The sequence below is a fragment of the Colias croceus genome, chromosome 16, assembly GCF_905220415.1.
Source record: "Colias croceus chromosome 16, ilColCroc2.1".
Taxonomy (NCBI): domain Eukaryota; kingdom Metazoa; phylum Arthropoda; class Insecta; order Lepidoptera; family Pieridae; genus Colias; species Colias croceus.
Window position 1 is genome coordinate 9,018,197 of NC_059552.1, and position 141,107 is coordinate 9,159,303.

The following is a 141,107-nucleotide window of genomic DNA, read 5'->3' on the forward strand; positions in this document are numbered from 1 at the left end:
GAGATCGATAACCAATAAAATTATATTGCATTACATGAATACAAACTTCGTTCTTATTATAACAGTTTTGTTACTTAAATAATAGCTCTGTGCTCAGAATGGTAGATCTGTCACCAAATAAATCGATTATCGATCCCTGACTGCGACTCCTTTTTATTTGATATTTTGTCACCAAGACAGTAGTAACATTTTATTTCGTTCAGATATTAAATTAATAGTATTCGTTATCAATTTAATACATCAATTTATAATTTTAAAGAAAAAATGATCAAAGGGGCGGAGACAAATTGGCGCGCTTTAAAAATTGACATGTGCAAACATATTATCGGATTAGCCATACGCTTAAAGCAGGCCAACCCCCCACTAGAAGCAAAAAATGTGCTTATCGGCCAGAAAAGAAAAAGGGGCGCCTTTCGAAATCCAAACTAGCGCTGATTATTCAGTGATTATTGTTTTTTAACAATAAATATTGATTATTTTAAACTTAATTAAGTGTTTTATCTACAATTATGCTAACCATTAGCCAGCTATTAAACCAGAGCTGACTATTCAGTGGTTATTATTTTTAAGAATAAATATTGATTATTTTAACTTTTAGTAGGTAACATTATATGATTTATTGGTGATCTCTTTAAATTAGTTTGCTTAAATACTTATTAGGACACACCTATTATAATACATACAAAAACATTTATTTGGTACTAGACCTTATATCTCAGGATTTTAGGTGATTTATTGTGGAACTGATTTTGCATTGTTTGGTGACTACATTTTGGTGACAGATCTACTATTTTGAGGACAAACCCTATTATTTAAGAAACACAAAACTAATTAAATTGGTGATAGTTTAAATGATACCCGTATTTTACTGCCCTTTAATTCCACATCGTAATTATTATAGAGAGAGCTCCGAACGCTCAAGCGGCCGGCGAGCACAGATTAAGTATTAGTTACTACGTAACCGGCGAGTGAATGTGTCATGTGTCAATGTGTGTTTCCTTGGTGTTTCCGTATGTATTACTCTACTCTTTGGAATGTGTTCTGTGCCGCCGGGCGCTCGTATTTAAAAGCAAACCATGACTCACAAAGTCACAAGAATTAGTTTGAGTGTTGCCACTCTAATTTTTGCAATGAATTTTTATCATTTTTAACAAACATTAATTATTATCATTTTTAAAAACATTAATTATCTTGATGAGTATGACACCAAGTTTGAATGTCAAGAAAAACGAATTCTTACGTTAGAATGTGCAATCACTGAACTCAAAGATCGCTTGAACACAAACGCACAAGCTCTCCTCCGTAATGAAATAGAAATTGCAGGCGTTCCAGAAACTCCAAATGAAAACCCCGCACATACATTCCGCGTTATCTCTCAAAAATTAGGTATTCCTATAGAAGAATCTGACTTAGATTTCATCACCCGCGCGGGCCCCCCGCGGAAGTCCTCTCAAAATATTGGCTACTCCGAAGACAACTCACAACAGCCATCTCGACCTCTAATAGCCCGATTTTTAAGTCGTAATAAACGTGATGAATTTTTAAAAGTTGGTAAAATGAAGCAGCGCTCCATTAACGCTCTAGACATGGGACTTGGTTCAACAGCATCCAAAAATACGGATATCTATTTCAATGAACGGCTTACTCAGGATAACAGACATTTATTTCGTGCCGCTCGGCAACATACAAAGGCATCTGGTTACAAGTACTGCTGGATTAAAAACGGAGTGGTTTACATACGTAAACAAGAAGGGAACCCAGCAATCGCCATCAAGAAACCAGAAGATCTTCACCAGCTGCATAACTCTCAGACTAACCCGTAAGCTTGCTCGCATATCATATTATTTCTTTCTTTGGTGCAAAAATTGTAAATATTATATTATTTGTCTAGAAACTACCACAACATTTGAAATAATACACTCCCTCCTTTCAAGTATTATATTCCACCATAAACATATTTCTTACGTAAATTATTGTAAATTCATTAATTGTATTAACATACCTAGTTAAGTTAAATAATTATAAGGTAAATAAGTTGCTCAACGCAAAAATGAGTTTGTATACAATAAATATAAAACTAACGATAATAATTGTTACAACCTTAGATTACAAAATAAAAGACAGATGGAGCGTTGCCGAACTAAACCGAATAATTTATCGTCATTTTCAATAAAGCTATGTGTGCTGTCATTTCACCGCTGCACTGTACGTACACGGTGCTTCTGTGTGCGTGTAATGTTGCCAGATATTGAAAAATTTCCCAATTTTTTCCCCGACTACGGAAAAAAGAGGGTTATGTTTTTCGAGTTTATGTATGTATGTATAATATTTCTTTGACACGCCCTGCAGTATAAACCGTTGGACCGATTTTGAGTGGTGAGGTTTCATTGCAATGATCTGAATTATTATGTTAGTGGCGGTAGTGACGTAGGCTATATACATAAATGAGAAGTCAAGTTTTAATTTTTATTTAAATTCTTTTATTACATAAAGTACCTGCCTACTCAAGTTATATATGGACAAAATAATTGTATTCAATTTTTTATTAAATAAATTACATAAAAAAAGTTTCAATATTAACTATAATAATTATATTATTTTTTATTTTTCATAATATATGAATACGAAATACGAATAGCGGTAGTTTTTAGTCGAGAATACCGGACATTTTATTTTCATCATATCCATCATGGAGTTCACATAAATTAAATCGCTAGCGAAAACGACTATGACGTTTTTAAGCTTTATAAAAGTAACAAAATAATGTATTATGCTTATTAAAATAATCTAATAATGATCATGAACCTTTAGTGCACTATACAAATAATCACATTCACGATCGAAAAATCCAACAGCATTACCATGAAGATCTTTTAACCATTTTACCGTTTTACCAATAAAAATGGCAAATTCATTTTCAAAATACTGGCAACATACGTTGAAGTTTTGTATTCCTTCATATCTGTAAAATTATTATTCGTATTAAAGAAATAAATCAGCCAAATAATCTACAGAAAACCTGTGAAACGATGTTTTATCTTTTTTTTTGTTTTCGGGAACAAATTTTACAGCGTTTTATTATCACAAGACGGCATTTTTTTACTAAAATTGCAAACCCTTTTTGACGTATTGCATGACATTATATGCGCTATAGCAATGGTGCAGCGACGTATTTGTTTTTGATTTCGTATTTTCTTTGACAAGGGCGACGGGCGGTTGTCATGCTCCATCTGTACTTTATTTTGTAATCTAAGGTTACAACTTCACTTTCTTTAAAAACTTCACATAGCTATGCGAACCAAAAGCATAAACCAAGAAGCTTATATCTTATACACTGGAGATTTCGGTATGAACATTTGACGTGTAACAAGAAAATTGTTGTGTTTTATCACTTTCACACCTAACTTGGTATTGCCACTGTTAATACGAAGTTTTCCCAAGGCTACTATGTATGCCGTAATATTCTGTGCAAAAGGTTAGTTTTTGTACATGAGTTTGTTGATAAATTGCCAACAACGTCATTCAGAAGCATTGTTGGATGAGACAATTATTATTTATGCTAAATAAAATAAGTATCTGGACCAATTATTAAAAAGCGATACTCCCTGATTATGGGTAGTTACCATAATAAAATTGTAGCAACTCTCACTTTGACAATATGGCATAAGTGTCAAAAAAATTGCGTCGCTTCGAATATTTAAGTTAATATTGTTGCGTATTTAATAAATATTTTCCGAATATAAATAATGTATTGCATTGTGAAAAATTGCAGAAGTGTTTGGACACCAAATTCTGGCATAGAATTTCACAGGCAAGTGTATATTTACGTTATTTACAATATTCCTCAATACTCCTGCATTTACCTGTTTAGAATCATTTCAATGGCAAAAATTGTAAAATTTTGCATCATTTTAGAAAGCAGTCATGTTAAATTTGTTATTTTCCTAATACTTTATCATTTTTCAACAAGTTTTCAATAAACAAAATTAACAAGTAAGGTAACCATGATGACGAGTTTTTATGGATAGTGAAGAGAATATATTGTAATAACAATATTATGATGAAATTTAGATCACCATTTTCAAGATTTTTACTAGTAATGAAACAACACTCGACATCGGTATTGCACTCACATGTAGTTATAAGATTGTTCGTTTTTACATTGAAATTTATACTTTTTTAACTTACCTCATATTTTTTGTTTTAGGTAGGTATTTCAGCTTTCCAAAAAGTAAAATAAAAAGAAATATATGTGCCCATCAAGGGTAAAATTACTGAGGATTACGACCCAGAAAAAAATACCTTTTGAAAAATAAACTTTGTAAAGTTAGCTGAAATTTGTGTAAGGCGTTTATTATAAACAGTTTTTCTTTGATGATTTTGGCTTGAAATTGACCCGTCGAAGCAACGCGTTTAAAAAGAAGATCTGAGTAGCTTACAATTTGGTAAACAGCATCTGATGCAAAACACAACTTTCCTCTATTTACAAAGGATGTTAATGCTATATATCGGTTCATATCCAGGCTTTGTAGCCAAGAGTTATTTAAAATTATCATTCTATACCAATTAAAATTGTACGTACCTATAAAGTATGGCCAGTAATATTATAATATAAATAATACTGTTAAAAATATATGTCGTTATTATTTATAGACCATGATTTTTAGTTTTTTCTATTTCGAAAAATCCTGAATATACAAACCAGTGTGGTCACCCACAGAAAGAGACAAAAAACAACACTGACGTCATTCAAGGTTATATTTTCTTGTGACAAGTCAATGGTCATAGTGCAATCTCCAGTGTATTAGATATAAGCTTCTTGGTGTTTCCGTATGTATTACTCTACTCTTTGGAATGTGTTCTGTGCCGCCGGGCGCTCGTATTTAAAAGCAAACCATGACTCACAAAGTCACAAGAATTAGTTTGAGTGTTGCCACTCTAATTTTTGCAATGAATTTTTATCATTTTTAACAAACATTAATTATTATCATTTTTAAAAACATTAATTATCTTGATGAGTATGACACCAAGTTTGAATGTCAAGAAAAACGAATTCTTACGTTAGAATGTGCAATCACTGAACTCAAAGATCGCTTGAACACAAACGCACAAGCTCTCCTCCGTAATGAAATAGAAATTGCAGGCGTTCCAGAAACTCCAAATGAAAACCCCGCACATACATTCCGCGTTATCTCTCAAAAATGAGGTATTCCTATAGAAGAATCTGACTTAGATTTCATCACCCGCGCGGGCCCCCCGCGGAAGTCCTCTCAAAATATTGGCTACTCCGAAGACAACTCACAACAGCCATCTCGACCTCTAATAGCCCGATTTTTAAGTCGTAATAAACGTGATGAATTTTTAAAAGTTGGTAAAATGAAGCAGCGCTCCATTAACGCTCTAGACATGGGACTTGGTTCAACAGCATCCAAAAATACGGATATCTATTTCAATGAACGGCTTACTCAGGATAACAGACATTTATTTCGTGCCGCTCGGCAACATACAAAGGCATCTGGTTACAAGTACTGCTGGATTAAAAACGGAGTGGTTTACATACGTAAACAAGAAGGGAACCCAGCAATCGCCATCAAGAAACCAGAAGATCTTCACCAGCTGCATAACTCTCAGACTAACCCGTAAGCTTGCTCGCATATCATATTATTTCTTTCTTTGGTGCAAAAATTGTAAATATTATATTATTTGTCTAGAAACTACCACAACATTTGAAATAATACACTCCCTCCTTTCAAGTATTATATTCCACCATAAACATATTTCTTACGTAAATTATTGTAAATTCATTAATTGTATTAACATACCTAGTTAAGTTAAATAATTATAAGGTAAATAAGTTGCTCAACGCAAAAATGAGTTTGTATACAATAAATATAAAACTAACGATAATAATTGTTACAACTTCACTTTCTTTAAAAACTTCACATAGCTATGCGAACCAAAAGCATAAACCAAGAAGCTTATATCTTATACACTGGAGATTTCGGTATGAACATTTGACGTGTAACAAGAAAATTGTTGTGTTTTATCACTTTCACACCTAACTTGGTATTGCCACTGTTAATACGAAGTTTTCCCAAGGCTACTATGTATGCCGTAATATTCTGTGCAAAAGGTTAGTTTTTGTACATGAGTTTGTTGATAAATTGCCAACAACGTCATTCAGAAGCATTGTTGGATGAGACAATTATTATTTATGCTAAATAAAATAAGTATCTGGACCAATTATTAAAAAGCGATACTCCCTGATTATGGGTAGTTACCATAATAAAATTGTAGCAACTCTCACTTTGACAATATGGCATAAGTGTCAAAAAAATTGCGTCGCTTCGAATATTTAAGTTAATATTGTTGCGTATTTAATAAATATTTTCCGAATATAAATAATGTATTGCATTGTGAAAAATTGCAGAAGTGTTTGGACACCAAATTCTGGCATAGAATTTCACAGGCAAGTGTATATTTACGTTATTTACAATATTCCTCAATACTCCTGCATTTACCTGTTTAGAATCATTTCAATGGCAAAAATTGTAAAATTTTGCATCATTTTAGAAAGCAGTCATGTTAAATTTGTTATTTTCCTAATACTTTATCATTTTTCAACAAGTTTTCAATAAACAAAATTAACAAGTAAGGTAACCATGATGACGAGTTTTTATGGATAGTGAAGAGAATATATTGTAATAACAATATTATGATGAAATTTAGATCACCATTTTCAAGATTTTTACTAGTAATGAAACAACACTCGACATCGGTATTGCACTCACATGTAGTTATAAGATTGTTCGTTTTTACATTGAAATTTATACTTTTTTAACTTACCTCATATTTTTTGTTTTAGGTAGGTATTTCAGCTTTCCAAAAAGTAAAATAAAAAGAAATATATGTGCCCATCAAGGGTAAAATTACTGAGGATTACGACCCAGAAAAAAATACCTTTTGAAAAATAAACTTTGTAAAGTTAGCTGAAATTTGTGTAAGGCGTTTATTATAAACAGTTTTTCTTTGATGATTTTGGCTTGAAATTGACCCGTCGAAGCAACGCGTTTAAAAAGAAGATCTGAGTAGCTTACAATTTGGTAAACAGCATCTGATGCAAAACACAACTTTCCTCTATTTACAAAGGATGTTAATGCTATATATCGGTTCATATCCAGGCTTTGTAGCCAAGAGTTATTTAAAATTATCATTCTATACCAATTAAAATTGTACGTACCTATAAAGTATGGCCAGTAATATTATAATATAAATAATACTGTTAAAAATATATGTCGTTATTATTTATAGACCATGATTTTTAGTTTTTTCTATTTCGAAAAATCCTGAATATACAAACCAGTGTGGTCACCCACAGAAAGAGACAAAAAACAACACTGACGTCATTCAAGGTTATATTTTCTTGTGACAAGTCAATGGTCATAGTGCAATCTCCAGTGTATTAGATATAAGCTTCTTGGCATAAACACTCGATATATAAAATATTGATTTTGTTTTTACCTGCGATAAATGAGAATGTAATTGTTTTTATTTATAATTTTAATTGTTTAAAGATCTCTCATACCAGTGTGCACCGAAAGACAAAACGCACGATAGGTATATAAAATATTGATTTTGTTTTCACTGTCGCTATACGATAATGTAATTGATTTTATTTCTAATTTTAATTACTTAAAAATCTCACATGTCTGTGCGTACCTAAAGTCAAAACCACAGATCACAGAAACTAAAGGGAGATATGGTTAGGGGGCGGGGCCGGTGTCGCAGCAATATGCCCAAAAAAAGAACACATGCTGTTTGTTGCATTCAGTTGACGTTCGACCGTCGGCCGGGTATTATTTGAAAATGCCGCGTTGTTCCGTTAAAGTTTGTAAAAACCGAAGTGAAACCAGCAACTTTAAGTCAAATGGAATCACATACCATCGGTAAGTACTGAAAATTATACGATTTTCTTACTATAATTTCAAAAACAATATTACGTAGAGTGATTTCTTGGTTTCATTATGTGACAGAACGACAGTCACATTAATTTATGTAAATAGTTTATAATGCTTCTTCTGTACGTGACTCTATTCAAACGCGGAGTTCGAATACCGCAATGTATAATGAAGATACTAAAGCTAACAAAAACGTTCGATCGTGTAGTACGGCCGCTGCTCGCGGTCGTTACGAGGATGCGCGTCGAGTGTGTCCATGTCGATAAGATTCGGATTTTTTATCGTATTATGTATTATTTTACTACCTTATTTTTATATCATAATGTATTACTATTAGCTTAATATCTGATTGTATTATTATTATTTGATAGGTACTCGAGCAATAATTTTATAGTGATTATTATACATGGATTAAAAAAAATTCACTTATTTCATACTTATTTTACTTAACAATAAGTCAATAGGCAATGCTTTATGTACTTCATCACCATGAATGCTACCATCAAGATGTCCATTTCTATTTTCTACCTAGTTACTGTATTGCCTATAAATTGTTTTTAAAATTTTAACGTTTCTCATTTTATCGACAAGCAATCCCTATCGTAAACGCATATCTTGCGGCTGTGTGGTGCTGTATACGTACGTTACTTACAATCTAGTGTGCGAACGAATAGTCGCTCTCAAATTTTTGTGTGATGACACGCACATAACGCGAAGTATTGTTTTTATTTTGTTTACTGTTGTGTGCGTAAATTTGTTATGAGACACTGGTTTCGTACTCAGCGCAAGGTCAAAACGCACGATATTATATAAAACATTGATTTTGTTTTCATTCTCGTTATATGATAATGTAATTGATTTTATTTCTAATTATTCTAATTTTAATTACTTAAAGATCTCACATATCTGTGCGTACCTAAAGTCAAAACGCACGATATATAAAATATTGATTTTGTTCTCATTCTCGTCATATTACGATAATGTAATTGATTTTATTTCTAATTATTCTAATTTTAATTACTTAAAGATCTCACATAATATATGTGTGTACCTAAAGTCAAAACGCACGATATATAAAATATGGATTTTGTTTTCATTCTCGTTATATGATAATGTAATTGATTTGATTTCTAATTATTCTAATTTTAATTATTTAAAGATATCACATATCTATGCGTACCTAAAGCCAAAACGCACGATATTGTACAAAATACTTATTTTGTTTTACACTTCGTTCTCTGAGATTGTATTTGATTTTATTTCTAATTTTAATACAACTACTCTTTGTTTAAAGACTTCACATACCTGTGCGAACCTAAAGCCAGAGCGCATGACATATAAAATATTTATTTTGTTTCCATCTTCTTTATATTATGAGAATGTAATTATTTTTACTTCTAATTGTATTCTTTCTTCCACTTTCATTTTTACAGTAACTTACCAATCAACAAAAATATGTAAACACACTAATTACAACACACACATCACACAGTACACAACTCACACACACACTCACTTTCTATCACTAACATTAAATTCTATCATAAACATTCATAATCACACACGTTGCACTCGTAATAAAACACACAATATTAATTACCATAAGTATACTCAAGCACAATATAGGGATGACAAAATATTCTACAAGAAAAAACCTTGCCGTTATAAATTCACCTCTTCAACATGTCACTAATTAATGTAACTAATGAATTAGATGTAACCATTTCAATTGACTGTCATCCCTACCAGTCTATAGAAGAATTCAACAACTCTAACTTGAAACCTAACGCCAACAGATTTTCGGTATTATCATTAAATATTAGGAGTATACAAAGAAATTTTGATGACTTTGTTTTAAACTTGAGTAGGTTCCATGATAAATTTGATGCTATAATTCTAACTGAATGCTGGTTAAGTGAAAATACTATAATTGACAACCTCCCTGGATACAACTCATTTCGTACTTCCAACCAGATAAATAAATCGGGTGGTGTAGTTATATTCATTAAAGATTGCCACAATTCAGCTATAGAACATTCCTCGCTCACAAACGCAGATAGCCTAAAACTTAACATCAATCATAACATCTCTCTTCTAGGAATCTACCGGACCCCATCCATTCCGGTTAACACCTCATTTCTTTCTTCCTTAGATACTCTACTTCACACATTAAGCAAGAAACCTATTGCGATAGTGGCTGGCGATTTTAATATTGATATCTGTAACTCGGAATCTCAAGAATCTATAGATTATCGTATTATGTCATCACATTCTTTACTCCCCACTATCACAAAACCCACTAGAGATAAAACTTGCCTCGATCACATTTTCATCAAAGCAACCGATAGACTCTACGGTGCAGTATGTAAATCAACCGTTACCGATCATGACATTGTTATAGGTCAAGTAGTAAATACAAGGCAACCACAAAAACTACCTCGATGGCGTACGAAAACCGACACAGACGCTCTCATCACATCACTAAAAATACCGATTGGAAGGAAACTCTCTCCTCTACACAAGTTAATAATGCATCTTCCTCATTTTACAAAATATTAACGAACACCATAGAAAAACACTCGGTTAAAATTAAAGTTAGTCGCAGACGCACAAATTTAAAGCCGTGGATCACCCCGGGATTAATTCGATGTATAACATAACCCATCGTGACAAACTACATAAAGACACAAAACTACACCCTAATGACCTTACACGCCAACTTATATACAAGAGATATAGAAACTTCTGCAATAAAATACTTCGAAATGTCAAAATACAATACAATAGCACACTAATAGAACAACACAAATCTAACCCTAAATTATTATGGAAAACCATTAAAAATATAAGTCAAACCAGTACTCACTCCAACCCTCCGGTGGAATTACTTCAAATTAATAATGATATAAATAGATCTCTCTACAACTGTAATAAATATTTTACTTCGGTTGGAAAAACTTTATCTGATCAGATCCTAAATAAACTTAATACATCTCATGAAGATTTAATAAATTCCTACAAATCAGATAACTCAGCACCGCAATCCTTTTTTCTCTCCCCCACCGATGAATCAGAGGTACACAAAGTAATAATGAGCTTGAATAACGATAGCTCCCCCGGATTAGATAATCTCACAGTCCGAACGATAAAAGCCATTCTTCCTGAAATTATAAAACCTCTCACACACATAATCAATCTCAGTATAGAATCCGGTGAGTTTCCTGACTGCTGGAAAATAGCAGTTGTAATACCGATATACAAAAATGGAACAAAAAGCCTCCCAGAAAACTACAGACCCATAGCTCTTTTAAACATTCTTGGAAAAGTCCTCGAAAAAATTGTGAACTACAGACTGACATCTTACTTAGAGAAATATCAACTCATTTCAGACAAACAATTCGGTTTCAGAAGTAACAAATCTACTGAGCATGCAATTACACTACTTACCAATCTCATATCTTCACATTTAGAAAACGGACACTGTTGTCTAAGCGTCTTTTTAGATCTGTCAAAAGCCTTCGACACTATATCTCTTGGCCTACTCGTAAAGAAATTGGAGGCAATTGGAGTCAGAGGCACTTCACTAAATTGGTTTAGGAGCTATCTTACAGACCGCAGGCAATGCACAAAAATCGACAACAAACTTAGCTCCGAACTAAAAATTGAATTTGGCGTACCACAGGGAAGTGTTCTCGGTCCAACTCTTTTCATCATTTACATTAATGACATACTTAAAATGAGTTTGAAAAACTCCCACATAATTGCATACGCCGACGACACTGCTCTGGTATTTCATGGCGCAGATTGGGACCAAACACACAGACTTGCAGAATCAGGTCTATTAAAAATAACAGAAGCACTTAACCATAACCTATTAACTTTAAATCTCAACAAAACCAAGTACTTAACATTTTCAAAATCTGCAAACCCCAAACTTTACCCCAAGCAGTCTCTCCAACTTCACTCCTGTACCAACCCCGGCAACACTCAATCGTCATGTGATCGTCATCGTCGTCATTGACGACGCGGTTGGCGCAGTGGTAAAGTAACTGCCTACTGAGCCGACGGTCCCGGGTTCGATCCCCGGTCAGGGCAAATATTTGTGTGATGAACTCAATTATTTGTTCTTGGGTCTGGGTGTTATTATCTATATATGTATTTATTAAATATTATATTTATCGTCGCCTAGTACCCACAACACAAGCCTTAATTGAGCTTACTGTGGGACTAGGTCGATTTGTGTAATAATGTCCTATAATATTTATATATTATATATATTATATATGTAACTGCCATCACATTGAATCCACTCCCTCACTAAAATACTTAGGTGTTACCCTAGACAACAACCTAAACTTTCATCAACACATTAGTGAAGTTTCATCAAAAGTAAGGAAACTCATCTTCATAATGAAGAAACTGCGCAATTGCACCCCACTAAAAATTCTCAGACAAGTATACACGTCCTTATGCCAATCTATTATAAATTATAGCATCTCTGTCTGGGGCTGCGCTGCCAAAACTCACCTCCTGCAACTGGAGAGAGCTCAACGTGCACTGATTAAAGTGACACTTAAAAAGCCTTTCCGATTTCCTACGAATGAACTTTATCGTGAGTTTAACGTACTTCGCGTTCGTCAATTATACATACTTTCAGCAGTAAACCTAACCCATAAATCAATCGTTTCGCGGCCCGATTACAAAGATCTCCTAAAGAAAAGAACATTCCGTATCCCACTTCCTGATTTCAACTCAAAAATAGCTAGACGTAGCCCAGCTTACTCACTCATTCATACGTACAATAATGTTTGTAAATCAAAACATCTGAAAAACTGCAATATGTATAAATGCAATAAAATAATGAAATCTTGGCTGCATGAACTTTCATACAGCGATACCGAAGATCTGGTCTAAATATAAGAATAAACTTTAACTTTAATAGAAATCTGTTGGTGAGAAATAAAACTTGAACACTTTACTTATGCTAAAATGCTACTTTAATTAATATTATTGGATCCCTGAACGCATTCACACATGAACACAAACACACACATATTTACACTATCACCTTCATCCACACTCACCTTCCCACAACACACACTTACACAGACACACACACACACACACACAATCACACACCCTATGTTAAATGGACAATGTTGTAAGTTCTTGTATTAAGTACACTCATTATTATTAATTATAAATTATTTAAACATAATTATTGATGTACTGTATAATTCGTCTTCATAAAGTAACCTGTACTCCGTTTCTGATATCCAAGATACAGGCAATAGCCTAGTTTGGATATCACTGTACTAGCAACCTTGTAAAATAATCCTACTGTTATCACACTTAACAATGTAATGATTGAATATTTTGGTTAATAAAGATTTTTTTTTTTTTTATAATTATTTATTTCGTTAATTTAATTATTTCATTACATTTATCAACCACTTATTTAAAAAGATTTAAGTAAACTTTAGCTAGTTATAATTATTTAGTAGTTTGACGGTAGTCGTGTATCGTCGTTGCGCCGACATACAATAGAAATTAACATTCGCGCAATTGAACCGCTGCAACTTGCAAGCTGCACTCTTAGACCTGCACTTATGAAATAAATGTTTTTCAGTGTTTTTGCGTTATAACCATAACTCCTCTTCAAAGTTCCTCTCCCATGTGATAGGCTAGCTTATAGTTTTTTTTTAAATGAAGGTAGTTTTGTGACATTACTATTATTTTTTGTCTCGATTTTACAAAAAAATATATATTTTTTTATCATATGTAGGTAAATTGAAATAAAATATCTTAGCATTAACTACATTTTAATAGCTTTGATTTGTGATTCCCAAGAACATTCCAATGAAAAAATCGCTTTTAGGTGCTTCCCCGTAATGTAACAATTAGTATATATTGTGATCACAGAAATGGCCACAGTATCAGTCAGTCACGTCGCGACGACTAATCTTAACGTGCGTAGAACACTAATGAAAATAATTTATTACAAATTGAAGCAAAGTTTATCTTGACAGAAATCTACACGAAAATGTTGCACAGCAAAGCGAACAAGAGGCAATTATTAGGTAAGTTTTTGTTAAGTTGAAACTGACATGTTTGTGGGCTAACGGCATACAATTTCATTAGAAGTAATTTATGAACTAACCTAACGGCTAACCAATGCAAATTTAGCACCCCATCAATGGAATTTTGGGTCGAAAATGACCTTAATCGATAGGTCTCCGTTAGGTCCTTAAAGGTCTCACAATTTTTTTGTTAGGTCCCCTTTAGTTTTTTTATAAATAATTTTTTAAATTTTGGGTATAAAAAAAGTACACTTTAGCATCTCATCCATAGCAAAATTGGCGAAATTTATCAAAATCGTATTCTTTATCGTTAGGTCCGTATAGGTCCATCATTGAAATTGTTAAATTATTTATTTTATTATTAATTAAATAATAAATAAAACCTGTGCATGCGCACATCATACAAAAACAGCGCGAAATTTAAATTGGTATCGTTTCATTTATTGAATCAATAAATCAATTGTTCTAAGAGTGCTTATTTATTAAAAACCTACTTTTCAATCCAGAATTGTTTCAATATATCTTGTCAATATATTATCTAGATGCTTTCTAGATGCATTATACCTGTGCATATGTATATAGGGTGTCACCTGATATTGATGTAGATGGCGCTAGTAGTTTGTATATTATTGTGATATTATAAATTTGCAGATAAATCAATATGAAAATAGCCATCAATAAAATTTAACTATAGGTACATTTTTTTAGTGATTTATAGTGTTAGGCCGCGTTTCCACCTGCAATTGTAGACTTGCAAGTTGCTGTCAGACAGACTGTCGGACATTTCTCGCGGAAGTTTTCTTGCAGACGGACAGGCGCATTGTATTGAATCATGAATTGTATAATATTGAAAGTGAATACAGCGCCATCTATTAGAAGGAGGCTGTAGTCATTATAAATTTCGATTCTTCTAGTGTTCACTAGATGTCGCTGATATAAAATAAATGATACAGGATATTAATGTAGATAGCGCCACTAGTTTTAATTATTTAAATAAAGTCTAAAGCTTTTTCGCTGAAGCAACATTCTAATTAACATAAAAAATGAAAAGTACATTTTTTATTTAATATTTCACTGATTTTTGCCATCCATATTGTAATGTTTAAACATTTTATTCCGTAAATTATTCAGTAAATTTTATGAAATAAAAAACAACGCCATCTATTAGAATCTGGCAGTAATTCTTCTGCAATTAGTTACTACTAGTTATCGCTAGATGTCACAGTAATAAAATATAATTAATCTGATATTGATGTAGATGGCGGTAGTAGTTTGTATATTATTGTGCAATATTAAATTATATAAGTTTGCAGTTATATTAATATTGAAATAATCAACAAAAAATTTTACTATATATACATATTTATCTCAGTACTTTAAAGTGTTATAATAAGCATTATATTTCATGAACCGTATAATATCGAAATTAAATACAGCGCCATCTATTAGAGAAAAAACGTAGTCATTATTAATTTCGATTCTTCTATTCACCACTAGATGTCTCTGATACATAGTATATTTAATATAATATATTAATTTTTTTAGATGAAGCTCACCAAACCTGTAATAATAATTAATTTATGGGCATTTTCACAAAAATGTATACCCCCCTGATTTTCAACTGTCCCTCGAATTCATTAAATTCTATATAATGAAGTAGTTGCCAGAATTATTTATATATGTTATCAAAGTGATTATACGTATGACAATATTTTGTTTTTTTAACAAAAACTATGACAAAATCTAAAATAAAGTTAAGTTAATCATAAATAACAATTGAAAAATGGGTAATTTTACGCTGTCCCCTGCTTACTCTTACGCGTTTATTAAATTATTTCTTAACTTTTTTGTAAGAAAGGTACCATCTTTTAAGGTTTTATTTGGTCCAGGATAATCAGTTACTGTGATAATAGTTAAAATATAATAATCTTATATAGCAAAATAAAAGATAAAAAAAATAAAATCAAAAAAATTGTCCTTCCCGGAACATTCAGTTGTGTCACCGATTTTCTAAAAAGAAAATTACTGTGGTTCAAATATTTTTGCATTACTGTCAACACCATAGCTACTGCTATGCAACTTATCAGGTTAGAAGCCCTCAGGGTCAAAAAACTGCTTAGAAGGAGTGCACGCGTGTTTGCAAGCCGCAGGGACCAAATTCTTCATTCAGGTATGTGACCATATTTTGGCTTATTTCTATCTATTTATCTTGTAGTATTTAGTTAATTTTGTTTTAAATGTTTTTATATGTAAGTTGATCAAAAGTTTTGATGAATATAAGTGTTGTGGTTATATTTTAAACCGTTTTTATTACTAGAGGATTATCAAATGTGACTTCCGCTGTGTGACTATTTGAGCGGTCACATATACGCTGAACGAAAAGTCACAACATGCCTGAACACATAAAGCAATGTTTACATGGCGATTTTCTTGAGCTATAAAAATATTTTTCCAAGACATTTTTGACTGAGTAGGAAACTACGGCAAAAAGTAGATTTCAAAAATAAAAATTATTTCCCCATACAAATCGCAACAGCTGATTGATCATTTTGCATGAGTAAGTAAAATTTTTTTTTGAAGAAAAAAAAGAAGCATTATGCAGAAAAAGAAACAAAATAAGCCAGCAGAACTAAGAATCTAGACAATGTGCCTTGTATAAGTAAGTACTAAAGATAATAATGGAACAAAAATTAATTTTTTTCACGATATTTTTCATTGGTTTTTTTTTTTTATTTACAGATTAACCTTCGTGTTTGCAGCGTCCACTGAAACAAGATTTTTTTATCCAATATGGTGATTATTTAAGGTTAATGTTATAAACGAATCACGAAGACTGATTATCGACTGATTAATTTGATTAGTGCCAATATAAAACATAAAAGAGACTTCTTATTCTTGAATCTTGATAGTAATTTACCCTTTAGATAAATAATAATAATGTGATGGCTTAAGCCCGAACTGATTGTGATAATTTAGTTTGAAGTTAAGTTAAGTTTATAATTATATTTATTATGTGTGCCTGCGTACTTTTTTTTCGCCATGTAAACGCACCCTTTCCCTTTTTGGGTATTCGGTTGTGTGACTGTCCCTCTATTACGGAGCTGAATTTTTTAAATATTTCAGTAGATTTTACATTTAATGCCCTTCAAATCAGTCTCTTTAATGGAGAATAATACATAAGTGTAATATTTGTGGCCTTTTCTCTAAAAAAGTATCTAACATTTTAAATGTAAAGATAATAATGACAGTTAAAGTACCAGAGTCACAATACTGAATATACTATTGTTTTTTTTAATTAGCTTAGATCCAAAAGTTGGGAATAGTGAGTGTTTAAAATATACAAAATAACGATTTTAAGTAAATAAATAAACAATATCTAAAAATTCTTATATTTTGCACTGTTTTTCCAGCTACTGAATATAGTCACACAACTGATATAAAATTGCGAGACTTTCCATTGTGTCCTATTATTTTTACAGTTTTCTCATTTTAAACCCATCATATTATATGTTTTCTTGAAGTATATTGAATTTCCGTTTTAAAGAGACCAAAAAAAGTTTAAAATATAATACTATCAAAAAAAAATATATTTTTCAAGGAGGGGGTACATTTTTGTGAAAATGCCCTTATATCAATGCCTTATGTATTCAGCGCAAGTTCAGCGTAATTATTCACACATTAAAATTCTCCTTTAAAGGCCCTACTCACGGTTCAACACAACCAACAATCTGCTGAAACAATTTGTTGCAGTCGCGATTGAGCGTTCTCTACTCACGATTCATCCAACCCTCAATCTGATGACCAGTGTTGCCAACTCAGTGGAATTTCCACTAGATCTGGGTGGTTTAGCTCCCCCATTTAGCGGACAAATATTGGTTTTAGTGGCTGGTGGATTTTCCTAGTGGTTTAGATGAGTTAAATTAGTGGTAAGGTACGACATTCAACCACTAGGAAGATTTATTTTGTGTCATGTTGTTTCAACGAACATTCGGGAATTCTCCGTTGTTTGTCTATTTCTTGAATATTTTTGATTATAAACTTTATTACTATTGATATAAAGTATGATTTGATGATTCAAAAGGTTATATGTTTATTCTGTATTTGTGTACAAAAACAATAATTGTCAGTACCTACGTATTGGCAACGCTTTACGCTGCGGCCGCGGCGGGTAGCTTCTAGCTTGACGTATTTTAATTAATTTTGTGAAGTAATATGGTTTTACATTAAATATGCCCAAACCACAATACACACCAAAATTTCTATCACAGAAATTTATTCTTCACATAGGTACTGAAACTCTAGAAGAAGCAGATTTTTCTAGATGATCTTTAAATGTAACAAAAATAAAAATAATTGGTTGCCTGTAAAGTCGGTATACGGGCGAAAGTTTTATGTGACAACGACTTTTTATGTCTGTCTCTCTCGCTCTTAGGCGGGCTAACCATGCCCGCGTGCCTCTTTCGGTGACTCATCGTAACGTTACCGAGCGTTACACTTTTTCATAAGTGACTCCCAGCCGCAACGCGGCTGCGCGATTGAGCCGAGATTGCACGGTTCCCAACTTAGGGGTTTTCCCCCCAGATTTAGGGGGTAAATAAGTGAGATAGGAATTTTTTAGGGGTCTGAAATTTTTAGGGGTATTTTTAGGGATTTTTTTTTGACTGTTTAATATTTTTAAATTGATAATTACATAACTAGTTTTAATATTTATTTCTTGACCTAGCGACTCATAGCGACATCCAGTACGTAATTAAATAAAATTTTGCAAAGCATCATGATGGTCCGATTTACATTAAATCGAAATGGTGGATCTTGTACAACGTATTTTAATCCATCCAATAAAATGTTAAATTTATTCAACATGTATGATTTCAAAAACGCTGAATCTTCAGATGAAGACGAAATATTTTATGTATTAAATAACTTGTAATAAAAAGACTTTTGAAACATATTACAGCATATTATTTCTAAATCATCATGAATTTATATTTGTATGTTTTTTTAGGGGGACAACTGAATAATTTAGGCGTTTTTAGGAGTTTTTGACACAAACTTTAGGGATAAATATTTTTGAGAGTTGGTAACACTGCGAGATTGGAGCAATCACAATACTCACGTTCCAACACGCACACAATCTGCTGAGACAATTTGTCGGGTTGCTTCCGCGCCGATCCAATACACAACATGTTGGGTTACGCCCCCAACGTGCCCTCAACTATACTATTCACGACACAATCTGTCAGCTCACTGCAGATTGTGTCAGCAGATTGTTACTGAAATTGAATCGTGAGTAGGCTACTTTATAATCTTTGTCTACGGCTCAGTCTACGGTCGCTTTGTAATCTGTATAAATAACATACTTAATCTGTGTGTACCGTAGACTGAGAAACTAATAGACAAAGGTACTCTGTAACCGCGACTGAGACAAAGATAGTTTGTCAATGTCACAGACATCCAAAATGTTTATATATCTGTGGTCAATGTATAAGTTGAATGTTGCCACAGTATCCGAGCTCCCGGATGTTTTGGAAAGGGTAAATATTTTTAGGAGCAATTAAATAAAACCAGTTATGAGATTTTTCTTTTGTCTTTATAATCAATTTAGTAGATACAAAAAATATAAGCAGATTGATTATTGATGACGAAACACATTTCTTACTTTTTCATTGGCTTGTTTATATTTTACAATATTTTGTGAGAATCCAATCTTTTCTACCACTTCGATCCATTAATTACGTAGGTCTGGATCATCTGGAAACAAATCGATAAACATAGTTTAATAATAATTAATGCTCGCAGGTAGTTCAGGTTCTCTAAAATTATAAGTGTAATTTTATGTCATTCACAATTATTACTATGAGAAATAATAAATTAAAATATGTTTTCGATGCCGAAGTCTTCCCGAAACACTGGGTTATTATGGGATTTCATATTCATTTACTTTCGAGTTTCGCCATATTGTCAAATCATTTTTTTATTGATGATCGGGGTATTATTTTTCCCGACACTGGCAACACTTACTTGTTGATGTTTATAGGTTATTGAATGTAAAAATCGATATTACGCTAATATTTTCCTTGTTTTAACGCGACTTGTTGTTACTTTAGGCTAAAGTATAAATAATCATCACTGAGAAACTATAAATAAGGACAATAAAGTCGTACTTACGCGTGAAAAGACACAACGGCAATTTTCTTCTCACTATCGCTTATACATGCAATAACACGACAACGCACCATTCTATTTACTTCGATGTCTATATTAAGATAATTTCACCGTCTTTTCAATGTACTCGTATCGATTTTTTACTAAATAATATCCAAAATTCGAACACCAAGCACGATGAAGGCACGAACTGTCAAAGTTTGTTTCGCAACTCAAGTTGCGGATCTTGAAAAACAGGTTACACACTAAGGGACAAAAAATTGGGTATTTGTGTCTTTGTCTTATGCATTTGTTATGGTATTTTCGCTCTCTTTCTTGTGTAAGTGAGAAAGGTATCGTCATTGGGGCTATTAGTTACTCTGTCTACGGTGTGTACCTATAAAATTCTGTGACAACGTAGACAGAGAAACTAAGGGCGTATTCAGAAAGAAAGCTTGAAACTTATAAGCGCTTATAAGCGCTTATAAGTTTCAAGCTTTCTTACTGAATACGCCCTAAGTTATAGTGCCACAAACTTATCTGACCCGGTGACAGTGTCACTGATGTCGCTTTCTTTTTATGTAAACAAAATATTCCGTATGAAAAGTCTGTGAAAATGTGACATTTCAAAATGGCGGCACGCAGTTTTTGTCACCGGGTCAGATAAGTTTGTGGCTGTGGCACTAGGTTTGTGGCACTATAGTTACTCTGTCTACGTGACAATGACAGAGGACAATGACTAAGGAATTCATGTGATAACAAATGTCATTATTATCAACCTCTGAATAACGAATTTATCAACATGTCAATAATTCCGATTTCAACTTAATTCACAGCTTAAATTTGTTAATTTTGTATTTAAATTAGATAGTGAATCTCAGACATACTTATCAATTAATAATTGGTCGCAAGTTAATACTTAAAATTTGTTATTTGCTGCTTCGCGATATGTTGAAAAGAGGTAATCATAATAAAACCGAAATAAATTAGTAATTGTGATAATTTGAGTAAAAAATGTGTGAAACTGCTACTGATGCGGTTCACCCGCGTTTCGTAAAGAAACCTATGTTTTACAGTAAGGGTAGGGTATATTGTTTACTTTATTAAATACTACTAATAAACTAAAAATAACGAATACATTATGTAAAACATTATCATTCATAATATAGCTTATACTAATTTGTTATTATTTCGACTATCAAGGTCTCTATTTCCGCTAGTTAGCAAGGGCTTCATAAGTATCTATAATTTTTCTTCTACAAAAATATATCTTTATTTATAAATTTTTAAATCTCTAAATGGTTTTGATTTTTAATTTAAAACTTTACATTAACACAAAACAAAGTAAAAATTATAGCTAATTAAAGACAAGGGTTCTTCAAATTAGTTGAACATGTATTTAAGATTTTTATTTACCTAATAATTGTAAGGTTACCAACTATTTGAAAATTGGAAATTACCTTCAAAACTGTTTGACCATTGTGCGGTATACTATGGTTAGTACAAAAGCTCCTACAAAATATTGTTTTCTTCATGAATGGTTGAAACATTTGAAAATCTACTCTATAAAAACTTTGTTGAAAAAGAAGTCCCATATCCAATATCCAGAAAGTTGGTTGCCTTCATTGATTGCAGCTATTGAAACAGAAAATTATAGTAACTATTTAATATTTTCATATGAGTAGTATTTAAAATATTATTAATAACAATTTTTTGGACATTTCACATTATTGCATAATCTTATACATATATAAAAATGAATCGCAAAATGTATTGGTAAGCGCATAACTCGAGAACGGCTGAACCGATTTCGATAATTCTTTTTTTATTATATTCCTTGAAGTACGAGGATGGTTCTTATGTAGAGAAAACGTAAACATGAACCACGGGCGAAGCCGGGGCGGACCGCTAGTGTTAAATATATTTTAAGAGTAAACTGCAAATTCACCATTAATATGGTGCTATGTCATGTTGAAAAATTATATAAGTAAATCATATTTTTCAATAGTACTTTGAAATGAGAATTCATAACTAAGAAAGTAAACATTTTAAATTCAAACAAGATAGGTACTCATTTCCTTATCTGAATAAGTGTTTTAATTTTCTTATCATTGAACATAATAGTTACTGATGTCAAGTTATATTATTATGAGATTGTATTTTACTATTATTGAAGTATGTATGCAATAAACTATCTAATATATAAAATTCCCGTGTCACAATGTTAGTTACCGTACTCCTCCAAAACAGTTGGAACGATTCTCATGAAATTTTCTGTGCATATTGGGTAGCTCTGAGAAAAGGCCAACATCTTTTCATACCCCTAAGTGATAAGAGTAAGGCAGAACAACTTTTGCCGGGACAGCTAGTGATTTTATAGAGTAATAATTAAATTTTTTTGTTATCATTCAACTGGCTTAAAAAATTTATTCTTCTTCCAGAATTGAAAGCAACATCTTAGTGAAGAAACAGAAGATAACTAAAAAAAATCACAGAAGTGGGAAATATGCTCAAATTTGCTTAAATTTATTTTTATGTATCATTGTTTCAGGTTTTAAGATCGCTCTGATACAGATGTCAGTTGTTGGTGACAAAACAAAAAATATAGCTAAAGCAGTAACTGAGATACATAAGGCGAAAGAGTGTGGCGCACACATAGTTGCTTTACCAGAATGTTTCAATTCACCATATGGAACCAGTATGTGATTTTATTCATTTTATTCTATGATATATAAAAGAGCTAGATACGTTACCCGCTCTCTATTTTGGCAAGAAAAAACTCAGGTAAGTGCCCGAGTTTCACTTAGTCACGCACCATTCAGCGTCGTGGCTGGACGTTCTTTTTGTATTTTAATCGGCAGTTGTTATTACGAAGTACATGAGTGAGACATGTATTATGTCTTGTGCGTGATAGTGAAAGAGAGAACAACTGTATTGGTGATAATGCGTTAGTAAGTAGGTATGTATTAATTACGCTGTTTTTTAGTGCAATGATGTTGGCGTATGCCGCGTCTACTAGTATAATAGGTCATTGATTTTATTATTATATTGTACCACACCCCGGACACTCCATACAAAATTATAGTTTTGACAGTCACACTGTAGAGACTGCAAATGTGTGTGTAAACTCTTTATGGTTGGCACATTTGTGACTAGCGTAAAAAAAAATTCGCGTTTTTCTGATGAAATACATCCGTAAACAGCACAATATCTAACCATTTTCTACGAAAAACGATAATCACAAATCCAAAATAATAAAATTGCTTTAAGTCAATTTGATTAATGTTGTCAATCTTCGTTGCGTTTCGTCTAAAGACGTCGTTGGTATCGTCCTTGCGGGGAAATGGGTACCATAACATGTCTGATCGTGCGGGGTGAGGTAAGTGTTTAATTTTGGCGGGAGGCGGAGAGTGTCCGTTCTGTAGCGTTTAGCTACTATTATGGGTACCATTCACAGGCGCACCCATCCGCTGGATTTGTAGCTGGCTACAAGTCCGCGGACCAATCTGCGTGTGTATGTGTAGTTGTGCGCGGCTCGCGGCTCGGCGCGGCGCTAGCCGTCTGGAGACGCGAGCGCCGCGCCGCACCCGAGCCGCGCCGGACAAATCCGTACGTGTGTGTGCACGCGCGGATTTGTCGGTGAACTTGCCAGTCATTCGCCATATACATACATAATTAATTTTATAAATAATTAGCTTTCCACCCGCAGCATCGCCCGCGCAGTCAAAGAAAAACCCGCATAGTTCCCGTTCCCGTGGGATTGCCGGGATAAAACCTATCCTATTTCCCGGGATAAAAAGTAGCTTATTTCCTTTCTCGGGTATCAAAATATCTCTATACCAAATTTCATGCAAATTGCTTCAGTAGTTAAGGCGTGATTGAGTAACAGACAGACAGACAGAGTTACTTTCGCATTTATAATTATTATAAGTATGGATTCAAAGAAATAAATGCGTTGTGATTTATGAAAAATCACAACGCATTTATTTATTTATGATATTGATTTCTAGATAACAGATTTCGATTTTTAGAGTAACGTCTCTAGTAAGTATTTAAAAAGAAAAAAGGTTCAGTTCTTTAAATCAGAAAATGTTTATTATGTTAAGAATGGTTTATTAGTAAAATCAAATATAAAAATTACTCGTATCGGTCATTATTATTATAAATATATTATTTTAATTGAAAAAAGTTAAACAAATGTGCAGTTCTAGTTCGTTCGTTATTTCTTTCTTCGTTGTTTCAGCTATTCCTTTGCCCACACGCGCTTTTTTTTCTGTGTTAAAAGCATTTCACTGACTACTAGAGCCAGAGAGCTTTTTTTCGTGGTAGGATAGATACGTGCAAGGCTCACCAAAGTTCACAGTCGACTGGACTGCAACTCGGCGCTCGTGTAGTGTGTGGGCGATGACGGATTTGTCCACGGATTGGTACGGCTCGGGGCTCGGCTCGCGGTGCGTGTAGTGAATGCCGGGCTTTATGTATTCTGTGATTGTACTACAAATTCATTTTTTACCATTTTCGAATTGAACCTTTCTTGAGATTATAAAAGTCACTTTATCTTTTAATAATTTTTTGTCAATTTTTAAATAAATTTTTTGACAAATTTTATTTTATTAGCTTCACCTGTATATTTGGGTCGATCAACTTTTATTGGTCCGACGTGTACGGATCATGTCCCTGAAGGATAATTAATAAACATGAAATCATAAAGAGTTAAATTCGTTTTAATTATATTCCTTTTAATATTTTCTAGCATTATTGCGAACAATATTTTACTTGTTTTATTAATTTGTGCGTTGTTTCATGGTTGTCGAGGGACTAAATGCAATTTTCCAGTACTATCACATTTGTCCCCATGCCACAATGCATTAACAAACTTCGCATCACGAACACATACTATCACGACCATAAATACCAAATACACTCCTTGTTTCAGTACATAATTATTGACATCCAAACATACAAACCATTTTTTTTTATTGGATATAATACGATTTTCAGGCATTTTACTTTTGTCCCCATAAATCACCTACATGACACAGGTCTCACAGACAACCGTAATTTAGTTATGAAACCAAAACACATATGGCGCGGTAGATTCCTAAACAACAAGCTAAACACAATAATTAACTGTCGGGCTCAAACGCCACTTTGATTTGTATAAAATCACGGCAACAGTCGTCCGAGCGTTGTTGGTGAGTGTGGGGTGGCTTTTTTGTCAGTCCGTCAGACAACTGTGATTAAAACGTAAGTACTTGATGCATTGTTATCAATTATACTACACGAGATGCGCTTTCGTCTATATTTTAGTGTGAGCTGAGATTAATATATAAAATAACAATAGTATTTGCTTGGCGGCTCAAAATTTAAAAAATGTCCCGCGGACAACCAGTCACTTGGTCAACCAAAGTGGTTGTACCATGGACAATTTGGTTGTCCCTAGGACAATAATTATATAAAACTTATACTTTAACAGTTAAATAGTTCATGTTTTGTTTATTACTCGGCTGTTTCGGGAACACATTTTTATTACGCGATTTTATGTCTAGTTTAATTGTAATTTTAACATTTCAAAAATCAAGACGCTACTACTACAACTAAGATGTCCCCATATGAAAATCACATTATACTTCATTCATTCAGTTTTATCGAGAATCAGTTCATTTTAATTAAGTAAAATCAATAATACGATACGTAACAACCTCGCCTTAATAGTTTTTTTGTAAAAAATATCACTATTTCCGCTTTACTGAAACTTTTTTATCTATGAAACATTATTTGGTTGTTCAAAAGACATCATTCGTTTCAATTTTAATAAAAATATTTCGTATTTTGGGTGTAAATAGAACAAATATCAAAATATTATTTATTATTTAATATTAGAAGAATTTGTTTTAATTCTTAAGGGAATTTAACATTAAAAAAAGTACTATTGTGTAAGTTGTCCAAAGGACATTATTTCCCGTGAATAGATCTGTTCGTGAAGTTAAATCCACAAATGTATTTAATCAACATCACTGCTGCTTATATAATCTTAATCTACGAAGAATTATCTTCTAAATGAAATAGTAAAATGCTGAAAATTAAGTAAAAAAAAAATACGAGAAAATTATGATCGGGACCTTTAAAAATTGATTGACCCATTTGCATAAAAGATTGCAGAATTTGAAAAAACATCTTTAAACGGACGGTTTTAAAAACTTTGTACATTTAACAAGCATCGGTGACAACTTTTTTTTTAAAACTATGTATATCAATCCATGAAAATCAGCCTTTTTTCATTTAATTTTTTCAATTACTTCCTAGAATACTTCGATGAGTACGCCGAAGAAGTGCCATCTGGTGAGACGTGCCGCGCGTTATCTCGCGCCGCGGCGGAGGCCGGCGTGTGCGTGGTCGGGGGGACGGTCCCCGAGCGGTGTGGGGACAAACTGTACAACACTTGCACTGTGTGGGATGGATCTGGGAAACTGCTGGCCCAGCATAGGAAGGTGAGAGATGGCTAATACAACGTGTCGTTACTTCAATATAATAAATACTTAAATCATAAACTTTGACTTGCCATTACTTCAACATAATATGTATACTATATTATAATTGTTGTGTCATACATTTTAATCAAACTTGCCATTCGCCCGCGGTATCGCTCGCTTGATCTAAAACTTGACAAATTATATACCTACTAAAACTTTCCTCCTTCGAGAATGAATTTATCTATTTAAAAAATGATCAAAAATCAAAATCTGTAATGTGATCGTAAAGATCTAAGCATACATAGACACAGACAGCGGATGGATAGCAACTTTGTTTTATACTATGTAGTACGTAATTCAATTTGTTGACAGATCAAATTCAAAAACTATCTTGTTGCCCAAGAAAGCTATTACTTAATCCTAATAAATTGTGACTTTTATCAATTGTCCACAGTTGCATTTATTCGACATAGATATACCGAACAAGATAACATTTAAAGAATCGGATGTCCTCAGCCCCGGGAGTCAGTTGACGACCTTCGAGTATAACGGAGTGAAGATAGGGATCGGTATCTGCTATGATCTCAGGTTCCCAGAGATGGCTCATCTTATGGCTAAACAGGGTAAGTTTATATGAAAAGCATTATATTGTTTGTTACAAAAGATCTATGAAATAGTTGTGATATTAAAGTTTGAACTGACTATGTTTTCTGAGTGCTGCTACTTGCTAGTTTCATTATTTTTAATTTTAATTGAGATATTATTTTTTATTTTTGTATAATATGCCCGTTCACTGTACTACTGCAGTATTTTAATATTTTTCAAATATTTTTTTTTATCTGATTGATATTATTAAGTATACAGGGTGTAATCGTTAAGTGTGCACAGGCGATTATTCCGTAACTATTACAGATATCAAAAAACTTTAAACTGATATCGAAAGTATTTAACCTAATGAGTAAAATGGCCATAATAAATTTTTAAAAATAAAACGAGAAATATCTACAAAATTAACTTGAAACCCTCCCATACATTTAGTATGAGATACGAATATCCCATGTTCATGGGTTGATCTAAAAGTAATGATAATCAATATTAAACAAGGTCATTACAGTTATAATAATTATGTAGTTCTCTAGGTAGTCTTCTAACTAGAAAATATACTTCAATATTTTTTTTCCTAAACTTAAAAAAAAAAAACTTTGACTTCATCCACAAAAACCCCTCCACGCGGCCATCACTTCGCTGTCGTCTTAAAATAATTTATTGCTAAGAAAGTGTTTCTTGTGCCGAGGAAAGAGATAAAAGTAAATAGGAGCTAGATCTAAAAAACAGGGTAGGTGTTCAAACATTTGGAATGCCGATTTTTGAATAGCAGCCATCGCAACTGACGCTTTGTGATCTGGTGCGTTGTCTTGGTGAAACAGCGTTCAGGTCCGCAGTTTGCCATGTCTCTTTTCCTTACTAACCTACCGCAATCTTTTAATTTGGTCTTTTTAGTAAGAGCCCAATAAAGTGGCTACCTTTTTAAAATATTCCACCATAATTATTCCTTCAGCGTCCCAAAAAACTACCGCTTTAATCTAACCTACTGATTTTCACTTTGAATTTCTTCATCGTCACTTTGGAAGCTCGCATCCAGGACATTGATTGTTTTTTTGGTTTCAGCATAAACATGGTGAACTCGGGTAACGTCCATGATCACAAAGCGTGACAAAAAATTATCCTGATATCATTAAAAATTTAGAAATTTACCCTCTACATGTCGAATCGTTGTTTCTTCTTTTCGTCGGGAAACATTCTGGCACGCACGGTTCACATTCAAATTAATGTAAATAATTGGAAACGTGGCCTGTTGATATGATTTTTTTGTGATTACTTAGTGAATACATGAGCAAGCAAAAAACATTTGTTTTATATTTTTATGTGCACAGGAAATACCCAATTATCATTACTTTTGGATCAACCTAGTACATTTAATATGAAAGATTTTAGCTTTTTCTTTCTTTTTTTGGTTTTCTGCTTTAATTACTTCGCAAATTTGAAGGGAAGTTCATTTAGAAATTGTAAATAGAGCTCCTCATTGTATTTCACAATGAGGACATCACTTCGAAAATCTGCTATGAATACAAAATGTATGGGAAATAAAATGTATGGGAGCGTTTAATGTAACATTTTTGGATATTTCTCGTTTTATTTTTAAAAATTTATTATGGCCATTTTACTCATTAGGTTAAGTACTTTCGATATCAGTTTAAAGTTTTTTGGTATCTGCAATAGTTACGGAATAATCGCTTGTGCACACTTAACGATTACACCCTGTATATTAGTAAAATTACACCACCTATCTAATTTTAATTTGTATGACAAATCCTATCCAAAGGTTGTCTGGCAGAGATCGCTTATAGCGATAAGGCCGCCTATTTAACATAATGATATGATTTTCCTGTTTTTCTTTGTGTTTATTCTTTTTTGTGTGTGTTAAATAAAGAATTTAAATAAATAAATAAAATTATCCTTAATACTCGACAGGCTGTTCGTTGTTAATATACCCGGGCGCGTTCAACATGACAACGGGCCCGAAGCACTGGGAGCTGCTGGGGCGGGCTCGGGCCACGGACCAGCAGCTGTGGGTCGCGCTCGTGAGCCCCGCGCGGGACACGGGCGCGGGGTACGTGGCGTGGGGGCACTCGCTGCTCGTGGACCCGTGGGGCACGGTGCGTGGGGCACTAGACGAGGCAGAGGGCACTCTGATGCGCGACATCGGTTAGTAAACTGAATAGTGGCTTGATCGGGGCAGGGGGGCAGTGGGGCACGTGGCCTGGGGGCACTCGCTGCTCGTGGAACCGTGGGGCACGGTGCGTGGGGCACTCGACGAGGCAGAGGGCACTCTGATGCGCGACATCGGTTAGTAAACTGAATAGTGGCTTGATCGGGGCAGGGGGGCAGTGGGGCACGTGGCCTGGGGGCACTCGCTGCTCGTGGAACCGTGGGGCACGGTGCGTGGGGCACTCGACGAGGCAGAGGGCACTCTGATGCGCGACATCGGTTAGTAAACTGAATAGTGGCTTGATCGGGGCAGTGGGGCACGTGGCGTGGCATGCATGAGGCAGTACGCGTATTGTAGAATATAAATTACTTATTGATGCGTGTGTTGCGATGTTGGTAAGTGGATTTAGATCCGGCTCGAAGGACCTTTTGTACGCGCTACATAATTTGTCAGTTTTGTTTGTTTTTTTCAATATGGTTAAGTGGACCAGACCTTTTTCCTTATAGTTCATTTAATCAGGTACAAAACTAGAGAAAAATACGGTTCATTTTTTTATTTTACACATTAAATGTCTTATATAATATTTAAACATAAAAACTTTTACCTTTGTAATAATAATTATAGTAGGAAATGATCTGTTTGTGTATGTTCATCAATTTATTTATATGTTCTTTACATTATTTTACAGATTTGGCTGTAGTAGAAGAGGTCAGGAGCCAAATCCCGATCAGAGTGCAACGTAGAACAGATCTCTATGACACTATACAAAAGTGCTAGAACCAAAGCCTTTAAACTTTAAAAGTATAGAATCAAGTTGCGAGCGAGAGAGCAAGTCTTTAATAAGCAATGTGAGAAAGAGATGACTGCACTTATTAATTACTTTTTTAGTGGCATAGATTATACCAGAGTTATATTTTGTTATTCTTTACTCATATTTTTAGGGCACGGGATACTTATATATAAGGAGCCCATTATGAATATACAATAAAGCAATAATTATTAATGTTTTTTGTAAAATGTTTTTATAAATAAAAAAATCATGTTTTTTTTTGTATTTTTTTTATTCATCTCCATACTTTAGTCTTTTTCAAAGTACTGAATGGAATGAAATATTTTGTAAATTCTTAGAAAAAATTCACAAACTAAAAGTTAACAGTTTCCATTGGTAAGTAATTTATTGGATTATTAGTGAATTTTAATTAACTCAAGAATAAACAATTAATATAATATGCGATCCGTAAAAAATTTAAATATACACATGGTTATACAATACAAACAATATCAACTTTTACTATTTATTACATTATTTTATTATAAAAAATTAATTAAATATAAAATTCAGTCTCATGTTATTTAAAGTTTGCTTTTATTCATCATAACTTTTGAATGGGTCTCGAATAATTGTAAAACATCATTACCACAACCCCAGAACAGAGTAAATCCGCTGCCACCTGTAAAAAAATGTCGATTGGTTGGTTGGTCTGTGGCAGGACTTTTATGGAGCTTGCCAGATAATACCAAAGATAGCTTATGTCGTACTAGCTTACCGACCGCGGCTACGCCCGCTTTGTCTAAAACCTAATAAATTATATACTAAAACCTTCCTCTTGCATCACTCTATCTATTAAAAAAACCGCGTCAAAATCCGTTTCGTAGTTTTAAAGATTTAAGCATACAACGGGACATAGGGACAGAGAAAGCGACTTTGTTTTATACTGTGTAGTGATATCTTTATCCCTTCCTTCCTCCCTAATTTTAAAGCTTTTCTTTTCATCTTACCATGACCATAATTATGAATGTACAGCTTTCCGTTAATTTCTTCAGCCTCTAATCGAATTTCGTCTCTGCCCGGTCGCAAGCCCACAAAGTATTTTAATATATTCGCATTCTGTAAAAAAAAATAGTTTACTTGTTCAAAAGAAAACAATAATTATCGAACGGATTCTAAATATTATGTGAAAATCTAATGGGCATAGGTGAGTTTTTAATTTAAATAATAAAATGTGATAGAAAGAAAGAAAGAAAACGATTATTTAATAGCAACTGCTTCTGTAAAAATTATGTATTGAAAATTTCATTATGGTTTAAATTTTACAATCCAATTAGTCGTCGTTCGTTTGTAGATAACCCAAAAAAAAACAGATTTACCTGTAGACATGGCAACACAGTTTGGCAACCTCCTAAAATGAAATCTGTGTCGTCTTGATTAACATTTGTATTAAAATTACCCTTTTGTCCGGTTCCGCCCAACACGCAAAATGAATCACTTAAAGAATATTAAAAAAAAAAATATTATTTTTACTATGAAAATCATTTTTTTTTTAATTAAATTAGCTTATGGCACAGATATAACATATGAATGATAATATTGGAATAACAGAATTTATTGATTCAATTAAATGTACATACTTCGGTATGATGTAATGTCCCGAATCTTTGTCCATTATCGTTTGAAAGTTCCATGGTGCTTCAACCTGTATTTTAAGTAAATCAATATTAAAAACGAGGTCTTTTGTTTGTCATTTAAATTGAAACAAATGACGCTATAGATTGGATCAATGGATTAATCAAGGATTAATCACACAGTTTTAATCATCTATGATTTTTGAAGTAAAATTTCAAGGTCGCGTCATGGCAATACCGTTACGTCATGGAGTAAGGGGACGATTTTGGTATCTTTGAATCTTGCTGTTCTTTTCTTTGAATCTTGCTGCTCTTTTTTAAATATAACGTACGCATACGTCAAAACTTACCTTAACAATTTGACCTCTTACGGGGATAACCCTATCATCGGGGACTATTTCCCTCGCCCCTAAACCAGTACAATTTATCATAACATCGTATTTATCTAATCTTGGGTCCTTTAATGAATTCACGCTTCCTTGAATCATCGTAACATTTAAATCTCTCAAGCGTTGCTCTAGTCGAAATAAAAACGTTGAAGGATTGACAACAAAGGTTGTGAATGTGTTGCCAGATCTAAAAACGAGAATTGTTTTAAATTTGAAAACACAAACATGTTACTTGTTTGTTAAAAGTGGTTTAAAATTCGAAAAATTTATTTTTATTTGTGAAATAATTAAGAATTTTCGTACAGGATTTTATTAACACGTTCTTATTTATGGACTTACACGAATTTAGAAGAATACAATTGGTTATAATAGTCTATTTGTTGTTTATTAAGTTTCCTGTATCCATATACTTTTTTCGTCCATTCCGGTTCATCAGTCGGTGTGCTTCTATAAAATATGAAGACGGGTTGCAACGTGATACCGTAGCCACCTTCTGACCACAATTTTTGGAATAACTCATATGTTTCCATACCCCATTTGCTGTAAATTCAAATACAGTAAATGATAAAAATGTATTTGCTCAGTGTCGGTATAAACAAGGAGGATACACATTATTATGTATGTGATAGATAAGAGTATTGGTTTAAACACTTTGTTTATATTCAAAGTACGGTGTATTTAATTAAGAGCATTAATGAAATGGAACTTTGTTAACCCTGTCCTAGTTAGAGGCAGTGGCAAATCTCTACGAAAAATACATAACTACTAATATTATAAATGCGAAAGTAACTCTGTTTGTTACTCAATCTAACTACTGAACCAAATTGCATGAAATTTGGTATAGAGATATTTTGATACCTGAGAAAGGACATAGGATAGGTTTTTCTTTGACTGCGCGAACGATGCCGCGGGTGGAAAGCTAGTAATATTATAATAACTAACTCGACATTATTATTATTAAGCTACCTGCTACAGTTGAACAAAAGTACAAAGTCTAGATTAAGTGAGACATTTAAATTTGCATTAAACGTATAAATTTGTATTTGTAATCTCTAATAATTATATCTAACTAGGTTTCCGCCCGCGGCTTCGCCCGCGCAGTCAAAGAAAAACCCGCATAGTTCCCGTTCCCGTGGGATTTCCGGGATTGCGTTATTTTCCCGGGATAAAAAGTAGCCTATGTCCTTTCTTGGGTATCAAAATATATCCATACCAAATTTCATGAAAATTGGTTCAGTAGTTTAGGCGTGATTGAGTAACAGACAGACAGACAGACAGAGTTACTTTCGCATTTATAATATTAAGTATGGATTTTAATATAGGTACCGGGCGGAATAATATAACCTTTATCAATACATCCTAATATCACAAGCGCGGAACTTTGTACTTAAGTATAATTATGTGGTTTGTAACTATTCATCCGAAAATTGCTGAACAGATTCTGATGATATCACATGATATGATACAATACAGTATAGTTTTCAGATATATTTTGGTGAAAGGGATGGGTCCGTTTTTGTTGATGAAGTTAAGAAGAATACGAAAATTTCTGAAATTATCACCTTATTAAATGTGTCGGAGTGTTTCCACAGAGGTAGGGGTACCACAGACCGCCGGATCCATCGCCCGTTGTATTTGGCGAGAATTGTGCTCCTAATATCGTTACCTGAAATTCATAATCAATCCATACTAATATTATAAATTCGAAAGTAACTCTGTCTGTCTATTACTCAATCACGCCTGAACTACTGAACCAATTTGCATGAAATTTGGTATGGAGATATTTTGATACCCGAGAAAGGATATAGGCTACCTTTTATTGCGAAATATGTATCACGGGCGAAGCCGGGGCGGACAACTAGTAAAAAATAATTTCATAAAATATGGGGATGCAATCACATTTGTTTTTAACAATAATAATTATAGTATGCGATACTGTGAACATTTTAATCTATACTAATATTATAAAGCTGAAGAGTTTGTTTGTTTGAACGCGCTAATCTCGGGAACTACTGGTCCGATTTGGAAAATTTTTTCGGTGTTAGATAGCTCATTTATCAAGGAAGGCCTATATTACTTGATCTGTGCTATAGCACAGAGCAAGTAATATATAGGCTATAGGGTATATATCATCACGCAGCACGCTACGACCAACAGGAAGGAGCCACGGGGTTGAAAGCGCGCGGAGCAGATAGTTCCTAATAATACCTATAATAATTTAAATTCGGGTCCATTTCAATCAACTAAATAGAAATCATAGAGTAAAGTAATATGAAAAAAAAAAGAAAAAAAAATGTGATCCTGTAAAGCCAATAACCGAAAATTGTACCTATAAATCTAATTGATGTAATTTTTTGGAAATATAATTATCCTTGCTAATACTATAATAGCGAAATTAACTCTGTCTGTCTGTCTCTTCTTAACGCTTCAACTATACAACCGATTTGGATGAAATTTGGTAGGTACAAAGGTAGCTTGAGATTAAAAGGACATAGCCTAGGTTTAATCGCGTAAATCCCGCGGGAACGGGAACTACGCGCGTGAAAGCATGGGCAGTAAGCTATTACTTTAATAATATCAAAAAACAAAAACAATATTTACATTATCAATTGAATTTTTCTTAGAGTAACTAACTATATATATATTTTATATTTTCTTTATTTTTAAGAATGTCAGAAAAACTTACATCTAAATCTGGATACCTCTCTTTAATTTTTAACGCGCAAGTATTCCCATTAATGCCAGCCCCTAACACTATTACTTTCATTTTAGTACACGTCCAATGCAACTTGCAACTTGCAACTGATAACTATAATAAGTGGAGAGGTCAATATAACTTATTTATTGTAAACAATATTATATCTTAAGTCTTAATTACTATTTGTGTCCATTACTTGTGCATGTTGACTAGCAACAGTTGCATGAATTTCATATCTTTAAATATTATACTTATTTCTCTCCCTTTTATAAGCTTCGTACTTTTTATCTTTCGTTAATAAACCTGTTAATATAATACTTAGGTACTTATTATAAAAAAAATCATAACGATAGGTTTTTTATTTATTTAAGGTCATCTAACACCTTCGATAAATGATTAAATTACTTTTTCACGCAATAAATTAAAAATAGACAGGGAATATTTATGAATTTTCAAAGAACTGAACCACGCACCCTCGAAAGTAAACAGCTTTCATGAGTAGAAAATATTTAACTGAGAAATTTATGAGCATTTCAAACTGGCTGTTAGCAGATCATAGCAAATTGTAGATAGGGAACACTAAAGCATTTTCAAATGACTGACCCATTGTTTCAAGCAAGGGGCACGCGGGCTGCTTGTAAGTTGCAACCCACACATATACGCAATTTTAAATAATACCACAGAATAATAACTAGTAGCTAGATAATAATACTAGAACCTAGCCCCTAGGGGCCCTATGTAACTCCTATACAGTATTTTAAGGTCTTCAAACGCCACTTTCGGTAGTTTCATCCTAATTTTAATAACAACGAACGAATTGGGGTAATATTACCGAATCATAAAACGGTTCTTTATTTTAATTATAATTCATCTAAGTGAATGCAAAACACGCGGGCCGTAGCAACAACGTTTCAACAGGTACGACAACAATATATTATAGTTATCATTGAGGTACAACTTAGAGCCAGCGCGCACGAGCAACTTTATCTCCGCAACTATTTTGTCTATGGGCTAGTATGAAAGTGCGCGCACGTAGCGACGCAACTCCCCATACAAATTGATGGGAGAGACAAAATAGTTGCGGAGACAAAGTTGCTCGTGCGCGCTGGCTCTTGCTTAATGATCTATGGTACAACGGATTGTTACAGGTAATAACACATTCGCGAACGGAGCCTCGAGTATCCGCAAAAACTAATTTTATTAATTGGGCACCTACATTATAATGGAAATGCTTTTGGAAATGTAGCTTTTACCTGTGTTGTATCATTTGTTGAATCCCTAAATTTGGCACTAGTCCTTAGAGATATCTATCTAATTAAAACGCATTTCATTATAGAAACAAATCTTAAATGCTTATCATTCTCTCTCGCTTACACACGGCCCTACGGTATGTAAAAAAATAAGATAAAGCAAAATCACTAAAATGTATTTGATTTTCCCTATATTTATGTAATAGTTTTCATCCTAAATTTACAATGCAAATTATGTATTTGCGATAGTAAATAATATTTTATTGGAATTTGACATAATAATATGTTATATGCAATGATATTATAATATAAAGAAACGGTTATATATGGGAAAAGTTGTTCAGTGTTTTATGGGCTCATTACGAGTAGTAAGAGGATTTTGTTGCGTTCTGTGTATAGGTACGTAAATATGATTTTTCATATAAATACACAAATACCATAACAAAACAGTTTCTCAACAAACAAATTAAAATTAAAATAATTAATAAAATAACCATCCATTTATACGTTCATTGCTATTATTACTAAGTATAGAGAAGACACCACGAATCAAAACTAGTGAGTCATAGATTAAGCGATGTCATCGACTCTCCGCTATATAAAGGCGACACTTTTTTTAATATTCTGCCTATTACTTATCAATTATAAACAATCAATGTACCTATGGGAGACATGCATAGAGTTTATAATTATATATCATATTGTGTACAGGCCGGCGCATTCTTTTTCATAATCAGAGCGCATTCTAAATTTCAATTTCAACATTAGAATTCTGATTGGTTTTGTTTTTGGTCGATTTTTGTATAAATACGGATATTGTGTGTAAAATAAAATCATTACGATCAGTATCGTCTTTGAGTTCACAACCCCTCTACATACCAAAAAAAATATATTATGTAGGTAATTGATTTTCATCTTTTATGATTTAAGTAACCTTTTTTTTAAATAATATCCGCAGTACATTCTTTTCTAAATGTGTAAAATAATTATTTTTACTAGCTGTGCCGCACGGTCTCACCCGCATTGCTCCGCTCCTGTTGGTCTTAACGTGAAGATAATATATCACCTGTAAGCCTTCCTCGATAAATTTTTATATCTAACACCGAAATAATTTTTCAAATCGGACCAGTAGTTCCTGCGATTAGCTCGTTCGAACAAACAAACAAACAAACTCCTCAGCTTTATAATATTAGTATAAATTAGGTCAAGAATAAGTATACTTCCTGAACTCCGGAATTTTAATTAAATTAAAACTAGCAACATTATATTTTTAGGACCTGACAGCTCATACCCAGTGCCTCGTCTCTAAACTCTGTGGTCTCATTGTCATTGCAGAACTCTATACTCTATAAACTATTAACTATTGTCAATTGTCATTGCTTTTGCTTTGATGATAAATGTTATTGTTCTGTGATTGCTCCACGTTTGCTCATTGTATTGTGTAGGTATAGGTATTTGGTGGTCTTTTGAGTTTTGAGTTTTGACTCTGACGTTATTTTGTGAAGCAATGCTAGGATTTGAATGAAAAAGAATTGCTTAGAAACATTTGCTAAGTGCCATCAAGTATGTATTTTTGTTATAGTTCAGGATCCATCGCCCATTTTTGCACTTGATTACTATCAAGCTAATTTTCCGTGAGTAGCTTTATTTTGATGAGACGCCTCCTGTACGAAACTCCCCAACTCTCTCTGTACGAGAACCATCAAATCAAAATTTTTTTTATCCTTGTTACCTTTGTTAGCTACCACAATCGAGATTTTCGTACAGGAAATTATTGGGCGTCTCATCAAAATAAAGCTACTCACGGAAAATTAGCTTGATAGTAATCAAGTTTAAAAATGGGCGATGGATCCTGAACTTAATTTTCGAATTTATTGCAGCATTGTATTTTTCATGTTTATGTTTGAGAATGTTTCTGTAAACAGATGTTCTTTTCATTCGTTCTATTTGCCGTGTAGTTTAATAAACAACCATTTTTAGTACAGCTGCATAAAAATGTGAACTGTTACTAGTCTATTAAACATTATACTTCAAACAACTCCATCAAATGTATATTATAAATTATAATTTAAGTAATATAAAATAGTAAGTTATTGTATTAACTAAATAATTTATATATCCAACTTATTTTTTTTTTATTGGTAATAGGGAAGCGCTTGACCACAATCTCGCCTGATGTTAAGCTGAGATGTGGTCTAAGATGGAACGCGCTTCCCTAGAAGGTACCTGTTCTGGGCACTGATTTCTTCATGAAATCTTTTTTATCTGGTAATTTATTATTTGTTGCACAGACCCCACAGTATGTATTCCTTCTTTAGCTAGAAAATATACCAATGGCAAAGATGTATATAAATTATCAAAGTATATTATGTGGTTTAGCCTTCTTGGCACTCCCCGAAGCAAACGCACTACAACATTTTCTGTTGCACCAAGATCTGGTTCATCGGAGAGTTTTTTTGAATACTCTTGTCCAGAATATACCTCAAACTTATGAGCATATCCCATCAAATCACAAAGAACATATAATTTGAAGACCCATTAGTGGGGCTTATTGGGCAGATATTGTTTTAAGAAATGCCCTATTTTTGTTGAACACATCTGTTCATCCACAGAGAGTCTTTGGTCCATTGGCACCGTAGCAAACCTCTCATTGGGGTGCTTGATTACAGGGCGGATTTTAAAAAGCCTGTCATGTTCTGGATGGGCTATAGGTTTATGTAGTTGATTGTTGTTGAAATGCAATGATAATTTTATTTTTTCAAATTTGTTTAGTGGCATTGTTGAAGAAATGGGGTCATAACCAAACTTTGGTGACCAGTAAGATCTTGTGCTAGGAAATTTTTGTACTGACATGTATAGCAGGATACCAAAGAACTTGTATAAATCATATTCTGTAAACGTTATAGATAAATTGGGATTACTTTGTATTATATATAAATTTGTTTGCTCCACTAATATATATTCATAAAATCTTTCGTTATGAAATGGTTTATTTATTTATTTATTTATTTATGGTTGAAACATTGATATGGGGTTTCCAGATGTGATATTTCATCTGGAGCAGCAGAACTCCCCAAGAAAGTAATCTTATCTGCTTCATACACAAGATTCCTTTTTTTCCATATCAAGTTTCTTTTGTCAAATAAAAAACTGGATGAAGACTGCAAATTGGATGAAGATGATGAGTGTGAGGGTTCTTGGTCTTCTGTGGTGACCTCTTCTACAAGAGACCACCATCATGCAAAGAAGGGTTAAGACGGGAAAAAGATGAGCCCATATGGCACATGGTTCGTGGCAATTATCATCACTTACTAGTAAATGATTGACACTTGTTTTTTTTCCGAAAATCATCATAGTATGCAAGGTAATTGAATTTTTAGACCCACCAAAATGCATGGACTGAATTTCTTGAGCCAATTTACAATCATAATTTTCGGAAAAGTCGCATAATATTGCAATCTCACCATCTACTAAATTATTAATACAATTTCGGTATTGTTTCTGTTGCTCTTTCATATTATATTAATGTATTTTGAATGCTTGGAACTGAGACTCAAATAGATTTTTTAATTCTACTGTCGTACCAATTTTTAGTTGCTTTTTAGTGATTTTTGCTATTTGATCAACCCCTGATTTTGTGTATACTTTGTTTACTCTTTCCCATTGCCACCAAGACACCTCGTTATCAAATTCATTATCTAGATATTCAATTTTTAAATGTTTACACTTATTACAAATGCTATAAATAAAAAATAAAAATAAAAAAGCCTGTTTATTTCCTGCAGATATGTTGACATTTTTACAAAGTAACGCTTACGCGGTAAGAAAAATAAGTGTATACAAAACTTGATTGTTATTAGTGTTAGTAATTGTAATTTTGTTGTATTCCAATGCTAATATTAATTATTTAGTTATTGTAAATAAATAAAAGAAATTAATTTAACGTTATGAACTAAAGTAATCAATCTGCATGAACCCCTGTCTGGGTAAAGGCCTCCTCCAAAGCTGACCACCCGTCTCTATCTTGCGCTATTTGGTACCACAGAGGGCCGGCTGTTTTCTTGATGTCGTCGTCCCAGCGTGTTAACGGTCCCCCTCTGTACCTTTTGCCTAGTGGGCCATTCCACGTTGTCGTTCTCGCTGTCCATCTTTGATCAGTAAGTCTGGCGACGTGTCCTGCCCACCTCCACTTCAGTTTTTGTGCGTGACTCAAAGCATTAGTTGCTTTGGTAATCGACCTTATTTTAGTGAGCCTAATTTTGTCTAATCTCTTTATCTTCAACATACTACGTTCTATCCCTCTTTGGCAGCTATTTATTTTAGCTACAACAAATGCTATACATACACAATAAAGAGTTTTCATCACATGTAAGCTTCCCTATCATATCTTTTATGTTTTTAAATGTTATGATTGACCTTTTCTTTAAAGTTACAATGCTTGATGCATAAACAAGTTTCACGAGTTTTGGCTGTAGGTGTTAAAATATAATAAGGTTTATACAAAACGTTTTTGAATGAGTGAATGAAGCCATATTTACCACCCTCTGCTTTGTAAATATTGAATAAATTAACTAGCGTGTCTGTTAAATACCTTATTTGGTTTTTGTTCCCTTTTCTAGACTTGCAGTCTTTTTTACCAGCCATGCACCGACTTATATCATCGCGTTCATAAAATAACTTCATAACTTCTTTAATCTTCTTACTTAGATATTTTTTATTATTACTAAATCTAATCCCACTTTTAAGACCCAAATATTTTGCATTTATTTGAGACCCTTTCCTTTCTTTAGCTGCTTCAGTGATTCCAATAGAACGCAATAATCTCTTCTCTTGTAATGTTTGACTGCTGCTTGTATCTATCTTTCAAAGAAAACGTGATTCATCTTTTTTATACCAGCCATGTACAAAATACCAATATATCCATCTCTTTGCAATCTCTCTCCCTTGAGAATTGGTCCTTGATTTTACTGATGTGGATATTTGTAAAGCGAACTATATCAGTCAGCATTTCTTCACTCACAAAGAGGACAAAACAATCCATTATAGTGTTAGCATTTTTAGCCACTAGCTTTACCCCTGGTTGTTTTTCGACAATGTTGTGAGCTTGTTCTCACATTGGAACGAAGTGGATTATAGTTCCATTTTGTACACCCATCTTTACCTACGCAACACAGCTGATTGCCCGGTGAAATTGAAGAAACCTCACCTTCTACTTCCGATGACGATTGTTCAGTGTAAGTGGAATGATGACTGTGTTCACTGCCTTGATCGCTTTCAATATCATCAGCTCTAAAAGACGGGTCCTCAATGTCTTCCAAATCTTCCTCCACCAACCATGCCAAAACTTGTTCATCCCTTCCATCACGATCCATCTATAATAGAAATACTACTCTGTCAAGAAAGTACCGGGAAAATATCAATAATTCACAAAATCTTGTTATTCATCCAAATTTATTTAATCGCCTTCAAAGTATGCTCCTTCAGAAACTATACACATACGCCTAATCCAATCATCAAAACATTTTTTAAACGCTGTTACCGAAATGGAGTTCTGTTCTCGCCGCGAATTCTCCTTTATGTCTTCTACCGATTGAAAACGGGTGCCACGAAGTGGTAATTTGAGTTTAGGAAAAAGAAAATAGTCGGCTGGAGCCATATCTGGTGAATACGGTGGGTTGCTCGATGGTATTTGTTGAGTGTTTGGACAAAAATTCGTTCACAATGATGGCCTTGTGTCATGCGTATTGCGTATGTGATTTTGTAGGGTCATTTGAACACGATGCTAAAGGACTTAAAAAAGCCTCAAAATCCGCATAACTATATAACAAAAGGTAACTTTACGTTGGAATTTATCAAAACTTATTTTACTTTCAGATACAATATCACCCCACCAATTTCTTTTATTTTTATCAACGCTTGGTATTTGTGCATTTATGTACATATATGTCTGCAATCATTTTTTTGATGGTTATTCAAACGTTCATATGTTGAAAAATATTGTAAACAAAAGTCACATAGCTACAGTCATATAGCTTCCTTCGATTTTGAAATTTGATTACTTATTAATCTTGACATAATTTTTATGTAACAATAATGACCGATTTTACCCTGTGTCAAATATAATAAATTTATATGAGTCTTCATTTTGTTCTTTGTAAAATACAAGTGTCCGACAATAATATTTTTTTTCTTTGTTCATTAAATTCTAGAAAAAAAACATTAATACTAATATTGTTAAGACTTTCAATTTTGTGAATATCGTTTAATTTAACTGGAAATGTAATATTACCGAACTTCAATTTATGACTGTGTTTGGTGTATGATGATACTCTATCCGAATTGTATTGGAAACAAAGCGGATAACAGTGCCCACTTAAAACAGGCGTTATCTGTGTTTTTAGCATTTATAACAGCTTTTTTTATTTTTATGTCATGTGGTAACTCAATATAAAATTTTCCTCTTATAGGGTTAAATTGATTTATATTCATATCCAAACGTAGGTAAAATTTTTTTCAAACTCCACCCACTATCCTTTTTCTCGAATGAATTTATATAATTAATAAGAGAATTCGTTACAGTAGTATAAAATATATATAAATCATCGCCGGTGCAATCAATAAAATTCATTGATTGAAAATCAAAAGTGTTATTAATATTTTTTGTCTCCTGCACAAAGTCACCATATAAAATAAAATTGATTTTTAAAATTGTATGCTCCTCTATGGAATTATTTATTAACGTAAATATTATATCTTTGATTGAAGCAAGAAATAAATCTGGTGTCAAACTGTAAAAAATTTTGATTTTCAGGAGTTACTCTACAATTTATTATTCTATTACCGAACGCAGTCTCAATTATCTTAACATTAGGTTTTATTGAATGTTGTATTTTATCTACGTTATTTTTGTGTACGTTGCTTCTCAGATGATTAGCAAAATATTTTTTGGAAACACATAACTATTACAAATACTACAACATTTCGTCTTGGAATTAATACCTTCATTCGATGTTGATGGTTGTTGTGAAGTCCGTGAAAAATCAATTTTAGTTGCAGATTTTATCCTTTTGATGTCATCAGAATTAACATCAACTTCTGCTTTCCTTTTGGTTCCTCGTCCCGTTTGTTCCACCCTAAATAAAAAAATGTTATTTACTTCGACTGCTTAAAATACAAATAAGAAAGAAAAAAGATGATTATAAAAAATATATACTCACAATTTTCCATCGAATTCATCACATAGCTCCATCATACATTGATCATGAAATGAGTGATTTAATCCATTTCTTTCTATTTCATCACAAACGTTTAAAAGTTCATTTGTATCAATGGATAGGCTTGTCAATTCAAGATCCATTTCATTGAAAAAAAACATTAACACATTCTAAACACTATATTTGTTTCACAACTGCTTTCTTGTAACACATTTTTTGCCTTTGCTCAATGGTCTTCAACATAATCAATGACTTTATACATTGTAACTTACTATTTATACTGGTGGATAAACTAATTACTAAACTACCACATGAAGAAACCTAATTTTTAAAGCTGTGTATGCAATATCTTTTATTCGAAGATCTATGTTAGAATCGGTTTTTGTATAATATTTAATGCGAATATCAGCATTTTTCCAATGTTGCGCCACCGGGATTTCTTTCAACTTTTTAAAAAAATCAATTTTCACTAGTATCTACTAGTACAGCATCCATTCCGTCATCTTTGTCTGTTGAAATATATGAAATGCATCCCTCCTTCACTGAACGTCCAACAATTGAAGATAGTTTCGCCTTTTTCTTTTTCCGCTCAGGCTCTTGAAGAAAAAAGTCATCTAAACGACTGGTCCTCTTATTTTTATTTATTGTTAAGTTAAAAACCTCATCTTCATCCGATAAATTATAATAATTATAGGGCTTGAAACATTTTTCCACATCTTTGAGGTTGTAAGAAGCCTGAAACATAACATATATAATCAAAAATATGTTTAATAAGATAAAAATAAATAAAGATTTAACTGAAGTAATAATCTAATCTAATAAGAGCAAGAGATCGAGTGAACCTATAAAAGAACAAAAATATTTCAGACTTATACAGACAAATAGTGTTTTCCCGCGACTTCGTCCGCATTAGATAGTTTTTTTGGATAGTAGTATGAAAAACCTGAGCTGTACTTTTTTGTACGTATGTTTGATTTGTGCCGAGATCCGGCTTGATGTCATTGTGAATAATACTTGGACTTAGATTGTGCAAGTACGCAATAGCTTTGCAAATTTGCAACGAAATTAAATAGTTCTCATTTATCGTACTACCATAATCTATTGTTGTACGGAGTTTTGGTTGTAACTTCTCAAAGTAGTACTTTTAAAATATTCCATAACGATATAGACATCTCTGTCAGTGAAACTCACGCTCATAATGGAAATAATGTTTGGATGACAGATTGAATTCATTAGGTACTTTTATTTCTCGCATTAAGGTCTTGATATTATGACTTGCATCCAAGCATTTTACAGCTACTTCAGTGCCATTCCAATTGGCCAATTTCGCGCATCCAAATGCACCCTGTCCTGGATTTTTATTTACAAATTTTATATCACTTTTTTTAATTATTGATACATTCAAAGTTGTTTCACCTTCACATGCAGATGTTGATAGCTGTCCGCACTTTCTGTCATCACTGTCCAATGGTAGAATTTTTTCCTTATTTATTGGGTACTGAACATTCGATTCAGAACCAGAAGACGAAGAAAAAATGCTTGACATTTGTTGGTTTTCTGAAGGAACTTCAGGAGGATGTATTTTGTTGCCTTCATTCGTATTAGTTCGGGCTGTACTAAGTAAAAATGGCTGCAGCTGAGAGTTTATTAATTTGAGATTTTGTCCAGCAACGTCAAAAAACTCACAATACTGAATATTCAAATTTGTGAGACTCTCGAGAATTACTTCATTAATGTTGACTAATTTTATTAATGAATTTTTCAAAATATTTTTATTAAATTCATTCTGCATCGCTTCAACAGATAATTTCTTTCTCTATTTCCTCGTTGCCTGATTTATTCCACTAGTCGACTGATAGTCACTATTTTCATGGTCGTGACATGTTTCAGTACAAAATAATAATATATCATCACACGATGCGTCAAATAAAAGATAAATCGCAGCAGAACACTGAATTTCAGCCCGAAGCTTCACTTTGTTACAACGATAATAACGTTTTACTCCTTCTTCAGTCATATGAATTTTATGTATTGACCAGGTCTTCTCATTTTTGATAAATTCCTCTGCGCTCGGCACAGTTATAAATTTTCTTTCAAAAACCCAAACTTTATTTTGCCTTCGACGTTTTTTCGTATGCTCTGTGATTTTATCTTCGTCTTTATCTAATTCCGATGACGAACTCAACAGCGGAGCACAAGAACTCGGTCCCGCTAAGTTTTCATTAGCCATTGCAAAGATACCAACCGATTGGGTCGGTTGCGCAACAGACAGAAAACAAAACACACCCAATGAACGCAAGTGGTTGCACGTGACTAAATTGGAGATCGTGTCCGAGCGAGCGCGGCGCTTGCGATGCGGTGGGAGGGGGGATTGCAAGCCGGAGACATAACTTAATATGGCATCATAATACTTTATTTGGTAATAAGCCTACATTTTATGGCAACCATAGTGGTTTATTTAGACAGAAATATCGCATTAATTTGCTCGCTAGCATTTGGTGGTCATTTACTATATTTGGTGTTCGAATACAATTTGAAGAGCAGTCGTGACTAAAATAGGTAGTACTATTGTAATTTTAGACTTCATTTTTCTGGTGTTCAGTATATATTTTTGGTAAAAGAACTAAGGGTATCAAAGCATTTTGTGGTGGTCATTATATTTAACCCCTTTAAATAATCGCCGGTGCAAACAATAAAATTCATTGATTGAAAATCAAAAGTGTTATTTATATTTTTTGTCTCCTGCACAAAGTCACCATATAAAATAAAATTGATTTTTAAAATTGTATGCTCTTCTATGGACTTATTTATTAACGTAAATATTATATCTTTGATTGAAGCAAGAAATAAATCTGGTGTCTCAAACTGTAAAAAATAAAAATGTTATTTACTTCGACTGCTTAAAATACAAATAAGAAAGAAAAAAGATGATTATAAAAAATATATACTCACAATTTTCCATCGAATTCATCACATGGCTCCATCATACATTCATCATGAAATGAGTGATTTAATTAATCCATTTCTTTCTATTTCATCACAAACGTTTAAAAGTTCATTTGTATCAATGGATAGGCTTGTCAATTCAAGATCCATTTCATTGAAAAAAAACATTAACACATTCTTCAGACATTTTAAACACTATATTTGTTTCACAACTGCTTTCTTGTAACACATTTTTTGCCTTTGCTCAATGGTCTTCAACATAATCAATGACTTTATACATTGCATTTATACTAGTGGATAAACTAATTACTAAACTACCACATGAAGAAACCTAATTTTTAAAACTGTGTGTTTTGCACTATCTTCCTCCGATATCTCCTTTGTTATGTTGTATACAATATCTTTTATTTGAAGATCTATGTTAGAATCGTTTTTTGTATAATATTTAATGCGAATATCAGCATTTTTCCAATGTTGCGACACCGGGATTTCTTTCAACTATTTTAAACTATATAAATAAATTTTCACTAGTAGATCCATTCCGTCATCTTTGTCTGTTGAAATATATGAAATGCATCCTTCCTTCACTGAACGTCCAACAATTGAAGATAGTTTCGCCTTTTTCTTTTTCCGCTCAGGCTCTTGAAGAAAAAAGTCATCTAAACGACTGGTCCTCTTATTTTTATTTATTGTTAAGTTAAAAACCTCATCTTCATCCGATAAATTATAATAATTATAGGGCTTGAAACATTTTTCCACATCTTTGAGGTTGTAAGAAGCCTGAAACATAACATATATAATCAAAAATATGTTTAATAAGATAAAAATAAATAAAGATTTAACTGAAGTAATAATCTAATCTAATAAGAGCAAGAGATCGAGTGAACCTATAAAAGAACAAAAATATTTCAGACTTATACAGACAAATAGTGTTTTCCCGCGACTTCGTCCGCATTAGATAGTTTTTTTGGATAGTAGTATGAAAAACCTGAGCTGTACTTTTTTGTACGTATGTTTGATTTGTGCCGAGATCCGGCTTGATGTCATTGTGAATAATACTTGGACTTAGATTGTGCAAGTACGCAATAGCTTTGCAAATTTGCAACGAAATTAAATAGTTCTCATTTATCGTACTACCATAATCTATTGTTGTACGGAGTTTTGAGATGTAACTTCTCAAAGTAGTACTTTTAAAATATTCCATAACGATATAGACATCTCTGTCAGTGAAACTCACGCTCATAATGGAAATAATGTTTGGATGACAGATTGAATTCATTAGGTACTTTTATTTCTCGCATTAAGGTCTTGATATTATGACTTGCATCCAAGCATTTTACAGCTACTTCAGTGCCATTCCAATTGGCCAATTTCGCGCATCCAAATGCATCCAAATGTCCTGGATTTTTATTTACAAATTTTATATCACTTTTTTTAATTATTGATACATTGAAAGTTGTTTCACCTTCACATGCAGATGTTGATAGCTGTCCGCACTTTCTGCCATCACTGTCCAATGGTAGAATTTTTTCCTTATTTATTGGGTACTGAACATTCGATTCAGAACCAGAAGACGAAGAAAAAATGCTTGACATTTGTTGGTTTTCTGAAGGAACTTCAGGAGGATGTATTTTGTTGCCTTCATTCGTATTAGTTCGGGCTGTACTAAGTAAAAATGGCTGCAGCTGAGAGTTTATTAATTTGAGATTTTGTCCAGCAAGTTCGAAAAACTCACAATACTGAATATTCAAATTTGTGAGACTCTCGAGAATTACTTCATTAATGTTGACTAAAAAAAGCAGTGGTGGCTCAGTGGTGAGACCTCGGACTTCGAATCGATAAGTCCGTGGTTCGAGACCAGGCGAGCGCGCAGGAAATAAATTGATTTTTTTCAATTTATCTGCGCATGTTGTAACATCACCACTGCTCGAACGGTGAAGGAAAACATCGTGAGGAAACCGACATGTCGAAGAATTAAAAAAAGTTCGACGACATGTGTCATCCGCCAACCCGCACTTGGCCAGCGTGGTGGATTATGGCCTGTACCCTCATAGGAGGCCCATGTCCCAGCAGTGGGAACGTATATGGGCTGATGATGATGATGATGATGAATTTTATTAATGAATTTTTCAAAATATTTTTATTAAATTCATTCTGCATCGCTTCAACAGATAATTTCTTTGTGTCGTCAATACTGTGCTGAACACTGCAGTCAATTTCAATCTTTTTGATTTCCCTTACATGTTCTCTCAGTTGCTCGAGTTAGTTGGCGAGCCTTTACCAAATCAACTGCAAGATGCTTCAAAAACTCCCTTCTTGATATTCCGTGGTCAATTTCACGCATCCAAATGCACACTGCCCTAGTTTTTTATTTACAAATTTTATATCACTTTTTTAATTATTGGTACATTCAAAGTTGTTTCACCTTCACATGCAGATGTTGATAGTGCCATTCCAATTGGCCAATTTCACGCATCCAAATGCACCCTGCCCTAGTTTTTTATTTACAAATTTTATATCACTTTTTTAATTATTGGTACATTCAAAGTTGTTTCACCTTCACATGCAGATGTTGATAGCTGTCCGCACTTTCTGCCATCACTGTCCAATGGTAGAATTTTTTCCTTATTTATTGGGTACTGAACATTCGATTCAGAACCAGAAGACGAAGAAAAAATGCTTGACATTTTTTGGTTTTCTGAAAGAACTTCAGGAGGATGTATTTTGTTGCCTTCATTCGTATTAGTTCGGGCTGTACTAAGTAAAAATGGCTGCAGCTGAGAGTTTATTAATTTGAGATTTTGTCCAGCAAGTTCGAAAAACTCACAATACTGAATATTCAAATTTGTGAGACTCTCGAGAATTACTTCATTAATGTTGACTAATTTTATTAATGAATTTTTCAAAATATTTTTATTAAATTCATTCTGCATCGCTTCAACAGATAATTTCTTTGTGTCGTCAATACTGTGCTGAACACTGCAGTCAATTTCAATCTTTTTGATTTCCCTTACATGTTCTCTCAGTTGCTCGAGTTAGTTGGCGAGCCTTTACCAAATCAACTGCAAGATGCTTCAAAAACTCCCTTCTTGATATTCCGTGGTCAATTTTATTTTTATAAATGACATATCAGGGGTATGAAAACAAAGTTGGTTACGTCCATGATAAATTTGAGAAAGGGATAAAAACGATTATTTTTGACTCTGAATAATGGTTTTTTCTACAAATGATTTTTTAACTTCCTTTAAGGATTCTCTATCCTATTTCAACTTTTTTGTCTATGCTATACAAAATATTGATTTAATGATGGACATTACCACTTTTGTTTCTAACTGGTGGACATAATATATTGTTTTGTTACCAAACACGGAGGACTTTACCATTTTTGTTACCAACTCATAAAACAGGGACCAATACAATAAAATAAGGATTTTAAAAATAGTTTTATTTATTAAGTTAATATAACTGAAAACTAAGGTCTAAAAATCAACTTATAATATTTATTATTATGACAAAATTTAAAACTTAAACGACTAAAAGTGGTGATTCTTCTTGCGGTTCACAAATTTCCGTATTTTCTTCTGAATCCTGAATTTCCTGAATATTCTGATGCCTATCCAAAACTTTAGAATAAAAGTTAAGTCTACTCCGTCCTGGCTTTTCCAGTTTTGACCGTAATGCTTTTCCAAGAGGGAATTGACGTCCCGTAACTTCAAATGTTTTACCTCAACACCTTTGTTCACAATATGATTTTCCATTTACAACATTCTTATGGTTTTATCTTTTTTGCAGATATTTTCGTATTGGTCCGTTTTTGTTTTATAAAAAAGTTCACGATTTACTAAAACATTATCATCACAACGACTTTCCAAAGGAACGTCTTAAGAAAAATCGCTTGCACTGCGAAAAGTTTATCTTCCATTGCCCAGGCGCCTATACAATACTTTCTGATGCTCCTTTGAAATCGTACACTAGAAAATCATCTCCAACTTTGACAAGGGTGGCTTGTTCTGTGATTATATCTATGTACTGCTTTGGTGAGGTGACTGTTTCCAATTTGCGAAATCTTTTTTCAGTATTCCAAAATACCCGATCTGCTGGTAAATATGAGTGACCAGTTACTGGGAATACTAATTCAACGGTTTTTATTGTTTTTGGATGTTCCAATAGCCACTTACAACACATAACTAACATAGTTTTATTTTTATTTTGTCCACCGCACCCGTTGGCGATTAGTCTGCATGTATGAATGCCGTTTAGGTCAGTTTTATTGAGGTGATGATACATAGCAGAACTAATTGTGTTAGAGTCTTTTTTAAAAGTGTTTCTGTCTATAAATTAGCAAACACATTGTTCTTCGTCAAAGTGCATTTTGAACTTTCTTCTACGATAGTAAAGTTAAACAAATATAGCTGTCTACTGTAATAACATGACTGATCAGGCAATTTAGGTTAGGTAGGAGCCAAATTTTTTTTGCAGTCATAACTTAAGATTTTTACACCAGGTTCGTCTGTTTTCAATAGAGAAATAAACGCCTTGTCCCGTATATGTATGTACCTACTCTTTTCATTTTTTTTTTCATTCTATGTTCACATGCAGTGCCGGATTTATGTTTTTTATGAGTGTAGGCTACTTTATTTCCGCCGCCCCATGTATTTATTTACATACCTTTCTAAAATAATAATTTTCCATTTTTAGTAAAGAAGGCCTTATAGTTAAATAAAATTAGAATTAGTCATTAAGAAGGAGCAAAATGAAATAAAAATCAAGATATACATTTTTTACGGGCCTTTTTAATAGCAAAAGCATTAATAATATCATCATAGTTTATGGTGTTCATTATCTCGGCTTCTATGTAAAGAAGAGCTAGAGAATTCATTTTTTCTTGAGATTGTCTCAGAAGACCTTTGATAATTCTTTACGCGTTTTAAATAGGAAAAACTCCTTTCCCCAGAACAATGGGAAAAGGAATAAATAATAATAATATATTTTTTTTGTCATTCACAATTTGACGGAATATAGTGAATACATCCGTGTTCATATCAAAGTGAATAAACTGTCGAGAGAGATTATCCCAACCTGTAAAATTTTCTGGGGGTAGGTCATCTACTTGAAACAATCATTGCTTTTCTACTCGAGGATCTTGTAGGGATATATTTGTTTGAATGGGCATATTAGACTGCTGTTCTTCTTGGCGTAGCTCCTCCTCGATAAAGTCTCTAATAACGTCTACAGTTTCATAATTAATAGTTGGTGCAGACTCACGTTCAAAAACCAGCGCATCTTCGTCCTGGGAACTCGATTGGTCACTGTTTTCAAGTAGACGGATTATGTCAGCATCACGAATGTTCTTAGCAGCCATTATGAAAACAAAGATCCTCCTTTATTTGAACTTTTTGTTCAAACTTTGTTACGGGTACAAGCGTAGCAGTAATTGTATTTTGTGGGCACTAGATTTTATTTTACATTCATACAATGATGACATTTCACCGCTGATATTGACATTTCATACCACAGAATATATAAAAAAAATATATGATTGACTACTTATGCAAAACTGTCTCCCATTGCAGCCAAGTGACCATTTTATTTAATTGCTCACTTGTGGTGGCATGTGAAATATTAACGTCCTTGCATCTTGTATTTACCATGCATGCACTCGAAGGATCTCATGTCACATGTATGCGATGCAATTGCATATTTTTTAAGTATTTTCACAGGCATCGTTTCTGCAATTTCATCTACGCGGAAACCAGGATCAGATGACCAATAAAGGTCAATGGAAGGAAGTTAATTATATCCCATGATTATAATAATACCTATAAAGGCTTTTAGTTCTTTTTTATTTAAGTCCAACCATCCTTCAGATTTGTTCTGCTCGGCGAATAAATTCGATTGATACACTATGGAGGTAGAAAAAAAACCGAACGAAATTATTGAGCATTTACCATTTACGACACGAGTAAAACTAATTTAAAATAATATAATTGTTGTATTAAAATGTATTATGAGTTTATTACACTTGAAAACTACAACGAAATTACAATAATTCAAACGTTTGCAGTAAGTAATAAATAGCGAAATTGCTGAGAAATTGTTAAATAAAGATCACATTTCGAAAAGGGGACAGTACTGCAATCCGTAAGATGTCAGTTTTCAGGATTAAATTTTGGAACTTTGGTTTAATTTTCTCTTAAGTAAAATTAAAACAAGAAATTTTAAGTCATCCTAAACTATTTAAAATTAATTCAACACTTCTAAATCATAAAATCCTGAGTTTTTTGAAATTTTTATCTGTGGATCCCGTGAATTGGATTGTAGACATTTTTGGCGAAAATGCCCTACAGGACTCGAAAAAAAATTTTGATCATTTTTGCTATACATATAAGTCCTTTGCATACAAAATCAGTAAAAAAATTGCGTCCTCTAAAATTATATCTTGGTGCTACTTCTTACATCAACCTACGAAAATCAGCCCTTCAATAAAATTAAATGGTAAATTTTGAAGTTCAATCATTTCTCCAATGAGTTTATCAATTTTTTTAGAACTTGAATTATTATTCCTGTCCCACTTCTTTTTTTTTAGAATAACTTCTTCTAAAGAAAGTTTTTTTGTTTGCTTCATGAAGAAAATTAATGTTATACACATAAAATTAATTTTCTTCACAAGAGACACTTCTAAAAATGGTGTGTTGGGGTCATAGTTGGTTTTATATAAATATCTACCACAATGTTCAATGCCTATCCATTTAACATGAACTTTAAAGTTAATTTTTTGTCTCAATGAGTTTAAGTTTGGTATTAGTTACTATAATTCCTAAATCATCTTTTAATTTGTTGAAATCATAAAAATGATGGTTCATATCTTCTATTATTGAGTTATTTTTAGATGCCTTTTTAATTTTATTTCTGTACTGATTATGAGTACCTAAATATTTTCTCATGCTTTCTTAAATGCCAAAGTCTGTCACAATCGAGAAAAGTCACCTACGTCTGGAAATTTGTATTCAATGGATGTAAACAATTTACGTGTAATCATGTATTGATACAAAACTATTAATAATAGATTTTTATTTTGGCCATTACAAGAACCCACCAAGAATCTGAGACCACATTAAGTTCGTCTTTGGTAGAAAAATGCAACATTTGTAGCAGCAGCTCAAAACGATTGCGTGACATAATCGTTCGAGGATATGATTGTCATATTATTGGGTCTTTAGACCAATAGTCCGCTATTCTGGGAAGTTTTACAATACCCATGAACAATAGTAACCCAAAAAACTTAATTTCAGTGGAGTGTTTAGGAATCCACTTACGAAGCCGTGCTAACTTAGAACTTTCATTGCTATGTGCAATTTTTTTCTAGAGCAAATTTGTTAGTACAGTCAGCTATGAGTACAAAAATTTCATCCGACACCATTAGTTTATAAAAAGCTGCAGGAGATTCGTAACACACGCTAAAGCGAAGATGAGGTGTAAGGCCAGGATTTTCAGTAAAAGGTATGATACTTCTTTGATTACCTTTGGGGCTGTCCATACTCCTGAAGATCGGGTATTACCTGCATAATTATACAGTACTTGCACTACTAGTAATTGCACAATGATTCTTCAATGTTTTCAGCCATTTCATCAATTCGTCTTTGCACAGAATTATTACTCAAAGAAATTTTTCGGATAATATCTGCGGCCGATTTATGAAGCACAGTAGTTATTACTTCATTTATTGCTGGCAAAATTAACTCTTCTCCGATGTTGTGTGGTTTGCCTTTTTGAGCAATTAACAAAGAGATATTGTACGAAGCTCGAAGTCCGTCGTCATCTTGCTTAGCAGCCGCCGAAAATAGTTTTGATACACTTGGCTGAGTATTATGCTTCTTCTCTAGGTCTTGAAAATATGCTACATTCTTGTCTTTCTTAACTGGATGCATTTTATTCAAATGATCTTGCAGTCTTGAAGGCTTCATTGCTTCGTTCGAAAATGTTTTTAGACATAGAAGACACAAAGGCGACGACGGGTTTGTGGGATTTCCAATAAATCCGAATTTAATATATTCCGCAGAGTATTGCCGTCTCTTCTTTTTAACTTCCGACATTGTTTTGTTTTGAGAAATACGTAAGTGTTGAAATCAAGTACTGCTTATCTATGATGCGCGAAACGGCAAATGAAAATAAAATAAATTTACGTCGTTTATAATTATAGGATTGCATAAGCAGCACGCACCAACAGGAATAAGACATCAAACGTGCATAAACTCGTTTATCTCATTCGACGCCCAATCGTACTCGACAAGCAAGAACAAGTATTATAGAACCAGCCGATTGATACAGGAATGTACAAATCGGATTATTTAACAAAAACTTGTTAAAACATGATTGCCCGCGTTCTATTATATCGAACCGAGTTTGGGCTATATCTTAATTAATATTAGTTGATGTTCACAAGATGTCGACTCTCGAAGTCGAGAGCTCAGTCGGTTTCTAAGAGTTTTCCTAGCTAGGTAGATGAAATTATAAATCGACCCCAAAGCCCTACACAACGCCCCCTTTTTTTCTGGGTCTCTTACCGCCCCCCTTTAGGCCTGCAGCGCCCACAAGGGGGCGTTATCGCCCACGTTGGGAAAGACTGCACTAACTGATGGATCTCTAGCCACTTCCTCGAGCACTGATTCGACGGTATCAGGGTCGTGCATTTCACGTGGACGCCCGGATCTTGTGCCTGGTAGATGTCCCTCCATGTAAGAGTTATGATCTCTTAAAATCATGCGATGATCAGGCCAAGTTTCAGGCTGAGGTCCACCTCCATTTTGTACTTGCTCCCTGTACAACCTGGCTGCTTCAGAAGCGTTTCCTCTTGCATAGCCATAATAGTAATGCATAAGAGCATAATCCCTTGATGAAAAAGACATAATATCACCAAATTAATGAGTTCGAAAAGTCCGTTGAGAAAGCCAAAGTTGTCGAATTCCGTATCACAAAACCAAATAGTAATCGCACTCAAAGTCCGTTGTGAAAGCCAAAGTATTCAAAGTACGTGTCAGAAAACCAAATCGTAATTGCACTCGAAAGTCCGTAAAGAATGCAAAGATCGTCGAAGATATCACAAATGAGGATCGTATCGTACACAGCGTATCGTCAGGCGCAAAGGCAGGCAAACGACTGAACGGCGCCGGCGGACGGACGCAGGGAGGCACAATAAAAAGGGGTGAGGCGGGGGTGCGGCGCGAGCGCACCCCCGCCTCGCTAGATGTCGGTGCCTAGTTTAACTTGACTGTGTGATAAGGGGCATTGTACATAACTATTAGACTGTTTGGCGGCAAATTAGGAATCAGTTTTTCCTGCACCCACTTCATGAAATTCGTCTTATTCATATCATTATGGTAATCCTTATGTCGACTGGGATTTAAATATTAATAAAGCATTTGGTATAACCTTTCTGTCTTTTGTGTTTCCGCAGCTTGAGCTGCAATATTTCGATATTTCATAATTGACCCTATTAAAAAAAATATAAACAAATCTTACCTGTGTTCATTTTGGTAATTGGCTTTTTGGTATATGCAGCAATTATTGCTTCGACGAAATCCTTTTTTGGTACTGGATTTGGCTGGTTGATGTTGTACAGCACCCAGCTATTGACCAAAGATGTCCCAAATAGCAATTCAAGCATAACTTTACGATACCACTTGATTCCTCTCTTCAGGGTTGTGTAATAAGATGACATCTGATCACTGATGTCGATAACCTTTTTTTATTGTTATTGTAGCTCAAAATACACTGAGGTTTTTTAATTGCTTCTCCGCTAGCACGTCTTGTTTTGCCGGTATTTTTTATGGTCAAATCATGATTTCGGCATGTAGAAATCATATTAACTGGCCTCTTGTCTACCCATTTTATGATTCGAACCCCATTCTTATTCATTGTACCGATTATTTGGCCTTTTTTTAGTTTCGAAGCTACTATACGTTTTTCTCTTTACCGTCTCTTTACCGTGATTTAATTATTATCTCCCATTATCACCCTTGCCAGTATATATATTTACATTGAAAGTATACCCATCTGGCGTACATAATTTATACAGCTTAACTCCGTTTTTATGGGGCTTGCCTTTTAAATACTGGCGAAATTTCAACCGTCCCCGCCATGGGATCATGCTCTCGTCGATAATCAAAAACTTTCCGGGTACTAACAAAGTTCGAAACCTCTCCAGCAGCATTGAATACACATCTTTAATTTTAGCCAGTTTATTTGTACCGTCGGGATCCTCTTGACTAAAGTGCCAAAATTTCAATAGTAGCAGAAATCGGTCCCTCGTCATGGTTGAAGCCACATACTGATTTTGATAAATACTACTATATAAATAATACATTTATATGTGGCAGTTTTACCAAACCCATAACCATAATTACGCCTAAAAATTGCCTCATTTCCTCTGGATTGGTAGGAACCCAAGCCCGACCTCATGATTTGAGCTTAAGCTGGTTGTGTGTTAAAAACTTTTGGGCATAATTATTTGTGTTAATTGAGACGTCTCCGGCGTAGAAGAATTGGTTCATGACATGGTTCACAAATTCTGTGTTTTGGCGCATTGTAATGATTTCGAATCATGACCACGTACTCTCTCTGGTAAGGATTTTGGAGAGTACCTTTATTTTTTATTAGTCCTAATACTAATAAAATAGGATATAATAGGATATCATGTTCTCTGAGAAGTAGTTAGCACAAGCCGATAATAAATCCTTAAATTTAGCCTTTTTTGCAACAGACATTGCGTATTTAGGCAGCAAACTTGATTAATTACCTCTTTGGTGCCTTTTTCTTTAATTATTCTTCTTTTGTTCAGCGCTTCAATCAAATTACTTACGTTTGTATGAATTTTACATTAGCAAGTTTCTCTTTCGTCAACATTTGGGATAAGTACCCAGAATGGCCGCTGTTTACAAAAAAAAAAAAAGAATAGCTAACAGTTTCGTATTCTTCTTCAAATATTTTGTGCAAGTTTCTCATAGTATCTAATAAATAACGTCTTTGAATTTATATTTTTGGTTTTATGGCATTCATTTTATAAATTTATATTTATAATAACGTCTTTGTTTTTTTATTTTATTTTGTGTAACAGTTTCCTTTTCTCCTGCAGTCATTCTTGATACATCATCTTTCTAAAAAAAACTAATAATTTTTCTCTGATCTGATGATAACAGCAAGAGGTTAAAAATGTCTGCGTTAGATTTTTCGCGACTGCACTGTTGAGAATGGTGCTCTCTGAATTTTTTAAAATCCTTATTACGGGCTTCTTGGGAGAAGCCCGTAATAAGGATAAGCCTAGCCTTTCTCTAAACTGGGTCTGAATGTTTTTCTTAGTTTCTTCAACCTCTTCTTTACCTGAAACTCCTGCGGCATCTTTCTTGTTTTTCCGTGCCTGTTTTTTTTGGATGGGAAGTCTGTATGCCAGATGCAAGAGACATTCAAAAAAACGTATCCATCCGTGTAAGAACGAAATGCCTAATTCCAAATTTTCGGTTTTGATTGGTATAGAAAGTACTTTAGCTATATATACGTACGTATATGTACGTTTCTTGCAAAATGAGCTGGTGCTCCATCCAGCAGAAGCCACATGTGGCGGCGATACCGTAACGGCAATTCTTCTAAGGCAGAAGTAAATTCATTTTGCAAAAATTGCAGAAATCTTTCACCATTTGAGGTAATCGTCTATCATACCTGCCCAGACATTCACCGCAAACTCGTGTTGAAAAGTTGATGGCCGAACAACATGCGGATTTTCTTCAGCCCATACGTGGAGATTACGGTAATTTGTTATCCCCGTGCGTGTAAATTTGGCTTCATCAGTCCATTGTATTCTTTGATAAAACTGCGGATTTTGCCTTGTTTTTCTCAAAAACCATGCACAAAATACAGATCGTGTACGATTGTCAACTTCTAGTAAGTCTTGTACCCTCCTGAAATGGTATGGATGTAATCCGTTTAATTTTAATGTTAGCCACACGGTGCTTTTAGGTATTTGTAGCCGTACGCTGGTTCTCCGTACGCTTAAGCGTGGGTCTCTCTCTATTGCATTCATGACTGCCTCATGTTTGTCGAGTCTGTCGTCTTGCAAACGTGCAGGGACTTCCACTGGTGGTTGGCGGATACCTAGTTCAGCTAATCTAAAATAATTAATAAATGTACGTCTGTGAGGCGTGCGTTTTCCTGGAAATCGTCTTGCATACTCTTGCACAGCAGCATGTGCGCTGCCGTTACAAAAACCGTAAATAAAGTGAATATCCGCAATTTCTGAACTAGAATATTCGAAGCCTCCTCGCGGCATTACGAGTAACAAATAACAGTCCAACAAACAATTAACAATCGGGTAATAACAAAAACAGTCAACAATAACGTTTAACAAGAAAGGGTAACGGCGCGCGTTCACGAAATACACAGTAGTTTCAGTAGACTGACAAACACAGACTAAACGCACTCCTCGTCCCAAGTCCCCGCTGAGCACGATGTACCTACTCACACAATAAACTTTTTTTCTACGAATAAGGGCCTTTAGACAAACGTACGTAACGCCATGGAATAGAAACTGCTAACGCTAATTATTGACATAAGCTCATGACATTTTGGTAATGGTTCGGTCACACTACCAACGACGAAGACGACCACGACCAAAATTTCAATCTTGCCGAAATTTGTTCAAAATCAATATTTAAATCTCTCGTCATTCTAGTACTCGGAAATAAAAAATTTCGAGGTCAATTAATAAAAAAATAGGGTTTTTTTGCGATTTTCGCTGAGACGATAAGTTTATCATACAATCACCTGAACCAAAATTGTAGATCATCTAATTATCTATAAAAAATCTTAAATACATGTTTTTCTAGGAGCCTCCGTTTCTATGAAAAACCTGTTTGTTTATTCATTGATCTCAAAAAAAATGTTTCCAAACACCAATACGACAGGAAATTCTTAAATGTCATTTTAATTATGTTTTGCACAATTTTATTTAATTGCGACTGGTTGAAAATTTTGTTCGTGGTCGTCATTGTCGTTGGTAGGGTGACCGAATCCTTAGGCAAAACATCGTACGCTTATGTCAATTTCTATCGATAGCGTATTCTATTCCTTGGCGTTTTGACATTTGTCTCGGCGCTAAGGTCAGCTACCTGCTCTGAGCGCTTGCGAAAGGGTCTAATGCGAGTTGTAATAACTTAAAATACTTGACGGTTGTCTGTGAGACCTGTGGCATGTAGATGATTTATGGGGACAAAAGTAAAATGCCTGAAAATCGTATTATATCCAATAAAAAAAAATTATTTGTATGTTTTTATGTCAATAATTATGTACTGAAACAATATAAAACAATACACTCTGGTATATATGGTCGTGATAGTATGTGTTTGTGATGCGAAGTTTGTTAATGCATAGTGGCTTGGGGACAAATGTGATAGTACTGGAAAATTGCATTCAGTCTGTTGGACAACCACGAAACTACGTACAAATTAATAAAACAAGTAAAATATTGTTCACAATAATGTTAGAAAATATTAAAAGGAATATAATTAAAACCAATTTAACTCTTTATGATTTCATGTTTATTAATTATCGTTCAGGGACATGATGCGTGTACCGTCGGACCAATAAAAGTTGATCGACCCTTTTACATTAAAGGTACATGTAGATTGAACATTCAGTAAGAATGGAAAAATCAAGAATCCTTGTGTCTGTTCATAAATCTTGGTTTAGAGTAAAAATCAAACCCACAATCTATTTGGTTCAGCAGGCAGGGATTAAATACACATTGTTTAATAATAAGTGGACATAAAATAAATATAATTAATATTGAATGATATACTTCACCTAAAATACAAGGATTATAGTCATCACATGGTACTACTACTATGTTATTTTCTAAAGTTTGCAACGACAATGCTTCCGGGATAACTTTAACAGTCTCTTTCAGTTTTGTTTCTGAAAAATAAAACAACAAAATATAAAGAAACTTATGAAAAGATGTTGAAGAAATATGTAGCGCATTATTACTTTTTGTTTTATCGACACAACATCACTGCCCAATAGTATCATGAATTATTGTTATTTTTTAAAATAACTGAAAACTTTGGACTTCATACCTGGAATTTTGTCACTGTCATTGCGAGCATCTAGCCCAGTGATATTGGAACATATCGCCATAACCTTCTCCTCAATATCCGTAAAATCTGGGGCTGAAGACGGCCCACCACTAGTTTTATAGAGCTCTTGTCGATGTTTTGCCATCGTTTTCTTCGTTTCTTTTTTAACGCTCTCATATTTTAGCTTTAAGCTCTTAGTACTTCTCGCTGTAAAGCCTGTAGCGGCATTAAATAACAAACTAATTTTATTCCACGCTGCTTCCTTCTCTTTATTAGTTACCGCGTCGGTCTGCTTGTTTTCGATTATTGAGCGATGTTTTGCCACCAATTCGGTTAACAATCTCACTTCGCTTTTGTTGAAATTCGTGGAACGTTCACGTTTTGCGATATTTTCCATAATTAGAACACAGAAGACACATACACATAACACAGAATAGAAGATACTTTAACGAAAAGAAAATAAAAACACGGAGACAAGCCGACAAGGTTTAAAGTTATGATTTCCGTGTTATTGTGACAACCGTTGTCATTACGTTGAAAGTTGTGTGTCTCTTTCTAAAATCTGTAAACGCACATAAGCGCGTCTCGTTCTCGCAGTTGTAATGTGAAGCTAGTCACAAAAATCGGTCAGGTAACTAACTGGACTATAACTGAGCTTTGAAAAATTGAAACTCTTTAATCGTTCCTTAAAATCTCAGATAAAGTTATTGAACTGTTATCTGACGTTTTATCTGGCTCTTGAAAAATCGGCCCTAAGTAGAAATTAAAACACTAATTTGTAGATAAACTCAAAACCTATCAAGAAAATAAAAAAAAATGATATCTCAAGCAGCTAGTTTTTGTAATAATTTAAGAAAACCAAAAATTGTATTAAAATTAATGTATTTTTTTGTCATTTAATTACTGATTCGAAACAATTCAATATCAATTATTTTAGTATTAATTTTAGTAGAATATCTAATTACCTATTGAAAAGTAAAAAAATCAGGTCTGTAGGATGTCTAGAACTCGTAATTTGGGTACTTTAATAGAAAAAGGCAAAAAACTCTACTAAAATTTTTTAAACAGCTCTGTCTTGGAGGGGGTGAGGTTAGCACCCCCAATATGGGGTGTTTTTATCGATAAAATTGTTAATAGAATCCGACCTTAAAATATAGTCACTACTCTTTTGGACACACTGTATATCTTTCATGGCAAAAATCAAGCTATGTTTAACTTTTATGTTATGTACATCAAGTTATACGATACTGGGTATAAAAAAAGTTGTCCGGCATTGCGCAGTAACGTTCGGCATTGACAGTTTCACCTCTACCGAAAAAATAAGGTCCAATTATGCCATTACCAGATATGGCGCACCAAACTTTGGTCTTTAGACTGTGAAGGGGCTTTTCGTGAACTTTTTTCGGATTGCTTGCACTCCAATATCGCATATTTTGTTTATTGATATGTGAAAATGCGCCACATCGTTCGTTCGTTCCAAATTTATAATTATAAAAAAAATTCGTTCCAAAGACCTTAGCATAATTCTGCCTTTTTACGTAGTCATCTTCTTTCAGCTGCTGCGTGATTTGAAGCTTGTATGGTTGGAACTTTAATTTTTTTCGGATAATTTTATGTACTGACGTCTTTTTCAAGCCCGTTGATACCGCAATCTTCCGAATAGACTTACGCGGATTATGCAAAATTTCCCTTCTCACAACTCACAAGTTCCACGTTTTCAGGCGTAGTAACAGACGTTGAAGGTCTAGGCCGAGCCTCTTTTTTAAGTGAGCCAGAACTACTAAACTTCTGTACCACCACCGACCGACCGACCATATTAATTGTTTTGATGGTCCATCGTTAATTCGTCGGATTTCATAGCGTGAACAAAAACGACGCGAAATACGCCTTAACCGCAAAAGCGCGGTGTGCTCCTGTCCTAGTACTCATGGCTACTAAATAATCCGCAACGCTGGCGCGTCGAATGATACCGCTCTCCCCTTCCTTCCGTATTATTAGTCGCCGTAAACGCAATTCAAAGTGTAAAATCTGCCGACGGACACCCTGTATTTGGATAAATCTCCCGTGTATTTATTTGATGATGACTAATGCGCCGTGACTATTGATGAATGTTGTGATTGTTGAGAAAGCGGTCTGTTCAACGGCGAATCACCACTTACATTCATTTGTGTTTGACGTGACGTAATAGTATGTGGTGCGTCTACTGATGAATGTTGTGATTGTTGAGAAAGCGGTCTGTTCAACGGCGAATCACCACTTTCATTCATTTGTGTTTGACGTGACGTAATAGTATGTGGTGCGTCTATTGATGAATGTTGTTCTTGTTGAGAAAGCGGTCTGTTCAACGGCGAATCACCACTTACATTCATTTGTGTTTGACGTGACGTAATAGTATGTGGTGCGTCTATTGATGAATGTTGTGATTGAAAGCGGTCTGTTGAATGGAGAATCACTTTTATCTCACGTCCTGTAAAATTAAGAAGCACGAGTATTTTCACATTCATTTTCTTCCAAAAAATTTCCGGCCAAACTAAGTACATCTATTTTAAATTTACGCTTTGGAGTTGTAGTCATAGCTTTCATGTCCGGCAGTAAACGGTGTTGTGTGTTTGTTTTTGTGGTTGTTTTTTTTTTGGCAATCAAATGTTGTTTTGATGCTTTCATCATCCTCTTTTAGAATATTATAAAATGCTTTGTACTAAAAAGCCGGTAGATCCTCTTCTCTACTATCAACTCATTTTTCTTTATCGGGTCCTTTTCAATTTTTAGGCATTCTTGTAACGAAATGCACGTTGAACATACATCTGTTCTGGGAGAACCAAAACCAAAGTTGTAGGAAGTATTTACAATTTTTCGAAAATAACTAATTTAATTTTTTTATTTTATTTTTTATTCACGCATATTAGGATCTTCTTCATGATAATCCCACCAAGGCAGCCAACTTAAGCTGAGAAGCTCAGCCTGCATTAACGTTGACATACTCCGAAAGGATAATGGCGTCTGTATTACAATTACGTCCAATGTGAGTCCAACGCCATTCATTTCACTGGGGAGTAAGAATGACTTTAAATTCCTAACGATAATCACACCACCCTTTCCCCTAATGTCCGATTTTTTCTTGAACACAACTCTTCCGTCACGTATGTCATAACCATCATGATATGTACATCACCATCATAATGACTTCCAAAAAAGAATAATTTTCGCCAATTCCAGTGAATACCCCCGTGCGACTTTAGAACACATAACCGAACGCATAGACATAATGTATTCGCGAACGTCTTCAACCTTTCTCGGTTTCTCGGAACTATACACCATCACTTGGTCTTTACGTATGTATCGCCCATATATCGCATGAGTTTGACGAAACTCCGCACGACCATACGCCAGCGATGTTTTTATTGTGGACATTTCATGACCGCACTGCTCAATAGCATCTTTATACTGTGACATAAACACGTCATACTCCTTCCCATCGTTAATATTAATTGGAGGAACTCTTAAAAACATCATCTCCAATAAAGCGATTATACTGCGAATTTGCAAGCTTCAGCTTATCCACATGCCTATCACAGTAGCGATTCATAGCAACATTCTCGATTGAATTAAAAGTAAGAGTAGTTAGCTCACCTGATAAATGCGAACTGCGAAGACATAGTTACGAGATCACTTTGATCACACACAGAACATAATATATCGCCAGCAACGTTATCGATCAGCTTCTCAGAAAAACGTCTAATGGGGATAGTACCAACGACACACACACGCGCAGCTTTTGTAAATCGCATACCAACATGATGAAATATTTTAATGACTTTTAAATACCCATCTCTCTTTTGGTTGTACATTCGCCACATCTTTCGGATATTTAATCCTGACGGCAGACATATTCTGCTTGTTTGCGATCTACAATAGTGACTTTCAATAGGTACCTTTAAACTTTTCAAAAAAACTTTTCGCTTCAAATTTTGCACTTTTTCGGTCTCCTCCTCTATTTTCTTTTAATGACGAACTTTTAGAATAAAAAAGGTTCATCACCCCCTGAACACGATCTTTTTTATCTGTAAGACGTCCAAAAATGTTTTTTGACACACAGGTTTTTGACCACCGCCGTTGATAGGGATATTGTATTTAATGGTCAACTTTCTCTTATTAGGTATTTGGAATTTTTTAGGTTCATTAACACGACAATATCTTAACAAAAAATTGTCTTGATATAGTTTTGTTTTACATTTATAAAAACGTGTACGTGCTTATAAAGCAAATAAACAAATCTATCTAACCACTGAGACTGAGTAACTATTCAATGTTCAGTGGTTCAGTGTTGTCTCTAGTCCGATAGTAGTCAAGCCAGGCTTGAGCGACGTCTACTAGTCTATTATAAACTTGGTTGCGTTCATGCTCAACCTCCAACGCTAGCAATTCACGCTCGTGCTGCTGTCTAAACCTGGTTTCCTCCAGCTCCAGGCGTCGTAATTCCACCTGATCGAGAATTTTCAATAATTTTATGAGCCATATCCTTACCCATATTCGCAAAGTAATTATTGACTGAATTGATGGATAGACTGGGATAACTATAGGAATCACTTGCATTAGAATCCTTTCTTTTTAGTCCGGATATTTCCTTTATGACATTCCACGCAGCCCTGGGGTTCTTTCTGATTTTCTGGAACCTACTTTGTTCGAATTCTCGTTTAATTTTCTTTAAAATATTATTACAGAAAGTACGGTAACGGATGAATATCAATTTGTTGAGAATATTTTCTGGGTGTTTCTTAAATTTGCGATAAAGTTTATCTCTGTCGCGAATACATTTTAGAAGACCGGGTGTAATCCCGGGTTTTATTATGCGTTTTTTACAAGGGATAGTGCGGCTATGAGAAGTAATTATAGAGGATAAGGTGTTAACTAGGTTGGTTGCTGACTCATCTGGATCAGTAGAATCTAAGACAGAGGAAAAAAATAAATAAATCGATGAACAGTAGCATTAGATGCCATAATTTCAATGTAAGCCTCAGGATTAGTTGGCGTTTCTACACGTTTTATTTTCCTCTCAGTGAGAGCGAACACACTATCTGGTGGTAAAACTGTGCCCGGTTACAGGAAATACAAGTTCCAGTTCGGTTTTGTTATTTGGTGGAGCTATTTAGCTACCATACCAAGAACAATCGAATTTTTATTTTTACCTCCGCAACCGCCAGCCACGAGGCGCACGCGTTTGAACCCGGTGAGATTTGCATGATTTAAATAATAATAAATACAGGAAGATATTTCGTTTGCTCCTTTCCCAGCAAGGTCTTCCGTCCAAATAAAGGAATGAACATTTCCAGCATCAAGTTTAGCATGTGAATTTCCTTCCACAATTAAGTAAAGTTGTACTGTGGGTAGCGGGGAAAAGGTACACAGACGCGCGAAGGGCAAAGATGCCTACGTGCAAAATTATAAACAAAAATAGCCTTGATGGAGTCTGGGAGCCTCCAGATAGGTAGTTAAGGGTTAATAAACCAATAACTTTAAAATTTCGGAAGTCGGTGGCAAGGCACTATAAAATATCAACACAACTAAAGCACGAAATTCCGAAACATGATAGTTTTTGAAGTGGGTTCTCTTTATGTAAAAAAGTTAATTATTAACTTTAGATTCTCTAGTGAGTACTACACAATAGTAACACATGTTATCAATCGTGAATCAATATATGGTTGGACATAACCTAAAAAGCCTCTATTCGTCAAAGTTTTGTAATGTCAAGTGTGTGGTGGCAACATTTTACCTTGATAAATACGCTCGTACAATAACTTAAAATTATTATTAAAATTCTATCAGTATTAAGTTTATAGTGTGTGATTTGTGAAATATATCTCACAAGGAAGCTGTGGTATTGTTATCTCAACTTTACTTTCATTTTATCAACTAGAAATAGCAAAATACAATACCGAATTTTATACCCTCAAACAACGCACAGCGCTAAATACCCGCAATCAACCAAGATTTTATATGTCAAAATCAATTGACAACGTCAAACTTCATTTTTGATAAGACGTAGAGTTGCCAGCTTCAGAAAATTTACCAAGATTACGGGAAATTAAAAACAATGAATATATGTAGTAAGTGTAACAAGCAAGTTAAGATAAACGATCTTAAAATTTGTTCCAAGTGCAATTCCACGTACCATTTCCAGTGCCTGGGCATTCCTGCAGATAACTTTTCTAAAGAATCGAAATCCTACAAGGCCAATTGGAAGTGCTCAGAGTGTAAATCTACAGACAAACGGGGTGGTAACTCCAATTCTCCTCACCATCCAGTAGGACCGATCTCACCCGCTGCTGATTGCGAAGACCTCAAACAGTACATCGACAAAAAACTCGATGAATCTTTATCGCGTCTTCTCAGAGATATAAGGCGAGATTTTGCTGAGGAAAACTCTGGCACACGCAGTATAATACAGGAGCTGGCAGATAGTGTAAATTTCATGTCATCGAAGTGCGACGAGCTCAAAGCTGACCTGGACGTAAAGACCAAGAAGATAGGAATTTTGGAATTGGAGAACTCTTCATTACGATCACAAGTAACTGATTTGAGCGCTAAGCTGAATCAACTTGAACAACAATCGAGAGATTGTAATCTAGAAATTCAGAACGTTCCAGAATTTAAAGCAGAAAACCTTAAAACAACTATCCAGCAGCTTGTTGCTACAGTGGGCTGCGTGCTACCGGAAAACGAGTTAATAAACTATCATCGTGTTGCAAAAATCAACCAAACATCAAACCGACCTAGATCGATTATAGTCAAACTCCCCAGTCCTCTGGTTCGGGATAAAATACTTGCAGCCGTTAAGACGTTCAACAGGACTCATCAGGACAATAAACTTAACTCATCTCATTTGGGCCTCGCCGGGGAACAGAAACCTGTGTACGTTTGTGAACATCTATCACCTACAAACAAACAATTACACGCAGCGGCTCGTAAAGTGTCCAAGGACAAAAACGTTCAATTTGTGTGGGTTAGAAACGGCCGTATTCATATGAGGAAGGACATAACGTCAAAAAGCTTTGTGGTTAAGGATTTAGACTTTCTGAATTCCCTTAAATTCGATTAGTTTTTTGCTGAATGGTTATAAACGATTGTACTAAAATTAAAATTACATACCAAAATGTAAGAGGTCTTCGGACTAAAACAGAAGAACTTTTTACAAATGTTTTAAAACAAAATGCTGACATTGTTATTTTCACGGAGACTTGGCTGAATGACTCGGTTTTCGATCGCGAACTTTTTGACAATAGATACACGGTATTCAGAAGGGACCGAAGCTCCTCTGATTCTAAGAAAATCTCTGGAGGTGGTGTACTTGTAGCTGTCCTAAATAAGTTCCAGCCAATTCGTAAGCTGCAATGGGAATCCTCAACCGAAGACCTATGGCTAGCTGTTAAGCTGAAACAAGGCAATTCCATCGTCCCCCTATTTATTTGCGCTGTATACCTCCCTCCTCCTATCTCTTTCACTAATTTAAAAAACTTCACCTCAAACTTAAACAATATTGTTCAGCATAAACTACCGAAGAAATCGGTGATCTTGTTGGCGGGTGATTTTAATCTGCCTCACATCCAATGGAAATTAGATACAAACAAAGATCTAGTCCCTATCTGCTCGTCAAATCCAATCGACAATCTGCTAATTGACACCCTTTCATTCAATAGTCTCCACCAAATAAATCCTGTCACAAACATTAATGACCGCACGCTTGATCTGATTGTCACTAACGCAGAAGACTCATCTCAAGTTATGATCAATCCATTCCCCCTTGTAAAAATTGATAATCATCACCCTCCTTTAGACATACATATCAAACTTAAAAATTACAAACCACCCAAAATTAATAAGTTTCCTAGCCTCAATTTTTCTAAGGCAGACTACAACAAAATCAAAGAGGAATTAGATAAAATATGTTGGGATAGCTATTTTGAATCTAAACAAACAGTAGACGAAACAGTTGATACATTCTATAGTATTATAACTCCCATAATAACACAATACACGCCCTTACGACCAAAAAATAACAAGAACTATCCCTTTTGGTTCAGTCGGTCATTAATTAAATGCCTAAACGAAAAGTCAAAGTATCACAACAGGTACAAAAAATACTCTAATCCAATGGACCTGGTTACTTTTCAAATGTTACGTGGCCGTTGCCAAAAAATGCTACTGACATGTATCAATAGACTTAAATCTGAGGCTAAGGCTCAAATAAAAAAAGACCCAAAATACTTCTGGTCCTTTATAAAATCCTTAAGATCAAATAGTAGGGACATTCCTGATGAAATGTATCTTCATGACCGAAACGTTCAAGGCGGGGACAATATCTGTAATCTCTTTTCCGAATACTTCCACTCCATATACAATAGTAAACTTGCACCCCACTCAGTAGATTTCGCTATGACACCTTTCACTAACAATGGATCTCTCAGCTCTTGCAACATCTCTGAAACTGAAATCTACAAATCACTTCAACGAATAGACATTAACAAGGGACCAGGCCCAGACGGAATCGCTCCCCTGTTCTTAAAAACTTGTTCTGCGCAACTCACAAAGCCTCTGTACCACATCTACAATAAATCTATCTCCCTCGGCCATTTTCCGACTAAATGGAAAATTGCCCACATCACTCCAATACACAAAAAAGGTGATCAGAGTGATGTTAAGAATTATAGGCCGATATCAATACTGTCAGCCATGGGTAAACTGTTCGAATCCATAATTTACAACAGATTTTATTTTCATCTCAAACCTTTGTTTGACCCCTGTCAACACGGTTTTCTTCCAGGGCGTTCAACCATGTCTAACCTTTTGGAATACGTCAGCGACATCAATGAAGAGCTCGAAAAACAAAATGAAATTCATGCTATCTATACAGATTTCTCCAAGGCATTTGACATGGTTGATCATAGCCTTCTTGTCCAAAAGTTGTACCACGCAGGTATTTGCGGCTCTCTGCTCAGATGGTGCGAATCATATCTTCGTAATAGGTCCCAATTAGTTATACTCAGAGGTTACAAGTCAGTCGCTCGACCAGTACCCTCAGGTGTACCTCAAGGCTCTCACCTCGGTCCTCTCTTTTTTCTACTATACGTTAACGACCTAGGTGCCAACATTACGTCTAAGTACCAAATGTTCGCCGACGATCTCAAATTGTATAGGATAATAAAAAACCATGAAGATACTTTAGCATTACAAAACGATATCAACAGCATTACATTATGGTGCGCAAAAAATAACATGTTCCTTAACGTATCTAAGTGTTATCATATGAAATTCACAAGAAAACGAAATCCACTTCATGTAACTTACTCTATCGATAACATTCCAATCGGTGAAGTCACGAACATCCGCGATCTCGGTGTTGTGGTGGACAGAAAAGTCGACTTTCGCGAGCACATAGACTCGGTAGCAACAAGGGCCGCACGCCTTTCGGGATTCATCATTAGACAGACCAAATTCTTTAATGACTCTGAAGTACCAGTATTGCTTTTTAATTGCTACGTACGATCTCTCCTCGAATACTGTAGCCCGGTGTGGAATCCTACTTATGCCGTACACATACAGCGGTTGGAACGGATACAGAAACAATTCCTGTACCACCTAACTTTCGCTCACAACCTTTGCCGTAACCTAACGTCCTATTCCTCTAGACTTATGCATTTTAAAATGAAGTCGCTTGAAAGCAGACGGACCCTTTCTGATATCGTGCTTCTATACAAAATTATAAATGGTAAAATAGATAATTCTCAATTATTGGGAAAAATTAGCATACATGTACCAAGGCCATTCAGCCGTCCCACTAACATGAAAACGTTTAGTCTTCCCTTTTGTCGTACTAACTACGCTCAACACTCGTCATTGCACCGCATGTGTTCAGCTTACAACGAAATAGTATGTAATAACGTCGATATATTTAGCGCATCCCTAAATTCATTTAAAAAATTAGTTTCCAAAATTACATAAATATTGTATTTAAATTGTTCCATAATGTTATTTTTTTAAATTATGTTAATATTGTAACAATGTAATTATATGTATTCGCGTACATTATTGCAGGCTGTGTTCACCTCTAGAAGGTCTAGCACCTATTACTTGTGATGTATCATAGAATAACCATATCTATTTTTGTAGTGCTATGTCCAGTTTGGTGAACCTAATTTAAAAAAAAAAAAAAAATAAGACGCCGCATAGTTTGATTTGTTACCAGAAAACTAAAGCTACACACATAATTTTAATAATATAGTAAATTTGTATTCTTACCTTGAATAATTCTCACTCAAAATTATATTTAAACCAGCGGTCGGCAACCTTTTGGCAGGCAAAGGCCACAAGTAGACAAAATAAAAAGGCGGGCTGCACTTGTGATATTAACCCCAGGAACCCGTACTACCTATGTAAGATAAGTAACATCCCACAGAAAAAATAAAAATCCTATTGAAAATTTTCAAAACAAGTTTAGTTTGATTCGTACACTTAAAAGTATCTTGAAAAATAACTACAAAGTATATACTAAATTTGTAGGCAAATAAATTTATACAAAGTACAGTGTGATGCCTGAGGTTGTATTTGGGAGGCTATTTCTTGTATGTTAGCAGTCATATTTGTAGTTGCAATTCGTAGAATAACTCTCAAATGTTCATCTGTGAGACGAGAAGTATATTTATTTTTTCTATAATTGACAATTGAAAAAGTTTGTTGGCATGTATAAGCGCTACAAAAAATTGTAATGAACTGCTGAGCAAACCTTTTCAATTCGTCAAAATCTGATGGCAAGCTGCCATAAAATTTTACTAGATCATTGATGCCATAAAAAAGCTTTTGAGGCATTATTTGACTGGAGATCAAACACGTTTGTAAATGATTCGGTACATTCTCAATATCACATGAAAAAAGGTTTGCAAAAATCTTTAGTTTGCTCGAAACTATCTCAAAATCATCAAATCTATCACTGAATTGGGTTTGCAGTTGTATCAAAATATCTCTTATTTTATCATTTTCGTACATGTTCTGGGTAATTTTGTTATTATCTGGTAACCCTAACGCACACCGAGATAACGTGTTTTTATAGAGCTGTGATGCACACATATCTACCTAGCCGGCTTCTCACTATTGTTCCGTGCGGTCAATCTGCCTATTGTTTTATAAACATCGTAAACTTAGTTGAGTGCGCAATAAATAGGAATCTCATACTTACCGAAATTAAAACAAAAAATAGTGTTTTTGCGACACAAATGAAGTATTTTGTTTCACTCATCGATCATGCAGCGAACCAAAATTGATGGCTCGCGGGAACTTACGGGATTAAACACAAAATAAGAGTACACACATTTATAATATTCATTTATTATATTACATACATACCATTGACAACATAAGCATTAGGAAAGTGCAAGAGTACGCGAAACACACCCTTACGTACGTGTCGATATTTCATATTACTTTATGCCAGGGGTGGCCAAACTTTTGACCGGTCTACTTTTGCGCGAAAATACTTCCTGCGGTCGACTTTTTTACTTTTTTATTGAATATTACATACCTAATTAATTCGAATTTTTCATTGCGTTTTACGTTTTTGAGTGGATGTTTGACACTGCATATTCTCCACTTATACTTGGAGGAGTTATTCTACGAGGATCTCTTCGTCGCTGTCTGAATCTGAGACTTGTTGATGAGATTTTGACGTGGACGGTGCATTGGATAGGTGAGGCTGAGATGTCGTTATTGGTGCGGGCGCTGCGACTTCTCTCCCAGTGACTTTCGTCGTATGAGAGGTGAGAACTCGAATCGCCTCTTCCATTCTGTGGATCCCCTTCTCGAGTCTTGCCACTGATTCGGAGCCTAGGTTTAGAGGAGGACCGGTTGAAGAGGCTGGTGTTGACTGATTGCTTGTCGTGGTTTGGATTTCGGTTATCGTTTTTATGATTGAGGATTTTAAATCATGGTAACTCATGGCATCAACGGGAGTTTCTTCTGTACCGATTTTGAGTCCTTGCTTTTCCCATCTTGAATTAAGAAAGAGTATCATCGTCTGATTGAGGGAGTGCCATGCTTGTTCGGGGTCCGTATTCTTTAGATGATTCCATTTTCGTGGATAAGAGGTTCTGTCAGTTGTATAGAGACTATTTAAGTAGGAGTATTGGAGGTTCCCAATAAACAATGTTTTTGGGCAGTGTGTCCTAGGAAGAGCAGGAAATTTTTTTAGATAGTTCGGTTTGTTGAGGATCCTCCTCTAGTTCGTCTTCAAAGGTTTCATCACTTCTGGGTGTGCCTGGACTCAACCTTTGGATGGGGTGAGGCAGGATGGTCCCTCTCTGAGACGGTCCGGCGGATTCCTTGGGAAGGCTCGTTTGGCTCTCCTCTTCTAAGGGCTTTGAAGCGATTCCTGCGTCCTTCCGTAGGGTATCTGTGAATGTAATACTAGGATTAGCTCTTGTTTTTCTTTTAATTTGTACGTAGTTGTTGATGTATTCACCTATTAAAGTTCACTAGTTTATCTTTTTTTTTAAATCATTTATTTCAAGGCTTTTGAACGAATGTTCATGGCAGCCCCATTGTAACAATCAACTTACAAACTAAACACAAATTTATTAACATAATATTATAGCGTGTTGCCGCGTATTAAAGAAAATAAATAAAACTAAAAATTCACTTTAATAATCGACTTTAATTTTAAAAAACACACAAAATTATATTTACACAAATATTTACAACTTACAGTCAGAATACAATATTAAACTAATAAAATAGAAACAAAGCAAACACACACAAAAGGAAAGAAAACATAAGGGAACACTAAAATATTATTATAATTAAAACATAATAATATTGATAAGCAAACAACTTATAAACCGTGCTCCCTATTCCCTGTTTGCTGACTGACTGGCCCTGATCAATTTTTTTTTTTTTTTTTTTTGTATGGTGTTTCTCAATGTTAGCCAGAAGGGCTTCTACATTTTAACGCGGACGCGGGGGTGAACTGAAGGTTCACCCTGGTAGCGACATGCACAAGGGCGTCCCCCCTTGACGGGGACCACGAACCTCAACTTGAGCTGTCGCTTGAGTGGAGGAGGCCAGAAGGGCCCTAATCGGACGGGCGCTCACCCGGGTGGGCGCGGGAACGCGGAACAAGGGACCTCGTCTTCGCCGGTGAAGACGGTGTACGCTTTCTGCTGTGGTGTGTGCGGTGTCGCGGTTTGTTCGACGTTGGGCTTCAATCGCCGAGTCTAGCCGTGCGTTAGCTTTGGTAATATCATCGTCGGAGTCGTCCAAGACATGTCTCGGCCGCCTACGACGATGAGTGGGATCTGGTTTCGCGACGTATGCGATGGCCTTTGTTACCAATGGGTTAGGGTGGTTTTTAGCCTTGTCGAAGTAGCGCTTAGACGCTTGCTTCATCCATTGGGCTATGGTGGGGAGTTCTAAGTCCCTATGTAGGTCCACGTTACGCACGAACCAGGGCGCTCCAGTCGCTGTTCTCATGAACCGCGACTGAATCGTCTGGAGCTTGTGGATGGAGCTGGGAGCGCAATGCGCGAAAACTACACTACTATACGTGAGGATTGGACGGACCACCGTTTTGTAAAGTGTCACCTTATTTCTAAGGGACATTTTACTGCGTCTGTTAATAAGGTAATAGAGCCGGCTCAGAACAAAGCTGGCTTTCTTACGGACTGCCTTAATGTGGGTGCTAAATGTCATGTTTGCGTCTAGAGTGACGCCTAAGAATTTGGTGTGCTTTTGCCACGGGATGACTTGGCCATAGAGTTTGACACTATCTATGGCCTCGGGGCCGCCGCGCCTGAAGAGCACGGCGGCGCTCTTGTCGGGGTTCACAGTGATACCCCATTTGCGGAACCATCTGCCTAATGCATCGGTCGCGGATTGTAGGAGTGGAGCTATTCTTTTGCGGTTTGGACACGACACGTAGAGTGCCGTGTCGTCCGCGAAGAGGGATAATTGCACTTTGTCGTGCTTTGGGATGTCGCTAGTGTATAGCGCGAATAGAAGGGGCGACAAGACGGAGCCCTGAGGGACTCCGGCCTGGATGGGACGTGAAGACGAGAGCGTGCCGTCTAATCTGTAGCGGAAGGACCGGTTAGACAAGAAGTCTCGTATGATGAACACGAGACTGTCTGGCACGCCGAGAGTGTACAGTTTGTAAATCAAACCGTTGTGCCAGACCTTGTCGAACGCCTTCGCTACGTCAAAGAAGACCGCTCCCGTTCTGTGGGGTTTGAGGCGGGTGAGGCCCGCGAGAATGTACTCCGTGATGCGGTGTACTTGGTGAGGACATGAGTGAGCTCGTCTAAAGCCGAACTGTTCGTCTGGGAGCAGTTTTTTGGCAATGACTGCGTCCCAGAGGCGTTTGGAGATGATTCTCTCATAGATTTTCCCCAGAGAGCTGAGGAGACTAATGGGACGGTAGCTAGATGCCACGTTCCGGGGTTTGCCCGGTTTGTGGATCCCGATCACAATTGCTTCCTTCCACTTAGCGGGGAAGGTACAATTGGCCAGGAGACAATTAAAAGTAGCTACTAGGAGAGCGATAAGGGCGGGCGGCAGGCTTTTCAGAGCTCTATTGGGAATAGAGTCTCCGCCTGGGGACTTTCTACTAGCGAGTGATTTGATTAACGATTTTACTTCGGTGGCCGTCGTTGGTGACAAAGGCTCGGCATCGGTACGAGGGCTTGCGGTAAAGCGTGCGATCTCTTGATTAACTACGTTAATGTGAGTCGAGTCGGTCAAGTCGAGACTGGGGGAACATTGTTCCTCTAAACTGTCAGCTAAGCATTCGGCCTTCTCAAAGTCGTCAAAAGCGGGAGGTTGGTTAGGGCGAATGAGCGGTGGAGTGGCGGCAATGCCATCAGATTTGAGAGACCTCGCAAGCCGCCAGTAGGCAGTGTGCGAGGGAGAGAGTTCGCTGAGTAAAGAGTCCCACCGCTCTCTTACCTCTCTCTGTAAGGAACGAAGAATTCTACGGTTTTCGTCTGTCGGTGCTCGGTCGTAGGCGCGCGTCGCCGCGTTCTTATCGCCCACCAGCCTACGCACGTCCGGAGGCAGATCCAGCCGGTGGCCGAGGCCAACGGGGACCCGCCGGGACGCGTATTCAATCTTGGATTGAATGTGGCTGGTGACCGAGGAGACCGCGTCGAGCGCCTCTACGACCGTGTCGATTTTGTCCGGTACAGACTCCAGCTCTGGCGAGTCGACGGGCTGTAAGGCCTCGTGCAACTTTCGCCAGTCTACCTTCGTCATGTACTCTACTGTGGTGCTATCGGGAGGGCCGAGTTCGAACAGCACGGGCCTGTGATCAGAGTCGAGCTCGTGCAACGTTTCAACGGAGCGCAACTGTAACGTCACGTTCCGCATCACCGCCACATCGAGCACGTCCTGTCTGTGTCCCGTGATCTTCGGAAAGTGGGTCGGTTCTAAGGGGCCTACAACCGTGACGTTAAGAAGGTCGGTCAGTCGGTCTAGTCGTTTGCCATTGGCGTTCTCGTAAGAGCTATTCCAGTTCCAGTGCTTGCAATTGAGGTCGCCGGCCAGAATGACCGAGTCGCCCAGTGCAAGCAAGGCTCTGAGATCGCTCTCCAAGATTGTCTTTGACGGGGAGAGATAGACCGAGGCGATTATGACGGGTTGATGACCGGTCATAGACACCTTGATCACTGTGGCATCTAAGTTTACTAGAGGCGGCGTGTCGATGGGCGTGCAGTGCAAGGCCCTTCTGTAGTAAATGAGAGTGCCGCCTAAGGGGCTGTTTACGCGGTCGTTACGCACCAACATGTAGTTGGCGAGTCGCGGATTACGGTTAAAAGGCTTAAGAAATGTCTCTTGCATTACTAGCACATCGACCCGCCGTCTGGTGACAAAGTCCCTAACTAAGTTAGTCTGTTTGAGAAGGCCGTCCGCGTTAAAAGTAACTACGGAGATCGCTCTGGGTTTAATTCTAGCTGTGGTAGCCATTAGGGAGTGTTTTGGAGTTTTGTTACCAGCTCCCAATGAGCTGCTAAAATTTTAAGGGATTCGATGTTGCTCTTGGACTGTTTAAGTTTCCTAACAACTAGGTTTACCTCATCAAGGTTGAGGTCTTTAATATAATTCATTAAATAAATGAGGTTTGCAAAGGACTCGTCAGGCGAGTCTAATTCGGGTGTGTGCACTTTAGCTGAGGGCTTCGGTGCTGTGTGTATGGCGGGAGCCGCTGGAGGCGGCACCGCCACGCTCGACTGGGCCTGCGTCACTAGTGACGGAGGTTTCGTCCAAGCGTTTGTTTTGGGTGGTGGAGCCGGTATAAAGACCGGCTTTGGCTGTGGGGGTTGAGCCCCGGCGCGGGCGATTCCGCGAGGTTTGTTCGCCTTCTGGCGACCCCCCGCCCTGTGTTTGGGAGCCTTCGGGCAACCCCGGTAGTTCGCGGGGTGACCCGAAGTCTCACATAGTACGCAGGACGGTGGATCCTCATTAGGCAAATCCTTGGACCTCGTGCAATCCTCCGTGCCGTGGTCGCCTAAACATTTGACGCAGCGAGGCCGCGAAAAGCAGTTACGAGCAGAGTGCCCGTAAAGCTGGCAGCGATGGCACTGCCTTATATAACTGTGGGAGTCGGGTGTTTCCACCTTGAGCCCTGAAAGCTTGCAGCAATGCCGCATTTTAAAAATATCTTTCCCCTTCGGGGTACGATCAAGGACCGCGAGGACCATGTCGTATGCTATCTTGGTGATACGGTTGTGCATTCTAAAGCACTCTTGGACGGGGAAGCCTTGGCCTTTCAAGTCATCGAAGACTTGGTCGGCAGAGATCTCTTTAGGGATCCCTTTAATGACTGCTCTTAAGGAGCGTTCCTCCGGAAGGGGGAACGAGTGTCCGCCTATGTTTTCGGCTCTTAAATAGGCCGTGAAAACCCTGTGATGGGTTGAAGTTAATAATTGGACACGAATATTGTCCTTAGTTGGGCGAGCTTTGAAGGGGATACCTTCTTTTTCTAAATAGGCTGAGATTTTCAGCCAGGCTGATTTATCCCTCACGTAAACGGGTGGGGGAGAAGGCGGTTTGCGGGTCGCGGTCGCGGTGTTGCCCGCGGTCGGGTCTACAGGTGCCTGAGGGGCGGATGCCTGAGGGGCGGGGGGCGCACGGCTAAGCTCGGCGCGCGAGGAATCGCGAACGGTCGCGTTCCTTTTAGCGGGCGGCGCAGAGTCTTTTAATTTGCGCTTCTTTTTATACTTGACGGTTTCGAAACCGTCCGATGTGTCTGAGGACTCCGCCTCCGAAGCTGCTGGCGAATGAGGAGCGCTTTCGCACTCCATACCGGTCGGGGCTTCGAACCCCGCTTCGACTGCCACTGGGGACAGCGGTGGGGACTCAGGAGAGTCCCTCTGCGGTTGCGCAACGGGCGCGGCACGTTTTTGAGCCCCGGCGGTACTGCGTGCTTTATAGTCGCGCAGTATCTCCGGGTTCTCCCTAACTAGGAAAGCCATAAAGGCTTTCACGTCTAAGTCCTCAAACGTATCGGACATCCTAATGCTTTAATCGTCGTCCTAGCGTCCCTCCCCGCTTCCGGGCGGGGGGGGGGGGGTTGTGTGCCTACACGTATGTATGTGAATGTGGGTGTGTTGATGCGTCCCGCTGGTGATAGCGGGGTGAGGTTGTCACTACCTAACGGTCCGCAGGGGTCTTGGAGTGACCCCCTGCGAAAGCGTGACGTGGACCCGTCGAGAGTAGTTTTCGGCCGAGTCCGGGCGCTAGCGAGCAGTTGGAGTACCTGCCCGCCGTGGCAGTGCCTACTAAGAGGACCCCGGACTCACAGTCACCGAAAAGCTCCCGAAGCGGTGAGGCTGTACGCCGTTTATACAAACGTGCGGTATCTGCGCCCCACAGATACTCCCACCGAATGGTGTTAATTTCTCCGAAGCCCGTTTGACACCGTTAGTTGGGCAACGGAGAAACCGCGACTGGCGCGTCGAGAAACAGGAATAGTTGTACGCTGCGAATGCAGCTGTGGTTGCACCGCGACTGACCAGGTAGTAAACTACCTGAGCAGGCGGGGTGGGACCGGTCGCTTATCGATCGCTATTGTTCCCAACAAAGGCGCGGGTCACTTCCCGGAATTTGCCTTTCGGCGAATTTCAGGTAGCGGTCCCCCGTCTCTACGGAGAACAATAGACGGCAGGTAGAGCGCTCTCGCTAAGCACAAGTGCTCGGCTCGAGTGCCAAACCCGGAAAATGGCCCTGATCAACGGCGGTGGCGGAGTTTTATACGAGCAGACCGCCGCAGCCGTTGAACCGGCGCCGGCGCACCTAATGACTGTCTGGTGTGAGACGCAATAAAAACACGGCTTTCTTTGTTAGAATCCTTAATTGGATGCGTACCAGGCGCCAGGATGGTACGGCGACGCAATAACGGCTCGTCTGGCCCTTTGTTTGCATAAGGCGCCAGAGAGTTGCGACAACCTAATGAGATGTAATTAAAGTTAGACTGCGCAGTTAAATTATTGCGTGCTATAATATATAAATAAAACAATGAGAACGCCTAGGAGCTAGCGCCATACGTTGAAAGAAGATCTCCCACCATGCTATACACCAACCCTGCCTCCTCCGAGCAAGGGTTGATAACGAGCTACAAAAAATTCCCATATTGGCCCGCGAAGCATCTAACTTTTGCAAGGATTCTACACGTTTTGTCTCATTCCGGACACACTCCACAAGCACATGATGCACGTCCTCGGTCTTTCCGCAAATTATACACAAAGGAGACTCTATTTTACCCATCATATGTGCAAAAGCTCCTAATGGCATGTGCCCGGAACGCAATCTATGTGCCAAGTTGGCACATAGATTAATATTGTATATGCGCGGTATATTTCCGACAAACCAAGGAGAACGATGAGGCTGACTTTGCATAATTTTGTACCAAATACCCTTTGTTTTTGAACGGACATCAAAATACTCGCGCCACTGCTCCAAACATAAAAATTTAAATTTAGGTTAAAGTTCATAGTGATTCGGAAGAATATAAATATCCGAACCGTCACTGCCTTTTTTTTTGCTTTGCCAAACGATCAGCCTCCTCATTCCCTGCTAAGCCAATATGGGAAGGTATCCACTGCAGTTTTACATATATATTATTTTCAATTACCTTATTAAACTTACTTATAATATCGTATGCAATAGGATAGCCTCCCATTTAAACAATGCAATAAATGTTGTATAGCGCTTTTGCTATCACTAAGTATAACTACACTGTCCTGTGCCTTATAATTATACTAGCGGTCCGCCCCGGCTTTGCCCGTGGTACATATTTCGCAATAAAAAAATAGCCTATGTCCTTTCTCGGGTATCAAAATATCTCCATACCAAATTTCATGCAAATTGGTTCAGTAGTTTAGGCGTGATTGAATAACAGACAGACAGACAGAGTTACTTTCGCATTTATAATATTAGTATGGATGGAAAATGGGATAAAGCTGCTGATATAGCAAACAGCTCCAGCCTACCCTTTAATGCTGATGTTGTTGTAATGGCGTGCGTATACCTTCATAATTTTTTAAGGCGAAATAGTCAATCGAGATCACTGTACAACCCACATGGAACTTTTGATTCTGAAAATGTGGATCACGATATTTTAGAAGAATCTTGGCGCAGAGAAACTGGCTCTGTTAATATGTCAAATTTAAATGCTATAGGAAGACGTTAGTTACCCTGAATCTGCTATGGAAATAAGAAACAAATTTGCTGAATGTTTCATGAGTGAAGAAGGACGTGTTCCCTGGCAGAATAATTTTTAAATGAATAAACTGTATTTTTTTTATTGTACTATATTTTTTCTTTTAAGTTTACTCAACAACGTCAATCCTTTTAGAAGTGAAGTTTTGTGGGTGAGGTGTGTACAAATCTTAGTTTATGTAAATAATATGGTCAAAGAATGCGATTCTGATAGTTCGCAATAGAATCGAAGATGTAACTTTGTAACTTGAAGTCTGATACTGATAGGGAGACGTCAGTTGATGACGATGAAATAGATGGCAACGTTGGTGTTGGAGTTCTTGATGGCGGCTGATGAACGGGAAAAGGCGATGTCGGTGTTGTTGAACCTGAACGAGTTGGAGATTGACTCTTGCAAATATATAATTAGAAGTCGGTGTAATAAATTTATAATTTTCATATTTGCTTATGTCTGCGTCAAAAAGAATATTACTAATTAAATGTCCGACGACACACTTTGTACGCGAACTGTATGATCAATGTTTGTTAGCAACATGCTCTCCAAATGTAGTAGTTTGGTCCCTCTCACGTCGTCTTTTAAGAGACTCCTGCAGTAGTAAAAATTGTGCTGTTATTGTCTGATTTGTAGATTTGATGAATATTAGGCATTTATTAGATTCAGTTTCTAATGTCATAATAAATGGCTCTGGACTGCAACTAAGGAACTGTTTTGTCCAAGAACAGTTGGTTTCAAATATAATTAATCTCTAATAGCCTGTGGTTTGTCATCACAACTTGTGTACCATTCTCCATTTCTTAACGCCTGATTGATCTATTTTCCAAGACACTATATGCACTGGGGACGACCATGGCGACTCGGAAGGCTGAATTATTTTTTCATTTAATAATTTAATAATTTGTTTGTCAACTTCTTCTTGTTGAATTTTTGGCAAACGAAAAGGACGTTGTTGATAAATCGGTTCATCAGTAATTAAATTAATTTTATGCTTAATTGATGTAGTTGCGTTATTCGTTACATCATCAGTAAATAAATCCTTATAAGTTTCGCATAAATTATTTATATCTGAATAATTTTCATTAGTCATATGATGAATTAAAATTTCACTACTTGACAAATTAATTTACGTTCCTTTAAATCTATTTTAGCATTAACTTGCTCGATCATATCTGTACCCATTAAAATATCATACTGATCACTAAAATTCAACACATAGAACTTCATTGTTCCTTCACCCGTATCAAAGTACTTATACCAGAACGGAGTTTCGATTAAACCTACATGAGTTGACGCACCGTGAGATGTACGAACTGAAAATTTATCTGGCTTATAATAACTACTAAAATATTTCGAAGCTTTTTCCGTCATAAACGATCTCTGACTACCTGTATCTATTAACACTTAATTTCGGATCATCCGTTTCAATATACGGTAAATAAGATTTAACAAAATTAAATTCTATGGTCCTTTCTTTTGAGAGGCCTTTTTGTAAAAATTTGCTTCATCTATATTATTAGTATGGAAAACTTCCTCTGCCACTAACCCTTTACCTAAATTCGTTTGATCTGGGCGTAATTGAGGCGCTGTCCGCATGGACACGTCATACGTTTCGTTTATATTCCTATTAATCGGACGATATTGTTTACGCTTAAAATAACTATTCTGTGGCTTATTAAACACAGTATTGGCTTCCATGGGTATGTTTGGTAGAAATTATTATTACTTTGGTTATGATTATGATTATAATTGTTATTATTATAATTATTTATCCTTGGATTTTGTGGATAATTAGGATAACTATGCTATTGATTTATAAAATTGGGTTTCTGTTGCGAATAACCCTGCTGAACAATTCGCGGCGACGGTAAAATACTCGAAAATTTTTGCTTAATATTGTCGAACCTACCCTCAGCTTCTAATTGTAATATTCGGGCGGCCGTTTCCTCAAAACCACAGTTTGACACGTAAATTTGGTCATTATACGGTAAACTATTTCTTAAGGCCGGGTCCACATTTGTAGCATTTCGGTGTATCGTATCTCCGTTGCGTGGCCTCGGCGCGTATCATGATCGCTAGTTTGGACGCAAGATGATACCCGTTGATGATACACGCCGTATCTGATACGGCCCGATCCGCACTAACCGTGTATCATGATACACCTCGTATCTGATACGCGTATCACGATCGGTGGTATGGACGTATTTTGATACTGTATTACGATACGACATACGTGATACACCGCGAACCATCGTGTGTCGGTTTTTCCGCTATCATCAAAGAGGATACACATCGTATCGCTCAAGTTTGGACGTGCAATTGATACGCGATCATTGCCTGTGTTCCCGCCATTTCGTGGTTTGTGGTAAACATTAAAGATGAGCTGGGATAACGAAAGTGTTATAAAACTAATCGACGCCTATAAAAGAAAAGAAGTGTGCGTCCATTGTCGCCGATACACTGAGATGATACAGCATTTGATAAGTATGGACGCGTTTTTTTTCAAGATACGCCTTTATAATACGACATGGACAAATGAGCGTCCATATTTATGATACAAATACTCGATACGATACGACTGATCGTGATACGTCAAGATGCTACAAATGTGGACCCGGCCTAATGCATTTTGCGCGGTATTAATATATGGTTCCATAACTTCATCAACTAATGTTTTCTCACTATATTTATCTAACAACTTACTTCTAATAAAAAATAATTTCTGTTTTAACTCAAAAATTAAATCCTTCTCTTAACATTCGATAATTCAATTAATAATGTATTAAATTCCCCATTATCTCCACATTCTTTCTTTAAGGTTAATTCTATATTTTTCCATTAAAAATCATGATCTACCATTGAGATAGTCATAGCAGCTTTAGATCCTAATTTACTCAATAATAGCATTACATTTGGTGGTGTGTCCCCACTAGGGTTGCCACCTTTTTTTTTGCAATTAAAGTACATTGGTTATTAAAGGTATGAAAAAAAAGTACATAGATTCAAAATAAAGTACAATTTATTTTTCTTTATTATTATATTTAAAAACATATTTTTTATTGCTTTTTGCAGTTTGTATCAAATTACTATCTTCACTAAAAAATTGCACAGCATTTTTACAATCTAAATTTAAATTAAAGTAAATAAGTAATTCATTTTTTATCAAATTTAGAGACGCTTTGTTTCTTTCGTCTCGCCATTTGCTGTTCATCACAGAAAAAACTCTTTCTGTGAATGCTGTCGTGGCGGGAATAAACAATAAAAATGAAATTACTTTATATAAGTTTCAAAAATTATCATCACTCTTAAATACTTGCTGCCATTTTTGTGCAGTAGATAGTTCTGCAAAACTCTTAGAAGTACTTATCTGATTATAAACTTGGTTTAGTAAAGCAATTTCTCCATATACATAGATCTCCATATACATAGATCTCCATATACATAGATCTCCATATACATAGATCATCTACATTAAGTTTTTGAGGATTTAAATTTTCAATTATGTTAACAATATTATTAAATTCAATTTTGCTCTTTAAATTTATATATCCAAGTGTAAATAACCAGTTTGTGTTATTGAAATCAAACCATTTATTCAGATACTCTAAGCCCTAAGGCTTTGTCAACAAATAATAAAAAATTCGTGTGAATTTTTCTAGTCAGTTCCGGTGAAGTCAGTTTAATTTTTCTGCCTGTTTCATAGCCAAAGAAAAGATCTTGTTTTCTTTGTGTTAATCCGTTTCTAAGATTATACATAATCCCATAAATGTTTGATTTCGTGAAAGTCTCCATCTACTGATGCTACAAATTTTTTTAGCTCCTCTCTTCTTACAGCAGAATGTGAAAAATGAGCATAAATTTTTAAAATAACATTTTCTATGTCATGTGATGCTCATGGCATGTCTGACGCAGTTATGCACTATATGTGCGTGACAATTTTTTTTAAACAAACCTGGTACCAAATTATTCATATTGGTGAATAAAGAATGATTAACACCAAAATTTACATTTATATTATCTGCACTTAACCCAGATACATTATGAAAAGATAATTTGTATTGCTCTAATGACTTTTGAATTGCTTCAAAAATACCATCAGCAGATTCATTACTATTTTCATAAAAATCTATAAATTTGTTTTCAATGCCATTTTTGGCTGTAAAATATTGTATCACTAATGGAAAGAGTTTTATATTTTTCTTGTTAGAAGCATCTGTTTGTAAACAGTAAATCAAATAATCTGTATTAACAGCATCTATTACATTTTGTAAAGAATATGGGCCCAACAAACATAACAAACATTGGTTACAAATCGCATATGGCACAGTTTATAAAATTGTAAAGATTAAATGCGTCACCATCATATGTCGGAACGAACGATAACAAGGTTTTTGGATCCATATTGTCTACGACAGTTGGATTATTACAGTAATTTGAATTTGTGTTATTCACTAAGACTGCTCAAACTTTCAGAAGGAGAGAGATTCTCTCCAGTATCCCTATACCTATATACAAAAGTCGGGGGTTTCAAGTGGAAAGGAATGGTGAAAGGATTATGCTATGGTACTTACAGAACAAATCCGATGATGACCTCCTTTTTCATATATTCCCTCGAACTTGGTATTTTCACTAATTTATTTGTGGGTTGCCTAACTTTCAACCTTGAAAGATTTCGTGAAGTTTTCGTAATTACGATGTATTTACTTTTATTGACTTGTTAGGCCCCTAAGTAAAAATAACTGGGTCGAGATTACTTTAAAAAAAAAATTATTTAAACAAATTACAATTTTTACTTAATCTACGACCTTAACTATAGAGAGCTGGTGCGAGAATGACGAGTCTTCTTGTGAATGGCTTATATATTTGAGATATCCTCCTGTCTGGTGGTCCGGTGGTGGTCCGATACCGTATAACCATTAAATTAATATTCCTTTGTTATTGTCCATTAAATGGGCGTATTGTTCATGTTAATGCGTTCCTTCTTGGATGTCCACGGTGTTATCATAATGAGTTCACTGGAATTCGCATAATGATCCTGTATTTTAGGTATTTGCCTTGTCTTGTTATTTATTTTAAAATTAAGTGTGTCCTTTTGCTTTGCTTTACTCGTGTTTGAAGTTCAGAAATATATTCCTTGCTCCATCGTGCCCAAAAATGTTGACTGAGTTGCTCAATTCGTTGGTATCTCGTAAGATGAGTCTCCGGTTTCAGTCCTAGATAGTCCTCAGTAGGAATGGTTGTCATCGGACGTCCAACCAAAAAAATGGCCGGGGGTCAGTGGGGTCAAATCTACTGGATGTGACGATAATGGAGTGAGTGGTCGAGAGTTTAAAATCGCCTCTATTTGCGTTAAAGTTGTATACAATTCTTCATAAGTTAAATGACAGTTGCCTAGCACTCTTAACATTTGAAATTTGGTAGATTTAACACCCGCCTCCCATAGTCCACCAAAATTTGGTGAATATGCGGGAATAAAATGGAAATGTACACCTTCATTTATGAGTTCACTGGATCGTGAGTCAGAATTTTGTTGAAGGAATTTGGCTAGATCATTGTACGCTCCAACAAACGATTTTCCACTATCGGAGTAAATATGGAGAGGTTTTCCGCGGCGCGCTATCAATTTTCGTAAAGCTAAAATGAAACAATTACTAGATGTTCTTGCTAAATTACGGCCACCGATTGGCCAGTAAACCTCTCTTATTGATGCTAACAATAATTGTGACCAAGCATGACAGAGTTTCGTATGTTCGTATTTAAATAAAAATTGTGTAAAACGATGAGTGGACTGCAATAATAAACGTTGTTTTTTGTCATACGAAAACTCTGAATTTCTAAATAATCTAATACGACCGCCGACACGCATTAAATTATTCTCGTCCAGAAACACGATAAATTTTAACAAGGAACTCTTCGCAGGTAAGGGTTTCTTTTGAAGCAACGTATCATATTCAGGAAATGATTCCTATTGAGAAGTTTGAATTATGATGTTCAATCAATTATTTAATTAAGTTTCGTAAATATCATTCTGTTCATTGGACATTTTGAACTAATCTACACATGTCGTGTCATACCGCTTGGTGTCTCATGTTAGGTTCTCGCTGAAATAGACTTTGTTCAAAGGCCCGGAAGAAATAAAACGCAAGAATGCTACACAATAGTTTTATTCGTGTCTAATTAAAACACATGATTAAAAATTAACATTATATGTATATCATCAACAATAATATTGTCTAGATTCGCAGCTGGAAGCCTAATTGTGGGTTGGTGTCTTGCCCATCCAAAGTACCACATAATTACCATCACATGGGCACAGCAACCCACAGTTCGCATGCCAGATAAACATGAACAGTAATAGTTAGAAATTGTTTCTCGACCTGCGAAACTTCGGCAGTTTTCACTGCGAATCCCGCGACGACATACTCCCGGATACACCCGGTGAATGTCCCGCAACAGTCTGCGAAAGCCAGCGGCGTCACTTGGCAGGCTTTTTAATATATTTTGCCGGTACATATATTCGCCCATATACCATTTTAAGCGCTGTACGCTGCGGCATGTACGGCAATGACGTTTTATTTCAAGCCACTGGCGCTCTATTGTATTTGTATGCACCTTTACCCGCACCATGGTCGGGTCGTCAAGAATTTCAGGTACTTGCTGACAAAGCGCTGGATTTACTGGTATATCCACAGTGCCGTTGACAAATTCGACACTGTGGTTTACTCTGTACTTCAGAAGTGGCCAGTGGCCACCCATGCCCAACCTTCACTCCACAACCAAATAACTCCGGTGATAATCGGACATTATGTGTGTTCCAGGGTGCATATTTGCCCCTATTATTATTGGCTGCAGAGTCTCCATGGTCTTGTCCGGTACCAACTCGACGTGGACTTTCCGAGTCAGACGACTAACGCAACCGAAAGTCCATACTTGATGCTGCAGAAGCCGACCACGGTGGTACTTCCTCGTGTAGAGGTGGGATTCATCTACCTCTACAACATCTTCAGGACCACCGATCAGATCTCGGTCATGGGCTTCTGCAGAATCGCAGACCTCCCTCAAAAAGTGATACATCTGGATCGCCGATTTTTTAGACACCCCTACGTCTTTTGCCGCCTGCGTCACTTTGTCTCGACGCAGGAAGTGGAGATTCAGTCCAATTATTGGTAAAAAGCGTATATTTACTCTTTCAAAGAAGGTATTTTTCAGAGGACTTAGAATTTGATTACATCCCTGACGCCTGCATCGCCAACGAAAATTCATTCGCCTGTTTCCTTCGCCTCCCTATTCATGGGTCTGCTACAAATTGGACAGCGAGGAACGCGCTGTGGTGATAGTAACGCTTTGGCAGCTTCAACAGCGCGTTCCTCGCTGTTTATTTTGCCGGCGACATTCCATAATGAGAAATTCTTGATTAAAAGTAGGGACCTATACTGGTTGTCCATACTTTGAAATCAACAATTATAACAATAACCAACAACAAACAATAACAAACCAATTGTAACAAATATTTTCAAATCAAGAATAACAACCAACAAGAACAATGACAAACCAACAGAAACAATAACGACAACAGAGACTAATTATTTTTCAAAGAAATTAGCAAAATTTCCGAAAAAAAGTTTTTTTGAATCTTTTTACATACTTTGTTATATCGAAATTGGGCGTTACCGTAAGGAGAGCTGCGTCCATACAAACAGCTAACACTTAGAAGAAATTCGCATTTTTAAACACTTTTTACTCTTTGCATTTTTTCTCTACGTAGTATAGTTTCTGTTTCTGAAAAAAAAATGTTCTACAGTAAGTTTCTCGAAAACTATCAACCTTAGAGAAAAAATACAAAGAATAAAAAGGGTTTATTTTAGGCTATTCTTGCCAATAAAAACATAAAAAATAGGTATTATATAGACTAAAAAACCTCAACCTTAGAGATAAAATACACAGATAAAAAGTGTTTATTTTAGGCTATTCTTTCCAATAAAAACCATAAAAACATTGATTTATTAAAAATAAAAATTGAAAATTCGGCTGCCTTTTTTCCATAGCGCCCCCAAGGCTACACTCCAACCCCTGTTTTTCTTGCACTTCATGGAATGTAAATGGGGCCAGCTTTTTCATTCTTTTTAATTTCTTTTTCAATTAAACTGTGGACATGGTCTACGTCGTTTTGTGTATGTCCTTTTATTAAAAATTTGTGTGTTATGCTCTCAATATTATATAAATTATTGACTGCATACGACTAAGGAGACGCTTCTTATTTTTATTCTGGCCGGTGCAGTTGTCTGTGTAAAAAGTAATATGAATTTTTATACTTTAACATTACTAGCCAGCGAAAACAACAGAAAAAAATGCGCTCAATGTTTTAAAAGATCACATTATTGCAAAGCATATGGACTATAGCATTAAAGGAGTAGATTCACACAAATATGTAAATACATTACTAGAGCAATCACATATGTACAGCCCATTTTACAAGTATTTTTTTAAATTACTTTCCTTCACAAGCAGAAACGTACAGAATATTATACAAATAATTTTAGATAAATTTTACTAAGGAAGCCGATATGTATAGCCGATTATACAAATAATTTTAGGACAATTTCACCAAGCAATCAGAAATGTATAGCGGATTATACATCATTTTTACAGGATTATACGTCCTGGCGACGCAATACACTTAACAGACTCTTAGTTGTGTTGCAAGATGGCAATGCAAAGGCTTCCTTAGATGTTATGTTTTCTTTTCAACATACGCTAAATCAGCTCCGGGATAAATTTCTTTAAATTTTTCAATCAAATGTTGATAGGCGGTATTACGCATTTCACTATTCATAAATTCCTTGCTTTTTACCTTCCATAAATATGGATAAGTTTTCAGCTATATAAATTCTTCCCAGAATATTTTATTGTCATTAAAACTCATTTTAAATTAAAAATACTCCACAACTCGTCTAATGATAATAAGCGGACGTCTGTTTGGGTTGCTGTCGCTGCCAGGTCTGTCCACAGGCCGCCTGGACTGCATACACGCTCGGACCTGTCGGTGCCTTTGCAGACAAAATGAGATCGCGCAGCCACGGGCAGTCTGACAGACCGCCTGCGGCAGTACTACACTGACTGATAAAGCACAGCCATGATAGTTGCGAAGCCCGTCGGACTTGCCAACAGGCTTGCCCGCGGACATACCCGTCTAGTGAATTCCCCGCTGAGGTATTGCACGAAACCGGGGTGGCCTCCACTTGCGATTGCAGCGGTGTCGTCTCTTTCTCGCGTACTTGCATGTTGGACGCAACGCTTCCCTCTCTGTCTTGCAATGTAGAAACCGCGGTATGGGACTCAGCGGCTGCCGTTGACTCGTACTTAAGCTATGTTATTCGTTGCTGTTTCTAGGGGTGATAAAGTCTGGCAGCAGGTGTATTCTTCTAAATTAATTGATGAGTTTAATGACTTGTCATTATCAAAATACAGCCCCATAGGTCCGCTATCACAATTTAGGCTATTTTTAGCAAACGCTCCCCGTTTTCTATTTATATAATAGAAAACTAGTTGACCCGGTGAACTTTGTTCCGCCTTAATGTCTATAAATAAGCAGTTTTTTTAATTGGAAAAATTAAAAAAAATATACCTACATTAATCATTCATAATTATTTCTGTATTTTAGTACATACTCAACATAGGTTGCTTTTCATTTAAGTACCTTGTGATACACGACATTTTTTGTTTTATTATCAGGCGCAAAAACAAACAACGCAGATGGTCTTCCGACCCGTGAACATGCCACGTATAAATGACCATGGGAAAAACATGAATGTTATAGATTTAAACCACAAACTTTTAAGGATTGGCCTTGTGATTTGTTGATGGTCATGGCAAATGTAAGACGTATCGGAAATTGAAATCTTTTAAATTCAAACGGCATATCGGTTGGGATCATCGGTATCCACGGAATGAGAACTTCCTCACCTTTGAATTTTCCTATCATTACCGTAGCGTGAATAATGTGCTCATCAATTTTCTAACCACCAAACGTTTTTCCGATAGTACCCTCTTGTATGGCATACTTATTTTCTGTCATGTAGTTCACTTGCCATCTTAATGTGTTTTGTAACTACATAATTTAATTATAAAAGAAATGAAACAGTGTTTATACATATTATATAATTGACGTTTGAATGAATATGCATCACGATCAAATCGTACTGATTTATGTGATGCTTTACTGTATATTTTCATGTTTTGTTTTTCTGTTCAATAAATGGTTAAAAAAAAAGTTTTGGTTGGTTTATGTTTCGAAGCATGATTACTACGGAGACAACCTTTAGACGTAAATTGTGCGGTGGTAAGCCAGGCACGTCCAAAGAGTTTAAAAAATTAAATTGGATAGTCATTACATATGTATATGTCATTAAACGTCAATTACATAGCTGTCATTATACATACATAAATTACATAGCTGTCATTTGCGTTTTGTTATTCCAAGTCTGATTCTTTTTTGTTATCCCTATACTTGGCGGAGAATTTTACCATTAATAAATTAAATTAAACTTTTACTACTTCCCTATGTTAATTGTATTATAAGGAAAAATAAAATAAAAAATCTTTGAATTTCACTTTTCATTTTATTTCAGTGCACACTGCCAAGCTCACAAGAAATTAATGACAAAGAAAAATGTGTCTTTACATGCACACTGCCATGTAGTCACTAAACTAAAAAAATAATCAATAAAATAAAAATAACAATAATCTTTAAAAATATCAACAAGTTTTGAGATCTATTCGTAACTAGATTCGATACGGTTACGTTATACGACATAGTTAAACTTTTTTTTTTAATAAAGTTAAACTTTCTATTACTATTTATAACAATATTATTATTACTTTAGATATATGTCTATCTACTATGTAGTAATACGAAAAACTTAAATACTACTTAATATTCTACAAAGCAATTTCGCCCTTCAATTAGTCGTGCGTTACACTTTGAACAAAAAAATTTGGTTTGATGTTTGGTAGGGTCATTGAGCCGGTTGGCGGCCTTTTAGTTGCCTTGTCAACTTTGCTCCTTGAAATTGATATGATACATCCATAATTCATGTTTAAATTATTTGTGTAGGCGAAGCAGATATAATCAACTTATTTTTCAAAATAAGTATTAAATGAATATTGCAACAGTTTTTTTTTAAATAAATAATCACATGAATCTTGGTGAAAATGCCAGTTGGCGGCCACTTTTTTCGGTTCGCGGTCGCTCTATCGTCAGTTCGCGGCCATCACCTACAATCGCTTTAAAAAATGAAATGAAATAAAAGTATACAATATTCGGTAATCAAATTATATTTCAAGAAAGTAACTTTAGTAAGCCTTATAATTTTTCTTATTATAACTTTAGTAATACTTCTTTTGAGCATATGAGACTAGTGTTTTAAAAAGTCTACATTTTCTTTACATAACTATACATAATATTAGCTTATTAACAGTGACTATTAGAAATCAGTCTTATACAATTTCCGTAACGAATAATAAGTATGTTTCTTACTATCTTAGTAATATAATATGTCTAACTACAAAAATGAATAATGGACTTATCGCAAATATATAAGTCTTTTTATGTTAGTACCTAATTGGTACTAGATCAAAATAATCAACTTAAACAATGATTATGGTTAAAATCTATACATTATCAATAATGCACGTGTTACATTTGAATGGCTTATTTTTAACATCTTCGTAAGTCAGTCCAATAAAATCCGTGCACTTCAAATGAAACCATTTCGTGCAAAAATCACAGCCCACATTTTTATCTTCGTCGTCTTCAGTGTCACTATTTAAGATATTGGCGCATTGGCCACAATGTTGTTTAACATTCTGATTTGACGCTAAATTTTTAGTCTTCAAAGGGGTTTCCTTTTTATTTATCTTGGCTTTTTTTGTTTCCTTTCTTCTTTTTGCTTCCTCTTGTTTGCGCTTTCTAGCTACTTTAGCTTTTTCTTTCGCCTCAATCTTCTCTTGTTTTATCTTTTCCTTTAAAAGATGGTACTCTCGCCATTTCTTCCCAGATATTGCCGAGGGAATACGATCTTTGGATATGTTTTTTTTCGACTTTTCTAGAGGTTGCGGTATAAAAAGATGTTGCTCAAATACTTTGTTTACAGAGTTTGTAATGGTAGATAATGGGAAGTTATCTTTTGGGGTTGGCGTTGGCGCTTGAGATAAGGTTAGTAATTTGGTGTTATGATCGTCTGTTCTCGGTTGCTCTTCCAGGATGCTATGTGTAACTTGTTCGCGGCCTGTTTCTAAACTTATAGGTCCATCTGTGACCTGGATTTGGCGAAGCTGTTTTGTGCATGGAGGGTCATTATTTGGAACCGATTTTGAAGATGAATGGATTTCTTCAGGAATCAGAGATTTCGGGCTTTGGACTCGGTTCTTGGGGGTACTAGTTTGAAACGGTATGATCGTAATATCGTCCAGTGAAACCACTGTTCCCAGCTCTAGACCACTAAAATTAGATGAAACTAAATTTGACAAGCCATGATCCGGAACACTGTCAAAAGTGCGATCCGGAACTTCAGCAGGAGTTACAAGAGATAGTTGGACAGGATCGTGAATATGCGATGAAGCAAGACCAGTAACATTTCCTGAGATAACTTGGGAAACCTGCGGCGTAACCGAATTCAACAAGCCATGGTCCAAAACACTATCAGAAGTACGATCGGGATCTTCTGCAGGAATTAAAAGAGTCAACAAGGCAGGATCATGAGTATGGAATGAAGCGTGGCCGGCAAAATTTGCTGAGGTAACATCGGAAACATGCGGAGAGTTAGAATTCAAAAAATGCGGCGGGGGAACATTGGAAGCATTCGCAGTTGCAGATGTATGAGCCGAATCATTTGATAAAAGGCCGGGAACGCTCGAAGCGTCGAGTGTCGAGTTTGTGTTGTCTTCAGATCCGGTAATATATTGAGGTTCTCTGGGTTCTCTGCTTCTTAACTTTTTGATTGCTGTTAGGATAAATTTTGTGTCAATCTTTTTTTGTTTTAGGACCGGTCTCAAATGTCGAATCACTTTGCGGGTAGCGATGAGGTCTTCATTGGTTATTCCCGAGTTCTCACGCAAATCAGCCGGTCTACTAAATTGTTCCAATGTGTTCTGGACACATTTTGTATAGTCGACCGCGTTCGGATCGTATGGGTGAAGACCACATCGTCGAAATCCATTGATGATATTGGTTTTCATTTGCGGATTTTCGATTATGTCTTTAAAAAGCAGACAGAAATTTGTTTTTGTAACAGCGTTGTTTAAATTTTCAGGCTTAGCAAGAAATTTTCTGACGTGGCTTTTCCACTGAGCTTTTAATGGAGCAAACACGCTGACATCGGCGGGTTGCAGCATGTGCGTGGTGTTCGGGGGAAGTGCATATAAAATAATTCCAAGTTCTTCACAGACAGAGCTTAACGCTAACGACATATGCGACTTATGTCCATCGACTAGCAGTAAAACTGGTTTCTTAATGTTCTTTTCGGTGATCCATTTGTTAAAATCATTAACTATATATTCGAAGAATACATCTCCATTCATCCAACCAGATTCACTTCTGCCGAGGGTCCAGTCTTTTGGCATGCTGTCTGTTACACTTTTTGGTGGTCTAATGTATGGAAAAACTATCAACGGAGGGCATATCTCACCACTAGCGTTAAATGTCACTAGCACTGTCAGATTATCTTTTTCGTTTCCTGCTTTAATTTGGTACAGATTCCGATAACCTTTCGGCCCAAGAACTTTCCCTGATTTTGGACAAAGTGAAAATCCACTTTCGTCTCCATTAAACATTCTGTTGGGATCTTCAAGTATGTCCGAGTGTCCCTCCTGCTGAAGAAATATCTCAAGTTCGCGGAACCACAGTCGTATTGATTCTTCGGTTACCCTTGCCCGAGCTTTGTTGATGCCTTCTGCTGATCGAACAGAAATTTCTGGGTGTCGTTTTAGAAAGTTCAAATACCATGTCTGACCAGGACGATCATCTTTAAAAGGGTTCGGCATTTTCAAATCTTTTAATATTTTTTGCACAGTATCCAGTAGTTCCTGCTTTTTGACTGGGAACCCACACTTCGCTATATTTATTAGCCACTTTACGACTTTTTCTTCCCCTTGTTTCCCCAGCACTGGCTCAGGGCCCTGTTTTTTTATTTCGTCTGTCCTCCTACCACTTAATCTGTCTTGGATCGTACATCTCGGAATAGTGTATTTCCGAGCTGCTTCCCGGATTGAAATTTGCCCATCTCTTATTTCTTTTAAGGCCTGCTGAAGGGATTCTCGAGCATACTTCACAGTTTTTTTGGCGGGTTTATTGGAAGACATCTGTAAATAACAGAAATATCTTGACACTAACGAAATAGATAGTCTCGTGTCAAAAAAGTGGCTGTAAACTAAAACCTCTTGTGTCAAAAATCAGAGTGCGGCCGTCTTATTTTCCATATAATTTAGAGACGGCCGCAAACCAGAATGTCTTTGTTAGCATGCATTAGTTTGCGGCCATGTTATAGATATAAAACGTCAAATATTTATATTTTGGCGACCGCAAACTAACCATAGCATTAAAACCAACACCAATAATAAAAAAATGTAGCACAATATGAAACTTAATATATATTTATATTAAGAAAGACAGCAAAATTATTTCATATAATGAGTTAGTGCCGCGGCCACCTGGCCGAATACCAGCTCAACTAAAAAATAAATGTGTTAGTTCGCGGCCGCCAAATAAAATTGGTATTTATGTTATTAACTCTTCAAATAAATGCAAAATAAAGTAAATTGAACAATCTAGCCACTTTCTAAACAATCTCAATATTAAAATGTTAACCCAAACTTGAAATACTTACTTTTGAAGCCGGACATATGCGCTATTTATTGCACAGTTTTGCGTACGTGTTTGCGCTGACAGCGCGGGCGGCAAAATGGACGAATTATTTCTAGCACGTGGATAAAGATAACCGACCAATTTTAATAGTCATAACGCTTTGCAACTATCCTACTTTCTAAAGAGCTCAAACACGTTATGAAGAGAGAGACAGAATTATTATTTTTTCAATATTAATGTGGTTGGTCCTCTAAAAGGCCGCAGATGTCCAAAATCTGCGAAAACAATACTAAATACCAACGATGGCCTTTCAAATCAGTACGGTATAAAGCAACTATCATATCGGCTAGATCAACCCCACCCATATAACTGTTATAGTGCTTTATTAAATTTCGGCATGTGACTAGACCTTTATTTTTTTCTTCTTTCTTATACCGCATTATATTCTGTACAGGGTGAGCGTCCACATAAGTACTTGCAGCCACAACAAACTTGTTGTCAGACCACTTTACAACAGCGATGTTGTGCTCGTTAGACACGACCTGTGCAAAAGCTCCCCTGCCTTTTTTTTCTCTGCCCCACGAAGTCGGTTGGTCCTGACTGTATCTAAGGAGAATATACCATATTCATTCCTTAGGTGATGCATCAATTCAATTGACGTAAAAAAGTTGTCAAAGTATAGTACAGAGCATAGTTTTTGCTTGATTGACTTGGCTAAAACTATTACAACCTTGGCCCCCGGACCCATACATTTTTCTTTTCTGAAAATGTATGAAGTATGAAGGTATCTTCTCCTTCATAAATAATAAAATCATGGACGAGGCCAGATGGTGAAGCACGAACAAAAAACTTGAATCAACATTTTTTTTTAGTTTATTCCTTACATATTGCTTTCGGCTTCAGGCTCTAGTACCTTTATAAGGCACCATCATCTCATCGATGCTGAAACGTTTACCTTCAGATATATTGGATGCACAGTTACGACGAACTTTTTCTACTACGTGGCCTTATTTTATAATATCTGTCGCCGTCATCTTTAAAGTTTTTTAACGTCATTACGTCATCAATTTTAGTGTATTTAAATTCATTGGACCATTTTTTTCCAAATTACACATTTGAAAAACAAATGTCCTGTCCTAGGACCTAGAGCAAATTTTTATCCTTTTTAGAGGTATTGAATTTTCATTAATTTGGTAGTTTTAATTGCCTGCTTCTGTGTGTAATTTTCACGTCAAACAATTTCGAAATCAGTTATTAAATAAACATCTTCCATTGAAACCAACGTTTTATTGGTTTGGAGTGATTCGGGTAAAGTCACTTCTGGTAATTCTACTGTAGGTTTTTGAGGGCCGAGAGATGTTTCTGAAACTACATTATTTTTAGGTTCTTGTTGTAAATTATGTGATGTAAATGTTTTATGGTTGATAGCACACGCAAATACCCCGTTCACAAAATCAACTAAGCGGTCGATAGAAAACAGTACGTAAATACTTTAAATCGAAAATGATTTGATGGATGGATGCATGGTGCCAGGAACAGGAGTAATATTTTTAGTTAAAGGCTTTTCTAAGCGTTTAATGTCACCATCACATACATAAAAGCACTTTATGCTGTAAAGGACGTTATTCAAGTTGTTATAAGCATCTAAACTAGTCTGAAAAGTCCTTTGCTTAAACCAAAACCTACTTGTGCTTGGTCGTTGTAAATTAGACTCATTTGGTGTATATTTAACTCAGGATACATATTCAGTCTTTGTAGATCTTTGCCCCTAGGAGCAAATAAGATGTAGTGAATTTCTAATAGAACAAAGATTTCGATAAATCTTTCAATTACTTTCCGTTTTGACGCATAAATAAATTTTTTTCTGTCTCCACAACGATTTTCTTTAGCGACAGTTCTTCTTTTCATAAATCTTTTGATAACACCTTGTACGCGACCTATTTTTATTCGAAGTGCACCTAAGAAAGTATTTCTACATACTGGTATCAGTTTGCCATTAGAATGCCTTGGAATAAAATATTAAATAGTTTTATTTAAGATTTTGAACACGCTGTGTCGATACTTCAATTGTACGATGTTTTATTCCATCGATTCTTTATTGGCGCTAAGTAACGTTTGTGCAAAAATTCTGTTTCGGAATACCCTACAGCGATTACACATACACACCGATAAGACATGAGCTAAGTTTTTTTTATAAAGTATATTTTTCACCAATGTTGCAGTGCTTCTAGAAATTTGCCTTTTACATGTGGGTCCGAAGTTAGAAGCTGTTATTAACTTTTTTCGTATTTCGCTTCAGTCACTACCGTCTCTTTGTAATATGGTGTTCCTTTAGCGCCCTGCACACGTATAGTTCGGACCGCGCATCTTGGACTGCGGATCAAATTGTTGTGCTAATTACGATTAAAAATGCATTCACGGTTTGTATTGCCGACGAAACTTACATAATCTAGACACACGTTCCGAACTAATATGTTAAGTTGTTAACATATCTGCATACAAAATAATCGTGAAAACCACTTCAAACTTTTTTTATCGGCAAATTTGTAAGTGGCCAAGGTTCCGTGCCGGTGAGTGTACAAAACAAAATAAAAAATAAATAAATTGTTTTTATTTAATTCTAATTCATATTTTTCTTTGAGAAATTCCAGCTCCATTTTATTTTTTTTCTCTTCAAATTGAAGTTTATCTTGAGCCAACTTCTGCTGATGTTCGATTTAAAGTTCAGCCAGTGCTTTTTGGGCTTTCACCAGGTCCTTCTTATCCTATAGCTATGCCTCCAAACATCCGTCAAAATTTATCTTTTCAGTAAGCACCCTTTTCAGAGCTTTTAATGTTGGATATTGTTTATACTCTCTATGAAAGTTACTGACAGTACGCCTTATTACTCTCTTGTCAAATTCATAAATGTTACGCTTTAAACGTTTGCGAGGATGTTTTTACTCATTTGTGTGCCAGTTGCATCACATTTTGCTTTTTCTTTGAGAATTCTTGTTGTAGTCCTTTCACTAACCCCCACAGCTCTTGAAGTTCTCCATCTAGCGTCTGTCAAGCGCTCCACTCCATTTTCAGCCTCGTACTTCATATGTTTGTATACTGTAGCTATCACTTCTCGTGCCTAAAATATATAGAAAATATTTTACATTAATTAATTAATAGACATAAAATTCAATCAAAACATTACATAAAGTTATTTAAAAAATTACCTGGATCCGCATCATTTTTTTTTTCTTGAATTTTCCATGAGTAACTTGTTTTGCAATCAGTACTTTCGTATTACTGAGCGACGTAGAATTAATAACTTTACTGTCTCAGACCGCTGCCGGCCTGCTACTAAAGACGAATATGTACAACTACATACAAACTCCTTCGTAAGGATGTCACTACACACATTGAAACAGTAATTTGGAGGGGCGCGCCATGTTATCGTAGTTTATCTTTACAGTTTATGAACACTTATCTGTACGATTAATTTATTTTTTATGTAAAGCTTCTTCTCTTTTTGCGTCCATTACCAATTCCTCAAATGTATTTTTACAGTCTAAACTGCTTGCTTCTGTTGCCTGTGCAACCTGGTCGCAGTCCTGCCTGCTCTTCCACTGCATTGCAAAGGTGCAAAAAAAATGATAGATTAATTTTAAATTGTTTATTTTTTTAGTTTAATATTAATAATTATAGGTACAACTAATGAATATCTTACCTCTGATAGCCATTTTTTCATTAGAGTGCATCTTTTTCACTTTAACTTTTTGGTTTTTGTAACACGACAACAGTTTGTCTGCCGTTCTGGGGGAGAAATTAGTGTGGGAGTTGTACTCAGCAGTTAACCTTTGCCAAGCCATTTGCTTGTCTTTTGCTGTAGCCCCATCTGTTCTTTTATTTTCTATTATGGGGTATTTTTCTACTAGCTTTAAAAGATGCATTATTTCCGCAGTGGAAAAATTAGGTCCCCTGGATTTCTTCATCATATTGTATATTGTCTCTTCCATATTGTATATTGAAGTTGCATCAAAATTGTATTTTTCTATTAGGCTCCAATAATTGGAATAAAATAACTCTACTTGTGGCCTATTAAAGCCTCTTGTTCTCGCTAAAGATGTTGGCTCTGGCGCTCTTAGTACTATTTCTGAGTGTCGACGCTTGAAACTGATAAATGATAACTGAAAGCTTGTTAAATGATAACAGAAGGATATTCAACTATCGATTATCTCGTGCTCGACGAATAATTGAAAATGTATTTGGCATTCTCACGACTCGTTTTAAGATTTTCCAAAAGCCTATTAAATTATCTCCTACAAAAGCAAAAATTGTAGTTATGGCGTGTTGTCATCTACACAATTTACTTATGAAACAAAAGAACTACATTCGCCATGGAGAAGTAGACATGGAAGACACTGTTACGGGGACTGTCATGCATGGTACTTGGAGAAAAGAGCCAATGTTGTTAGGCATTGAACGTACTCGAGCTGGAAATAGCGCTGCACTAGCAAAACAAGTAAGAGATGATTTTTGTGAATACTTACGAAACACAACGGGTGCTGTTCCATGGCAAAACAAATGTTAAGAGTAATTTTATAAGTTGAACGTGTAAAATATATCTTACAATAAACTGTATTACTAATTTACCTGTGTTTCCATTTGATCTTGCAGAAATTCTAATTCTTTGTATTACCATAATGTAATACACACAGATCGGTACATACAGATCATCGGTACCAGAACCAGAAAGCATAGACTTTTTCACTTTGTTGTTTTCGCGCTTGAAACTTGTACGTAGTATATTATATATTTTTTTCACTTCTTCCTCCGTAATGTTCCGGCGACAGATCTTCAGTAAATTTGTCATTTTTTTACTGCTGCGCTTCTCTTGTTTTTGTCCATATTATCTTTCGATTTTATTTTCCATAACATCGGCATGTCACGATAAATAGATATGAAATGCAACGTAAATTCTTTGTCCGAAACATTCTCCACGCAGTTTTTGTCACTGGGCGTAGCATCCTCCATGATGCACTTGTGCAATGCATTTGTGATGATTTGTTAGAATTAAATTTATTTTGTTTAATCTATACTCATACTTGAGTCCAGCAGTGGGCGTCGTGCGAATGAGATGGTAAAATTATATTTATGAAAGTAATATCTTAAAGGTACTTAATTCTATTTTTTAAATAACGAACATTATATTTGTTTCAAACATATTAAACTATATTTTTATTCTCCAATGCTACCTTTATTATAGACTTCAACATGCTAACACAAAAACCGAAATCAATTATTTACATTATGAAGCCGATTAATCCTATCTACTAACCTGTTTCTTATGGCTCTACCGCGAATCAATCATCTGAAGAACCACTTTCGCGAAAAGGTTCTTCTAGAGAAGAAAATGTTGAAACGCCTAATCCAGAAGAATATATTATATCGTCTTCAGGATCAGGCAACATAAAATCTAATGCTAGGTTGTGTAGAACGCTACATGCCATTATGATCGAAGCACACCTCTCAGGGGTGTAATGTAATATGCGGTCCTTACTAAGGCATCTCCACCTATTTTTGAGTCTTCCAAAAGTCTTTTAGATCACAACTCTGGCCTTCCCATGGATGGTAGTATATTTTGCCTGTGGAGTGACTTCAGCAGCATCTGTGATTGGTGTCATCAACCAAGGCCTCTGTGGATATCCAGAATCCCCTGAAAACATATTTTTTGCATAATGAATTATATAATCTTACAACAGACAATAACCTTATCACTTAATTATCTATGTCTTTATTTATAGTTCATTATTCCGGTGTAAGTCTTGGATGTACCTATTGGCTTGACTGTTTTCCCAAATAAAAGCGTCATGGGTGGCACCTCCATACTTGGCATTAATATTTAAAATTCTGCATTCACTGTCACATATCTACAATTTAAAAAATTATATTGGTATAACATAATAAACATTTATAATTTTATTAGTATAAATTAGTTGAGTGATATCTCACCATTTGCACATTCAGTGAGTAGAAATGCTTTCTGCAGTAAAATAAATGCTCCATGTCTCTTTTTGGAGTGAATATGTGAAAATGAGAACCATCAATGCACCCTATTACACCAGGGATGCCAAATTTTGTATAAAATCTGTAAATAAAGTATTGGAATTGAAATTTTCTAGTATTAGGTAGCTATCATATTTGTGGTTATTCAGTTGATCCTGCTTTTGCTGTTTAACATTCTGCACTAAATTAGTTTTATTGAACTACATACCTACTTATAATTATTACTTACTTGTTTTTTACAATATTGCGCTGCTCTCGTGTTGTTGGAAATTTAACAAACTTATTTAATATTAAAGGGTTAACAAGAGCATCAGTAACCTCCCTCACATATTTGCTTACTGTAGTTTGGCCTAAATATTTAGCCATTCCTACAATTCTTTGGTAGGAGCCTGTAGCATAAAATGACAAAGCACACAGCACCTAGAAATAAAAATGTTAATAGTTACTACTCGGTTACATTATCTCTGGACCTGGCGTCGATGACGTCACGTTGCAACGGCGTTCTGGTACAGTGTGCAAAATAAGCATCACAATATTATTTTAATAATTATAAATTACATTTTTTTTTATAACTTGTGTTGTGTTGTGTTGTGATGATGATTATAGAATGATGACAATAAATGAAAGAATGTTGTTTAAGTACAAAAAGTATTTATTTATCTGACAGAAATATTATAAATCATCGTCAGAATATACGATTGGTTCTATGCCAGTCATTGAATCTTCTTCTTCATTGTCGCTATCCCCATCACTTATGTCACTGTCCGAACTTTCTTCCCCTAGGGATATAATAATTTCTCGTACATTATTTTCTTCGAGATGGTCTTTTTCCCAATACTCTCGCTGAAGTCGTTCAATGTGTTTTACTTCCTTTTTCCAGTCGGAAGGTGTAATAGAACTAAGTGCATCTCTTGTCAGTTTTTCTATTTCTTTCTCTGATTGATTAACATTTTTGTCTGCCACCCTTTGTTTCACTAGATTCCAAATGTATTCTATAGGATTTAAATCACAGTGATAGGGTGGCAGACGTACTATTTCTTGACCATGCTCTTGCATCAGTTCATCGACAACATATTTTTTTGGCGGCTTTGTCCTTAAGATAATAGGATACAATTCCTTTTTCGTCATCTTTTCGTCGAAAGGAATGTTATTATCACGCAACCAGTTTTGCATATCAGCTTTTAGAGACGCGCTTGTGGGTGCCTTTATTGATTGCCTTGAGTGGTAAGGCGCATTGTCAATGACAACTATACCGTTCGGCGGTAAGTTAGGTATTAACTTTTCTTTCAGCCATTTTACAAAGTTATCTGTATCCATCTCATGATGATAGTCGCCAGTTGTTTGTTTGCATTTATATAGCAACTCTGCACCCGGAATGAAGCCGTTTTCTCCCCCAGCATGCACAAGAATCCATCTTTGTCCGGGATTAAAATTTTTTTTCACGCTGCTGTCGGTACTGTTTTGCCAACATTTATTTACCGTATAGTGTGAATGGATCCACGTTTCGTCAAGGTAGGTAACAGGTTTTTTATCTGCACCAAGATTATTATTTTCTTTCATTCGGCGCAGGTAGCGAGCCCTCCAAGCGGCAATATCTGGCTTTTGAATAAGCACCGTACGGGCATTTTTGCATTTTTTGAATTTATATCCCAACTGGTCTATTAATATTTTTCTTAAGAAAGATTTTTCGCCCTTAAAATTTAAATCTCTTTTAGCGACTGCCAGGATTTTCTTTAATGTAGGGATTTCTTTTCGGACAGTATAAAAACTGATAATAATATTCCTTATAGCACAGATGTCGAAATTATCAATTTCAATTTTCTTGTTGTATCGCTTTCGCTTCTTACCCGGTGTTGACAATTTTATCTCCCTGCTTGGATTGTCGTTGCTCGTACTTGGGCTAGTACTCGATGAAGCAGTCGGCGGTGCATGACGTGATTCTTTTACCTCCTTTTTTATATTCATCAAAGTTGATTTTGATATTCCAGTTGCAGCACAGGTTCGTTTGACAACTTGATCTACAGGTATGGCGAATTGCTTGTTAGCTTTCTCTAATTCGAAAAATTTCATCACCTTAAGGATTAAATTCCTTGCTTCACTGTGAATAGTTTTTCCCATATTTTTGGAGTAGAAGTGCACGTCAAACTAATAACTAAATAAAGTCCAAACTTAACCGTAAATGTCCAAACGTAACAACAACAACAGTTCAAATATAACAAAAAGTCCAAACGTAACACAAAAATGTTCAAAAATAAAGCAATGATAGCACGAAAATATCAAGACGCGTATCGGCAACGAAATTGCTAACCGTACTGACGCGCCGGGGCGAGCGCGAGGTGGTGAAAGGGGAACGGGGAGGGGCTTCACATTCCAGCGAGGTCCAGAGATAATGTAACCGGGTAGTAGTAGTGTAGCTGTGTATTATACTCACATAGTATGTATTAGTTAATGTACACATTATAATGAAAGGTACCTACGTAAGTAGCTTATTTATTACACTTACTTTGTGTTCCAGGCTGATCCTTTTACTTGATTTTAGACTGGATTTTTCTTTCAATTCGCGACATAAGAACAAAAATGCTTCCTTACTTAGACGAAATCTATTTTTAAATTCTGTGTCGCTAAGGTTTTGTAAGTTAATATTTGCCAAATTATTTCTGAGTAAAGCTCTCCTTGAGATTTCTCTGCAAATGTAATAGTAAAAAAAGATAACTTGTTGTTTATTTATTAAAATATAGTGTTAAAAAAATCACTCACCTTGTTTCTCTTTGTTCATTTCTACTTTCAACAATCAATCGCGCTGCAAGATAATAGTAAAATGCACTACGTCGTGGGGTGTTTCTTGTTAATCTAAACATTTTCTAACAAAATATATCACCACAATCACTAAAATTATAATTTTATTCTTAAAATAAACTCCGACGAAAGTTTTCTCACTGTCAAATTTAAAGTGAATAAACATTCGTGAAACTCGTAAGCCAGCCGTCGACACTTACGATACTATCCGTCATTTTATGCCTTCGTGCTAGCTATCTTCATACAATCGCCTAAGTTACGTTTCGTATTCGATACGATGACGATTCGAAACTTACATGTTTTTGTTCGTGCTCTGAAAATTAGTTCAATATACGCACACCAAAGGCGCTGTTCAAGTTCCCATACAAAATTCTTTCGTTGACGATACGAATACTTTTTCGATAGTGATTCGTGCTAGGGGCACTGATTGGAAAAAAAAGATACCGTGATGCGAAAATCTATTCCAGCTTCTCAAAGGCTATCAATAACTGTAAGATTTCTAGCAACTGGAGGCGATTTTGAAGATTTAAAATTTCAGTCCTGCATTGCACCTCGCACAGTCTGAGTGACATTGTCATGGAAACATGTGAAGCTATAAATAAAGTATTAAAAAGAAATATAATGGTAAGTTTTATTATTATAATCAACATGCATACAGTTTCATTGCACATTATAATTAAAGAGCATAAAAAGATTGCAAAAAGCTTGCTGCAGTATCAGTTTCTGCGTCCGAAGTATTTATTACATCTTCAGTTGTTTCCACAATTTCATCAGGCACATTTGGCATGGGAGAAGGAATAGAATAATAGATAATGAATATGATTGTACCGGCAGCTGCACGGATGATGACAACGAGTGTAATGAAGGTGGCGGTGTGTGTGGTATGCCTGGTGGTGTGTGTGATGCTGATTGCGTATGTGGTAATGGTATGGTTGATAGTGTAGTTTAAGTGGTTGTGTGCGAGTTACGGTTGATGTTATAGAGGGTTTGGGTGATGGTGTGGGTGATGGCGTAGGTGGTATAGGTGAAGAATTGAATTACCAGGGAAGCTGGAGCAGCATTTATCATCACAGAATTTCTATTAAGATTGCCATTTTCACCTTCAAACAGTATGTCGTTTATAAATTTCTCGGCAAGTCTTTGTTGCTCTCTTGACATAAGTTGTAATTTAAAAGCCCAGTTTTTCGCCATTATTTGAAATTCACTCTGGTGTTTTAAAATGTGCCTTAGCTAACAACATCAACTCAGTTTGCAAAATGCAGTAGTTTCACAATTCCCATGGTTCTTACCACACTTGGGACACACTATTTTCGTATTTGGACAGGCACGTAAATCATGTCCAAATCTCCAGCACTTAGAACATTGAGTAACTGGAAATACGTATGGATCCACATTTATTTTCATCCCATAGATGTATACATATGCTGGTAATGATGAACCCTTAAATCCCAAGCGGACCGATTCAACATTACCAGTATTATTTCTTCGTTTTAATCGTTTGACTGAAAAAATATCACTGCTGCTCGAGATAATGTCTAATATTTCTCTCTCGCTCAAATCTGCTTCAACATTCTTAATTACACCATAAGATACTACAACCTCGAGCGGCTTTTGAAACCTCCAGCCAAGCTCTTGCAGAGACTTACAATTGATTAGTTCTTCCGCACTTTCAGACTTTTCAAACTGAATAAATATTTTATAAGGGTTAATATACTTAATGCGGCTCACACTACTGATGTTGTTCTCTTCTAGCAATTTAGCAAATGTAAACTGCTTAGGCAGCTTTGCGGAACTATTTATGTACAGATCAACTTTTTGGGCTAACCTCTTTCCATTTCTACCTACTGTAACCCACATCTCCTCTTCATCAACTTCCCGAGCTCGCTTATTTGGCCGTGAAATGACCTCTTACAATTCATTTGAACTGTCCATATCGTTTTTTTTATCTTTATTTAATACGAGAGTTTGATCATGTCACTCTCAAAAATAAAATCAAAATATACAAAATAGATTATTCTAACAGTAAAGCATAATAATTATCTACCGTCTACTTAAACCTAAGGATACAATTTTAATTAATTTTCTTGCTTCATTTGAGGTCGGACAAGCTAAGATCATATAATACTGCAATATTTATTTATTTATTTATATAAGGCACAGTTACAGGATATAATCCAAAACATTTACATCAACTTACTAAATTAAACAATATTAAGATTACAACCCAATTACAACTGCACACAACATTTAAATCATTACAAGTGAATACAGTAACTATATAACATCCTCAATTATATAAGTCAAATGTTTTATCAATATATTATCACACAACTAACTTAAATTATTTTTGTTACTCATAAAAATAACAAAAATAATTTAAATTAATTATAAGTAAACTTGAATTTTATTCATCATTTAAATTAATATCTATTTTATTTCCAAATTGATACAAATTATATAGGAAAATATCACTATTGTTACAAATCTCATTATAAAGGCTACACATTCGGATCAAAGGGCTGTTCTGAGAGACCATGTTTTTTGTAGTTGGCAAGGCAAATAATTTATAGGACCTTTTGGACCGACTTGGAACATTAATATTTATTTCACCTAATAAATTCTCATGCAGGGCACCATTGACAATCCTGTGAATATAACAAAGATCGGAGTTAATCCTCCGATTCTTCAAACTTTTCATGTTAAATTTTAAAAGTCTGTCATCATACTCCTTAATACTATTCCTCAAACCTAATCTAATACACAATGATCTTACAAATCGTCGCTGGATTGCCTCTATTCTATCAATATGTATATTATATATTGGTGACCATACCGACGAACAGTATTCAAGGATGGTTCTTACAAGAGAGTTATAAAGAATAATCCAAGAAGATGGACATTGAAATGGTTTGGCAACTCTGAGTATAAAGCCCAGAGCTCTGTTCGCTTTGCTACAAATGTGGTCATAATGGTTTCTAAATGACAATACCGAATCAAATATTACTCCCAAATCTGATACCTGATCAACTCTTTCTAATACGAAATTTGAGATTCTGTATGGAAACTCAATTTTATATTTACTTTTGGAAAATGTTATCACTTTACACTTATTAATATTTAGTTCCATACAATTATCTATACACCAATCATGAATTTTATTTATGTCATATTGTAATAATTTACAATCTTCTACGCTTTTTATTGCACGGTAAATTTTAAGATCATCAGCATAAGCCAAACAATTACTCTCTATTATATGTAGAAGGTCATTTATAAATATTAGAAATAATAATGGTCCTAAATTGGAGCCCTGGGGAACTCCAGATTTTGTGTGATAGGCAATTGAGCTGTATCCAAATACATAAAATATGAATGTTTTCTTGGGTAAGCAAACTCTCTAATAGAACAATCTTAGGTTTTAAGCTTTGACAATTCCATAGAATAACGTTTAATTTTAAATAACAATTTTTATCCGTTGCTAAACTTAAATACACTATCTATAATGTTCTTAACTAACGGCCAATCTGATATGTTCTCTACCATCAAAAGTATAATCCATTCAATGCATGTTTTTATCAATTTACTTATTTTAGCTTGCCAATTAAGTTTATTCAAAAATACTATGTCTTTCAGTTTCAATAACAACTCGCTAAAGTTAATTCTATCACTAGATGCCGCCGCCTGATCATCTGGTTTTTCGTCTATAATTTCTTGTTCCGATGCCGATGATGAAAAATCCCAATCCAATACCGAATTGTTTTGAAAATTATTTCTGGTTTTTATTCTTCTCTTTTTAGGTACAGCTTTCTCTTGTTTTTGTGCGTGAATTTCAACTTTTGTTTTAACAATATCGGCATAAGAAGGAGTATTATTGGAAACTTTAATCGGTGTTGAAAATATATTAGAATTTAAATCAGGTGGAGGATCTTCTGATTCTTTTTCGGGTTCAATCGCTGTTTCGGGCGCAACGTAGAGCGTGAGAGCTTTTCTATAAGTGCAACTGAAATCTGCCATTATGTCACGTATTTTATGTTCTTTAATGTACATCGGACAAGTTTTAGAAAGCGCCATATGCTTACCACCGCAATTAATGCATTTGAACTCAAAGAATTTGTGAAGATAAAAATACAGTTTTATAGCACGGCTTATCACAAATATCAGTTGAATCAGTTAATTGATTTAGTATATCCCTGCGTAAAACAGAATGTATAATTGTTTCTGAATGTAACGGAATGTAGCCTGTAAGGCTTGAATACTATAGTCATTTTCTCCAATTTTTTGGAAATGGCTATAACCAAAGCATCGTATTCGGTCACTTCCTTTTTTAATGCTTCTATACATACAGTCATGAATTTAATCTGAGTATCTATCAAATGATCCTAAAGATGAAGAGGATGCCTGAAACAATACAATTTATTATAAAAGTTGACGAAACATAATTTTATTGGTTTTTTTTTTTCACTTAAAGGTTCTCATAAAAGCTTCTATAATACTGAGTAATATGATTTTTTCAATTTTACTTAACTATAAAGCCGTTCTTTTTTTGTTCCGTTATTTTAATTTTCTCACTATAAAGTTGTTAGCAATATTTTCTAAAACGGGTTTGCTTCGACGATTTGCAGAGAAAAACTTTACCTCTTTAAAATCAGTTTCAGAGTAAGATGTTTTATAAAAAAATAAGTCTTTGTTTTCTGCTGTCACTTTAATGATTCATTTCTGTTATTTTAACAGGCTCGTTGTCGGTATTTTATTGTGGTAATGTCTTACCTATCTTGTTAGACATGGCTTTAATGTCAAAGAAGCAATTAAGTGCCATATCATTTAACGCAAAGGGCTGACCACTTACTTTGGCCATAACAATGATATTCCGTTGGAATTATAACAATTCTTAACATTTACGAAAAATTATATCAATCTGACTTTATGTTTACGTCCTACAAATACCAAGAAGACCAGCCCAAGACGTAAATCAGATTAGGGAAGAATTTACATCATATTTCGTCAATAATTATATGTAATAATAACTGATTGTAAAAAAAAAAAATTAATAGACATATTGTGTTTAAATAAATTCATAATGTTTACTTACCCTTTCTACATTGAAAAATATCATTTATGAATGAGTCCATGAAATCGGACGCGAACCATATCGGCTTATAAACCGATTCAGCAGCAGCTCCAGACTGCATAGATGCTAGAATCTTTCTTTTATGGCTCCTGTACGTGGCCATTAGCGAATCTCTTTTCTTTTTTAACTCTGCTACAGAAATTTCCATTCGCTCGCTTACTCGCATCCAAGCATCGTGAACACCTTGCTTGTCCTTATGTTTTACATGTTTAGAATCCCATAATATTGGTTCCATTTGATAGTATACTCCAGCAATTGTAACTCACGTTCATTAGACCACATGGCGAACCCCGTCTTAACGCGAACACAGTCGGCGATAAACTAACTGAACAAGTGTGTACATGCTCGCTCTCGTTTTCCTCGCGAGACTCAACGAGACCCTTTGACTCGGGCGCAAAAACCCGACCAGTGACCGAGAACAACCGAGGCGAGACACGAGAGAGCGAGACAAGACGAATGCACCGTGTACATACTCGTTCTCGGCCTGTCTTGGTGTGTCTCGGCGAGTGTGTACAGCCGGCATTACACCGTTGGCATTTATCGACTAGTGCGGAAAGTATCGACAAACAAATTTAGATGATGGAAACGAGTTCACATTTTTTCCATGCATGAAGATCGCAGCATACAACAATTGTATACTCAAGGAAATTAAAAAATAATAACTATAGGCACAACGAAATAAAACAAAAGCTGTTTAACGATTATTTTTATTTAAATATATTTTAGTCTGAATCTGATGAAATCATTGCTTGCGTCTCTAATTCAGAATCAGAACTGCAACTGCTGTCGCCTGCGTTTAATAGCGGTTGATTTACAATGGTGTCTTATCGCACATCTCGATCCCAATGATCGACGCAAAGTTTTTTAGTCTTTTCTACGACTTTCCTCCAATTACCGGAGTGACTTCACTGCAATCTATTTCCAATAATGTCAACATTTTATTGGCTGTAAATGGCGGAGTGGTATTAAGCCTGGCTACACAACCTGAAACAATATTTATTTATATTGAGTATGACGCAAAGTCAAAGAGTAAGACTGAAGTAAAAGTATATAATTTTTCATTAATTTAAAATAAATACAAATTACCCACCTTTGATTTGCGTCCATATCATCTCAATGGCATTATATTGGCAGTGGTAGCCGAATCACTGTGTGACTGATTTTGCCATTTCATCCTCATATGTCCGCTTTATTTGGAGTTTTTGCAGGTTTAATAGCCTGCCAACTCCTTTTTTTTTAAAGTTGACTGTCAGCCACCACACCATTGCGTTGCAACCACTACAGTATTTCACCTTTGTTATTGTTGCTGGTACCCACCATTTGTTTACTTGAACAGAATGGTATGGGGCGTTGTCCATCAAAATATGGTGTGGCTCATTCAAATTATGTAAAAGTTCTATGAACCATTTTTTAAAACTTTCAAAATTTATCTCTACGTGATAATCCATCGTTTTCACTGATTTGAAGGCCCACAAGCAATTAAGCACAAAACCTTTGGCTGTACCAGCGTGGTAGATAACACAGCTCAACAAAAAAACTTTTTTTTTTGTTGCCCTGGATATTTCTTCAGAATTATATATTTCAAGTACCCAGTTTGCGAACGTATTCATTAAAATTATTTAATTGGCTCTAGTTTTCTTTTAAATTGATTTTCCATATATTTCAAACTATAGGCAGTTTTAGCCGGCTCTCCACAACACAAGTGTCTATTTTATCGGTACTATTCGTCCTCTGCGCATGTTTTCGCGCATGTATACGCGATAATATGCGCAAAAAACGATTTTTTTGTTTCCACGCATCCCTTCCCGCGTTTTGTTCAGTTATTTGACAATATCGAAGGACGCACGGCGCGCAATTAGGTAAGTTGCTATTGTGATGACTAAGTACCTTATTTTATTTTTTTAATTAAAATTCTAATGTACATGTTTTGTCCTTAGAAGTATGAATTCATTGCGAAGAAAATGCAAGTATAGCCCCGATGTGTTTTGCTATATTTGTGGCATTTATGTAACTACAAAACACGCACGAAATATTACAGATTTTGTCAAGGAGGTTTATACCGCATACTTTGGGCTGGTCATTGAAAAACAAGATAAATCATGGGTTCCTCATAAGGTTTGCAAATCTTGTGTTGAGTCCTTACGTTTATGGAAGAAAGGAAAACGCCACGGGTTAGATTTCGGCATCCCTATGACCTGGAGGGAGCCTAAAAATCATTTCGATGATTGCTATTTCTGTGTCGTGGATGTTAAAGGCTTCAATCGAAATAAAAAGTGAATATATCCAGACTTACAGTCTACAAAGTGTCCAGTTTTACACAGTGAAAACCTTTCTCGACCTATTTACGCTACAAAAATAGTTCGCATGCCCTCAGAAACCATGTTGTTACCAAACTCCCAGTATTCAATACAATCTACAAGTGGAAGTGAATATAACGGTAGAACATGGGCACCACAGTTGTTTTCTCAAAATGAACTTAGCGATTTAATACGTGATTTAAATTTATCAAAACAAGCATCGGAACTGTTAGCTTCTAGATTAAAAGAAAAGTATTTATTGGCACCTAATGTAACAATTACAGCATACAGGAAAAGGGAACGTGAACTTTTACAATTTTTTTGTGATAATGAACAACTTGTCTACTGTAATAATATCGAAGAACTACTTCAAAATATAGGTTTAAGTGAATACAAATCTACTGATTGGCGACTTTTTATTGATAGCAGCAAAAGGAGTCTAAAATGTGTTTTATTGCACAATGGAAATCGATTTGCATCAATCCATATTGCCCATTCAACAAAACTTAACGAAGAATATGAGAATATAAAAATAACTGCGTTAAAAACAACCGACTTCAAAAACGGAAAAGTAAGAAATAAAAAAGATTTGATATTATTAATTACTACATATTATTTTTATGTGCTATTTACTAAAAAGGTTTGATGTCGGTGCATGGGCTTAATACTAAGTGCTTAGTGTTTGGCACCGACTTCAAACCTATTTAATAAATAGCACATAAAAATAATATGTAGTAATTAATAATATCAAATCTTTTTTATTTCTTACTTTTCCGTTTTTGAAGTCGGTTGTTTTTAACGCAGTTATTTTTATTTAATACTTTTTAGTGTATTTTTCAACACGAATCAAACGAGCCCAAACTCGATAAAGTTGAGTCAATATATTACTGAGTTCCTATGGCCACCTTCCGATTCCATCATCAGATCAGCTCCATGTCATGATAATGTTTCATCGCTATCCAATTTACATTCGTATACAAAATTTCAGCTCAATCGGTTACCGGGAAGTGAATCAAAGTTACTTGCTACATTGAAATTAAGTCATCGAGTACAGACAAAAATGCTCATAAAATAAAAACTACTAGGCCTAGCCGAATAAAATTTTTATGGGACCAATTCGACACCATTCCGCATCGAACAAAAAAAGAATCACGTAAATCGGTTCAGAAACCTCGGAGTAATCGGTGTACATACATAAAAAAAAAAAAAAAAAAAAAAATATACCGGCCGAATTGATAACCTCCTCCTTTTTTTTGAAGTCGGTTAATAAAATTAGTTCTGCACAAAATTAATTACTCGGAACATCAATGGTCGGTTTGCGTGGATTTTAAGATGGTGAACTTTTTACTTGGTCAGCAAAGTGGTCACATCAAATACCCTTGCTTTATTTGTTTATGGGATAGCAGAGCTAAGGAGGTTCATTGGGAACAAAATATTTGGCCTTTGAGGGAATATTTAACTGTTGGTGAAGCCAATGTAATAAATGAGCCACTCTTAAGTAGAGAAAAAATAATACTTCCGCCACTACACATTAAATTAGGTTTGATGAGACAGTTCGTCAAGGCATTAGATAAGGAAGGAGAATGTTTTAAATATATATCTAAAACATTTCCTAAGCTAAGCACTGCAAAGTTAAAAGCTGGTATATTTGACGGTCCTCAAATTAGAACATTAATTAAAGACGAAAATTTCACAAAATTTATGTCTGATGTTGAAAGTAAAGCCTGGAAAAGTTTTGTGTTGGTGGTAAAACAATTTTTAGGTAATTATAAAGCAGCAAATTACGAAGAAATTGTGCATGAGATGTTGGGAAGTTTCAAATCTTTAGGAGCAAATATGAGCATAAAGGTGCACTTTCTCCACAGTCACCTGGATAGATTTCCGGATAATCTGGGAGATTATAGTGAGGAACAGGGAGAACGCTTCCATCAAGATCTAAAAGTGATGGAAGATAGATACCAGGGTAGATGGGACCGTCACATGATGGCAGATTACTGTTGGTCTTTAAAAAGAGATTGTCCTCAAAGAAACCACAGACGAAAAGCTTACAAAAGGTGTTTTTTAGAAATGTAATATAAGTTTTAATTTTTTTCCCTATTTTTTACTTCTATGTTCATTCATTAAAAATATATAAAAAAAAAAAATTAGTAACATTTTATAATAAATAAATGGTATTAAACAAATATACTAAATCTTTCATTCTGCGTTTTGTAGTCTAACATAAAAATTAGCATAAAAAAAAACTAGAGCCAATCTACAAAAAATATTAACAGTTTTGTAAATGGTAAGCATGGAATTATTCGAAACCACTTTTACATCAAGGGCAACAAAATCACTGTTGACCAGTGTAATCAAACGCTGTCCCTTGCCTTCTGGGGCTTTGGTACAGGATTTCACTGTATCGTCTGTCCATGTTTTGGAAACTGTGTGAATAGCGTTAAGCTACGTTTCGTCCAGGTAGACCACATTATCCCAGTTCTCAATTTACTTTTTTTCAGTAGTAACAAGCAACGGAATCCGATAACATCCGTTAATTTATTGTTGTACATTATGTTCATGTCATTAGTTAATTTTTGTCTTGTAAATGTCATCACTTTTGTTTTTTTCTAAATTTAATGTCAGATTATTAATTTTTAGCAATGCAATCATTTTGTCTAGGGAGTCTGCCACATCATCTTTAAGCAATTATATATCTTCCGAAGCAAAACTATTTGCAGCTCTGCTAGATGAAGTAAAATTAATATTTATTTTATTTAAATTCATTATAAATTACTTATTTAAGTATGTGTATATAAATTTGCTCTGAATACTCTGAAACTTTTTATTTAATAATTAAGAAAATGTGCATGTGGTTCCTTTTAACATTTATCAATTGATAGGTTTTCTCTTATACAAAAAGGAACCACAACCCAGGGATTTAATGATATAAATGAAACTATGTATTTATAATATTGTAATAAATCTTTAATTTGAAAAATATATAAAATAATACTTACAGAGGACGTTTTTTCGACGTTATCATCAAATTGGATTTCAAAATACACCGTGTCCAGTCCATCTATGTGGTCTTCCATTGCATCATCACTAATTAAATGGTTAAACGAACTTACCTGTAAGTGAAGTTCTACCATAATTATACGAAGCTCCTTGTCTGAAACGGTTTTTACTGTGGTAGTCTACGCTTTCATGCTATTAGCCATCACAATGTATCCAAGCTAAAAAAAAACAAAAACACGACAATATCCGGAACTATCTCATTAGTGATGATGACGATTACTGGCTTCATTCATAGCCGCTGATATCTCTTCATTCAAGGCGCCTGCCTTGCACAGCTTGCCCCCTGGCACAGCCGCCATAAAATTTGTTGGCGAGGGGTATTTCTTTGTTAAATTTTCTCTGGCCTCTTTTCCAAGTCCCTGGTGAATGATGTTTGTCCACCGTTCTGTCAGCTGCTGCTGTATCTCCCCGCCAACAATGTTTTCCTCCTCACCTTCCTTGCCCAGGGCTAACAGAAGCTCCTCTCGGATATCTTCGACTGTAAATAATATTTAAAAAAATGTTATTCATTTCTTATACTACTATATGATTGTATTTATTTAGGGAACAAACTTTTCTGTTAGGCTGTGGTTGTCGATTTTTTTGGTAATGCCTTTTGTAACTGTCTATCCACAAGTGATAGCACTAGGAAGTAAGAATAAAATGTCTATCCGCTAGGTGATAGCGCTGAAATGTATATATCTGACATTGTCTACCTACTAGTGGTAGCGCTAAGTCAAAAATTAGTATTGCGCCTGTACACTAGTTTAACAGGTACTAAATCTACCACAGTTATCCAGTCGTTTGAAGTAGGTATGATTTGGGTAAACAATATTACCCGTCAAGTCTTTAGTGCATTCAACAGGAGGAGGATGAGGAGTCCCTGGACTTGACTGTCTCTATCAGTTCTGCCTTCACATTTCTTCAATTTTCTTTCCAGTTTTTTAATTTCTTCCACAAATCTTCTTGGGAATAGGAATCTGATCTTTTCTTTTCCCCATTATCACTTCACAATTTTAAGGCTGGTTGCAGAGCTTGACCGACCGTCAGTGCGTACCGTCGGTCCTGACGATACGCATCAAGACAGTGATTTTTGCAACGCAAACACAAGAGAGAAAAAACACGTGCGAACCTTAGGTACAATGAGGAAGATTTTTCAGGAAACGGAAATGACTAGTGTACGAATATAACAAACCTAACAAAAAACCCGCTTTTTTCGTTCAGAAGAACACTCATGTCATGTTGACATGTACAAACAGGTTGCAATGCATAAACATAACCTCACCTCTAAACCGGTACATACACGATATTTTATGATATTCTTTGATAAAACGACGTTAATATCTTGGTTTGACTACCAAAAACACTTTTATATGCAATGTATCAGTTACCCCTTGAACGTTAGTAAGAATTCAATCCATTTATGTACATTTAATGCACTCGTCATTGTGAGATTTCCTTTGCATTTATAAGCTTGTAGCATTTGATTTAGTCAACAATTATTCAATTTCCAGTGGAACATGATATTAAAACTTAGTATTAGTAATTAATACTCGTGTTTTGAAATGAAATTTTCATTTTTATAAAAATTAACAAAATTTACTGTGCGCAAGCCACAAAAAAAAACCGTAATGAAGTTTGACAGTTGCGTTCCGGATATTGTACGTGTTTTTGTTTTTTTTTTTAGCTTGGATACATTGAGATGACTAACAGCATGAAAGCGTAGACTACCGTAGTAAAAACCGTCTCAGACAAGGAGAGAGTATAATGAGACCATTATAAAAACTCTGTGCATCTTGTGGAATGAGATGTAATATGGACTGAATATCGCTTGAAGGTGAAGAAAGCTTCTCCAGAGGCATCGACGTATAAGGTTCTTCATTATCTTCTGAAATAAAAAGAAAAGGCTTAAAATTAAAACAATAAAGCCGCGTGGCTTTTATACGTAGGTTGCCCGTTGTATCTTCATTATTATCTTCGGTGTTTGTCTCCAATGCTTTTCTTACCGATTGCTTGCCTCTACTAAACATTTTCACATTTAATTTTAAATGTGAAAATGTGCTCGCGCTATGAGCATTTTGCCGCCCGCGGCACAATTTTCGTCTTATTTTGTACACTATGCAATTGTCAAGGTCAAGCGTCCGTGTAGCTGCCCCCCCGTCCCTCGCCTTCTTGTTTTAGAAATAAGGATTAAATCAGTGCGCGGATGACCGCAGGAGACAAAGGTTGTTGGGGCTGTGTCGCGTTTGGCGGCAAATTGCTCACCGCGCGACTACTCACGTAAAAGGCTTATTACACTACGCGGTATTCAGACAGTCTTACTAAGACTGTCTTAAAATCTAACTAGACAAGCTCGCTATTACACTGTGCTGAATATCGCATGCTAACTCATTTGCAAGGCGTACGTAGTCGGTGACGGTTGTCGCGCGACGGGAAAACTTTCAAAGCACCAGAAAATCGCCATAGCTCTTTCCGCATCTATTAATTTAAATACAAAAAAGAAAAGAAAAATATGGGTGAAAGAGTATTTACTTTTACGAGAAAAATTATCAAATATGCAAATACTGAGTGTTCTGGAACCATGTGACTTAAGAAACTACCTTAGAGTAGGAGTTGCCGAGTTTGAATGTCTTTTGAAATTAGTTACTCCGTATATTCAGATACGATTCTTAGACAAAGTGTCAGTGCTAAACAAAGATTGGTAGTTACTTTAAGATTCCTGGCAACGGGCAACTCCTATCAAGACCTAAGGTTCAGCTCTTTGATATCGCAACCTCTTTTATCGTCAATTATACCAGAAACATGCCGGGCTATCTACAAATGCTTAAAACATTTGATCAAGGTGAGTAAAACCACTGTATATTATTTTTCAATTTAACATTTATTTTTCAAATCAAAATTCAAAGTTTAATTTAACATTTATTTTTCAAATCAAATCAATAACAAAAACAATCAGTAAATTAAACAGAAAATTATTCTTTTTTCGGCTTCTACTATAGACGGGGAAACAGTTGACCCTGATTCATTTTCAATGTATTCTAAAAAATCTTCAGGATTGTTGACAGTGATTCTCGAGGGAAATGAATGTTGTGGTGACTGGATTGCTGGTTGTGGTGACTGAATTATGTGTTGTGACGACTGGATTGTGTGTTGTGACGACTGGATTGTGTGTTGTGGTAACTGAATTGTTTGTTGTGGCGATTGGATTGCTTGCTGTGAAGACTGGAATGATTGTGGAAACTGAATTGGATGAGGCGGATGATACTGTGTAGTAGATGATGATGGAGGACTCGGTGTGGGTGATGAATAATTGCGTGATGATGGACGTTTGTGTGGCAACTTAGGGGAAATAGTAGACACTGATTCATTTCCAATGTATTCTGAAAAATCGTCAGGATTGTTGACAGTGATTCTCGAGGGAAATGAATGTTGTGGTGACTGGATTGCTGGTTGTGGTGATTGAATTATGTGTTGTGACGACTGGATTGTGTGTTTTGGTAACTGAATTGTCTGTTGTGGCGATTGGATTGCTTGTTGTGACGACTGGAATGCTTGTTGTGGAAACTGAATTGGATGAGGCGGATGATACTGTGTAGTAGATGACGATGGAGGACTCGGTGTGGGTGATAAATAATTGCGTGATGATGGACGTTTGTGAGGCAACTTAGGGGACTGTCGGTTGTATGGTGACGGGGATGAATAACTTGATGCTGGTGATTGGATGAAGGGTATCTGATAGTTGTATCTGTTCAATGTATGTCTTATTTCCGATGGCGTGACGAGTAGACAAGAATCTTCAGAAAGTCGTCCAAGCAGTTAGCAAGCAAGTTAGCAAGCAGTTAGCATTATAAATTACATCGGATATAATTTTTTGAGTAAATATCAGTTGTGTTCCATTTATATCCTTTAACTGCAAGCCTACAGACTTTCCAAATACTTCCCAGTCTTCTTCTTCTTTATTTGATAACATTAATTCAGCAGATTTGATAATTTTTTCTTGTTTTTGTAGAAGTGTTTCTTTCTTTTTTTAACGCTATGTCCTCTAGACGTTGAAGTAATTGATCCTTGAATTTGCTGGCTTGAAATGTCTTCGTCAGATGAGTTTGAGCCCTAAAAATACAATCAAATTAATTTTTTTGTTCCAGATACCTGAAAATGAGACAGAATGGACAGAAATTGCTGAGGAATTCGAAACAAAATGGAATTTCAGTCACTGTATTGGATCATGTGATGGGAAGCATATCGCCATCGAAAAACCCCCTTAAAATATAACACCCTTAATGACCATATACGAGCAAATAAATATATTTGAATTTCAACAGGTTTCGCTGCACACAGTCGTTGTTTATCTGAACACTGGTGACGATAACAAAAAAGTAGAATCTTATTGCACTGTTTTATCAAATAGCAATCATCAGCCTGCAGCTATATGGGCACAACTTGATCCCATACTGAACGATATAAAGACTAGGTACCCGCAAATCACAACAGTCCACTTTTTCTCAGATGGACCATTCAGTCCATAGTCAGTATCGTCAAAAACAAAACTTTTATTTTGGTTCAACCACTTTGTTTGATTTCGGATTCACAGCAATAACTTAGTCGTTTTTTGAAGCGGGCCATGGTAAAGGTCCCGCTGATGGTATTGGCGGCTATTTAAAACGGTCAGCGGACAATCTAGTTGCGCGTGGCTATGACATTTCATGTGCTAAAAATTTCCACAACAAAAATGTTTTTATTCAGAAAAACTAATCAAGGAAAGGTTTTTATCAGTGGCGAAGAAAATTATAGGACCCATATGAATCAGAATAATTACCGCAGCATCTATAAAAAAAATGGGCATTGTGGCAATGTTTCAGCAGTGCTTGATACAACCATATTCAGTAAACGTTAATTTACTGAAAATAAGAGACGTCAATAATTTAATGAAGAAGCACTTCGGTGAAAATTGGCAGAATGACGAGAAATTTAAAATTTTACCACACCCCGGACACTCCATACAAAATTATCGTTTTGACAGTCACACTGTAGAGACTGCAAATTGGTGTGTTAACGCTTTATGGTTGGCACATTTGTGACTAGCGTAAAAAAAAAATCGCGTTTTTCTGATGAAGTACATCCATAAACAGCACAATATCTAACCATTTTCTACAAAAAACGATAATCACAAATCCAAAATAATAAAATTACTTTAAGTCAATTTGATTAATGTTGTCAATCTTCGTTGCGTATCGTCCTTGCAGAAAAATGCAGACCATTTTTAGGCTTATCGTGCGGGGTGAGGTAAGTGTTTAATTTTGGCGGGAGGCGGAGAGTGTCCGTTCTGTAGCTTTTAGCATCTATTATGTATTCTGTGATTTTACATAGATTTTGTTAACAGTACCCGACAGAATGGTAGTGATGAAAATTCTCAGGAAGAAGAATATTGCAATGAGCTTATAGAAGAAGCACCATTAATCCGCATTTAAATTTTTAAAAGTAAAACATCTCAGTGTTCTTCTTTTAAAAATGTAAATGCGGATGATGATGCTTTTCCCTAAACCTAGAATATTATTTAACTAGATTTCCGCCCGCGGCTTCGCCCGCGTTTGCAAAGGAATACCCGCTTATTTCCCGTTCCAGTGGGATTTCCGGTGTCCTATGTGTTAATCCAAGTTACCCTCTATATGTGTGCTAAATTTCATTGTAATCGGTTCAGTAGTTTTTACGTGAAAGAGTAACAAACATCCATACATCCATACAAACTTTCGCCTTTATAATATACTAGCTTTCCACCCGCAGCTTCGCCCGCGCAGTCAAAGAAAAACCCGAATAGTTCCCTTTCCCGTGGAATTTCCTGGATAAAACCTATCCTATTTCCCGGGGTAAAAAGTAGCCTATGTCCTTTCCCGGGTATTAAAATATATTCATACCAAATTTCATGAAAATTGGTTCAGTAGTTTTGGCGTGATTGAGTAACAGACAGACAGAGTTACTTTCGCATTTATAATATTAGTATGGATATTAGATATTAGATAAAACCCATTTTATTAAATACTAGGTTTTAGGGTTAAAAATTGTTGTAATAAATTTGCGCCTTCAATAATCTGTGGTCACTTTTTATGTAATGGCAACATTTTGTTTTGTACTTCTTCTCTGCGGACATTGCTCGTGTAACACGTATATTTTTCATCTTAATAAAGTTTTCTTATAAAACGTGCACCTGGGTTTTTATTGACTATACCATCAAGATAACAACAAAAATATAACATGTTTTTCTTTAAAAATGTTTAAAAAAGGTAACGTTTTTTTATATAACTGTTCGATGTTAATTGTTAATTTCTAATTATGCCATTTATTGAAACAGAATCACCAATATCCATTACATATAAAACAAAGTGAACAAAATCCATATATGATTACATCAAACATAGCAATGTCTACTTGGGAGAAACAAACATAACAATCTCCAAATTTGTAACCTCATTTATTCTGTTACCACGTGAATCTTAAATCTGCGTGAATCTTTTCCTAACACTACACTATTAAAGACAAAACATAAAAACTTCAAAAACATTTGTTTATTTATGATACAAGTTTTTCGCGTCTTTCTTAAAATCTGTAAAAGTGGAGATGGTTACCTTTGCTTTTATACCCCTCAAGTACAAACGTATAAAATGTAAATATTGTTGTTAAATCTAGTCGAATTCCTTGAATTTCTATAGTGTTAAAAATTATATCAGAACTAGCGGTCCGCCACGGCTTCGCCCGTGGTACATGTTTACGTTTTTCTCTACATAAGAACCATCCTCGTACTTCAAGGAATATAATAAAAAAAGAATTATCGAAATCGGTTCAGGCGTTCTCGAGTTATGCGCTTACAAACACATTTTGCGATTCATTTTTATATATAACTAGCGGTCCGCCCCGGCTTCGCCCGTGGTACATATTAACGTTTTCTCTACATAAGAACCATCCTCGTACTTCAAGGAATATAATAAAAAAAGAATTATCGAAATCGGTTCAGCCGTTCTCGAGTTATGGAATTACAACGAAAAGTGGCATTGATTTTTATATATTAGATAAGAAGATATAGGTATAATCTTTAACACTATATTTACTTATTATACTTATTATCTGTAGGTATGTTATTTCTGCAATCTTTGTATTTACTGGTGTTAGTAGTTATACTTACTATGCTTAGATTTTCGTAGATGACTTCTAGACGAAGAAAACGGTCACCGGTGCCCGAAGAAAGGTATCAGAGTCTGAAAATCATGATCCTTTTTCCGACGGGGATGGAGGATACGTATCCGACAGAAATAATGAACCCCCCGAAGACGAGTCTGACTCCAGTGGTAGTATTTTTGACACCCGGCCTCGAATTCGGTCACATCGACAGACGCAGTTCCATATAGCACCCCACAGAAAACGCGTGATATGACATCACGTTCTATTAAGGGCGTTTGGGCACTACAAGGAATTTTACTGTCCGGCATCCCGATTTTTTACGGTCCGGTATGGCACGCCATTAATCTTAATATTAGCTTGTGCACTATAAATAAATTTGTATGCCATAAGTTTTAACTTATTTTTTTCTGAAAATGTTTAAGTGAGACTGTATGAAAAATTTATTTTATGTATCATTTTAGTGTTAATAAATTAGGCATACCTTACTCTACCAAATTATATTCATAGCTTAAGATAAAAAAAAATACTGTTTCATTGTTCTATAAAGTTTGTATTTTCAATAACTCTTGTTTTTATTTTCTTAAAATAATAAAATCTATTTAAAAAATATTTGTTTTAATTCCTATCCATATTGAATAAAAGTGGTTTCAATGAAACTAGATTATTTACAACATGTCATGATTTTCTTATCAATTCAATTATTTATTGCTCAATAGTGTGTTACATTTTTTTAGTACTGAAATGAGAGCTTACAACCTCGGCAACTTGGTTGCAATAACGAGGGAAGTAGGGATGGCGATCTGAGATCGATTAATCGAAGAATCGATTTTTTGAGCAGAAAATATCGATTTTTTTAAATCGATATGAAGTACTGTGTCGATTCACTGAATCGATATATCACCCTTGAAAATCGACATTCGATTTTTTCTGTTTTGGTATAAACCATACAATTATTTGCATTTAGTTGAATGTGCCTGAATTATAAGATAAGAGTGCTGCCAGTTAAAGAGTTAACTACTGTCTACTCATAAACTCGCGAGATGGCTGTATGTTTAGTATCCTTTACTCGCCTCTCTTTAATAAAAAAGTTACGTTTGTAGTCTTTGACTTTATGTATCTATAATCTGTGACGATTGATATTGCAATAATCATTTGTTTTGTTGTTGTCGTTTAATATTACTTGCTCTGTGGTCGTTTATTACTTTATTGAATAATGAATACTGTTATTAGCATAATATAAGTATTTTCAAATTTCATAATTCATGATTGATAATTGATTTTCATGTAGTGTTTGTTGCGAAATAATAACTAATTGAGAGTAGGTAAGTAAATAAGTAAAGCGCTTCTTATTTTTTACTTTGACGCTATTATTTTCAGTTTGTTCTGTTAGTTGTGATTATCATTTAAATTTACTTTTACACAGGAATAATCAGCATTGAAATAACTAATAAGTAATATGTGGAATTCTTATTGATGGAAGTGTTCATACTTCATTCACGATTACTTTATGGTTTATGTCCAATTATCTATTTAACCTCAAAGCATCAAATTATTCATCTTGTTTACAGAAAAAATAGTAAAGCTCCCATTATCTTTTTAAAAATAAACTATCGCTTTTACTCTAATTTTATTTCAATCAAGTAATCGCCAGGCTAGGGATGGCGATTCTTTCCGAAAAATATCGATTTTTAAATAAAATAAATCATTTATTGCATAAAAACATGGTACATACAAAGATAATATTAAGATTAAAATTAAGGAACATTCATGTTTTTACTATAGTTACATAGCATACAATAATTATTATTAATTCACAAAATGAATGAGAATGATTAGGTAGTTACAATAATAATACGAGTCAGGAGTATTGTCACTTAAAATTATTTTTATAATTTATACATAAATCACTAGTCATACAGTCAATCAAATATCAAAATCATTATTTTATATTATTTATACATTTTTCATATTATACAGAAATTCATTTAAGTTGTAAAAACAATTCTCTAACAAGTATTTAATTAATTTATTTTTAAATCCTGGAAGAGGAACCCCTTGCAAGTCTTTTGGAATTTTATTAAATATCTGAATACCTATGTAAGGAACATTTTTTTTGTACAAAGTTAATTTAGGCCTCGGTAAAAACAATTTGTTTGGATATCTTGTTAATTTTCCAATTTCTTTATTAAGAGGGCTTATTCAATTTAACGCAAGTCAAAATCTCCGCGATCTATTACGATAGATCGCGGCTTGCGCTATCCTTTTACTATGAACAGCATAAGTCCACAGGAGAGCGCCGAGCAACATGTCCTCTCTCTGGAAAGGCTCGCTGCCGACTGATTTTAATCGGGTCGCGCGCAGTGTTTTATAGTACTTTAAAAAAAATTGTAGAAAAATAATAGAGGTACCTTAGTTGATTTTTTAAATTTTATCTTATAAGTAAGACGTTCTTTTATTGCAATATGTAAAAATTATATTAAACTAAGTCAAATATCTTGGTGAAAATAATCATTTTGTCGACTATAATTTCTAAAAAAATTCACATTGTTCGGATTTTAATTTCGTAAGTTAGGAGTCCAAAATAAAAAAATCTTTTAACTAACTATTTTAATAAGGATTTTTGCAGTTAGTTAAAAAAAATTGTGTGTTAGATCTGTCAGCGATTTCAGATATTTTTAGCTTCGAAATTGACACTAAAAGCGAAATCAAGTAATCATCGGCTCAGTTATCTTGATGGTATTCACAAATACTGTATTAATTGAAAAAAACTCTTAACTAACTATATAGACAATAAAATTTCCTAAAATTATTAGTAATTCATATGTTTGTAAGATAAGTGGTTGATGGACAATCTGGTTTGAAAAATCACATATTTGAGCCAAACAGCGCACGGACCGCGTACACGGCCTTAAGTTTAAAATATTGAGGACTTTTTTTTTGAAAATACAAATTTCTTTGATATATATATACTGCATGCAAGAGGCAGGATTCTCAAGTTTTTAAAAAGTTCCCTACAACTCACAGTAGGCCCAACATTATAAATAGCTCTTATGAACTTTTTTTGTAATTTGCTCTTTTTGCTTTTTGCTTTTTTTGCTCTATCAAACTCAACCGAATTGCCCCAAATTATAATACCATATGACAAAACTGATGATACATAGCCGTAGTAAGCCGTTATTGCTGCTTCCCTTGATATCGTCTGTCTTAACCGCCTTATTACATAAACAAATCTATCAAGCTTCGTGCAGACCATATCAATATGCGACTTCCAGTTACAGTGTTTATCATAAATTACCCCAAGAAATTTAGCTGTTTCGACTTCTTGTATTATAATATGTTCTTTGTATTTTACTGTTAGGTTATGATTTATTCCATTATACGGGCAGAACTGAATAAAATTTGTTTTTTGTAAATTAACTTGAAGATTATTGGATTAAAGCAATTCGTATCTTAATTAATCGATTCACATTTGGTGCTATTTTTATATAAAGGTTACTTTTTTATAAAATGTTAAACTATTCTTTCATATAAAATATTCTTTTAAATTCATTAAGAAATTATGCTAACTAATCCTAATAGGATTTTGAATATTACTTGAAACTAGTGACTAATTACTTAAAATATCATTGTTTATCAAGTTTAATACATATAATAAATGAGGAATAAATGTATTTTTTCAGCATGTCGGGTAGAAGTGATTTATGGAATCATTTTATTAAAAAAGACTTCGGAGGCACATGCAAATATTGTCACCAGGACGTAAAAACTAAGGGAAACACAACAAACTTGCGCAATCATTTATTAAGACGTCATCCAACAATTCAGACCGTAAGTCTCAAAAAGAAGAGTGAAAGTGGTGGTGGTAAATGTGGTAATGCACGAAGTGATAATGGAAATGATCAAGTTAGTGAAACCATTTCTTATGTCATATAACACATTATTTGTTTTCCAATGAACTGAGTTCGAAAAAAATAAAAATCGATATTAAATAAATCGAAGTAACTATGTTTTCTCGTTTTAGGTTGTTGATGACATGACTTTAGACATCGTTCCAGTTCCAGATTTGCAAAATGTTGATAATTCGGATGCTGAAAGCGTGACTTCTTCTTCTACCAATGTATCAGTCTTAAAACAGCAAACATTGACATCTTGCTTACTAAATATAAAATCATTTGGAGGTAAGGCATGAAACTAAAATCTTTTGAATATTTTTTTATGAAAGTGAGATGCATACAGAATCAATAATTAAGACTTTATTTTATTTATTTTCAGATACTGGTATTAAGCGTGGTCAAATAACCAATGCAATAATCTTCATGATCGCAAAAGATGGGTTGCCTTTAAATACTGTGGAAAAAACAGGATTTCGATATTTAATGAAAGTAGTGGAACCACTTTATAAAGTTCCAGCCAGAAAAACAATGACCCACATGCTTGATGATAAATATGACATTCTTTCGACACAACTGAAACTAAAAATACAACAAGTAGAAGCACTATCTTTAACTGCAGATGTTTGGACTGACTCGCATAATAGTCAAAGCTACTTAGGCTTAACTGGTCATTGTATATATGAAAGTAAATTATTGAGCATAGTTTTTGGTGTAACTGCTCTAACAGAACCACACAATGCTGACTACTTAGCACAAGTAATTATCAATATGACGGAAAAATGGGGCATCACAAGAAACAAAGTGGTAGCGTTTATCACGGACAATGGCGCTAATATCGTTAAAGCTGTCACAAATGTTTATGGCAAAAATAAACACATGCCATGTTTTGCCCATACATTAAACCTAGTAGCATCAAAACCATTTGACAATAAGGATGGACTGGAAGGAGCCAAGAATTTACTAACAGCTGTCAAAGATATTACCACATATTTTAAACATAATACAAATGCTGCTGATTCTTTAAAGAAAGCTCAGGGTCATCAAACAAAGCCTTTGGGGCTTGTTCAGTCTGTGTGTACCAGGTGGAATTCTGTTTTTTATCAATTGGAACGATTTGTTGAGTTATCCGAAATAATTGCGCCAATATTACTCAAGTATCCTAAAGCGCCAACAATGCTAAGTGCACAGCAGTTAGAATTTATAAAAGATCTTATAAATATATTGAGACCATTAGAAGTAATAACTAAAGAAATATCGGGAGAAGACTATGTTACAGCCAGTAAAATTATACCCATCGTGTCTTGTCTGACTGAAACATATAATACAATGAAAAATTCAACGGATATTGGTGTTAAAACAAGGACTTTAATTGTGGACGGCTTGAAGAAAAGATTTGGAAATGTTGAACAAGTTCATTTGTTAGCTGCTGCTACCATTTTAGATCCTAGATTTAAAAAAATTCATTTTACTGACCATGTAGCCTGTTCTCGAGCGATAAATAAAATAAACACTTCAATTTTGGATATTACACGACAATCACTTCCATAAAATAATAGTGAGGAAGTCGACGCAATAGAAAGCACTGATAAGGATATGAAAAACGGAATATGGGATTTTCAATAAGTTGCTTGTGAAAAAGCAACTCTCTTTATGCAATGCACTTGCACAGGAAAATCAAGGCTTAAATGAAGAATTCAAACATTATTTATCGCAGGCAGTTGTGCACCTGAAGTATGACCCTGTACTTTACTGGGAAGAAAAAAAGAGCTCCATTTATCATCACGTTCACCCAATCGCCATGATGTATATGAGTATCGTTGGATCATCCGTTCCTTGTGAGCGCCTGTTTTCAATTGCTGGAAACATCGCAAGTGATGAGCGTAACCGCTTGGATCCCAAAAGGCTTGACAGACTGTTGTTTTTAAAAAGTTTAGATATTGAGCATTGGGAACTATAGTTCCCAGTTATAATTCCCAATGCTTAATATTTACACTTTTAACTCTTAGTTCTTACCTTATTTTTTACTTTTTTGCAATAAATAAAAACATTCAGTATATAAATACTTATTTTTTTTTTATAGTTGACCTTATAGTTTGATACGGTAATAAAAATAATTGTTATTTTTGAATTCCCTGCTTTTGATTTTGATTTTGATTTATTGATAAGATATCGGTAATTGCAATATTAATCTTGTTTTTAGTAAAATTGATACAAATTTACATTGTAAATGCAAACTTGAAAAAAAGATCGATCGAAAGAGAGATCTTGTTCTTTGCTGTACAGTTTGTGGGAAAACTATCCATTTACTTAAAATGTAGTTATAGTTATATGTATAAACAGTTTGGGAAGTTTGCTCTGGCTTGAAATCCACTTGCCACTGAGTTCCAACTATCTGTACTCGGTGGTGGCAGAAATTCACTGCTTAATTCATTCCATATTGTACGGCATACTAAGCAAGGTACATCAGCGTCACTTAATCATCCTCAAAATAGTGACAACGAATCCAGACCATGTACATCAGTGACCTCACAAATTCTGATCCGTAAAAAAAGATTAAATCCGGTTGATGAGGAGATATTGAAGGCGCTTCAAAGCCAAGAGCCACGACGACAGGATGAATTTGAAGATGATAAAGCATTTTTTTCATCACAACTTTGTAAGGACCTTTCCATATCCCTTCCCTATATATACTATCCATTCCCCGATGGAGATGTGAGGTCTTCAAGAGGAGAGTGAACAGGTACATTCTAGGGCAGCGCGCTCCACTAGGCCACATCTCAGCTTACCATCAGGCGAGATCGTGGCCAAGCGCTCCCCTATTGTACAGTAAAAAAAAATAAGGCTCTAGAATTTATCAACAAATCTAAAATAAATTCCAAAAATTATTATGATACACACACTCGGGTTGCTTATAAGGTAGGCGATTACGTTTTATTAAAAAATCATTTAAGGCTGCGAAAAGTCCTGTCACCAATATGCAAAAGTCCTTACAAAGATGTGAAAATTAACGGAAATCATAATATGTATATCTTAATATATATTATAAAGGCGAAAGTTTGTAAGTATGAATGTATGGATGTATGGATGTTTGTTACTCTTTCACGTGAAAACTACTGAACCGATTACAATGAAATTTAGCACACATATAGAGGGTAACTTGGATTAACACATAGGATAGTTTTTATCCCGGAAATCCCACGGGAACGGGAACTATGCGGGTTTTCCTTTGCAAACGCGGGCGAAGCCGCGGGCGGTAATCTAGTCTTATATAAATCCGCATATAGCGAATATTAACTCGTTTTTAAGCACACTACGTTTCATATGTTACAAAACCCAGGCTTATTATCCTAATAACACTGAATATAGTTATATACTAGAACCTCTCAAAACCCGATATAATGACATAATATCGAAGTATTCTTCTTTTTCTCATTTGATCAGTAGTAAGTTCAAACGAAGGGCTTGGTTGATGATGCATTAAAGTATGATAATGTAAATATAACAAGCTGTACAAAATAACGAGAAAAAACTGAGTTCATTACTAAAAGAAAATATTTTAGTCACATCTTCTACCTTTTCAAAATTTAACTCAACATTATATGACATAAAAAGGCCAATCTTGCAGAAGCTATCGACAAACTCTCTTCTCAATTTCAAAATGAAATTTTGAATTAACTTAAATATTTAATCAAAAATCGATAGTGGCTCGTCTCGAAGCGTCAATGCTGACGATATCATTCCGATTAGAAGACATAACAAATTCCATTCTATTCAGTACACAAAACATTTTACATCCGGCTATATAAACTCCCACGCAACTGTACCAAGAGCTTGTCGATAACTATAGACATATACCTGTAGATCGTAAGCTACCTTTAAGTATAGAATTAAGTAATATACATTTGTTATTAAACATCTCTAAAGTCGTTTGTTATAGTTCTGACAACAAAATCATTTTTGTATTACGCATTCCTTTAGTCGCCATACAAGATTACAGATTATTTCATTGTTTAGCTTTACCTACTCCGCATAATGGAGATAAACCTAATTCTTTTAATTCCTAGTATTAATGACATCGCAATGACCACTGACAACTCACTATACTGTATGCTAGATTCTATTAAATATTGCACTCCAAACGAATTCATATGTGACGTCACGAGTGTATATTCAACAACTTCAAATCCCCGGTGTTAGAGTGAACTATTGACAAACGTCGTAAGTGCCCTACCAGTGCAGCGTCATACCGATTTTATATTCGGAACCATAACAATTTGGGAACCTATTTCAAATAATAACTGGATTTACGTGCAATCCCCAAAAATAAAGTATTTGTAGAGTGCCGCAATAAAAATAATGTAATTATAAACATTTCAGGAACGGGTATCCTGAATATCCCAAGTGATTGTATAGCCTACAATAAGAATATTCGGCTTATACCTAAGTTCAGGGACATGTTTTTAAATGTAACGCTTGCTAATTCCAACTTTAATATAATAATTAATGACTCATGCTGTAATAATATAAGTAAATTTAAAACGGAAAGGAATAATGAGCCTCCTATACACTTAAAGGTTATTTAGTTAGGTTAAGGTTATATTTTTAAATTTGGACATTTTCACAGTTAAATCAAAACTTAAATTTGATAGCACAAGAATTAATTATTGAAATCATATTTTTCCTTTAGTTTCCGCTCCAAATCCAAACTACGTAGCTTAACCCCGTAGTTTGAACTACCCCCGGGAGGTGTTTCCCGTCAGCACATTCCTTTCCCGCCATGATCCCCACGCGTCTCTTATCCATTCCTCATCCAGTCAGTCTATTTCCAACTTCCTCAGAGTACGGTTGCCGGCTAATTCATATTCTATAAGTTCAATATTGTAATTATTCCATTAAATTCAAGTATTGTGTTTGAATAATAAATTATCTTTTTTAAAAAGAGGTTTCATTCACCTCTCCTAACAGATCGCCATGGAAAAATATTAGGAAATAAGCTAAGACAATTGCCAGAATACGAAAGATTAATTTTCATGCACCAAATTGATGGCATGTTCATACAACGGCAACGTAGTGTAAATCAGAATAACCTTTCATCACCGATATATGTTTCGTCTCCTTCACCTTCTCCCAATATCTTGCAGTCTCTTCAACAAAACACGGGTAGGCCCGAGTCTTCTTTTACTTCCTATTCTGAACCTATATTGTTACATAGGACCAATAATTGACAACACAACTAACATCATGCAATATCCCCCCATTATACAACTACCTGAGCAATCCAATACAAACACAACTACAATCAGAATTCTGTCTGATGAAATAGTTTCACATCCCCGTACTCAAACTGAATCCAATTCCCAATCTCAAAACGAGTACAATTTAATTGCCAATGCATTTGAAAATGCTTGATTTTTACTGTAGTGAATGTTTTTAATATTAAGCTATGTTTAAATAGGAAGTGCAGGCTCTCATAGCTGTCTCCTGATGCCAGAAACCGTAATGTTATGGCTAAACGAATTCTTGCTGGTATTGCTGGTCTAAATTGGGTATCTGCTTTGGAAATAATTGGAGAAACTTTCTGAAGTAAATATTCAAAGTCCACTGTTTACATTCGAGTAATTTTTTTAAATTAACCACTGGGTTCAGAATGTAATTCTGATAACTGCTTCTCCATTCTGAAATGAAACATAAGCAATCTAATCTAATCATAAAATAAAAGTCAATTCAGAAATTCACTAAAACCAGCAAACATACCTGGATCGGTTACGATGTATTTCAGTCATCCGCCATCTTCTTTTTTTCCAACGCTTTCTAATAACTTTCTTGTTTTGGTCGTCTAAATAGTGATATGTTGCCACAGCAAACAAAGTTTTTGCAGCAGCTACTACGTCCATTTCGCGGTAGATTTCACGAACGATTGTGAGCATCCCCTTAGTGTGGAGGGCAAAACTTTGCCGTGAATTCATGGCGTGAATTCACGGCACTAATCTGGAGCCGCCAACACAATGTAAAAACTATCAAGTTGATATCACAACGTGGTCAGGCGGGAGGAGAAATTGTATGGGAAATTAATGTGTCATTTTGCATAGGAATTTGCGGCCCGCCTCTCGACGTACTGTCCCGTAACGTGTTTATAGAATTAAGCAATGGACAGAAGTAAAGCATCTCTTAAAGAATCGATAAAAAATGGTTTTCGAAAGTGTGGCCTCTATCCGTTCGATCCAAATGCTGTAGATTACAGTAAATGCGTGCAAAATATCTTAGAGAACAAAAATAATTCACTTGGTTCCAAAAAAACACCTTCAAAGTCTTTGAAGAAAAGAAACTTCGACATTGCATCACAAGTTATAAATCACTAGGTTTCCGCCCGCGGCTTCGCCCGCGCAGTCAAAGAAAAACCCGCATAGATCCCGGTCCCGTGGGATTTCTGGGATTGCGGCATTTTCCCTGTATAAAAAATAGCCTATGTGCTTTCTCGGGTATCAAAATATCTTCGTACTTGTTATGTATGTCGGGTTGTATAATAGAAAGCAATTAATCTCAATGTATATTTTATTTCATGTAACAATTGTAAATAGTAATTAACAGAAAAGGATTGTATAGAATGCCGTGTATAAGACCAATGTAAAATCAAAGATGTCTTCCCGAAATATAGTGTTGCCAGATGACGCTGTGTGTACCACAGATTATCAATATCCAATTTATGGTGCCAACACTCTCCCTCGTTATAAATTCAAAGGTTCAATCTGTTTGGAGGTCTTCTCATCCTAGTACTACGACGGATTTCAATTCTGGACGGTGTAGGTTCATGTGTATCTGGAATTGTTTCTGGTACAAGGTTTTCTGGTTGGTAATTTCCTGGACTTTCTACTGGCTGTGTAGATGATCTTCTTCGAGTAGGACTTGTATGTAATATTACTGTAGGGCTAGGTTGTATGCATTCTTTTTCAGGTGAAGCTGGTGTAGGTGAATTCTCTTGCAGGTACGTTGGTCGGTAAGTATCTGGTGTATTGAAGTTCTCACTCAAACAAGATGTCTTTATTATCTGATCAATATGTCTGTGATGTATCTTTCCATCTACTTCCACCTCGTAATGTAATTTTCCTTTCCTCTCTAATATTCTTCCAAATTTCCATTTGTTACTATCATACATCCTTATTTGTACTCTATCCCCTGGTTTAAACTCTTTGTTTACCTTTAATTCTTCATTGTTGCAATCTCTAACTTCTTGTTTTCTTTTCACTAAATCTATTCTTGTTCTATATATTCTTTTAAACATCATTTCTCCTGGACTCTGCCCTGTAGAGCTATTAGGTGTTTTTCTATACATCATTAAAAATCTTTGTAACTTATCTTGTACAGATCCTTCTTCGTTCATCATTGCTTTAAGTTTATTTTTAACCGTTTGTACATATCTTTCTGCTTGACCATTTGTAGATGGGTGAAATGGTGCTGTAAATTGCTTGTATTCCATTTTCCTTTAAAAATCTTAACATTTCCTCTGATCTAAATTGTCTTCCATTATCAGATACTTGGGTAACTGGTAAGCCAAACGTAGTATAGATTTTCTTTAAAATATTAATAGTAGCTGTAGCTGTGATAGAAGTAGTAGGTATTACCTCTAACCATTTTGTGTAGGCATCTACCACAATAAGAAAATATTGATTCATGAATGGTCCTGCGTAATCAATATGAATTCTACTCCATGGTTCTTTCGGATATTCCCAGATGTGTATAGGTACTTTAGTAGGGTTGTTCTTCATTAAACAGCATGTTTTACATTGCTTTACCATGTTCTCTATATCCATGTCTATATTCTTCCACCAGACGTAGCTTCTGGCTAACGCCTTCATCTTCACAATACCGGTGTGAGCTGTATGTAGTTCTTTTAATATTTGAGGTTGTAATTTTTTAGGTATTACAATTCTTATGCCATAAAATATGCAATTGTTTTGTAACGAATATTCGTATAGTCTTCCTGTATCTTCTCTTCCTGACTGTATCTCTATGTATAATTTTTGTAACTCAGGCTGTAGCTTCTCTTATTTCCTTTAATGAAACTGGCATTTCTGCAATTTGATTTAGGTAAAACGCTTCATCGTCTGTCATTGTCTCATTCCTATCAGTTGTATCTGTATATTGTATTCTTGAAAAATAGTCGGCATTCGCATGTTCTGTAGTCTTCCTTAATCGTATCTCATAGTCAAATCCTGCTAAAAAGTTTGCATAGTGTACTAGTCGTATGGCTGTTGTAGCTGGTGTAACTTTCTCTGGGTGTAAAATTCTAGCTAATGGTTGATTATCTACAATGAGTAATATCTTCCTGCCGTAACAATATTGAAAAAATTTCTTTAATCCCCATACTAGAGCTGCTGCTTCTTTATCCAACTGACTGTAACCTTTTTCTGCTTTAGTTAAAGATCTTGATGCAAATGCTATAGGTCGTTCAGTTTTATCCGGCATAATGTGTGATAAAACAGCTCCATATCCTGTAGGAGATGCGTCTGTAGCTAATGTGACAGGTAAGTTCTCATGGAATGGTATAAGTACTCTTTCTCCACATAGTTCATTTTTCAACTCTTGAAATGCTTGTTCACATTCTTTATTCCATATAAATTTTGTATCTTTCTGTAATAGCTTGTATAAAGGATTTAGTTTAGATGCCAAATTAGATATAAATTGTTGATAATAATTTATCATTCCTAAGAAAGTACGTAGAGATGTAACATCTGTGGGACGTGGGCTATTCTTTATATCATTTATCTTTTCTTCTGTAGGGTGTAATCCTTTTTCATTTATTTTATGTCCCAAATATGTAACTGATTTTTGAAAAAATTGACACTTCTTCCTGTTTAGATGTAATCCACATTCTTTAAGTTTATTAAATACCTTTCGGATTCTTTGTAGTAATTGTATGTATGAATGTCCTTGTAAAGCGATATCATCGAAAAAACAAGCTGTACCGTCTAATCCTTGTAGTGTCTGATCCATGTATCTTTGCCAAACATTTGGTGCTATTTTCACACCGAACATCAGTCTTCTTACTTTGTATGTGCCCTTACATGTACTTATGGCTTGCATCTCTGCTGTATCATCACTTGTCTTCATATGTAAATACGCTTGGTTAATGTCCAATGTACAAAAATATTTACCACCGCTGAGCTTTGAAAATATCTCTTCAACTCGGGGAATTGGATAATTGTCATTCTCTAGGTTTTTATTTAATGTAGCTCTGTAGTCGGCACATAGTCGTACCTTTCCATTATGTTTCAACACGGGGACAATTGGTGTACCCCACTGTGAGTATGTAACCTTTTCTAATATGCCTTCTTTTTCTAATCTGTCAATTTCTGCCTCTACTTGATTTTTCAATGCAAATGGTACTGGGCGTGGCTTTAAGTAAACTGGAACTGAACCTTCTTTCAATTTAAATGCTGCTTGATAATCTTTAATTTCACCTATTTCTTCTGTAAATAACTCTTTATATTCTTCTAATAATGTTTGTAATTTATATTTGAATTCTTTCTCTGTTATGTCTTGTTCTTCTTTGTATATTGTATTTAATTCAAAATTTAAGTTCAATTTTCTAAGCCATTCTCTTCCAACTACGGTGTCTACTTCGCGGTCAATTACAAAGATTCTTCCTTCAATAACTGTGTTCTTATACTGAATATTTAAATTACAAGTTCCTAATGGGTGTATTATTTCTCCTGTGTATGTTCTTAACTTTACTGATGTATTTTTAAGTTTCAGATTACTAAAATATTTCTCATAAAAATTTGTTGAGCATGTAGTAACTGCAGCGCCTGTATCCAGTTCCAAAGTATGTATTTTTCCATTTAATAATAAGGTTATGTTAAATTTATCACTGTGTATGTTATTGTTAAATATCTTATGTATTTCATATATTTCATCTTCCTCGGTGAATTGATCCTGTACTAAGTCAAGTTGTTTTTGATCTTTGAAACATACCGATTGTATATGTCCCTTTATCTTACATTTCTTGCAAAATAGTTTATCTTTCAAACGGCATTGTCTTGCTGTATGGTTTTCTTTGCCACAGCGAAAACATTTTATTTCTCTCTTCTTCTTGTGATATGAATTGTATGATTTATTTATATTTTTTCTTTTGTATGTATTTATTTTTGTAGGTTGCTGTATGTTTGTTTTAATTTTGAAATGATTTGATTTTGTTGAAATTTTTTTTAATGTTTACTTGGCCAGAACACATTTCTTTTGTTTCAGCTTTTGATGTCTCAATCGCCATTGCAATCTTAATTAAATCATCAACCTTTGTAGATGAGCTTTCTTGTAGTAATCTTTCTTTTATTTCTGTACTCCGGAGACCTCGTATGAATTGTACTCGCAGATGAGTTTCAAATGTGCTGTGTTGACAGCTCGCACATTTAAAGTTACATTTTCCCCCTAGTTCTTTTAAACCAGCAACATTCGAAATACTTTCACATTCGTATTGTTGTCTTAAACAAAATTTGTGCTGTTGGGCTACTTCACCGGGTTCAGGTGCGATATGGTTTTTCAATAATTGTATCAGGTCATAATATGATTTAGTTTTCGGAGAATCAGGTGCTGTAATATTTTGTAAAACTTGGTAGTATTTAGGACCAATGCAGTTCAGAAAAATCTGTGATTTTGTTTTATCATTTGTGACTCCTTTTAAATTAATGTAATTTTCTAACCTTTGTAAATACGATGCGAAACTTTCATTGTTTTCGTCGTATGGTTGTAATGTAATTCCACTCACCGATTTATCCGTATTTTGTAATTGTTGTTGTAATTGCGCTTGTTGTACTTGAATTCCTCGAATAGTTTCTAACATTTGAGATAATACTTGCCCCAATTGCTGTTCCATTTTGCGTACTTGTAATGTATTGTATATTATTGTAAAGGAAAAAGGAGGTTGTGAAGCGGGTTATCATCATGGGATGTGGAACCCTTGGAACAAAGGAAAAGGTGTTAGGAGCACATGGGTCGACGTACGCACGATGTTCTTCACTTGATTATTAGTATTGAATTTCCACTTCCTCCGTCCTCGTCGCCAATCTGTTATGTATGTCGGGTTGTATAATAGAAAGCAATTAATCTCAATGTATATTTTATTTCATGTAACAATTGTAAATAGTAATTAACAGAAAAGGATTGTATAGAATGCCGTGTATAAGACCAATGTAAAATCAAAGATGTCTTCCCGAAATATAGTGTTGCCAGATGACGCTGTGTGTACCACAGATTATCAATATCCAATTTATGGTGCCAACAGTACTAAATTTCATGAAAATTGGTTCAGTAGTTTAGGCGTGATTGAGTTGACAGACAGACAGAGTTACTTTCGCATTTATAATATTAGTATGGATTTAGACAGAGATTTGACAGCAAGGGGCATTGATGTTAACGTTCTATTGGATATCGTGGAAAATGCAAAACTCAACCAAGGATTCAATGATTCAGTAAGAAGTGAAACTACAGATAAAGAGTTAGAGATTAAAGAAAAAGAAATAATAGTTGAAAAGAGAATAGAACCATGTTTGGCAGATAACGAAAAATGTGTGACTGACTGCAAAATAATTTGTATGTACCCTCATAGGAGGCCCGTGTCCCAGCAGTGGGAACGTATATGGGCTGATGATGATGAAGACGATAGACTCTGAATTGTATCATAATTATATTATGATAGCGCGTTTAATTTAGAGATAAAATTATATTTTAAAAGTAAATCAATTATTGTTAATGTTAGCATTTCCGGCGCATTTCTCCTGCCCGATAAAATTTTAGCCACTATAGCTGACAGCTTATTAAATCTTTCTAGCATATCTAGGCACGAATTCCATCGAGTGCTGACCGACTGAATGAGTGCTAACAGCACTTCCCCTTCTTTTTTTGAAGACTTTGTTGCTCTGCTCTTAATTCGTCCATGGCGTTGACAGATTGCTTAAAATATGTCACAATAGATTTGACTTGATAAGCAATTTCCAGAACGGGTGCATTATCTTTCGTCATTTCATCATATCGTTTCGTCTATTATTAAATTGATAAGATGCGCCATACAAGGGATTCTCTTGTTGTCTCCCAAGAATTTCTTGACTGCAGATACCATATTACTGCCACCATCAGTGGTCATCGAATGGATACTTGTCTTTTCTATTGAAAACTCTTTGATAATGACGTCTTCAAAACATTCTCGTATGTAATCAGCTGTGTGCGCCTAGATAAAAAAAAAAGAAATTATACACCACAAAAATGAAACATGCGCTAAGCACACGATATTTTTTGTGGATACGGTGTTACTGTTTATTTTGTTTATTATTGTTTACTTACTTGATACATTCTTTGAGTTGTTAGCGTCACCGACTCTGGAACAGTCTTCTGTGGCGTTCAAAAAATGCGCTGTCATAACTATGAAACTCGAGTCGAGTTGGTGAGTGTTAATATATCGCTTGTCAATGCTATATTTTCAGTCTCATTGAGTTTATTTTTTAAGATGGCTTTAGTAGTAGTATATCGCTGATCTGCTAAGCTGGTTACTTACAATGAATAATTAACAAATATGATAATGTTAATATAGACAATATAAAACATAAATAAAATATTTTTGTTTAATTACCTTAGCCTGCGAGGGAATCTTGTAGCGTGGGCATAAAACGCACACGAATTTTCGCAATCCAGATTTTTCTACGCAGGAAAAAAGCATGTTGTCTTTACAAATCATGTAAATCAACGCTTGATTTATTTCATTCGTTTTTGACCCCCTTCTGTGATAACAGATAAGAACAAATTTAAATTAGATTTAGAGAATAAAGAGCCATAAAAAATATTAGAAAAAAGGCGACATAAATTAAAAAAATACCTTCGTAATTTGAACTTCTTTCCAATATGTCCATGAGTGTAGGTTGTTTTGGTATTTGTTTATGCTGATTTTAAACGGAAGTATTTAATTCAGACTGAAAAAATATACTCGATATTTTGAGTTTATCGATATCGATACTTTTTGGCAACTTCACATCACTCGTTACTGATATTTAACATTTATTTTAGTCTAGTTAAACTTACATCATAATTTATGTGATTGGTTTCAGACAAATCCGCTACATTTTCAGCTTCGACTTCACGATGAGATAAACCATGTGAAGTAGTTAACGGAATAGGAGAACAAATTGTAAATGGCAGCCCTCGTTGTCGATCCAATGCGGATTTTTTAGTTTTAGGTTCCGAGTCCAAGATCGTCTTGCCACCAGCAGCATTTTTAAACTCTGAGAATGCATAGTAATGCTTGTTTCGTAAATGTGCCGCTAAATTTGATGTGTTTCCAACTATTGCCGCGCGGGGCGCGAGCGCGGGCGGAGGCACTAGCTCGCTTCTTGGAAATTTAGTCGCAAATTAAGATTTAAAACTGTTTATCGAGAGCACCTTTTAGCAATCATTTTTATTTTATTTATTTATTTTCCTCTTTTGCATAGTTCTGTTTCTGCCGTGAACCATTAGTATCGTGTACCATCTGACTAATTCTATTTTTAATATTGTCTATTGCTATTTATTGATATTATATACTTACATACTAAAATAATTGTTTCATTATTTTTCCTTTATCTCCCTATATATTTAACATTATTCATAATTGTTTATTTATTTAAGTTTATTTATTTTTCTGCCCTCTAGAGGCATTGGCAGAATATCAGCGTCGGGGTTCTTCAACCCTGACATTTATGCTGAGCCAAGGCCTGTTCGTAGAACACTGTGCACATTGAATGTATCCGTTTCTTTTTATATACGTAGGCGGTCCCAAAATTACCCGACCTGACTTACGTACTGGCAGTTTTATTCGATTAAATACTCTTTTTAAAAAGTCTGATCAATGTAGATTTTAAATTTGGAATTTGAACACGCTAGGTCATTTGTCATTTGTTTTGTAGTCCTTGAAAGTGAACGCTGTCAGAGAATTTTCAATATGGAAAAAATTGGTCTACGATACGTCATTCAATACTTTCATTTGAAAGGCCTCAACCCAACTAACATAAAAGATGAGCTAGATTCTACATTGGGGGAGTCTTCTCCTTCGTTTACAACGGTAAAATATTGGGTGGCCGAGTTCAAACGTGGCCGAACGAACTGCCAAGATGAACCTCGCAGTGGGCGATCAAATGAAGTGACTTCGCCAGAAATAGTAAAAAAATCCACAAAATTGTATTGGATGATCGTCGACTAAAAGTGCGCGAGCTAGCAGATATGGTAGGCATTTCAAAAAGTGCAGTACATCGTATCTTAACTGAAAACTTGGACATGAGGAAGCTGTGCGCAAGGTGGGTGCCGCGATTACTCACACTAGAGCAAAAACAGCGTCGTGAGGATGTTTCAGTCGAGTGTTTGGCAAAATTTCGAAGCAATAGTGCAGAGTTTTTGCGTCGATTTATTACCATGGATGAAACGTGGGTTCATTATTTCACACCGGAGATGAAAGAACAGTCAAAGCAATGGACTGCAAGGGGAGAATCGGCCCCAAAGAAGGCAAAAACGGTTCCATCGGCAGGAAGAGTCATGGCATCGGTTTTCTGGGACGCTCGTGGGATAATCTTCATAGATTATTTACCAAGAAGAAAAACCATCAACAGCGAGTATTACGCAAACTTGTTGCAGCGTCTAAGTGAAGAAATAAAGATAAAACGGCCTCATCTATCAGAGAAAAAAGTTTTGTTTCATCGGGACAACGCGCCAGTCCACACCTCCAGCATTGCGATGGCTAAAATCAAAGAATTAAAGTTTGAATTGCTACCTCATGCACCTTATTCATCAGATTTGGCCCCATCTGATTATTTTATGTCCCCAAACTTAAAAAAATGGCTCGGCGGGAAAAGATTTGCAAGCAATGAAGATGTTGAGTCTACGGTTAATGCCTATTTTGAAGAGCTCGACGATTGCTACTACAGACGCGGCATTGAAGATATAGAGCACCGCTGGGAAAAGTGTAAAGGACTACAAGGAAGCTATGTAGAGAAATAAATATAATTTATTCCATATTTTTTGTTTTTTCTTGGTTAGGTCGGCTACTTTTGGGACTGCCCTCGTACTGTGTGTTTTGTGTCTGTTAATTGATTTTATGTTTTGTGTTTGTATTATGTATATTTTCTTGTGTTCTATGAATAAACGTGTTATCTATCTATCTATCTATCAATGGATCGCTTCACGGGGCCGCAACGCTCTTACTGCGTGAAACAGTTTTATTTAAACAACTTTTCGCTCATAACTGTGAATCGCTTATTTCGCGTTGAATATGGTTTAGGGGAGGGGAGGGTAAACACGAACGATGGGTAATCCCGAACGCAGCAATTGTACTATGTAAGAAAGAGATGGCATGATTTTGCTCATCGCCATCTTGGAAGTGACGACGTGGCTAGTGCCATGCGGACACAGGAGCGCCACGGTTGTGCACAACGTTCAAGGTATGATTAATTACATTATTTCGTTCTTTTTGTTCTAATTATTGCATAAATGAAACTCAGTGTAACTTTTGAAATAATTGTAGTTCTAATACGACATTTATAGACCTAAATAGTTAGTGGTTAAAGATTTTATTACGATTATCAGATGCGGCCAAGCTTATCATAACCTAAAGTTAAAAATTATATTTTGTTGATTTACTTTGAAGGGCAATGGCGAACGAACTGAGTGGGTTAATCACGAACG

At 35.3% G+C, this 141,107-nt stretch overlaps 6 protein-coding genes and 1 pseudogene across 8 annotated transcripts; 2 read left to right on the forward strand and 5 right to left on the reverse strand.

The window, feature by feature from the left end:
- Positions 1-13,909: 13,909 nt before the first annotated feature.
- LOC123698515 (omega-amidase NIT2) lies at positions 13,910-30,475 on the forward strand. 3 transcript variants are annotated; one of them, XM_045645165.1, is made up of 6 exons: positions 13,910-14,038; positions 22,734-22,880; positions 26,489-26,673; positions 27,110-27,278; positions 29,188-29,421; positions 30,114-30,475. In XM_045645165.1, the coding sequence occupies exons 1-6, from the start codon at positions 14,002-14,004 to the stop codon at positions 30,200-30,202; spliced, it is 861 nt and encodes a 286-aa protein (XP_045501121.1). In that variant the 5' UTR covers positions 13,910-14,001; the 3' UTR covers positions 30,203-30,475. The 3 variants fall into 3 exon arrangements, with proteins under 3 accessions (XP_045501121.1, XP_045501122.1, XP_045501120.1); XM_045645166.1 differs by lacking the exon at positions 13,910-14,038 and adding an exon at positions 20,951-21,143; XM_045645164.1 differs by lacking the exon at positions 13,910-14,038 and adding an exon at positions 21,126-21,263.
- A 231-nt stretch (positions 30,476-30,706) lies between these two features.
- Positions 30,707-35,033, reverse strand: LOC123698514 (D-amino-acid oxidase). Its single transcript, XM_045645163.1, has 8 exons — positions 34,904-35,033; positions 33,780-33,883; positions 32,557-32,757; positions 32,179-32,404; positions 31,835-31,899; positions 31,574-31,691; positions 31,205-31,313; positions 30,707-30,876 (listed from the first exon to the last, which is right to left on the reverse strand). The coding sequence occupies exons 1-8, from the start codon at positions 34,982-34,984 to the stop codon at positions 30,779-30,781; spliced, it is 1,002 nt and encodes a 333-aa protein (XP_045501119.1). The 5' UTR covers positions 34,985-35,033; the 3' UTR covers positions 30,707-30,778.
- Positions 35,034-59,849: 24,816 nt separating this feature from the next.
- On the reverse strand, positions 59,850-60,988 carry LOC123698516. Its single transcript, XM_045645167.1, has 2 exons — positions 60,449-60,988; positions 59,850-60,287 (listed from the first exon to the last, which is right to left on the reverse strand). Exons 1-2 carry the CDS (start codon positions 60,843-60,845, stop codon positions 60,025-60,027), a joined length of 660 nt encoding a protein of 219 aa, XP_045501123.1. The 5' UTR covers positions 60,846-60,988; the 3' UTR covers positions 59,850-60,024.
- A 5,551-nt stretch (positions 60,989-66,539) lies between these two features.
- LOC123698728 lies at positions 66,540-67,544 on the forward strand. Its single transcript, XM_045645480.1, has one exon. The coding sequence runs from the start codon at positions 66,540-66,542 to the stop codon at positions 67,542-67,544; it is 1,005 nt and encodes a 334-aa protein (XP_045501436.1).
- A 23,665-nt stretch (positions 67,545-91,209) lies between these two features.
- LOC123698513 lies at positions 91,210-95,311 on the reverse strand. Its single transcript, XM_045645161.1, has 2 exons — positions 95,078-95,311; positions 91,210-94,553 (listed from the first exon to the last, which is right to left on the reverse strand). The coding sequence occupies exon 2, from the start codon at positions 94,551-94,553 to the stop codon at positions 91,866-91,868; it is 2,688 nt and encodes an 895-aa protein (XP_045501117.1). The 5' UTR covers positions 95,078-95,311; the 3' UTR covers positions 91,210-91,865.
- Positions 95,312-100,323: 5,012 nt separating this feature from the next.
- On the reverse strand, positions 100,324-101,142 carry LOC123698729 (annotated as a pseudogene).
- A 624-nt stretch (positions 101,143-101,766) lies between these two features.
- On the reverse strand, positions 101,767-103,212 carry LOC123698732. Its single transcript, XM_045645482.1, has one exon. It carries the CDS (start codon positions 103,210-103,212, stop codon positions 101,767-101,769), a length of 1,446 nt encoding a protein of 481 aa, XP_045501438.1.
- Between the last annotated feature and the right edge of the window lie 37,895 nt (positions 103,213-141,107).

What these genes read in the sequence shown, in the direction of transcription:
- LOC123698515 (XM_045645164.1), top strand. Translation starts at nt 21,197, where the DNA reads ATGTGTGAAACTGCTACTGATGCGGTTCACCCGCGTTTCGTAAAGAAA. An exon ending in ACCTATGTTTTACAGTAAGG is followed by an intron (nt 21,264 to 22,733) that starts GTAGGGTATATT and finishes TCATTGTTTCAG; the next exon opens with GTTTTAAGATCGCTCTGATA. An exon ending in CAATTCACCATATGGAACCA is followed by an intron (nt 22,881 to 26,488) that starts GTATGTGATTTT and finishes ATTACTTCCTAG; the next exon opens with AATACTTCGATGAGTACGCC.
- LOC123698514 (XM_045645163.1), bottom strand. Translation starts at nt 34,984, where the DNA reads ATGAAAGTAATAGTGTTAGGGGCTGGCATTAATGGGAATACTTGCGCG. An exon ending in TTGTATTCTTCTAAATTCGT is followed by an intron (nt 32,405 to 32,556) that starts GTAAGTCCATAA and finishes TCTCGTTTTTAG; the next exon opens with ATCTGGCAACACATTCACAA. An exon ending in GGACATTACATCATACCGAA is followed by an intron (nt 31,692 to 31,834) that starts GTATGTACATTT and finishes ATATTCTTTAAG; the next exon opens with TGATTCATTTTGCGTGTTGG.
- LOC123698516 (XM_045645167.1), bottom strand. Translation starts at nt 60,845, where the DNA reads ATGGAAAATATCGCAAAACGTGAACGTTCCACGAATTTCAACAAAAGC. An exon ending in TGACAGTGACAAAATTCCAG is followed by an intron (nt 60,288 to 60,448) that starts GTATGAAGTCCA and finishes TTTATTTTTCAG; the next exon opens with AAACAAAACTGAAAGAGACT.
- LOC123698728 (XM_045645480.1), top strand. Translation starts at nt 66,540, where the DNA reads ATGAATATATGTAGTAAGTGTAACAAGCAAGTTAAGATAAACGATCTT.
- LOC123698513 (XM_045645161.1), bottom strand. Translation starts at nt 94,553, where the DNA reads ATGTCTTCCAATAAACCCGCCAAAAAAACTGTGAAGTATGCTCGAGAA.
- LOC123698732 (XM_045645482.1), bottom strand. Translation starts at nt 103,212, where the DNA reads ATGGGAAAAACTATTCACAGTGAAGCAAGGAATTTAATCCTTAAGGTG.